General features: G+C 32.5%; 15 protein-coding genes across 18 annotated transcripts in view; 7 read left to right on the top strand and 8 right to left on the bottom strand.

Moving 5' to 3' along the window:
* The window catches only part of sr (zinc finger domain-containing protein striped), a 22,348-nt gene extending 12,490 nt beyond the window's left edge, over positions 1-9,858 (top strand). The window contains exons 1-2 of one of the 2 annotated variants that reach the window (XM_085201546.1): positions 4,775-5,085; positions 6,366-9,858. In XM_085201546.1, the coding sequence (XP_085057672.1) occupies positions 4,887-5,085; positions 6,366-7,300 (1,134 nt within the window). In that variant the 5' untranslated portion in view covers positions 4,775-4,886 and the 3' untranslated portion in view covers positions 7,301-9,858. Of the gene's footprint in view, positions 1-4,774; positions 5,086-6,365 lie in introns of those variants that run through there. The other variant, XM_085201545.1, reaches the window with a different exon arrangement.
* A 2,144-nt stretch (positions 9,859-12,002) lies between these two features.
* LOC146529286 (protein TAPT1 homolog) lies at positions 12,003-18,716 on the bottom strand. 2 transcript variants are annotated; one of them, XM_085201543.1, is made up of 11 exons: positions 18,425-18,716; positions 18,085-18,349; positions 17,697-18,010; positions 17,287-17,384; positions 16,531-16,769; positions 15,621-15,809; positions 15,228-15,377; positions 14,818-14,932; positions 14,192-14,335; positions 13,481-13,646; positions 12,003-13,383 (listed from the first exon to the last, which is right to left on the bottom strand). In XM_085201543.1, exons 1-10 carry the CDS (start codon positions 18,546-18,548, stop codon positions 13,494-13,496), a joined length of 1,791 nt encoding a protein of 596 aa, XP_085057669.1. In that variant the 5' UTR covers positions 18,549-18,716; the 3' UTR covers positions 12,003-13,383; positions 13,481-13,493. The 2 variants fall into 2 exon arrangements, with proteins under 2 accessions (XP_085057669.1, XP_085057668.1); XM_085201542.1 differs by having other exon boundaries at positions 12,003-13,646.
* Positions 18,717-19,081: 365 nt separating this feature from the next.
* On the top strand, positions 19,082-20,824 carry LOC146529285 (8-oxo-dGDP phosphatase NUDT18). The gene has a single exon (XM_085201547.1). The coding sequence runs from the start codon at positions 19,304-19,306 to the stop codon at positions 20,303-20,305; it is 1,002 nt and encodes a 333-aa protein (XP_085057673.1). The 5' UTR covers positions 19,082-19,303; the 3' UTR covers positions 20,306-20,824.
* Positions 20,825-21,130: 306 nt separating this feature from the next.
* On the top strand, positions 21,131-23,842 carry LOC146529284 (uncharacterized). The gene is made up of 4 exons (XM_085201548.1): positions 21,131-22,039; positions 22,129-22,333; positions 22,563-23,099; positions 23,722-23,842. The coding sequence occupies exons 1-4, from the start codon at positions 21,860-21,862 to the stop codon at positions 23,733-23,735; spliced, it is 936 nt and encodes a 311-aa protein (XP_085057674.1). The 5' UTR covers positions 21,131-21,859; the 3' UTR covers positions 23,736-23,842.
* Positions 23,843-25,022: 1,180 nt separating this feature from the next.
* LOC146529283 (spermine oxidase) lies at positions 25,023-29,484 on the bottom strand. The gene is made up of 3 exons (XM_085201544.1): positions 28,052-29,484; positions 27,110-27,230; positions 25,023-26,467 (listed from the first exon to the last, which is right to left on the bottom strand). The coding sequence occupies exons 1-3, from the start codon at positions 29,401-29,403 to the stop codon at positions 26,285-26,287; spliced, it is 1,656 nt and encodes a 551-aa protein (XP_085057670.1). The 5' UTR covers positions 29,404-29,484; the 3' UTR covers positions 25,023-26,284.
* Positions 29,485-30,086: 602 nt separating this feature from the next.
* Positions 30,087-36,446, top strand: REPTOR (repressed by TOR). The gene is made up of 6 exons (XM_085201537.1): positions 30,087-31,380; positions 31,921-32,107; positions 32,584-32,788; positions 33,226-33,476; positions 33,779-33,895; positions 34,195-36,446. The coding sequence occupies exons 1-6, from the start codon at positions 30,649-30,651 to the stop codon at positions 34,296-34,298; spliced, it is 1,596 nt and encodes a 531-aa protein (XP_085057663.1). The 5' UTR covers positions 30,087-30,648; the 3' UTR covers positions 34,299-36,446.
* Positions 36,447-38,383: 1,937 nt separating this feature from the next.
* On the bottom strand, positions 38,384-40,086 carry PSMG1 (Proteasome assembly chaperone 1). Its single transcript, XM_085201538.1, has 3 exons — positions 39,859-40,086; positions 39,143-39,570; positions 38,384-38,574 (listed from the first exon to the last, which is right to left on the bottom strand). The coding sequence occupies exons 1-3, from the start codon at positions 39,945-39,947 to the stop codon at positions 38,402-38,404; spliced, it is 690 nt and encodes a 229-aa protein (XP_085057664.1). The 5' UTR covers positions 39,948-40,086; the 3' UTR covers positions 38,384-38,401.
* Positions 40,087-40,714: 628 nt separating this feature from the next.
* Cul5 (cullin 5) lies at positions 40,715-45,932 on the top strand. Its single transcript, XM_085201534.1, has 4 exons — positions 40,715-40,880; positions 40,957-41,518; positions 43,335-44,965; positions 45,731-45,932. The coding sequence occupies exons 1-4, from the start codon at positions 40,872-40,874 to the stop codon at positions 45,866-45,868; spliced, it is 2,340 nt and encodes a 779-aa protein (XP_085057660.1). The 5' UTR covers positions 40,715-40,871; the 3' UTR covers positions 45,869-45,932.
* A 23-nt stretch (positions 45,933-45,955) lies between these two features.
* LOC146529279 (eukaryotic translation initiation factor 2 subunit 3-like) lies at positions 45,956-55,748 on the bottom strand. 2 transcript variants are annotated; one of them, XM_085201536.1, is made up of 9 exons: positions 55,530-55,748; positions 55,153-55,327; positions 50,599-50,835; positions 49,785-50,002; positions 49,024-49,179; positions 48,682-48,894; positions 47,549-47,686; positions 46,695-46,843; positions 45,956-46,068 (listed from the first exon to the last, which is right to left on the bottom strand). In XM_085201536.1, the coding sequence occupies exons 1-9, from the start codon at positions 55,587-55,589 to the stop codon at positions 46,011-46,013; spliced, it is 1,404 nt and encodes a 467-aa protein (XP_085057662.1). In that variant the 5' UTR covers positions 55,590-55,748; the 3' UTR covers positions 45,956-46,010. The 2 variants fall into 2 exon arrangements, with proteins under 2 accessions (XP_085057662.1, XP_085057661.1); XM_085201535.1 differs by lacking the exons at positions 45,956-46,068; positions 46,695-46,843; positions 47,549-47,686; ... (2 more) ...; positions 49,785-50,002; positions 50,599-50,835 and adding an exon at positions 51,266-54,160 and having other exon boundaries at positions 55,530-55,739.
* Positions 55,749-58,343: 2,595 nt separating this feature from the next.
* ATPsynO (ATP synthase subunit O, mitochondrial) lies at positions 58,344-61,345 on the top strand. The gene is made up of 4 exons (XM_085201539.1): positions 58,344-58,501; positions 58,572-58,826; positions 59,744-59,935; positions 61,107-61,345. Exons 1-4 carry the CDS (start codon positions 58,475-58,477, stop codon positions 61,260-61,262), a joined length of 630 nt encoding a protein of 209 aa, XP_085057665.1. The 5' UTR covers positions 58,344-58,474; the 3' UTR covers positions 61,263-61,345.
* A 241-nt stretch (positions 61,346-61,586) lies between these two features.
* Positions 61,587-62,438, bottom strand: LOC146529277 (c-Myc-binding protein). The gene is made up of 2 exons (XM_085201541.1): positions 62,280-62,438; positions 61,587-62,175 (listed from the first exon to the last, which is right to left on the bottom strand). The coding sequence occupies exons 1-2, from the start codon at positions 62,292-62,294 to the stop codon at positions 61,927-61,929; spliced, it is 264 nt and encodes an 87-aa protein (XP_085057667.1). The 5' UTR covers positions 62,295-62,438; the 3' UTR covers positions 61,587-61,926.
* A 6,544-nt stretch (positions 62,439-68,982) lies between these two features.
* Positions 68,983-74,291, bottom strand: CCT8 (chaperonin containing TCP1 subunit 8). Its single transcript, XM_085201533.1, has 6 exons — positions 74,072-74,291; positions 73,271-73,828; positions 72,653-73,027; positions 71,838-72,064; positions 69,786-69,981; positions 68,983-69,384 (listed from the first exon to the last, which is right to left on the bottom strand). Exons 1-6 carry the CDS (start codon positions 74,129-74,131, stop codon positions 69,163-69,165), a joined length of 1,638 nt encoding a protein of 545 aa, XP_085057659.1. The 5' UTR covers positions 74,132-74,291; the 3' UTR covers positions 68,983-69,162.
* Positions 74,292-75,941: 1,650 nt separating this feature from the next.
* On the bottom strand, positions 75,942-85,307 carry LOC146529275 (kelch-like protein 5). Its single transcript, XM_085201781.1, has 10 exons — positions 84,962-85,307; positions 84,268-84,428; positions 83,976-84,178; positions 83,486-83,683; positions 82,622-82,804; positions 81,782-81,934; positions 81,330-81,490; positions 80,539-80,746; positions 79,565-79,754; positions 75,942-78,981 (listed from the first exon to the last, which is right to left on the bottom strand). The coding sequence occupies exons 1-10, from the start codon at positions 85,189-85,191 to the stop codon at positions 78,839-78,841; spliced, it is 1,830 nt and encodes a 609-aa protein (XP_085057907.1). The 5' UTR covers positions 85,192-85,307; the 3' UTR covers positions 75,942-78,838.
* Positions 85,308-86,432: 1,125 nt separating this feature from the next.
* Positions 86,433-137,722, bottom strand: jeb (low-density lipoprotein receptor domain-containing jelly belly protein). The gene is made up of 4 exons (XM_085202075.1): positions 137,549-137,722; positions 122,709-123,225; positions 91,155-91,315; positions 86,433-90,567 (listed from the first exon to the last, which is right to left on the bottom strand). Exons 2-4 carry the CDS (start codon positions 123,052-123,054, stop codon positions 90,508-90,510), a joined length of 567 nt encoding a protein of 188 aa, XP_085058201.1. The 5' UTR covers positions 123,055-123,225; positions 137,549-137,722; the 3' UTR covers positions 86,433-90,507.
* Positions 137,723-140,072: 2,350 nt separating this feature from the next.
* On the top strand, positions 140,073-141,374 carry LOC146529273 (lipase member I-like). The gene is made up of 2 exons (XM_085201862.1): positions 140,073-140,274; positions 140,348-141,374. Exons 1-2 carry the CDS (start codon positions 140,142-140,144, stop codon positions 141,295-141,297), a joined length of 1,083 nt encoding a protein of 360 aa, XP_085057988.1. The 5' UTR covers positions 140,073-140,141; the 3' UTR covers positions 141,298-141,374.
* The last annotated feature ends 2,805 nt before the right edge of the window (positions 141,375-144,179 follow it).

Genomic DNA, 144,179 nt, shown 5'->3' with positions numbered 1-144,179 from the left:
TTTTCTATTTTAACTAGTACATTTTATTAACATTCCCTAATTATTTAGTCATAACAATCCGATAGTCTAAACAAATTGCTTTGATATTTTAGAAATCGCAAAGGTTAATTAAATAGACATAATTTGTAAGTAAAAAAAAATATTCATTTTATTTTGTACCAAAGCACCTAAATGCTTGATTATATTAATTTATTGTAATACTAATGTCTAATTAAGAAGATAGCTCTTATTAATGGTAGTTAATTAAATTTTGTTTTTCAATTACGTATTATAAAACTACCCTATTATGGGGAATTTGTGTAGGAAATACCAAACCACGCACAAATATCGCCTATAGGTACATTACTTAAATAGGCCTTCAAATGGAATTGCAACCTACAACCATTACTCTCTTTCAGACAGATTTCAACTGTTACTTACACTAAAATGCAACATTATCGTAATAATATAATCCAATAACACAAAAATATGTATTCATATTAATGAAACTTCAGTGAAGTCAACAAGATCGTGCGTCAGGCGAAAATGGTGAATCGTTCCACCCTGAGGGGGGCTCTGACGTCATTTAACTTCCACCTCAAACTCCCATTAGCTCCCCACTTCAAAATTACAAGTGATACACGCTTCATAATATAAAAGTGATTTTTTATATTTCATTCAAAGTATTGTCTTAGCACAGCGAAATGTCTGACTGAAAACATGATGATTATGGGTTGGATTTCTTCTCGGGGGAATAATTAAGTATACTCGTATATTTAAAATATTTTTATTTTCTTACTCTGGTCATTCAAAACGCGGTGTTGCATTCGGTCAGCGAAATGTCTGAAATTACAAAATTTCTCGACTCCAAAGTTTCTTTTATCTATCTTATTTCATAAGAAGTTTATATTATGTATCTAAAATACATACATAATATACCTTGTATGGAAGCAACGAGTGACGTTATATCAGTCTAATTTTGTTGATGTAATGAAAACGGTAGTGATGCATATATCAAATTTAGCTTAAATATCTATTACGTTCAAACATTGATGGACCATGACTTATGCTATACGAGTATAACATAAATATCTATCTATCTTTACGTCAACGGTGTTATATCTGGATGGAATTAGTTTTCATCCAGATATAACACCGTTGTCGGTGTTTTCGAGTGTAGCGTAATTATAAAGGTGACATGCTAGAGTGACGTGCGTTGTCACGTATGCCAACATTGTTTTTCGATGAGATTGGCTAATTTCGCACTCGACGTCACTTTTCGATATTTTTACGCAGGTTAGTCGGTACGTAGTACTGCAAAATGTTCTATTCGCTTCTATCTTCGATAAGCAGCATAAATATTTTTTGAATATATATTTGTTTTGGCATTGTATTTAAAATTAATAATATTTTATATCTTAAACGAAGTAATGCATATCATGACTTAGACATACAGTATGTGTACCATTCTATATTTATAGATGTAAAACCAGCTTGCCAAAATTACAAAACGATGACATTTAGCTATTGCTCTCTAAAAGTAATGAGTGTCATATTGCCAACCCAATGAATAAAACATTATAAACAGGTATAATCTTTAAAATTAAATTTGTATTCTTAGGATTATTTTCTTAATATTGAACAATGTATCTGTATAGGAATAACCTACTTAATTTTATTTTTTTTACAATCCATCATAAAATACTTGAGATCTATTACTTATTTGTTTATACATATAGCTACCTTTACACAAAAAGCGAAGAACTGAAAATATTAAATATTTCAATTCCTTAGTGGGAATCGAACTCACAATCTACGTTTACAGTCTAGCTCGTCTAACTCGAGGAAATATTTACAATGTTTGTCGTTGTGGCTTAACAAAAATCACCGTAGTTCTCCATAATCTAGCACACATTTGTAAACTTCTAAAATTGGATTTCTTGCGCCATACTCATAAGTATGTGAAAACAATTTTAAATCGCAATAGTAATAATTGTTTAGTCATAGCTAGAATGCATGGGCATTCAGACTTACAATGTAAACGCGAGCCAGACGCACACCCACCACCAGCACCGACCCCGGGACCGACACCGTGGGAAGCACTAGCCAACACAAATTGTTTGCACGCATCCTATAAGATCGCTCGAAGTGACATGTTGTTCAAACTTTACGCTTGACCTACTCAGAAAAAGACCATATTTAATCAATGTTTTGAATATTTTAGTTAAAGAATTTTATGTTTGTTTCTTTCATAAAATATATTACAATTTCTATGATAAATTTGTACTAGATTTTGTAAAGGTACATTGATGTAATCGACTTAAATTCACAAATGTTTTGCTCTTAGACATATGACGTTCATGAGAAAATGAACAAACTAAAACTAAAGAAAGAGTCATACCATTAAAATAGACAACGAGTATTAGGATACCGAGCCGAAATAGTGCCCCGCCTCCGAACTCCGAACCAAAAGTAGTCAAGATAATAATAGAACGATCCCGCAGGGACGTTTCGATCTCGTGATTCACCTGCTGAAAACTCGATTGTTCGCATTCTACGTCAATCGCTTTGGTGGTGTTTACGAGCGGCGCGGGACGTCAGCTGACGGCCAGGAATAGCCCTGACACGGCGGCCACGCGATGCCGGTATGCGCCCGCGCACCCGCAAATAGCACACTATAATTAGACGCCGGTGAAATCGTGGGTTTGTTATTTTTCTTTATCGTCTCCGTTACGCTATACGATAATTGGGTTAGCCGGTGCATGTGGGCCTGGTCGGCGTCGGCGTGTCTCGGCCACGGCGGGCACTGCGCCTCGGACAACGTCCTTAACACTTGCACTTTATATAACACTTGAGATTACTTATTTTTAGCGAAGTTTTCAATAGTTAGTTTTTGGTTCGTAATTAAACTACGTTTTTTGTTCGTTTATATTTTATTAAATATATTGTATCTCTATTGTTCTATGATAATGACATCATAATTTTTATTTTAAATATGTGGATTGTAGGTAGGTATCAGTTCAATTTCAAATCTACATCTAGAATCTAGATATATCTAGCTTGTACTAAATCGACTAGATAAATTTAGGATTTTTTATATTAAAAAATTGAAACCTTTTAAGAAAATTGAGTTGACTGAGGAATATAAATCTTGGCACCGTTATAATTTACATAGAGATGCAGTGCAGAATGCTAATACTGTTTTTAAATAAAACATAAAAATACATTAAATTAATTAAATAAACATGAGATGCACTACCATAAGTTTGATAATACATACATTTATATAAAGTGACATATGAGTGTGGCACGTTACTATGGCAACGCGTATTTCACACGTTATCGTCACGTCACCCGCTCCTCTAATTATGTATAATTAGGTATTAATATAACACCCATTAAATATTATTTTTTATGTAAAAAGCCACAGGCACATCTAGATGCATCTATGTAAGATTTATAATATCTTTAAATATCCGAGATATTCGAGAGGCGATCGAAAATGGGTTATCATTAAAATATAGATAAAGAGAATGACTGCTTAACTTACACTTCTAGTTAAGTTAAAAATATTCTGTTCTAAAAAAAACTATTCTCATTATGTGGGCAACATCCAATTATCGTTAAAGTTGTAAGAAAGAAGGCAGCCGTACTAACTAACACTCTACGTCAATGAGTTGCAATATCTTTAAATACACGCATCCATGTATTTTACTTATTTATAGAACAACAAATACCTGCTATAAATAAAACGCTATTAATGTACACTAGAATCAGGATTTCCACTTTAGAGGATTTTTAAAAGAAATAATTATAAAGTATAGAAGTATCTAATACATATTTCTGTCTCATGTCATACGATATATGACACAACATAGAAATTGCAGAAAACTATAACAATAAACAGCGTCTATAATGTCCCATCAAAGCTATCGTCTGTCTGTGTTTTTAATTCTGAGTTTTTTTTTTATTTATTGATCTATATATGAGTAGATGGCTATAATATAAAAATACAAGGTAAAAGGTGATATAGGTATTTGTCATAAATCTCATAGTGTCTTAAAAAATGTTCTTAAAATATCTAGATACAGTCAAAACCTTTAACAAAAAGAAATACGTAAGTTATTATGTATATTGTTTACGTCGCTCGGTTGCCAAAACTGTGAAACAGCAAGCATAATTCTTTAAATGAGTCATAACTCCCAAATATCGGCAATCTAAAATAATATAAAGCTCACTAAGATGGCAATTATTAAAAAAAATTGTAAAATTGTTAATAAATATCTATTCGATAAAAAACAAGAAAAGTTAAAAAGAATAGTGCCTACTGATTTCAGATCGTCCAGAAAGAAATTAATGAAAACGGACATAACTCTCATATTTCTTAAATTATCTTAGAATATTATTTACATAATATTTTTTTCTATATATATAAATGAACTTTAGATGACATTTAAGATTTCTCGTAAATCCAAAATTAGTTAAAGTAAATTAAAAGGTTTTTAATATGTTTATGTAGATGTAGTCACAGAGTCTATGCTCTACATTAACAAACAGTGTGGATGATCGCTAGAAGGTTCACGTTCATGACACGATCGGCCCGACCAGAGGCTTCAGCTCACGAGCTGGCGCGTGCGGTGTAAGCGATGGGAGGCGGCGGGCGCTGGGGGGGGCGGTGGGCGGCGTCGGGCGGTGACGTCAGCCGGGGGGCCACGCGGCCGCGGGATTGGCGGAGCTGCGCGCGCCGCTACCGAATATGGGACCGCGGCTCCATTGATAAAAGTGCGACGCGGGGTCGCGCGGCGCCAGTCCCCTTCGCACCGGCCGCGCGAGAGGCCGTCTTCACGCTGGCGTTGTTTGTGATCCCGTTCGGGCCGTGGGCCGAGGAGCAGGTGGTGCCGGACGGCATGGGCGCCGACGCGGAGCCCCCGATGGGCCCGCACCTGCTGTCGCTGGCAGACGTGGGCGCGCTGGGCTTCGACTGCGCGCTGAAGCCGGCGCCGGCGCCCCTGCCAGGCGGCGCGCCGGCAGACCTCAACACGCCCGTCACCACGTCCGACCTGCCCGCTTTCTTCCCGAGCCTGCTCGAGCCCCCGCCGATATCAGGTGCGTGACGCGTCCCTCCACGCACTGGTCCGCACCCGGCAGAGACCGATAACGTTGTAAATAAACAATGCACTATAATTTACTCTTCGGGCAATTACATTTTGTTTACACATTTCAGCTTTAACGTTTCCACATTGAGTAACGATATTGAAATTCTTATTATAAAGTGAATTTTATTATTTCCATAATGCGGTTGTTCGGTTGTTCGTTTAAGGAAGAATACGTCCCTCAATATAATAATATTTTCGACAACTCCCATGATAACTCCGATTATAAAAATAAACAGAACCCAGTGTCCCGTCGTGTTTGTGAAAATGAAAGTTCGCTCATCCATCTGACACGAATGGATCGATACCAAACTCTTGAATGAAAAGGCTTCACTGTGAAATTCCGTCGGCTCACGTTCTATAGTTTTGTGTTTTGTGATTAGTGGTTTTTGAATTATAATTATAGTGGTACATTTAACATTTTGGTAAATATAAATATTTATATATTTACGGTAAAATTATGATACATAAATATTATTTTTGGTAGATTAGTACCTACTGAATGAAAAGAGAATAGATTATTAATTTATATTACTTTACAGTTTTAATCTATTGAATTTAACTTTTGTAAGAGTTTACATATTGTTCTTTTTACAAAAAAAAAATTAACTCTACATATTTTTTTTTTAGTAAAAAATAAACTGTAGGTATGTGATTATGTACCATATATTTACATGAAGTTATTTTAAACATCTTATGAGTTAATGACAGAAAATTAGCAATCATAAGGAGATAATACTAAAATTGCGTTAGACCGTAGACGACGACCAACTGTAGAGCATGCCAGATATGTGCGATAGAACTATCGACATCCGCCTGTTATCACCACATCCTGCTCATTACAAAATATGCAAAATAAATGTTGTATTAGTACTCACTAAAATTATAATTTTATCCATTACTGCACTCTACATATACGATTTTCAAATAGTAAATATAAATATAAAAATTATAAGACAAATTGACCATTCTAAAAAAATAACTACCTATAGGTATAATGTATATAATTAAATATTAAAATGAATAAGGAAATAAATTTTCAAATATCAATAATTAACTTGTGGTTCTTTATATTTTCAAAAATTTACAGAAATCCTAAATATCAAACGCCTGAAAGTTACATGAGGAAAAAATACTAAAAATATGACATTATATTCCACTAACAATTAGTCCATGATTAATATGTGTGCCAAATACAAACATAATATTTATTGTTCGTATCTTTTGCTGCAGGTACTTTACCAGGCGATGAGTTGCCGCTGGCTTGCTCCCCGCGACGTCATAAGCATGAAGCATCACTGTCTCCTGGCGCTCGTGCAGAGGATGCGAGCAATGCCTCCAGTGCGAGCGCTTCTCTATATGGACCTGCAATGGGTGGAAAACGTGCGCCGTCACCAGCACTACAGTGGCTCCTACCATCAGGCCCCGGACCCGGTAGTGTTGACAAATATTTTCAACAAGAATATGAGGAACGCATTGAATTACTTCCTCCAGAGTGTCAACCTTCTTATTGCCCGCAACCTCAAACTTGCTCTCAGCCACATTGCGAGTATCGCCCCCAACCCCAACCTCAGCCTCAACCTCAACACACTTGGGAAACGCAGGAGTACGCGAGTACACCGCAACCGGCTCCTGGCCCATCTGGAGTGCCCAAACGAGAGCCATACCCTAGTCCCGCCGGAGACAGACCTATTCAATTAGCTGAATATAACCCGTCCACGAGCAAAGGTCACGAGATATTGTCCCAAGTGTACCAGCAGAGTGCTCAACCTCTTCGACTAGTCGCAGTCAAACCTCGGAAGTATCCTAATCGTCCCAGCAAAACGCCTGTGCACGAACGGCCTTACGCCTGTCCCGTTGAGGGCTGTGATCGTAGATTTTCGAGATCAGATGAGCTCACGAGGCATATTAGAATCCATACGGGGCAAAAACCGTTCCAGTGCCGCATCTGTATGCGCTCGTTCAGTCGATCGGATCACTTAACTACGCATGTAAGGACTCACACGGGCGAGAAACCTTTCGCTTGCGATATATGTGGACGCAAATTCGCAAGATCAGATGAGAAGAAACGACACGCAAAAGTGCATTTGAAACAACGTTTGAAGAGGGAGCGAGGTGGCGGTGGTCCGGCGCACCACCACGAGCCCCACTCGCACGCGCAGCTCTAGCCCGCGGCCCCAGGCGCCCCGGCCGCCTCCACGTCGGCGGCCGCGCCTGCGCCCTCGCCCGTGCCCTCGCCCGCGCATTCCAGTGGCGGAGCGCCCGCGGACAACTGAACTGTTAATTACTTTCACGTTGAAGTTATTAAATAATTTCATCGCCTAGATGTAAGAGATTGTCTTTAACGAAGCTTTATTAACTCTACATTTGTAAATTCACTGAAATTTATATATCTTTTTATACATATTTGTAATTATTACTAAAGTGACGATCAACTTGATGTATTTATTTTTATTAGATAGGATAATCGAATGAACTAGACTGGGATCAAATATAGAGGAAGCGAATGGATTAAGCCACCGCCGCTAGGAAAATTTCCGTGCCTACGTACCCGGCGACGCGACGTCGACGTAGGACATACACATATCGATGACGATTGACGGTTGTCTTCTAGTACATACATGGATTACACGGATTTTTATCGATATAAGGTCAAATCCATGAATGAACATCATATTAGTGATCGTTGAAAGGTGATACGTAATAGGCCTATTAGCAGAGAGTATGAGCTCAGAGAACCTTTGCCACTTATTCTTGTAAGTATAAAACTAACGAATGTAGATAGGTATGGTTTACTATTAAAATATTTACCTTCTATTGATGTTAAATTCAATAGTGGCAAAGGTTTTCTGCTTTAGGTATCTTCTTATATATTAAGTGAAAGTGTATATTTATTGTTCTTATACTTGACAACTAACGTGAAACTGTGCCATTCGTTTAACTTTACCACGCCACGTGCCACGGCAATTTTTTTATTACTAAGTGTAACATGACTGCTGGTTAAGTGATAATTATTGTTATAAATATTTTATTTTTTATATTTCTAGTCGAAAATATGGATGTGAAGATATCGACTAAAGTCTCTTTCATCTTAAGAACCCATTCCTCTTCATTTTGACAGCCACTGTCATGATCTTCTCTTGCTCAAAGTTTGTTTAACAAAATTTGCTCAATCCTGTTCTCTATAACTTACATCTACGAGTACTAGCCGCTCCGAGCTTGCACTAACTAACGCTCTTTATCACCTTTCTTCCTTTTTAGCCATACTTGTTATTTTTGTAGTTTAAAATTTTGTTCGCCCAGTGGTATATATATATTTAAGTTTTCATAATTATTAGACTAATTTAGTAAAGTTATAGTTATTAGTATTTAAATTATGATCTCTTTAATCAATATTAATTATTTGCAAATAGAGCGAGGGCCCCTATTTATAATACTCATAAGTTTCTAAATAAATACAAGTATTGTATGCCATCATTTAGATAAGACTAGCAATATAGGTCCAGATATAATTTGAAATAGGAAATAATCTTGAAACATCATATTTATCATAAATTTATTATTTTTTCGGTAAACTATATAGACACCTACAACAGTAACGTTCATTGTAATAATATGTATTCGTGTATGGAACTTTTGTGAAGCACAAATAGTCGTTATATTTACTGTCTATATGAATATCTACTTATAATCAAATATGCCTCTAACTTAAAAAATGGTTGTTTACTGGTTATTAGAACTCTATTTATTTAATGAATTTGTTAACATTGTTAGCTTAACAGACCTAGTGCAATTTAAATATAACATATAAATATGTATTTAGCAAGTGTTGCCATGAACGTATAGTCACTGACAAAAGTGATAAACGTACAACAGGGTGGGCCTTTCGAGTATGTTCGATCGTTATGAATTTAGGATATCCGACAATAATATAACTAACTCTTATATTTCTTATTGTATATTCGAAGAACGGCGGTCATTTTGTATTTTACGGAAGTCATCATTTTCACATCAATCGCCAAAAATTTAAAAACTAAAAAACTATCTTCCGGGTTTGAAACGAACGCGCGCGAATGCACTCTCTTTATAATTATAAATGTATACTTGGAAAAGTGGTGAACGACTTTACGATGTTTTTACTATTGTAACGGAGACGTGGTCTCTATTAGCCATGGCTAGCGTAGATAGGTTTTAATAAAGTGTATTCATGTTAGTCGAACTAGTGACAATTGAAACGAAGAAGACTAAATTATTTCATTTTTGCAATGTTGTATCGCGTTGATGTTGTTGATATACGATTTGTATTAAGATACCGCAAGAGGCTCCCGCGCCGGGCCCGGGTACATTGTTGAAACTCCTGTTATCGTATTCCAGCTCTGTTACGTCTCACGTCTAGCTTTTAGCGACTTTGGAAAGTAACTAAATTTTTCATGATGTTCACCTTTTAGTGAATGAGTACGAATTTTCTGTATGTTTACGATATAAGATGTCTTTTGTATTTCACCTGCGTGAAAGATGTTGTTGATGTTCTAAATTTAGATAGTTTTAAGGTCTACTTAGGTATCGTTAAATCTCACTAATTTTTACTAAACTCTATTTAATATACTTATTTGTAAATACACTCTGACTAAATTTAAATTTAATGTGTATATAAGAGAAAAGAAAATTTTTATTTAATATGAAAATTCACCTAAGGTGCGAAAATACAATTGTTGAAAACTTCAAATATGTTTTTTATTAAATATATTTAACCCGTAAAACTATAACACGAGACATTCCACACTATTCTCCTGAGAAAAACCGTAGAGTTGGCAACAGAATGAAAAACATTAGGGTGTTAAATTTAGTGCGACAAGTGGTGGGCATTGGCACACAAATCTGTTTATTTGTATTTTTAACACACTTTCGTAAAAAAATGAAACTAGCAAGAAACAAATGTCGTTCGAACTACTTATATTTAACACGAGTAGGTTTAGTTTCCTAATTTTAATATCTCAATACGAATCCTATGCTTTTATGAATATACAAAGGAAACGATATATTGCATTTTCTATTAAACAACGCTAAATAATTAATCAAATAAATTTAAATATTATTTATCATTTTTAAAGTCAACTTTTTTTTATATTTTATGAAAAACAATAATTTCACTACAATAACTTACTTGCATAATAAGATATATTATAATATTATAATAATAAATAAATTATAACTATTCGATTATTTAATAATAAAAAAAATATTGTCTTATATTAAAAATCAATTACTAAGGTAGAGCAGATATCATTTTTGTTTATATTGTAGCTTGTGCCATCTATCAGAACTTCAGACATATTTTTATTACTTAAGCAGAGACCGAGTCGCTTGTCATTGGCGTTGGAAAATAAAATCAAATATAGATGGCAGCACATTAGAACATAGTTTATGTAGCGATGAGATTGTAGATGGCACTAAGTATTTATGCCACTTTAAAGTTCTTTAAATTTTTAAAATGTCCAAAGAATGGAATAAGGAATGAAAATAAAATTAAATTTATGTGATTATATACTGGGTGAAAGCGTCAGCGCTCTTTTTACGGGAACAGCATATAGGGTAGAATATTTCAAACCCATACCTAAAGAAATTAATAAAGATACCTCAACAGTTTAGATGTAGGATTTTTTTTCATTTCACGCTGTTTATCCATACCTGTATTTCGTGCGACGCAGTTTTGCATAACGATACCAATAACGTTAACATATACTACTACAAAAATACTACTAAAGGTTAAACAACTTTGGTTTGACTCCCTTTGATAAAAAGTTTAAATAGTAATAAATAATAAAGAAAATATTGTACAATACATAAATTTAATAATAAATCATCATAAATCACAATAATATTATTCTTTCCACATGAATATTTAACAATTTCCGAAAATGTCATTTATTAATAAATAATAAAATAAAAACTTCTGTTGTTTTTTTAAGTGTTACCTTTTATATATTTTTGTGTCACAATTTTCACACTTTTCGCTCAATTCGAACCATTAGGTGTTATATGGCGAAACTCAACCCACGCTATATGTTGTTACAATAGCGAGGAAAAAAATAAATCATTCCCAGAAGTGGGAGTCAAACTTACAGCTGCCGCGTTTACAGTTGTGCCCCAGCGCCACGACGGACTCATCTTAAAAAACTTCTTAGGCCGTTTCATAAACTATATAATAATGTCAGCCAATCAAATTAACTGTACAGACCCTCTACTCTTAAGTAGAAATTACAAATAAGTGTAATAACAATCACTCAGTAAATGTCACAGCAAAATATAGCATCAGCAAAAAAAAATATAGCAAGTAATAAATAATAAAATCGCCTTCGAAAAGAAAACGAGCTTACCTCACATCAATATAAGATTATTTTCATTTGTTTGTTCTTAGAATTGTTACGTCATTTCATTCAGAATTCAATGGGATGCCAATATAAAAAAAATATGCAAGTTTTGTCCGAAAAAAAATGGTGTTGACGACTATATAGAAACTCGATAATATATTTGACTGGATGAAACTGGATGTTCTCTAAAGAAAAATGTTTTCAATTAAGAATGTTCTCAGTTACACACAATATAATAGACATATGGTAATATAATAGACAGATAGTATTATTCTTATATGAACTTTACAAGAATCTTTATTTATTTATTATTATTGTTTTTCTGTTGCTATTTTTATGTCGTTGTGATTACTTATTTGTGAGTGTTTTCCAAGTTCAGTTTTACAAAAGATGGCCTTTAAAAAATATTTATAATTTTAAATAAACATCATTACACTTTCATTTAACATATTATAACAGTCACAAAACACATTTTAGATAAATAGATAAAATACAAAATAACTATACAAATTTATTTTATATAGGAACACTTAACATTGTCATAATATTTCTTAATGCCAATTTCATTCTAACCCCTGATTTGAACTAGTTCACTATAAAACCTTATTTCCTGTTTTAGTTACCAACGGCTACAATAACACAATAAATAAAACATATAATGCTAGAACTATCGAGGGAGTCATGTCACAAAACAGGGTAATTTACAAAATCTTTTAAATGGCAACGTTACTTGTCTTTTTTTAGGTTCACGCTACCCTACATAATTATAATGGAGAGAAGGAAGGTTCGCAGAGAGAACTTGAGTGAACCAGAGTTCCACCTCTCAACACACTGACTAAAAAATTTGGCGGAAAGTGGAGAATGGAGTGTCTTAACACTAGATTCCCCATTCTCCTGCCCTGCTATAATTATTTAAAAAAAATATAGAAGTATCAAAATCGTATTTCATAGCACTTTCAGTGTTTACAGTCGTCATATAATTTACCGCGGTTCTGTTGTAACATGACTCATTAGACAGATTCTAACTTACCATACTTCCAACGTAAATAAGATTTATTTTAATAGTTTAAATTATTATTACAAAAACAGAAAAGAACAAAAACAACAAGATTAATAGAAAAAGAACCAATACTCTCTTTTATTTCTTATATCACATTTATATATGCATAAACGTTTTGTAATTTTATTTATAGAATGAGTTTAATTTCACTCTTATCATATATCATCACAAATGTGACTATAAACATATGGGGTTTTTATTATATCTATATGACTATTTATACATGTAATCACATTGTTGCTATTCAGCAAATTTATCTTGTAATATTACAAATGAGATGTTTATTTATATAATAAGCTAAATTTATTGTGCAACATTTAATAAAAACGTAGTCGCACTAAACAAATTTAAAGTACGGAAACACAGTTCGCGAGGTCTAAGTTGAGCTTTCCATTTGTGTGAGTGACCTAAACTGGTTTAAACAGCTTTTTTACAACCGGCCTACACTTCTTGTACTCATAGCAGCGTCACATGTTTAATTCTTAATATTTTATTTTTGTGTTCGATTTATTAAAACTGAAAGATAAAAGACACTGGCTCTATTATTGTACAAGAATGGAAAAAACCAAGTGGTGAATAAAGTGTGGACACAATGATGTTTTTGATGTTTATGATGGAAAGATTAATTACTAACTCAAACAAAACGTCAGATGAATGTAAAAATATTGAGAATACAGTGCCGGGTATAGAAGAATTGATACAATAAGTTTTTTGCTGGAATTTGTTTTAATGATTTTGTAATAACAAACTTTAATTTAATAGTTTTTTTTTTTCTGGTGATACTTTTTTCACTCACACAATTGCAAAGATGCCACGCGATCTGTAATAAGTTAATAAAATGAACCACCTCTATATATAAATCATGTTATTTTAATTTTCAAAGGCTATTTGGAAGAAAACTGATTATTTATGTATACCATAATATTTTTATTATGTGGTTTCTTGATCATCGTTCTTGGCGAGGTTGGGCTCGGACTCCGCGCGGCGTTTAAGTCCGTCAGCGTCCGGGGACGACGGCCGCTCCACTGACTCCTCTGTCGCTGATGCTGCTGCTTTAATATCCGGCGCACTGCGGCTGACATCCTGGTGGTAAATAAGAAAACATATACTAATAGTTTTTTTAGCTACACGCTCTATTGCGCATAGATTAGGTTAGGCAGAGGGAACTTAGTGTTGGGACACTCCGTTCCCTTCGTACCACCAAATTTTCGGGACTCAACGTAGCGCATTGTCTTTTTACCATATCAAGAAATTGAAAATGCCCTGAATGCGAATGGAAACAACAAACATTGCTCTTGCAGTAAGATTCTGAGCAGCAGCGCCACAACGGCCTCAAACTAATACAATGAAACCTGGTTAATTGGAATCTCAAGGGGCCATTGATTTTGTACCATTGAAAGAAGTTTCATTTACCAGTTTTCCTAAGGTAAATCTACAGTTGTTTCATTTACTAACGCCAAACGGTTACATACGGATTTGTTAGAAAACAAACGTTTTCTAACAAATTACTTGAGGTAATTTCGGGACAAAGTGCCGGGACATCAATGAAATTCTCAATAATTGAGGGTTTCCCACTTATCCAGGTCCCAAATAACCAGGTATCACCAGGTACCCATTCTATTGCTTACCAGGTCTGGCTCCATGTAATCCGCAGGTTCTTGTTTAACTGGCACATTCATTTTGTCGTTAAGATAACATACACCGTTTAAATCTATAGCACTATTAGAAAAAATTGCCGCAGCCCCTGCTGACGAGTCAACCAAAGGTTCAGCCTGAAATTAAATCAAATTTTCATTTATGAAGTAAGTGCGTCAGAGTAAAACATAGACTACAATTTATTCATATATTATGCGCACAAAGTGCGACTGTAAAATCGACTGGTAGTGGGTTCGATCCCCACTCGAGAAGATTAAATATTTATTTAAATTTATATTTCCATCTCTTCGCTAGTATAGAGGCAAAACCGCGGCACTGAATTCCACCAATTAACACGCGAGGCCTTCAAAATTCGGAGGAAAGTGGGGAACGGAGTGTCTTAACACTTGGTGAGGGAACCTAGTGTTAAGACACTGCTTACCCTACTGTGTGCGGGATACAGCGTGAAGCTGATTTAATTTCATTTTTAACTACAATTTATGTAAAGATTTTATATAATATAATTGTCTATTATATAATAATAAGTTAAGGCGGAAGAAGCCGCGTTTGAGTGGCTAGTATATACATATAGAGAATAAAAAATAATAAAAAAACTTACCAATACATTTTCAGGTATCATCAACTTCAGTGGTTGCATTGGCTTCCTATCTGTTGGGATCTCCAATTCGGACACTTTATGGGCATACAAATATTCCTTGTTATCTTTCTGTTCTCTGAAACATACAATATTTATATTTTTTTGGATCATAGTAGCGATTTGTTTTTTTTTCTCAAATGTCATTCCACATTAATGACAGAAAAATATTTTAGAATTTGTATAATAATTTGAATGTAGCGGTCACTCCCTCATCTCTTCAAAATCGTATTCAGTGTACTTAAGTATGTATTACGTTTTAAATATGTAGGTACAATGATGTCAAATATGTTTGTTTATGTAAACATAAATTTAAAAAAAAACATTTTTAATTAATCAATTACTAAAAATTATTTACTTAATAGTTTTCTTACCGCTTAGGCGTAGTGTGATGGCTATCAGGTTTCTCATTTTGATGCTGAGATATAAGGTCGCAAGCTTTTCCAAGAATTACAATAGACACAAGCACCCTTATAGATATTAGACATAAATAGGCTATAAATATTAAAAACACTGCTGCCAACCTATACACAAAAAAAAACATATTAGTACTTTACGTAAATATTCTTAAATGAAGTATTCGAAAAATTAACACTTACCATATGTATTTTTCACAACTTAGCATATATATTTTTTATTTAATCAAACTCAAATAATTTACTTCCACCACTCAACACGTAATGGCTTAAAAATTGGGCGTAAACGTAAAGTAGGTAACAGAGTGCCTTAACACTATTTAAAAAAAGAACACCTCAAATAACACTAACCCGTCAATTTTGACCGCATGTACCAACACTCTGGTTATGACAACTCCTAAAGGCAATGGTATGAAGCCCATTCTCCTTGCAACTAAATCTGAATGGTCACTAAATGCGTACTTTTGCCTCGTTTGCGCAACATCGTAAGCTAAACTCACTGTGTATTCTCTATACACTCCATAGGGAATTTCGTTAAACCTGCGAAAGTACAAATCATCATAAAATAGGGTACTTCACTAAATCTGTCAAAGTGCCATATGCAAATGAGGACATAATTATAAGAATTTCGACGTAGCTTGATAAGAACGAATGGCTTAGTGATCAGAGAGCGCTTAGATTTCTTGTTTTCCAAGAGGTTTAAATCCTGCTATGTTCAATGTTTTCTAAAATATTTAATCCATATTTCCATTTCTTCGCTTTGGCGTCAAGGCAAAGCATACTGTTGAGTTCCGTTACTTAGAATTCGGCGGTAAGTGGGGGACAGTGTGTCTTAACACTAGGTTCCCTCTGTCTATCCTGCTGTGTGCAGGATACAGCGAAAATGTGATTTTCAATTTTTATAATTAACTTTGCTATAAGTTATTTTTACTTTCCATTCGGATTCTCTTAAATAGACAATTTTTAAAAGAGTCAATAAAGAAAACTTAATTTTCCCAGTGCAGAGGCAAATTTTTGAAACATTGCATTAGGAGCATTACTTTCTCTATTCAAACAAGGACCCTAACTACAACCCTTGTTTTTACCATATGACACTCTCCACCAAACCACGACGGCCTCCACTCACTAAAACAAATCATAAATACAGCCAGTAGAGGCCTGTAAAATAGACACTTCTGACATTCCTTTGAACTTGACGATTCAAAAGTGCCTGTAATAACCTAATTTAATAAAGAATATTTTGATTTTGAAAATAATGTACCTTGTAATAAAAGCATGTTTCACCCAATCTATTATAACTTCAAACGCAAGCACAAGAACACAGTCCGGTGCTAATATCCAGAATCTCTCCTCTTTCCATATATATTCCTTCATAGTTTGAAGTACAACTATGAACAATAGAACTGACAAGTGAAGTCGCTCCCTCACATCACTACAAGACACTTGAAATAGATTGTTTTTATCAAATTTCTTAAAAACACTTCCCTTCAATTCTACAAACTGAAAAACAAAATTATGTTTATTAAAATTATATTTTAAGAATTACTTTAAGCATGAAAAATAAAAAATATAATAAATTAAAAAATCACAATGACACATTAAGGCTATTGTGGCCCAGCAGCGCAGTGTCTCATTGTAAACACAAAGATTGTGAGTTCAATTTCCACCTGGTGCAAAAAAAATATTTCATCACTCTATTAAGAAGATAAAGTGTGAAGGTGACTTTTGCTACCCATCACGTAACAGAGTGCCATCAGCCTAGGTTCCCTCCTGCATAAACTAAAGGAACCAAAAATAATGTACAAATAAATTAAATAACATACATGTTGTTGTCTTAAATTAAAATATAGTTTATGACCTACAGTAAATATTGTGGAATATTGATATCCATATGGTGGGTGTGATCCCCACATAGGGAAATTATGATATTTAGATTATTTTCATTTCAAATATTTCCTCAGCCTACCTTGCTATGGCTTAAAAGATTGAAGCTGCAAAAAATATTTTTCATACTTACATTATTAGACATCATTATTATAAGAAGACTTTTATTATTTGAATTAAAAGCTACATTTAGTGTTGTCGCTTGAAACAATACTAATAAGCTGTGAAGAACTGAGTTAAAGCTAAGAAAACGAATTATATATCAGTAATATTGAAACGTAAATGCAGGCTTATGTAGCACAGTGGCATGTCTGCCTGAGTCTCAATCAGGGTAATAATAATAGGGTAATTAATTATTTCCATTTTCTCACTCTTGTTACAAGAATGGCATGAGTACCACCACTCAACTCACCATTTCACAAACATTAGGCTGTTAATGAAGAATAAAGTGCTTTAGCACTGGCCACTCTTTGCCTACCTTGCTAACATGGATAATGTGAAGTAAACAAAAAAAATGATGAAAAATAATATTTCAAAGGATACAGACATAAGTCACTGCAAAAATTAAATGTGGTATGACACCTAGATGTTCCCTTTTCCTATCACGAGGTTCAGTGGCTGTCCAAAATAAGGCATCAATTGTATCTTGTCCGAAAGCAGAGAATAATCTATCACCAACTTCTAGCATATTGTAAAATATATATAGCTTCATAACACTTTGACTTTTTACTAAGTGATACATCATATTAGTGTCTATATAGCACATGAGAATACTACATATCAATAATATTAAACCTTTAAGTACATCACATGTCTCAGCTGGCTTGAGTATACTTTTACTAGGGTTAGAACAGAACCTAAAAAAAATTTTACAAAAATAATTATTATAAACAATGATACTAAATATGTACAAGATAGTTAGTATACATACCCAAAACATTTTTTAAAGAGCCTATTAAAGAATGACCAGAAAGCCATTATAAATCTTAATGGCAAGAATGTGTAAACAAACAAAAGTGAATCTGCACATTGGAAAAAACCGTAAGCCATAAACTTTTCTAACTCCTGTGGTATTTTTATAAAAGAATAAACCTTTTCTCTTCTTGCCGAAAATCTTTCTTCATCGTGTTCCAATAAATATCCTCTTGTAAGTTCAACATGCAAAAATGCAAAGAGTGAAGCATTTCTATCACTTTCTACAAAATAAAACGAAATTAATAAAAATATATGATATTAAACAACTTAATGTAGTAGTAGGAGAATAATATAACCTTTATATTTTGTTCCTTTTTCATTTTTATCAATGATATCACCTGAACAATGTTGTATGTTTGTTATGCTCTTGAATCGTAACCTTTTAGTATGCTCCTGTAAGTCTGCGTTTTTTAACGTCATATTAAAAAATATTTACTACTCTGGCCATACGTAACCCTTTAAAAATATCTATCTCTCCATTTAGAAATTTCACAAATAGTTTATGTATATGTGATTAAAAGAAAATATTTTGATTCATTAGTATTCAGTTTTGACGTAACTATGATGAAATGACAGTTAGGCTGATGATGAGATGTCTGACATTGACTGCTGATATAAGTGTTGACAGACGCAAGTTTTATGAAATAAAACAAAGTTCCGCTACTGTAGTATTAGTACTGACCTAATATTATACGGTATGCTACGGTGTTGTAAGACATATTATAACGTAATATATAATCAATTTTGATTACTTACACATATCGTATAGAAAATGGTTTTGATAAATCATTTTTATCATTTTCTCTCATCTGATTTCTTATGTCTACTTGTAATTCATAAATGTGCGACTATATTTATTTTCTATTTCTTGCCATATCTTGCCACTTATTTTTTAACAAACGGTAAAGAAATGTGTACGAAATACGAATTAAGAACATCAAGAATTTCGATGACGTTAGATATGTTTGACTTTGACAACTGATAACATTTATTATAAAACTCCTAAGTACATGTATAACCCAAATACTAACTATGTTCGCGTAACTTGTAAACATCTAACATCATTAAAGAAAAATAAACAGGATCTAACAGTTAATGACTTCATGTTGCCCTGTACTAAAAACCTGCTTTATTAAAAATATTTAAGTGTACCTTACAAGTGTAAGTAAGTAAATATGTCGCGCCAAGTAGACCTAAATATTTGCAATCTCCTAGTAGGTTTGGGCCTTGAAGGAGATGAAAACGATTTTTGTGATTTTACTATAGCAGATCAAAATTCAGTCGCAGAATCGCAAGGTATAACACCAACAACGCCCTCAAATTTCAAACCAGTTCTTGGTGAAAATGTAACATACGTTGTTGCTTGTGTTATATTAAACGATAAAAATGAACTACTTATGATGCAAGAAGCGAAAGAAACTTGTGCTGGTAAATGGTATCTTCCTGCTGGTCGTATGGAAAAAGGAGAAACTATTGTTGAGGCTGCAACTAGAGAAGTACATGAGGAAACTGGATTGCATTGCAAGCCTGATACACTTCTAGTGGTGGAAACAGCTGGTGGCACATGGTTTCGCTTTGTTTTAACTGGAAATGTATTTGGAGGTGAATTAAAAACACCTGCTAAAGCTGATAAAGAATCTTTGCAAGCAAAATGGATTGGTAATTTACAAGAAATATCATTGAGATCAAATGATATTCTTCATCTAATTGACAAAGCAAAACTGTATAAGCAAAGTATACCAGGCAAGACATGGCATAAAAATATTTTACCAGCACCAATCCCCCATGTAAAAGATTTATTGAGATTAATAGTATTGATCAAAAAGAGAAGTACAAATAGATTACATGTCTTATTAAGTGAAAAGACAATGTTACATTTTCCAACTTGTGAAATCAACCCTGCAAAAAGTGTGCATTCAACTTTAAGAAGATTTATGGTTGAAATGTTTGGTGCTGATGTAGCTCAACACCGACCTTTGGGTCTACTTAATGTAGAAGCTGACCCTTCTGCAGATGGTTGTTGTTTGTCACTTCTAGTTCTTTTTAGACCACCCTTAGAAGAAGTGCCTTTAATTGGGAAGTGTGCTTGGCATGAATTATCACAAGAAGTTGCAAAAGATCTTATTCCTGTTGTTACATCTAAAAATGCTACCATTGAACTACATGTTGTTCGTTAAAAATACATATACAAAAATATATTAAGATCTTTATAATAACTCATTATATACTCATTAATTTAAGCTCTCTTTTTATGGATTAAGATATAACCGTCCAATTATAAATAATTTAGCCAACACTTTACTTTAGTGTAGAAATTTGAATAAGTTCAAAGTTATATTATTTGTTTATACTAACATTAAAAGTACATTCCATTCTTAATATATTCAAAAAACAAGGGTGAAGGTAATTAGATGTAGCCTATATTCAAAGTGCTGGTTACAATTATAGGTTTTAGAAATTATAAATATGTATTTGTTAATACAATATCTGCCAATAATAATATATTATAATTTTTACTGGGCTTTCCAGTAATCTTAATCTTATTTTTAATAAATTAGGTGCTATAAAATTAAAATAACACATGTACCTTTCATAACTTATTACTAATTATTATTTATAATGATAGATTTATTTTGTATTTAGACACATTTGTTAAATGTAATTTTTACATTAATAAATATGAAAATGTATTTTAATTATTTTTTATTTCTATTTTCAAGACATGAATTTAAGTTATTATGATTTCTATTAGTTTATTATTTTAAGTATAGTTTATTTTTATCTTCCACATAAGAGTCAGTAATAATATTTAAATAGTAGGAGTGCTCATGTCAAGAATCTCAGTGAGCTTAGGCACTCTGAACAGCACTTAAACCTCTAGATTGTATAGTCATTATTTATTATGTTCCAAATGAGTCTTTCATTACTCACTTTAAAGAAATTCTTAATAATAAGTGCTAATCCTTTCTTTAATAGTATAATTTGTAAATAATAATAATAATAACACTTTATTGCACTTTTACAATTGGAATATACATTTGACTTACACAGTACATATAAGATCAATGTGTAAATAATACAGCTTTAACCATATAAACATGTTTTACTACAATAACATTGCTTGTATAAATTTGATGTTATATTTAGCCTATATCTATGTTGATATTCTTTTTTATTCTTCTCTCCCGCAGCTATTGATTTCTGGGACACCTGTATATAACGGCTGCCCCAGACATCAACGATAAGCCGAAGCCATTCATTTACACGCAGCGACATAAACTGAGCTATCTGTGTTGCTAACTACTACGCCCAATCTTAATTTCTAATGCCCATTTCATAATCTCTAAATCGGCCTTCCGGAGCACCTTCACCATTGACTTTGTTTTTTTTATTTAAGGGGATACTATGTGAAAGATATCAATTATTAGTAAACTATTAATAAAAAATATAAAGCATTCTTGTTTTCAGTATATATCTGCATAATATAAATTATTTACCTAAATTTTTAAAGTATAATATAGATTTCTATAACATTTTATTTTGTTTATAAAATTATGTCAAAGAAAAAACAAAACGCATACAGCGTTTGACTACTGTCAAGTCAAACCAATAAAAACACTTTTTGTTTATAGTCGTCATAAGAAACGTATTGTTTATATTATTTATAACAATAATACTGGGCTATATTGATATTATTTGATTCTATTTCTACTATTCTGTCCATATCTGAAATGGCATCCAAGAAACATGTATTTACGAAAATAGAGAAGAAAGTATTCTTAGAAATTTTAAAATCTCATTCTACTATAATTGAAAGCAAAAACACCGACAGCTCAACTTTACGCGAAAAAAATGTGGCATGGAATAAAATAACTAAGGAGTACAATGCAAGTCATCATGTAACAGGCCAGGTAAATAGTCCAGTCGTGTTTATATTAGTAATTTTATTTTACCTTGTTGTGTACTTAGATGGATAAACTAGTCTATTATTTAATATTAGGTCTCAAGTAAACAACTGAGGCGACTGTGGACAAATATGAAACAGCGGCAACGAGAAGCTATAATGAAAGAGCGACAACATGGCAAAGCCATTGTTGGAGCGTCCTTAACCAGTAGTGCTGTGATTGAGTCGGATGTTACACATATTGCTCCCGGTCTTATGATTGAGGTTCCTGGAGCAAATGATTCAGATATAGTGTTCCTAGGTATCTATTCCATTAATGTTTGTTACTGGTCTCATTTGTATCTGTAAACCAGATCAGACCAAAATCTATTGTCAACCTTTAACTATCTATTGTTATGAATAACAAAAAAAATAATTTAACTAGAAAAGAAGCTCAATTTTAGATCAATAAACAACATTAGGAAAACACTTCTATATGCAGGTAAAAAGTAGTTTATTAGTTTGAAAAATGTACCAATTATATTTTTCAGAATCTGAAGATGGCTCATTGGACACAGACTATGACCAGCCTGAGTTATTCCTGGATGTTACTCAGCAACCATGCACCCGTACTACTATGGCAAAATCACAACCTGAACTAACAACTATTCCCCCTTCAACTAAAACTCCTTCTCCTCTGATTGTAACATTTTCACCACCTCGCACCATAACAAGTCCACCATCACGCACAATTACAATTCGTCATCCTACTAATAACACAAGTCCTGTAACTCCATGTACGACAAGTCCTCCAACTCCTCATAATACAAGTCCTTCACCTACACGTAACACAACTCCACTTCCCATTAGGACAACAGCTATTTCCGCATTGTCAACATCTACATGTTCCACCACCTCATTCCAACACCGGAAAACCGGTATCCTACAGAAAGAATACAGGGACAGGTTTAAGCGGGCAGGTGAAATTCATGCTATGAAGAAAGAGTTGTTAAGATTTAACATAAGAGAAGCTAAAGCAAAAGCTGAATTAGCAGAACTATTATTACAACAAGAACACTCAAGAAGTGGTATTTAATTAATTTAATTTACACTTTTTTCTTTCCTTTTTTGTTTAACTCTCTCCATCTCGTTTTTTATATCTACATATTGCAAAGTAGGCAGAGGAAACCTACCATTAAGACACAAACACTCATTACATGTACAATCAGATTATTTTGTATGGTGCGTGACTGCTTTTTTCATATACCTTGTGGTTGTATGTAGTTTTGATGCCCAGTGAAAACATTACATAAGAGCTTTGCACTAGTGCCTTAATTCAAAAAAATTTTTATAAAATTCATTATTGTCAGAAAAATAAATAAGCGTCACGCTTTATCGTGCACAAAGTAGGGTAGGCGGATGGAACCTAGTGTTAAACCACTCCGTTTCCCACTTTACGCCGAATTATGGAGGCAACGCGGGCTCTGTTGAGTGGCGGAACTCAGTACATCGCTTTGCCTCAACACCAGAACAATGAAATGGGAATATAAATTTAAATAAATATTTCATTTCCTCGAGTGGAGTTCGAACCCACAACCAACCGCGTTTACATTCCCACTTGTGCCCCTGCGACACTTCTGTCAGAAAAAGTTAATTTCATTTCCAATTTACTAATTTCGTATTTTACCATAACCAATGTTTCTTTTTCAGATACTAATGAATGATCTTTTAAACAAAGAGAGATGAGCCATTGAGAGAATCTTTTATAAGTCAATAAAGTTTTCGTTTATATTTAGTTGTAGTAATTTAATAATACATTATTTATAATTGATTTATTAATTTTATTTTATATTCATTGGTCTTTCAAAAAACATAAAATAACATCCATTACTCTAGATGGATTCAGTAGAGCTGTTATCTTTTAGAGGGTGTCGTAAAAAAACTTTCCATTTACACTTCTTGCTAGTAATAATTGTCATGAACTATTTTTTTCTTCATGCTGTATCGCACACACATGAGGGACGCCAGAGGGAACTGTGTTAACACACTCCGTTAACTTGGTTAGTTTATGAATTTCCGCCGAATTCTGGAGGCTCCGTCTGTTGAGTGGCGGAATTCAACGCCGCTCTTTGCCTCTAAAATTGACCTTTGACCTTTAAATTTACAAATAACAAGTAAGAATTAAGAAAAAGTAACCGGTTTTACCGATAACTAGTTGCATACTTCTTTCTGTAAGACTAAAGAAAATCGCCATACAAGAAAACTTAGTACCTATACGTCCCTTATAACCCTATAGAGTTTATCGCATCTTTAGAATTATAGTGACCTGACCAAAAAAAACATGTTTTCAGAAAGAGAGAAATAATATAAATAAATAAATTAATAATTAATTTAAAAAACATTTACTATTGTATCATCTAAAATGTTTTGTAAACCTAATCTTTGAACAAAAACGTAATCGTATAAATCTTTATTTGACGTTTCCCAAAACTTGAAATTTTTAAATAGGTCACTATAATTCTAAGGGTGTGATATGTTCCTTGATGAAATTACTATTATAGCGATAAGACCACCGTATACTTGATAAAACGATCGGTCCACATCCAGTGATATAATTATGTTGTTTTTGTATGGTGTGGGTATTTTCTTTTTGTTTTACTTTTTAGGGGGTACAAAACTATATTTTAATTTTTATTATTTCAACTTTTTTTTAATTGAGGCATCGTGGCGCAGGGCACAAAGTGTGACTGTAAACGCGGCTGGTTGTGGGTTCGATTCTCACTCGAAGAAATAAAATATTTATTTAAATTTATAATTTCCATTTCTTTCCTGTGATGTCAAGGCAAAGCGCGGAGTCAAGTTCCGCCACTCAACACGCAATTTTACGCCTTCAGAATTCGGCGGAAGGTGAGGAGTGGAGTGTCTAAACACCAAGTTGCCACTGTCTTTCCTGCTGTGTGCAGGATACAGGTGACGTTGATTTATTTAAAAATTGCATATAAAAAAAAGAATAAATGTTATGACGATTTATTTAAGCAATACAAAACATGCAGTGACTAGAAAAACATGAAACCTATTTGTTTAAAGTCGGAATCTTTTATTGTATACACTATAAAATTATTTTACATCGCTTTATTACGATTGAATTTTCCACCGTTATAATAATCATTATTACTGGTCAACGAAAGAGTAATTTTACCAAATAAAACAATATTTCTAACACAAATGTCCTAAATAATGCATCAGATTATTATAAATAGTGAGAGCGACGTTGATAATAAAATAACTACTAATACTGCCTAAAACCTAGAAATGCATTTTGTGTGAAAGACAATTTCCTGGTAACACATCTTAATTTAATTTATATACAGTTTGTACAAAACAATATCATGAGTATAATTTTAATTTAAATTTTTTTGCATATCAATCAAAATTTCATACTACAAATGTATAAAACACTATTATATATATGCACATGAATTTTGGCCTAATAAGTAAAGAATTGAAATTCGAAAAGTGATAAACAATTATTATTAGTTTTGATTTTCGACACATACATAAAGATTCAAATAAAAAAATATATTTAAACAAGAGCAACAATAAATTGGCTCAAAAATTATAAGTAGTATTAACTTCTACTTAACCTTATTGAATATTGTTTAATCACAAATATTTGTAATCTAAGCAATTTGAATCAGAAAGCCTCTTTAAATATGAAGTATGTAGATGCCTAAAAATAAATACTAGATACACTATTTATTAAATTCATGTCTTTAAGGCGAATTGCCTGTGTCATGTTTAATGTAGACCAGGGATGCTACAGAGCTCCGTTGCTGTAACTATCGGATAACCTAAATAAAAAATCTCTAAGTAATCGTAACTTAATTAAAAATAAGTTTTGCATAATTTCGGATATGGGCAGATCCTATATAAGATATGTTATGGGAAAAATTTAAATTGAATTAATTAATTTATAATAATAATGTGTCATAAACAACAGTCAACAACAGATTATTTAAAGATAAAGGCAACTCAGATATAAAAATAATATCACACAATGATATTGATAAATTAGTGATAATTAATTGCCCTTGAATGGCCTCAAGTTTTTTTGTCATAATATTTCTCGAAAATCAAATATCCACAACCGAAATTGTCCAAAGCTAATGAATGATCCAAAATAATTGTACTTCCATAGCCAAGAATGAAACCAACGTAGTAATCTTCTTATATGTATCCCGTAACATCCCTGATATAGAGTAGTAACAAATTTTTAGCCTAACTGTATTCCTTGAATCCAAGTATTAAGGTCGTTAGCGGGACTATCGAGAACATTCTCTGTAGAGACATCAGGAGCAATAAGACGACGGGCGGCCGCCTGACCAGAAAGAAAGGCACCATGTGCAGTTGAATAGAAGCTACTATGCGTATGCTCCCCAGCGAAGAGCAACACAGGCTGAAATAAATAATACATTACTTTTTAAGATTTTTTTCCGAATTTTTGCTATATCTGTAGGTAGCTCGGTAGGCAGAGGAAAACTACGGTCAACACCGAGCTTTGCGTCGATACCATTTCGCCCAAATGGGAATCGAACCCACAACCGTTCACAGTCGTATGCTTGTGCCCTTGCGCCGCAGTTATTTATTTATTTAATATCAATATAATAGATATTGTATAAGCATTACAGATTAAAATAAGTTTAAGTGTATTAATTAATACTGTATTTTCATACAGTACGTATTTATAGATTTAATAATATAAAAATTATCATTTTACAGTCAAACATCAGTCAGTCGGCATCTTACTGAAATAATATTGTTTAATCAAAACTGGGGCAATTAATCATATTTAGTTCCTACTCTATAAAGAAAAAGTGTGGTGTTAAGTCCTATCACTCATCATGCAGTGTTTCGAGTTTGAGCATAGAGCGGACTACTCTGCCTACTCTGCTACATTCAGGGAAAGGCAAAGATAAAACTAAAGAAAAGTCACTTCCATAATAATTAATCGATACGTAAACAAACTACTAATAATAAATAACATAAATGAATCAGTGACATTTTATAAAATAGGTAAAGAGTTTAAGGTGCCATTTACCTTTTTATCATGAACATTTCTAAATAATGGTTGTGCTAAGCTCTCAATATCGTTTTGGCTACCTCCAACCCCAATAGCGGTGTATGAACCCCTTGTATATGGTTGTTTTTTCCAATTAGTACTGAAACGTGAAAAATAATCATTTAAAAATAAATGTATGTTTTTGTAAAAGTGTGAAAATTCACACAGTCAAACATATATCAGATGCATAAAAAAGGAACCTAGTGAGAAGTAGTTAGTACTTACTTTTCGTACTCACTTTTCGCCCAATTTTTGAGAGATTGTTTGTTGAATGACAGGCATCAACAACAAGCTTTGTTATATTACCAGAATGAAGGAAGAAAACGAAAATAATTCATTTCCTCAAGTGGAAATCGAACCCACAATAGCCTCAAGCAACAGCGAAATGGAGAGACCATTACTATATATATTGATAAAATAGTATCCTTATATGAAATTCAGTAAAGAGAATAATATTATTTTTAAACGTTTGATGTATTATGCAACAGCAATAATGAATTTAAAAATTTACAATATCACCAATCTTTTAATAAAACTTATCTTTTTAATATCAATATTAATTCAATCTTAAGATAATATAATTGATAATCATGTTTTAAATTATAACCCAAGGCTTTTTGCAAATTATAATTATTATTTGAAATGTAACATGTTAAATATGCAAGGCAGTTGTGAAAAAGCAGCATAATATCCCACTGTACATGTAACAATTGTGATTTCACTCTCACTCAGTGGAAAAAATATTTATTATATTTAATTATTTTCACTACTTTGCCCTCGTGAGGAGATGAAACTCAGTTCCACAAAACACACAATTTTTGATAAATCGGGTAGAAAGTGGAGACTGTCTTAACACTGTTCTTTCTATCTGCCTATTCTGCTTTATGCAGAAAACAGCCTGAAGAATAAGTAAATACTAACCACACACATGTTTGAGGTTCTGGTACAAATGGATCATTCAAAAATTTTCGTAAAATTTTTGTACATGTAGCACCAACCTCTTCCATAGATAGTGTTTCCATATACTCTGCTTCTTTTCCAGATACCCATCCCAATAATAAAGTTTCTGTTACTTTAACAAATGAATAGATCTTTTTGTACCATGAAACGGCAACCTCTTCTGTACTTTGTGCATTTTCCCACAATAACATTATTTCAGTAATGTCTGGATTAAGAAATGGTCTTTCATATTCAAGAAATATTTTATCAACAGCACCAAATAACAATCTTTCCAGAGATTCTTGTTTATATTGAGGTAATGAAGGCTCAAACATTGATGTTGCTTTTTCTTTTAAAACTCCCAATGGTATAGTGCATATCACATGATCAGCATAAAAACTTTCTTCATTTTCACAAGTAATTTCTATGCAGTGAGATAATTTTTTGTTATGTTTTTCAGAATGTATGTTATTAGAATCATTAGAGTCACCTGCTTTCTCTGAAGTAGATGCTTTTGAAATATCCTCTATCACAGTCTGATCTGAATCTTCAGATTCTTCTCCAATTTCATCAATTTGCCTTGAATTGTTGTGTTCAGAATCCCAAATAATTTTTACCACTGGATGATTTGATAATATTTTATTCGCTGGTATATTTTTAGTCATAGGCCCCAAAATAGAACTATAACCAGAGGGTATCACAATATTTCCTCCCTGTAATTCTGTATAACTACCTAATTCCAGAAGATCAATTTCATCCATTGTAGTACACCCAGATATACATGTTTCACGTTTCAATAAGCAGTCAAATATTAATCTTCTTAGCTTCTTCTCTTCTGACGATGGTAAGCGTTCTAAATAAATAGTAGCTTCTAGGTTTATGTGTTCCCCAACACTATGTATATCAGGAGGAGGTAGGTATTGACACAAAAAATACTCTTCACATCGCCGTAAGAAGCAAACGTATGCTTCATGTATTTCGTGTAACACTCCGAAAGGCACTTGCTTACCATTTTCAGTTGCAGCAATAACTTTATGAGGTTTAGGTGTACTTATTATATTTACAAGTCCATTCGCTGTTGCTAATTCGTATATTGGATTACTCAAAACACCATGTATATAATTTGCTCCTAGTTCAACATTATGATTTTTCAGTGGTATTGACAGTATTCTACCACCGATTCGTTTTCTAGCTTCTATTATTATAAAATCTTCCATGCCATTTTGAATAAAGTAATTGGCGGCAGCTAGTCCTGCTATGCCACCTCCAATTATAACCACTTTGTTTCTATTTATATTACATTTTTTACGAGAATTTGAATTATCGTCACCCATAATATTAAAAGGGAAATATTGTTACAATTTTTGTCACTGAGCTTTTGATTTTGACGCTCAGTCAGCTGTTAGTTTGGCATATTGACATAATTCTATTGCTGATCTGTGACATAAGTCTATCTTTGAATTGTCGTACCGTGCGGTATCTAATATATTACATTTATATTAATATTTTAAAAAGATCTTTAAATAGTATTAAAAAGTTTATATTTAATAAATTAGTATTTAAAACCAACAAATGCTTTTATGTATGAATCTAATATCATATCTACCATATTTTTTGTAGTAATTCCAAAATGTCGAAAATTACGTTAAAAAATATGGAGGAATTTAATCAAATAAATATTTATATCAGAACAATAAAAAGAATTATAAACTTATATTCTACTTTAGACAATAAAAAAAATATCAAAAAAAGGGCTCCGAAAAAAGTTATGCGTTACTAAACATGAAAAAAAATACCGTATGCGTCGAAATCAAATAGAAAACCACTGTTCGACGATCAACAAGTATATTCAAATTAAAAATTATTAGTGAGGCTACAGAAGGTTTAATATTTTATGAATAAAGTAAATGAAATATAATTTTAATAGATAAAAATGATAATGACACAACCCTAAAAAACAGATCCTGACACCTTACTCGCCCCCCGCCTCGTTTTCCTGCTTTTAGCAAACGACATCTATTTCATTCTTTCATTCGCAGTTTCCTATTGCTATTACTTTCTAATGACCTTTGAATATGCTGAATAATAATATCATAAAATCTTTGTTTACTTCTTCACTTGTAACTCACGCGAGTGTTTTTGTTATTGTGGACAAATATATTATCAGCAGTTAAGTTAATGCGTTTTGATCTACTGACGAGCTTGTATAATATTGAAAAAAACACATAGAATATTTTTAACTTAAACATTTCAGTAACAGTGAAATATATAGTTCGATCTAAATTTAATATTGAAGTCATTGTGAATTTTCAATTACCAGTGAATTTATTTAGTGTCGTCTTATGCATGTAATACAAATAGCATTATGTAATGAAAAATGAAGTATTTTTACTTAACTCGCAAAACAAGAAACATTTTTAAAAACATTTAGTGATCCGTTGTGTAAACTTGTGAAATAAATAAACATTACAAGCTTCGACACGTGGGACTCTTTGAATTAAAATCGATAAAGACGTAAGCGTGCGCCAGTCTATCAACGAGACGATTCTACGTCAAGGTCACTTCAACTAACACGTGCAATGTCGGATTCTATTTACACTCATGATTTTCTTTTAGATTCTAGTTTAGAAATCAAACAAGAGTTATCGTATGAATTAGGTGCAATGTCAGCATCTGTACCAATCCCACACAGACGAACCGAACTTGGAGACTTTAACACAGACATAGATTTATGTTTACAAGATAGTCAAGTTGGATCTTTTCACAGTGTTCCTTCTTTGCCTTATAGCAAGTTATCATTCGAAGCTGATACTTCCAAAATGGAACCCTTTAAAATGGAAGATGATGACATATTTCAAGTAGACAAAGCAGACCTTATATTAGGGCCAACATTAGCAGAATTAAATGCAAATCCTGATACTTCTTTGGATGATTTAAATTTTGATGATCTACTTTTGCCAGAAGAAAGTGGTTACTGTATACAGATAGGTGGGGCTATGAGTGGTTCAAAACGTATATCAAACACATTACAAGCCACAAATATGATGTCTACGGATAGTCCGTGTAGTCCATACAGCCGTGCTCAACTTGCCTTTTCACCATCAAGTCAACATAGCTCAGCGTCTTCAAGTTTTGTGCCACCTATTAGTCAATTACCAGAATTACTTCTTAGGATGGATGGATACAGTGGAGAAATTGCTTTAGGCCAGTCTGTACCTGCATCCTCAGTTTTACCACCATATCCTGCTAGTGTGAAAACACAACACTCTCAATTATCGTCATCGGCCCCTACACATTTGACTATGGAACAGGTATAGTTTTAAAAAATATATATTTTTTTTTTTAGCTTTACACTGTATCTTGCATAGAGTGAGTAGATAGAGAGAAATGATTGTTAAGACAAATCTCCAGTACTTCTTGTTTCCACAGTGAGGAAATGAAAATAATTCATTCTCCTAAGTAAGAATCCATCCTACTAGCACCACATTCACAGCAAGTCTCTGTGCCATGCCCAGTGACCTCCAAATATTCATATATCAATAAATATACATGTTACAAAATAGTTATTTACAAATATTTACTTATAATAATGTGTATAATAATTTAATATACTACCACTATTATATTACAGTGATTGTGACAAACTTATAAAAAAATTGTTTTGATCTGTTTTTTAATTTTGATTTTCTGCCATACATAGTTGAGCACCAATCACTTTACCAATGTAAGGTATGTTTAGAGTACAAAGAAGAAACAAAGTAGGCCTATTAAATAGATATACAATTCAAATTCAATGATATCAAAACCACATGCGTAGATAAGCTTAAGATGAAAGTTTGTTTTCTCAAAAGATATGGCAGCGACGGGAGCCCCGAAAGCACTTGTTATCAACAAGTTCCTTAGCTGAAGCTGGTTCTGTATCCTCATTATCGGGAGGTATACTTAGCCCAGGGACAGGAGATTATTCACAAGATGAAGACGACAGAGATATTGAATCAGATGAGGACAGTGACAGATATGAAGATTTGTCATCAGATGGTAAAAAATATTATTACAATGCCAATAAAAATGTTTGACATACTCATCTTACCCATCTCTCATACATTGCCCAAATTTCGACACGCCATGTCTGGGCTTGTTACGGGAGGGGGAAATGAAAATTTTTGATTCCCTTTGTGGTACCGCACCACCAATCGCACCCACAACTGTCGTATTAATAACGAGACACTGTGCCATAACAGTTTTATAATTTTAATAATCAAAATTGAAATATTACTGTATAATACTGGAAATTATTATATAACGTTATTTATTTAAATTTATATCTTTTCAATCAATATTTCCTCAATCTGATGTCGAGGCAAAAGGCGGCGTTGAGTTCCGCCACTCAACACGCAAGGCCTCCAGAATTCGGCGGAATGTGAGGAGTGGAGTGTCTAAACACCAAGTTCCCTCTGCCTGCCCTGTTTGTGCGGCATACAGCGTGAAGCTGAACATTAGTTTATTTATCACAGATTCCAATGATGAATGTCCTGAAAGAAAAGAGGCACGACGTAATGCAAAAAAAGAGAAGTACTTTTGGCAGTACAATGTACAAGCCAAGGGCCCTAAAGGACAGAGGTTGATTCTAAAAAAGAAATTAGAAGACCCACACATCCTGAACTTAGTTACAGATCCTGTATTTAGTCCCAATTGCAATGTAAAAGGCATAAAACACAGGTATTTTTTATTTTATTATATATTATAAACATAAATTATTGACTTGATATATAATGTTATTAATTATGTGTGTGTATGTGTCACGATATCATAAAATAAAAAGATATTTTATAAGTGTTATTTTTATCATTATTATTGTTTATAAGTTGCAGCATTTTATGAAATATCATTGATCCAGTCTACCCATATTATCTGACCAATTGATTAACTCAAGGGAATGTATTATTTTCATTTCCCTGCTCTGGTATCAAAACAGAGTGTGGCGTTTAGTTCCGCCAATGTTTTGAAAACTGAGTGATAAATGGGAAATGGATTATATTAACACTGGGTTGCCTCTGCCTACCCTGCTATATGTGGGATATAAAATTAAAAAAAAAATACTGCAAATTTTGTTAAATAATTAAATTAATAATGATTATTATTTATTTTCATTCTAGTGGAAAAGCAAGAAAAGGTGACGGTAACGATCTTACACCAAATCCAAGAAAATTATATTTAATAGGCTTAGAATTAGATAAATTGGGAAAAATTATTAACGACATGATTCCCGTGAGTGAATTGCCATTCAATGCCAGGCCAAAGACGAGAAAAGAAAAAAACAAATTAGCATCAAGAGCTTGCAGATTGAAGAAGAAAGCTCAACATGAAGCTAATAAATTAAAACTTTATGGCCTACAACAAGAACATAGTTAGTTTTTTTTTGTGTTTTTTGTACAGCTTCACGCTTTTTCCCACATAGACAGAGGGAAGCTAGTGTTAAGAACTGTATGTTGCTCACCGCCTAATTTTTGAGACATTGTGGGATGGGTATCATCGCCGCGCTTTATTATCTTAACAGATTGAGGCAATGAAAATGACTTATTATACCCCGAGCGGGACTCGAAGTTGCAACTGTCGCGCTTACAGTCATACACTGCCGCTGCACCACGACGGCCTCAGTTACTATGACAAAATAAATTTTGAATTCATATATATTTTTAAACATTTCAGGACGACTTATAAGTGGAATTAATCAAATGAAACAAATAGTTAGTAACAGAGTTTCTAATAGGGAAAATAATGTCGACTGGTCATCCCACATGAATAATATTGTTTCTACTGCAACAGGTATTACGAAAAAAGTTTTTTTTTATTACAAAAAAAAAAAAATCATCTTAACCCCATAACAGGGTAGGCGGAAGGAATCTAGTGTTAAGACACTAAATTTTTGAGACATATTGTGTCGAGTGGTGGAAGTTAATGCCGCGGTTTGTCTACCAAAGCGGGGGAATACAAATAATATAAATAATCATTACCCAGAGTGGAGATCAAACCCGCTACCGTCGCGTTTACAGTCACATGCTATTTAACTGCGCCGTTGTTATTAAATATATCATTAAATATTAAATATTAATACTTCATTACAGAAATCAAGATAGCGGGAAAAACATCAGAATTTGTTAACAAAATTTTGGACAATGTCAAATCAGGCCAAACCAATGGTGGTCTTAATGACATAAACCTACATTAAAGGTAATGTACAGATTTACGAATATTATATAACGAAAGGCTGTTTTATGTACCTCCCAAAGTTATTTAGAGAAGAACTTTTATCTCTTATCTTTCATATTATAGAATTTTAATTGTCAAAGACAATTTTATTTTTGTATGAATTGAAAATAGTTGTAGTTATTATAAATGTCACATGGCAACTAAAATGAATATTGAAAAAATTCTCATCAAATATACCTATATGTATATATATATAGTTATAGTTTGTGTTGTTTTATAAATCAGAAATGTTACAGATGTGTACATAAGAAGAATACTGATAAACTAATATCTGCTTTGGTTACGGATACTACATTTTTGATTTTTTTTTAACAATCTACATAATTGCACCTGCACAATGCTGACAAGTCTCATTTAGACTCCGCCCATATTCGAAATTATCCGAAACTTTTGTATCGGATTCGGTTACAGATTGTTTTCAATTCCGGATAATCAACAGTTTCGATTGTGGTTACGGGTGTCTGTAATGTTCCTGGTTTATAATAATAATTATTATGGTGTGTTATTCTCCTATAATATTGGTAAAATATTAGCCAAACATTGTAGTCATATTATAGCTAGATATAGTGTTAGTTTGGAGCAGGTCAAATTTCTATCTATCTTAAGGTTAAAATGTATAGATTTTAAATATTGTTTTAAAATATAAGTATAGCTTCATTAAGCTTAAAAGTTACAAAATATTATTTCTATAACTCGTTGATTTATTGTTAATAAGTTAATTTTATCAACCGACCGACCCCGACCGATTTGGTTTTATAAATCAATATAATGTTATATTTTTATTATAAGTTGTATTGTTTATATAATAAGAATGATGGACCATAGAAATTTATTATATTTACATATATTTATTAAATAACATAACAAATGATATACTATTCACATATTATGTAAATCCGATTCATGTGTTGTGCTCGTAGCCATCTTGAAGTTTTCGGAATTTTTGTGTATTGTACAATCGAGAAAAAATAATCAAAGGTAAGAAAAAAATCTTAACATCAATATATGCGCAGCCATCTACAGCTAACTTTAGTGCAGCCACGAATTATCGCCCGTACAGCGTAATGTCTAGCTCGACAAATAGTTAATATTTTTTTTAACATAACCATTAGTGAAATTTGCGCATACATACAGTAGCACATATACAGTCGTGTATATAATATTCGATATGGATGCCATATTATGATATACAACCTGGCACAGTAAGTGACACTTAGCGTCGCGCTCTACTGTACTTTAGTGTTGCGATCGGGCTCGCTCGGCGTTGTGAGCGAGCACATCCCTATGTAGGTATTTTAAACAATGCATTCTGCTCAAGTGTCCGGGCGTACCTTCGAAAATTTACAAAGTTCTTGTCGGTCTATATATGCCTTTGTTCCATATGTTACAAATTTGCCTTATATATTGGCATTATTTAATGAACATAATAGATTAATAATTTGAACCATGCATAAGTATAATAATCAGTCATCTCATTTTATTTACATTTTTAAAAACATATCGTTAGTTAAATAGAAAAGTGGTTAAATATAAAAAAAACAAAATTTTATAGTGGGTGCTTGTAAAGTTTTTAACTTTGTGTTTTGTTTTATTTTTCTATCTAGACTGTTTTTTTTTTAAATTATCATATTTTGTTGGACGTATTGCAAATAAAACATAAAAATATGGTCACTAAAACTCCGAAACGACACATTATACTATATTTCTTTAATCCATATACAATAATGTTGAGTAAACTTATTTGGGCTAATAATATTAATTTTAAAAAACTTTTCTAATTAAATGATGGTATTGATATGTATATTTGCTGGACCAGACGTAATATGTACAAAAGTAATTGTGAAAAAGTAATTTGTTTGTATGTCCGTGAATTTTAAATATTTTTATACATATCAAATTTTGTATAAAGAGAAATTGTCCTATTATTATTTTATTAAATTTATATGTATGTATTTATATAAAAATAATCATTGTTCGAAATTCATGTTATCTTTTACGAATGCGGAACATACAAAAATATTTACTTACATTTGTCAACAGAGGTGTGGTGTCCAATTTCATTAGGCATTTACATTTATTTATTATAAAATACTAAAAGAAATAAAAAGATAAAGACGAAGACGAGGCAAAGCGCGGTGTTGAGTTCTACCACTCAACACGTGGTGCCTCGAGAAAGATGGGAACATCCTAGGTTAGGCTCCCAGGTTTCCTTTGTCCCCAAAAAAAGAAAACAAAAAAAATAGAAATTATTATTTTTGTCATGTTTAGAAATTCTATAATATTTGTAATAAAATTAGATTTAGACATATTTAAATTGAAATACGTATAAAGAAAATTTATACATATTTTATTTTATATAAAAAATGGATTTTATATGATAATGGAGCTACCAGAAGTATTTTTGGTAGCTCCATCAAATCAATATGCAAAGTGACTTGATGAAGTATCAAGACTATTTCTCTGGTGACAAAGCTATTGGCAATAGAGCGCAAAGCCGCTGAAGGTTCTCTAGTGATTTGAGTTTCTATTTGTATCCCGCATATAACAAAGTAGGCACAGGTGTTATACATAATATATAAACCTAGTATCATAATACTAACTGGTATTATGAGTCCAGGGATACAGCGTGAAGATAAAAAATATATTTTATACTTGATTCATTAATCACAATACTTGACTTGACTTTTAAAATCATTTAAAAATGTCATTTGCACAATTTTTAAAAATTATGTCTTTCATTTTTATATTAACCTCGTAGTGGCGTAGCAAGCTTAACTCACGCCCGGGTAATACTTTTACAGCGCCCCCCAGACCAGGCTACTATTTTTAATTATGACATAATTCACATTTATGAAAAAAAATGCTCTACACCTCTGTATGATTGAATAACATATTATGAATCTATATGAAAAATTAAAATATTGTGTTAAAAACCAATCATATAATAATTAATAAATGTTATACTTAGTAGATGTATTATTAATAATAAAGGTGTACAATTAAATTGACATTATTGTTTGTAATAAAATGAAACTTTTAAAAGTTAGATGATGCTGATCTTAATAATAAATATCTTAATTATAATTTAGAATTAATCTAGTATCTAAGTGATGTATAATTTGTCATATTAATGTTAGAAATGTAGCTGAAAGAAAATTTATTATTTTTTTACAATCAGCCTTAACCAAGAAAGAAATCCAGTACAAAAATAAGCAATATTTTGTACTAATATATCCATATAAAAATATTTATATTATCTATATAATGAAATCTAACCTAAAAGTCAACCTTTTTTGACTGCTTACATTTATGTATTTGATTTATACCAAAAATATTTTAACTTTGTATTTTTTAAAATTTGATTGTACATCATGCAATTGCATCGAAAACATGCAAGTTGACTACAAAATATTTTTTTTTTATATTTTCTTGAAAGCCAAAAGCCTTCAAAAAATAGTTCTGACATTGTTTATGTCAGAATTATTTTTTTTATTGTATGTTATACCAATATTCAAGTGTTATTTCACACTAATAAATAGCATTTTCTCTTGCTAAATGGCTAATTCTTAGCAATAATCTTTTGGTAGTGGAAATTATAAAAATCTTATGCAAATGCTTAAAACATAAAGAAGTTACGGGCATGTAAGAATGTTGATGCGTTGTAATAATATTATATGGTTTAGTGATCAACACACTTGGATAGTGAAGGATGTGTGGGTTCAAAACTTGCTATTTAAAACTGTTTATACACTTTCTAAAATATTGAAAAATAATTTGCTAATAATATGAAGAAATAATAATAATAATACTGCAGGCTTAAAAATGATCATAAGATCATGCCACAAAATATGTATACATATATTCTTTGCTATAACTATTCTGCGATTCAATAGGCTGTGCTAATCTGTATATATTCCTGTAAGATTTGTTTTGTTATTACTTTTATTGTAATATATTTTAATAATAATAATTATGTTGATATGTCATTTTATGTTATTTTTAAATATAAGAATTGTTTATGAATTCAAGAAATAAAATATAATACACAATATATACTTTTTATTAAATGTACAAATTAGATGTTAACAATGTACTTCCTTTGATATTGCTGTCTTGAATTATTTGGAGTTTTTCCAATAGTTTCTTTATTGGATTGCTCTGAAAGTCTTCAATATGCTCAATATAATAAACCAAAGCAATAGCTGACATATTTGTATGCTCTCTTAAACATAAAGCTGAAATAAATATGTTCATTATGAATAATAATAATTATGAACCCGTGATTTTTATTTCCACAAAGGTAAACATAGTAGTAACATATTTTTTAACACAAATAAAATAAAATTCTTATAGGTTTGACCATTCATTTAAGTATATTCTCATGGTAATACATTGGGTTCAGTAATTTCTAGCTATTTGAAATCATTTATTTATAATATACCTTTGTGGAACATTGTCACTAAACTTGTTGGTTGTAGGTGTGCACATACAGAGGAATGAACTATTTTAATTCTGCTGCTCTCATAAACAAATCTGTTAAGTGTGAAAGCAGATATTAATGTCCACTAGGGATTACCATTGCATTTGGTGCTTTGTTCTCTCTGGCTACCCCTCCTGAGAGATACAGCATGAAGTTAAGAGAGAAACATAGACTGTTCCAATACATCTATCCTGCTATTTATGGGATACAGCATGAATCTTGTATTTATATGTAATCAAAGATGCTTAGGTTGGTGTCACAAATAATCTTATAAGCTTAAAGATATATTGACATATTTGAGAAATTAAAAATTAAGTACATACCTCCTGCAGAAATTCCAGATAAAATGTTTGGTTGCTCTAATTTATCATAATTACAACCTAATTTCTTAAATTTACTTTGTGCAGTAGTAGAAATTTGTCTTATAACCACTGTATGTGTTGAAGGATTTTCTGTCTGATATTCTGGTAGAGGCTTTGTTTGTATAGTTATAACATCTCCACATTTACATAATATTGGTTTCAAAAGTTCTACGATTTCACTACTTTGCAGTAAATTATAGTCCTTTATGGTAAAAACAAAATCATCACATTTTATTTTATACAAATTTGCAGCTGCTTCTGGAATGGAATTGACCAGTTTTAAATGATGTACTGGTTGTCCTTTTATATAATCTGAAAGTAATTTTCCTTCTAATATATATAGTATTTCAATACTATCTGGTATTTGTAAAGGTACTTTCCACTGCAAACTGAAAAGGTAAATTGTATTAACATTTAACAATTCTGATAATGATTCATTACAACCGAGTCATGTCTGATAGATACTGTAGTAGTCTAGTAGATGCCATAGGACTACTGTGGGTTCGAATTCGATTCAGGAATTCATGATGAACATTATCCGGGACTCAAAAAGGGTGTTCTGGCACCCAGCGCAGAATAAACGGACTTTTGTAATGGAGTAACGTACTTATAATCTTAAAATTGCAAGACATGGTGTGATCATGAAACAAAATATAATTTTCATTATTATAACAAACCTGTCTCTCTGATTGTCAGTAATTATTTCATCCCAGTCTTCCCAAACACTCCTACTAACTGGTTCAACAATTTCTCCAAATGTTCCCATTGCTATAGAACGTAAAAGATTTGAAATGTAGCGTTCGTAGATATTAATCAAAATTTCTAAAATATTATACGGCTTTATTTATTTGTTTATTACTAATGTGATAATGTCATAATTTTGAAATTGAATTGACAGATATTCAATGACTTGATATTTTTGAGAATTCTACATGAAATAATTAAAAAATTATGTCAATAGTGTTATTTTTTTCTAATATGTGTTTTTTTATAAAATGTGTTTTTTTATGTTCTAGCTTACAATTATTTGCAATTTATGCTTATGTAGCTTTGTCGTTTACGAATATACGATATAGTTTTTTAATTTATCGTTCATTGAAACAAAATTTATCGATGTTATAGTACTATTTCTTTATCGATTATTAAAGAAAAACAGAACTTGGATTAGAATTTAAATATTAGGAATTTTATTCGGGTTACCAAAGAAGATAATTATAATTTTGATTAATGAACCTATTATTTCACTTAATTTCTTGATATTTTCTTCTTATAGTTATTATTACGTTTAACCATTACTACAATGGCATAGAATCGATAGTATGTATAATCCATATTATTCAGTCAATGTTACTTCACTGTTCTATTGATGTTGTATTTATTTTTATTAAGAAATTGTTGTTGTTAAATTATTCTTATAATATGTAGTTATTGAGAATTATTTTACCTTTTATTTATTAGTTGAAATAAATAATAAAAAAATCAAATGTATATTAGGTAAAAATTCAGGGACTTCTAGCAACACTTAAATTTCAAAAATAACAATATGGCAGATATGGCAAAAGTATAGCTTCCAGTCATTTTTGCAAAATTAAAATTACCATAAGTAACGCAGTATTCTCTAAAATATTATGGTAATAGAATTTTACATCGTGTTTCTTGAACTCATAATTGCAAATAGATCTTACTAACAATGTTAAAGGTACGTCATTAAATTCCACTAAAAAGTAACACAATTTTTAATTTTGAAGGTAACTTATTTACATTAAATTTTTCAGGATAAAGGACAAGTTACATTTGAGGACAAATGGCCATCGATGCGTCCTATAGTTTTAAAATTGCTTAAACAAGAAACAGTAACACAAACGGAATGGCAAGATCTTTTTGTAGCTGTACACTCAGTCTGCTTATGGGATGATAGAGGACCACATAAATTAAGAGATGCACTTCAACAAGATATAATGATGTATATAAAACAGGCTCAAGCTCGTGTACTGGCGCAACGTGAAGATCAAGCACTTTTAAAGGCTTATATAGCTGAATGGGGAAAGTTTTTTACACAGTGTAATTATCTACCCACACCATTTCGCCAATTAGAAAATTCCATTAATAATATAAGCAAAGGTACAAGTTCTAACGCATCAAATTCCCAAAAAAAGAATAATAATAATAATATAGAAGATAGTTTAGTTCGAAAGTTGATGTTGGACTCGTGGAACCAAAGTATTTTCGTGGATATTAAGCAGAGATTGCAAGATTCGGCCATGAAATTAGTACAAGCTGAAAGGAATGGAGAATCGTTTGACTCACAACTTGTTATAGGTGTAAGAGAGTCATATGGTAAGTGTCTTTACATGGTATTATTCATTACTTAAAACAAATAAGAACCTGTGTATTAATATATTTATGCAATGTACTTAATGGAAATCTAATGAAAATAATAATAAAAATATTACTTCTTTTTGTTATTTAAACTATTTGATGTGGTATTGGTATTTAAAAATTGTATTCAAATTTTTTGTTTCCCCTTTTTTGTGGAGGTTGTTGTAGCATTGTTATTCTCAGATAAAAATATATTTCTTAAGAATATTGCATAATGCAACATGCCCATAGATATATGGACACTATTACTGCAACCAGAGTAGTAACAATCTAAGATGTTGTACCCAACAACATAATACTGCATGTGTCCTGCATGTTTATTATGCTGTTTTATAGCCTTAATTTTCTAGAAGAAGTATAAACGCTTTGAGAATTGGAAATGTTGTAAAGAGCTCTGACTTAGGAATCCAATGCAGGCCACTATAGGCTCACAATATAACATATAGCAAGTTAGTTCATACACTGACTTGCATTTGGCTGATTTAAGCTGGCTGTGCATACTACTTTTATTTAGTGTCATCATGTTTTATTCTCCTGTCAGTAGAAAGTTGACTGAAAACACTTTTGAGCTTATTGGGGTTACACATCAGAATTAATGTGGCCAGTGATCGGTCCTGACTTAAACTGTCTAAATAAGTTAGCGATGGCAAACAGGAATGCTACAGTTACAGTTGATTGACACTAAAAAGAGTTTGGGAAGATATACCAGTAGAAACCAGATTTGTTGAATGGAAAGACAGCAAATGAGTGTTCAGGTTACCTTAGATTATGGTATGGATAGTGATTGTCACCATTCTCGATCCTATGTAACACCCGAGGTGCTAAATGTCCAATGCCGGCCTTAAAAATGGGAATGATGCACTTTTTAAAGGTACCCATGTCACATTAAACTGGAAAAACTATAGGTAGGCCATTCTACAGTTGTGTATCACATCTAAGGAAGTTCCTACAAAAGATTGTTTGATAGAAATCATGCATTCCAGGTTTCAAAAGAGTGTAAGAAAGAACTGCCAAGAAAGATTTGATATGACATGAGTACCTTCAAAAAGCGCGTCTATCTCCACCTTAAAGGCCGGCAATGCACCTTTAGCTCTTCTGGTGTTACGGAGTCGTGGGCGGCGGTGATCACTTACTATCAGGTAACCCAAACGCTCGTTTGCCTTGTCTTTTCCATAAAAAAAAAGAAAGCCATACTCAATAGTCAAATGACTGAACAAGCTATTTCTATTTGTTGTTAAGAAAAATATTCTTTTAGCTTCACGATGTATCCCGCACACAGCAGAAGGAACCTAGGAAACCAGTATCCATCATTCCCATTAAGACACTTCCGCTCTCCACTTTCCGCCAATTTCGGGAGGCATTGCTTGTTAAGTGGTGGAACTCCACGCCGAACTTTGCTCAGTTACCAGAACGAGGAATGCAATATTATATCACATTTATTGAATGAGAATCGAAACCGCAACCTGTCGCATTTACAGTCACATGCTTGTGCCCATGTACCACAATATTCTTTTTAACATGGTTTTTTAAATGATTTCCATTATGTAAATTAACTTATTTTTTTTATAAATACTAAACAATTCAATTAACAGTAGAACATCATGATTGCAATAATGTTACTTTTACATTATTCTTAATGGTACACCAAAAATACCAAGTGGGGTTCTTATTTTGTTTTGAGTAGTAGGTATAGATCTGTGATAACATCAACTATAAAATGTAAATTATTCATTTAATAACAAAATATATTATTAAACTATATTTTTATTTTCAGTTAATCTATGCTCAAATTCTATTGATAAATTACAAATCTACAGAGAGAACTTTGAAGCAGCTTATATGCAAGCAACAGAAGAGTTTTATAAATTAAAAGCGAGTGAGCACTTGTTGTCTAATGGAGTACAGTCTTATATGAGATATTCAGATCAAAGACTCAAAGAAGAAGAGGCTAGGGCCCATAGATACTTAGAACCGGGCAGTGGGAGTGTCGCGTCACTCACTCAGTGTTGTGAAAAAGTCCTCATTGGAGAACATTTACCTACATTGATCGCTGAAAGTGCGCCTTTAATCAAGGCTGGTGAGACTGAGAAGCTTCAAATGATGTTTCGCCTCTTAGATAGAGTTCCCGAAGGTGTGACTCCTATATTAAGAGACTTAGAAGCTCATATTGTATCCGCTGGCTTAGCGGATATGGTCGCGTCAGCCGATATCATTACAACTGATTCTGAAAAGTATGTGGAGAGATTGTTAGATCTGTTTAAAAGATTTAGTACATTAGTTAAAGACGCTTTCATGGACGATCCTAGATTCCTTACTGCTAGGGACAAGGCTTATAAGTGTGTTGTGAATGATACTACGGTGTTCAAATTAGAACTACCATCCTCAGCCTTAATAAGAGGAAGTAAGGGCACAGCTCCCGAAAGCAAATGCCCGGAGCTTCTTGCTAATTACTGTGATATGTTGTTACGTAAGACACCTCTTAGTAAAAGATTAACTAGTGATCAAATAGAATCCAGATTAAAAGATGTTTTATTAGTGCTAAAATACATTGAAAACAAGGATGTCTTTATGAGGTACCACAAAGCACATTTAACGAGACGCCTGATATTAGACTCTAGTGCTGATTCTGAAAAAGAAGAAGATATGGTTGAGTGGCTTAGAGAAGTTGGCATGCCAGCGGATTATGTTAATAAATTGGCCCGCATGTTCCAAGATATTAAAGTCAGTGAAGATCTTAACACACAATTCAGGGGTGAAACTACAAGGCATGATGCTATTAATATCAAAATTCTTAATGCAGGCGCTTGGGCCAGAGGGTCAGAGCGAGTTACTGTAAGTCTTCCTTTAGAATTAGAAGATTATATACCAGAAGTAGAAGAATTTTATAAAAAGAAACACTCTGGAAGAAAGTTACAATGGTATCATCATATGAGCAATGGTACTATAACATTTGCCAATTCAGTTGGTAGATTTGATTTAGATGTAACCACTTTTCAAATGGCAGTCCTTTTTGCTTGGAATCAAAGACCAATGGAGAGAGTCACTTACGAAAACTTAAGACTAGCTACGGAATTACCTGATCCAGAACTAAGAAGGACTTTATGGTCACTGGTGGCATTTCCTAAATTAAAACGTCAACTGCTGTGTTATGAACCTCTCGTTCAAAATCCTAAAGATTTTTCAGAAAATACAATATTTTGGGTTAATCAGGAATTTGCCCTTATTAAAAATGGGAAGCCACAAAGAAGAGGGAAAATTAATTTAATTGGAAGACTTCAACTCAGTACAGAACGGTCACAATTAGAAGATAATCATTCCATTGTGCAACTAAGGATTCTTAGAACACAAGAAGCCATCATAAAAATACTAAAGATGAGAAAGCGCATCACAAACACTGCTTTACAGGTTGGAATGACTATCATATATATTTAATATGTAAAATTATTATCTAAACATGAATAATGTATACTTTTTATAGATGAAAAATTATACAGTTTACAAGAAGCGCGGGTTAGTTCCGTTACGTAAAATTTTATACATTTTTAAAGACAAATAAGTTGCCAAATATTAATAAGTATATAATAATTGCATTTATATTAATATTTTTTAATTTAGCTATCTAGTCTGTTATTAACTTTTTTTTTTAACATTTAAACTGTTTCTTCACACCCCTTTAACAATATAAATAGGTTAGTGAGCGGTTTTCAAGAGGTTCGAGATTTTTACAAATTTTCTGTACCATTGTTATTTTCGGGATGATATAAATTTTATTTCAGCTTCACGTGGTATACATGGGTAGGCAGAGGGAGCCTAACTCCTCTCCCCACTTTCCGCCGAATTCTGGAAGTGTTGGGTGCTGAGTGGCGGAACTCAATGCCGCGCAAAAGCTCTTTGAAAATATTATATATTTCATTTCCTTGAGAGGGGGATCGAACCCATCACCTGTCTCGGTCACAGTCACATGGTTGTGCTCCTGCGCCACGACTAGCCTCAAGCACACAAGCTTTCATTCAGTACAAATACCTTCAATTCTTCATATTTCAAAATACAATATACAAACAAATTTGATTTTGATTGCAAAGAAAATATTACGTCACACGAGGACGGAGGAAAGGTCAAAAATCATGAATTTAGTGTGACATTTTAATTTGTAATTATGTTTCTTTTCAGAGTGAACTTGTCGAGATATTAAAGAATATGTTCCTACCTTCCAAGAAGATGATCAAAGAGCAACTAGAATGGCTGATTGAACACAAATATATGCGTCGTGACGACGAGGATATCAACACCTTTATATATATGGCCTAACAAGCTGATAAGTAACTCTGATGTAAATGAACAAATGAAATAAATTATTTACTCCTAATATCTATATATTTTTTTAATAAAACACTCTTTAACAATAAGTTTTTATTATTATATATGATGGATTATAAAAGATACAGTGTATTTAGTTCTTTCCAGGTTCAATAGTTTCACCTCCTTGGATCTGTCCCCAACCAATCAATCTGTAAATTAACAATTATATATAGTTTTATGGAAAAAAAATATTATCTTATTGATAAAATAACTAACAAGTCATGTTCTTAGGCCATTGTGGCACAATGGCAGTGTTAAATAGTAATTGGGACTATTATTTTAAAGGAGATATTTTTTCCCTGTAGTATATAAGTGAGTGGTGATGTGTCGACTTCTGCTAATCAAAATGGAATCTTAACATTTAATTCTGCTATGTTATGAATACTGGGGATGAAAATAAGCCATCATTCTATAAGGGCCATCCATACATGAATGTGACACCAAATGAAAATGAAAATTTAAGAGGTCCCTCACCTCTTGTCACCAAATGTTACATTTTATTGATTAGCCTATAGAAATCGTATCGTGATGGCACAGCAGTGACTATAAACCCGATGGTTTTACGTTTGATTCCCACTTAATATTTTCATTTCCTTGCTTTGGTAACAAAACAAATCGCGACGTTGACTTCTGTTTCAACGAATCTATCTAACTAAAACTCGGCGGAAAGTGGAGAACGGAGTGTCTTAGTACTAGGCTCCCTCTGAATACACTGCTGTTGGCGGAATACAGTGTGAATCTAAAAAAAGTCATATAAATAAGCAAAAACAATGACCTCCAGTGGTTTTCAACTCTTCTACTCAAAGCCACCTTTTCTCCTATCTCAGTACAGACGGGGCTCGTGAGAGCTATTTTCGCCAAATCAGCCTTCGTTGCGATCACCCTTCCACCGGTGCTGAGAGACCCGATGTTAACAAGCAATGCCTGGAACAATGCAAATAAATATATATTTACTTTCGGGGCCGGTAAGGGACCACACCGTTAGTGAGTTAGATTTCCACTCGGGAAGAAAATAATATATATATTTTATTTTCTTTGTCGACTATTATTTTCTTTTTCGTGCTCTGAAAGACGGCACGGCATTAAGTGTCGCCACGAAACGCGTGTTGTCTTGATAATTGTACGAGGGGAATGGAGTGTCTTAACTCTAGGTTTTTTTTGCCTATTCTGCTATGGCGATTGGTCCGTGCTAGAATAATCTGGTGTCCACCTCTCAATATTTACTAACAAAAAATTGAGATTGAAACATAAAAAAAACATCGGTCAAGTGCGAGTCGGTCTCGCCCACTGAGGGTTCCGTACAAAAATTGGAGTTCTCGAGATTTTTCTGAAATTAAGGCTTAGCTTAGCCAGCACCCTTTCATATGATACCTCACTTGAACTAGCGTCTATTATTTTTTAGTATTTAACCACATATGTATAGTTTCAGATTTTTTCGAAACTAGTACTACCTGTAGATGCAGCTAGCAGCTGCCACATTTTGATTCCCTTTATAGTGTCGAAATACGCGTTTTTTGCTATATAAACGGCCATATCTTTTTTCTAAGCAAATGTATTTTTTTTTTCAGTAAATTATAATATGTGTATAAATCATATGTTGGAAAGTGTCCTACATTCTTGTTTCCTCACCTCATTCCTAGTTAGTTTTTGAACCTTAGCGGCCTTCTTATCTCCTTCCGTGCGCACTCCTAGCAACCGCTTGAGGAGATAGTATGACACTTCAAGCTTCACGAAGATACCTGGCAACGCTCCGACGGCGCCAAGAACCTGAAAGCAAATTGGTCAAAAATTGCGATTCATTTATAAAAAACTAGAGAACCTCGCTTGTTGTAGGGTGTTGTTACGGACATTATATAATAATATAATTTAACGATTTCTTGGAATCTGTAGTAAACGGTGTTGGTTTTACATTTATATATTTTGTTATATATGTTGTTGTTCTTTTATTTATATGTTGTGCACTGTTTGTTTACCCCAATACAATAAAAAAATATATCTATGCATAAAACATAACATATCAGCAGTTTGCACTCCTTCTCTATAACTATACTAATGTAACACAAAGCAGAAGAGTTTGTTTAAATGCTAAGATCTCTTGATCTACTGGTCCGATTTACTTTTTTTGTTTTGTATGAAGGCTGCATTCTTCAGAACTGCTATTATAGGCTATATAACATTACGGTGCGTACGGTGCGTATTAAGTGCGTGCGGTGCACCCAGTTAACATATGTTGTATGACAAACATATTTAATTGAATTAGACCAAAAAAAAGTCCGCGACAACAGCAACATCTCTTATAAATAAGTGACAGTAAACCATTTTGTGACAAAAAACAATTGAAAATTGTAATGTGATATTCCATCGACTTTTATTTCACTTGTACATTGAAAACTTACAAGCGAAAGTTATTTCATCATGAAGGAAATTTCATGATAATAATCTTATTAAATAGCATGTAATTTGGGCGTATACTTTAAGAGAAAATATAATGTAAGTATGCGGGCGAAGCCGCGTGTGGGCCGCTAGTAAACTATAACTGTCAAATTTTATGCTCTTTTCGCTCGTCTAAAATTAAAAAATAAATTATTTTTATCTCTTCGTTGTAGTTAGAAGACAAAACGCCGCGTCAAGATCAGCCAGCCAGCAGACTTAATGACTCAAAAATTGGTCGAAGCGCGAGGAACGGATTATTAAAACCAGGGGTTTTTCTACCTACCACACTAACACGTGGAATACAAAACACTAAAAGGAATACACAGTACCTGCCCCACGAGGCGGTCGGCGCGGCACAGCGTAGGCTCGATGCGCGTGCCGACGCCGATGAGCCCGCCCGGCACCGCGTACTGCAGCTCGTTCTGCTCCGCGAACAGCGACACGATGCGCGAGAAGATGGGCCGGCACGTGAGCCGCCCCTCCGCGTCCTTGCTCACCAGCCCCGGGCGCACCTCAATCTCCATGCCCACCGCCAGCACGCCCTGAACACCCGTGTATGTTAATATTGTATATGGTTGCAGCAGTAAGCAATATAGTATTTTTTGTAGGTAAAAAACACATTTTTTTTAATTACAGACAAATAACATAATGTGATATACATATATACATACCTGTAGTATGGAGCCGCCGGCCACGCCGCCGCGCAGGTCGTCGACCTCGCAGCCGGGCTTGTTGACGTCGAAGGAGCGGATGACGATCATGCGCGGCGGCGACGTGAAGTCGCGGATGGGCACCGGGATCTTCTTCATGACGTACTCGCACAGCACCTGTGTGCGTACAAACACATTCGTACAATTCTCTTTACAAATATTTGTGACGTGAAGTGAAAGCACAGTTTTAACTAGTGTTTAAAAACCTGATACAATTAACACAAAAGAGATTTTGATAACAAAAGTGTTTTTTGTTTCAAACAAAATAAATAATAAAGTTAATGTTGTAAAATAAAATGCCATTTGTTAATTTGCACACAGACACTAACCTATCAAAACATCGCACACGCCTCATTAACGAAATAGATTCGCAGGTATTGACGGTGAAGTTGAAAACGTCGAAACTGTTGGCGAATCTTGATTAATTTTTTTAAGTAAATATGTTGTATGAGTTTGAAATATTTGACACTATATGCCGTTCCCGTGAAAGAAGCGCAAACGATTCCAATAAAGTGTCTGTCTTCGTCAAAATAAATGTCTTTTCAAGTATCTACATATAGTTATTTACCCGATACTAAAACTAAAACACAAATAAACTATTTTGACATTTGTGTCTGTCTTTCTGTATGTCGGGGCCAATTTCCGGAACAGCATTCCAGAGGGAATCAAGCGCTAAATGCAGGATAGAGCGTGAAGCTAAAAAAATATGTCATATTGTTTACCTCAATATTATATTTAAGCTGAGCAGATATGGGTATGACGGGGGCTCCCTCGGCGACCGTTCCTTGGACGAACTTAGTTATTTGCTCGTGTTGTTCTTTTGCTTGGCCTTCCTTCACTAAATCTATTTTGTTTTGTAGTATAATAATATGCTTCAATTTCATAATCTCTATGGCAGCCAAATGCTCACTAGTTTGAGGTTGAGGACAGGATTCGTTACCTGAAATATTTATGATTGTTAGTGTTAAGTCGTCGTGGCGCAGCGGCATAAGGGCGTGGCTGTAAACCGACGGTTATAGGTTCGATCCCCACTCGAGGAAGTGAAATATTTATTTACGTTTATATTACCATTTCTTCTCTCTGGTGTCGAGGCAAAGTGCGGCGTTGAGTTATGCCCCTCAACACGTAATGCCTCCAGAATTCGGCAGAAAATGGAGAACGGAGTGTCTTAATACTAGGCTCCCTCTGCCTACGCTTCTGTGTGCGGGATACACCGTGAAGTTATTTAATTTTTTTTTGTGTTTTAAATTTATTTTTTATACAAAGTACATAAATTGTATGGTGTAAGACCGAAAAAAATATATTATATTTATATGAATAAATATTATTTGCTTGGGATAATCAATATAGGAAGATTTCATAAACCTAAGCTCAAAATTTTACTAAAATCGGTTCAGTAGTTTTTAGATATTCACTATCCGCACATTTCCGTAGGAAACATGCATATCATACGTATATTTTTCTTTTCAATCGACATGTGTTTGAAGTAGTTTTATCTATTTTTTCTTATCCCAGGCTACAAAAAAGATAACATACCAGCAATAAGCAACAACGCGGCGTCCATCACGGCAGCACCGTTAAGCATGGTGGCCATGAGGATGTCGTGGCCGGGGCAGTCCACGAAGCTGACGTGCCTCACGAGTTGGAAGCGGCCCGTGCAGGCGGGGCGTAGGCACGGGAAGTTGTCGTCCTTGGACGAGCCGCCCGAGGTGAAGCTCGTGGGACGCGGGCATTTAGGATTGTCGCATTTGTAAATTTTTGCGTTTGCGTAACCTTTTAGAAGAAAAAAATATTGAGTTGAATTTATAAATACCTAGAATATATAAATTATTTGGTGTAATAATGACGTAATTCCATTTTTTTTATAAGCGTCAACATTTTACAAACTTAGATTGCGTCTAATATAATTTTACAAAGTTGCAATGAATGCATATTGATATGCAGGTTTTATTTAAAAAATGTGTTCTAAGACGATTGTCCCTTCAAATGCGGATGCATTTGGAGCCTCGAGGATTGAAATATATAAATATGCAGGATATAATATATGTATGTATATGTGAATTGGGTTCAATTATTCTTCTGTGATTAATCTTTAGATTAATTGACTGCTAAAGCAGATAATTAATATAAATAATTTAATTAGTGTATTCTCATACACTTAATAATGTCTCCATTATTAAGTATAGAAATCAAATAATTCAAGTTCTTGATACAAATTATTTATTTTCTATTTATTGTGCTTGCAATAACATTTATAAACAAAAATGTTTAAATATTCTTATGAGTAAATCATTACGTATATGCATCTAAAAATACTAATAGTTAGACATTAATCTAAGTTGGTCCAATATAAAAAAAGGCACTATTTAAGGTATTTATTAGAAACTATTAACGGCACAGCGTCTTACTGTAAACTTCGAGTTCTAAGGTTCGATTTCGAGTTCAAGCTCCACCACTCAGTACGCAAAGACTCGATAAGTGGATGTTAAATGAGGAACGAAGTATAATAAAACAAGGTTTCCTCTACTTACCTAAACTTATATGCTAAAAAACAATCTTATATATCTTCTTTACAAGTTTAACTATTCTTACATTAACTGTGAATATTTGCTATTTAATATTTTATAAGCACAATATGGACTTACAAAACATTATAAAAATTACACTTCATAAAATTTTCGTATGAAACTGTTTGCTAAATAATACATTAAATTCAAGAACTTAGAACAGCATCAATTAGAAATATTCATTTAAAGTTGGTCAAATCAACAAAGGAATTTTACACAAGTTAAGAAAATTATTTATACGTAAAGTACAAATAAGAGATATTTCAAAACTGACGTCATTTTTTTATAATTATAATTTATTTTTAGTTTTGTAACATAATAAAAACAAACAAATGTTAAATACAGAAGCACGTTGATGGGCCACGTCAACCAGCCTCAAGAATGGCAGACCCATGGAACCCCGAATTTTTTGTTACACAAAATGAAGGATTTTTGGATTAAAACCTTTACACCAATATATTAAGGTAGGCTACCTTAATATATTGGTCGTCGGTCGTAGTCGGTCGCGACGAGTTGTTACTGCCCTGAAGTTTAGCTGAAGTTAAGCTTTCTGAAGTCTTGCGCATTGGTGACTCGGGAAGAAAATAATCAAAAGTAAGAAAAATCCTAAAATATCTGCGCACCAATTTACAGGTAACTTCAAGGCGGCCACGAGTCCTCGACCGTAAAAGTGAGAAAGTTCTTTTTATGACTCTACCATATGTTGCGTTGCGTTATTTGGTTAAATAAATGTGAAGATTTTCATTTAGTACATTAGACATTAACCTTTCCCTGATGATGAGCACGTAGCCAATTACACTTGAAATAAATTAAATATGTATGTATATATATCAAATCTGCATTAGATGGGTTCATTCACCACTTACTAACATGATAAGAGATTCACTGTTTTACAATATTGTGCATTAACAGCATTACAATAACTAGTAACTTTAAAACATGTTGTATCTTCTAATTTTAAAATAATAAAAAATAGAGTATGTATAACAGTCAAAATAAATATTTTCTACATTTCAATGTCCCACATTTACATTCTGTAAGATTTCTGAGCATAGCTCTGTTTTGCTGTTGTACTTCAAATCTAGATTTTGTAGGTGAAACAGGAGAAATAGCTATGTTTGCTTCAGATGCACTTGGGATGCTGAGATCTTCTTCTAATTGTTCTCTCTGAACTGTGACAGCAGCGTCATCATCATTATCTAATGACTTCTGGAGATAATCAAAACATACTTCCTCTCCAGCTTCAATATCTCTTGTTGCAAATAAAGCTAACATTGGTAAGTTGGGATCAAGACAATCTGCCCATACCGCCCAAACACCTAAATTTGGATCGCATGAATGGTTTATGAAATGTGATATGTTTCCTAAATTGCAAGCATCAAGCACATATGGGTTTTCTACAGAATTAAAGTCTAAGTCAAACAAGTATGTCAATCCATTGGCGTCATATTCTCGTCCCCGTTTCTCCGCTTCTTCAAAAGTTATAACTTCACCAACATATTGACACAAAAATTGACCTTGCTTTATTTTTTGTTCACTTCTAACTCCCCATCCGCATCCATTTGACGTCCTGAATATAGTAAGCTTTATGTTTCGGCCCGTTTGAACTACACGATTGCTACATTCAGATGAACATTTACATGCCTTATTACATTCATACACAGGAGTTCCAGGAGCAACACGAAGTCGTTTAGTAACTGTGTAAGCAAAAAGTCCAGCTTGCATGCCACAACATGATTTAGATCGACAATTACAAGCATCACACTCACAACCTATTGGTGGCTCATTAGGAATAACTACACCAGCACCAGGAATTGATTCATTAATGTATGTGAAATTTTCAGGTGGACCAACCAAGTCAACATTATTTTCAATGTTTAACTTTTTGCATCTATCAACTTGATTTAAATATTCTTCCCAATTTTTCAAAGCCATAAGTTGCTGACACCGTTTTCTAAACATGCAATATAATTGTAATATGTTTCTTGTATCTCTAACTAACTGAGTCGCATAAAGTTCTTCAGATTCTTTAAGATGGATCATACTAAGTAAATTGAGTATAAGATCACTTTTGAGTTTGGGTAGTTCTAATACCTCAAATTCATCAAGCCGATCAACAAGGTTATCTTCACCAAGTAAATTATCAAAGGATAACTCCTTTTTAAGCTTTTCCATTTCTTGACAATGTTTTAGTTCTTTGTCAATTAAAAATTCTCTTAATACTTCAGGACAATTGTCCAGGTTTTCAATGGGTTCCCATGTGTTTTCACTATCGTTCCAGCCTTTCCATTTAATATAAAACTTAACTTTGCCTGCTTCAAATGTGAAATCTAAAATCTTTTCTATAATGAATTCTTCTGGTTCTTGCTTTTGTTTTCTTCTTTTTTTGGTTGATGTTTTTTCTGGTGTCACATCAAAATCAATATGTAATGGCCTCTTTTTTCCTTTTCTCAGTTTTTCAGCAAAAAGGGTTTCATTTCGTTCATCTGTTCTGTCACGGTACAATTTTATCACTGACTCGGCCAGGGGCTCTGCAACATACCATGTGATTTAGATTAATTATCATTTTATATATTTGAATAATATTTAAAAGAAAAAGAAATCCAGCCAACTGGTTTTAATTACTATTTCACATGGTAAATTGCAAAGTAACTGATAATTATAGTGATATTTCTTTTTAATTTTTTTGATAACAGAACAAATAAAAAATCTTATATGTGATTAAATGTTATATACAGGTTATAAAGTTATAAGAATATACAAAATTTATTTACAGTAAGAACATTTCAGTAAACATTTATTTATTAAGCATATGTATATAGAAGTTTTATTTATTGTACTCTTTTGTAATTTTGAATATGCAAGAAGTTTGTGTGGAGATTTAGCTTATAATTTTTATAAAGCTATGACTTAATAGATACATTTTTTTATCAAACTTATGGATATTTAAACATATTGGTTGTGTTTAGTTTCATTGATTTAATGACAAGTGTATTACTTTGTTTGTATTCACAAAGTATTTTTTATTTATTTACAGGTGAAATTTACACCTTATTTATTTAGTTGTTTAATAATTTCCTTACACCAGCTTAAAAATATAACAAACAAAAGAAAATTTTGGTGTAGTCAGCCTTATCAGCACAAGCAACCCTTGTTGATTTGTTTGTCTTTGTAGCAAAGAAAAACAAACTTGTTAGAGATATTCTTCAAAGAACATATGGATATTGGTTGGTGTACAAGTTATTTGATATGTTAATTTCTTGATATAACGTCTGTAACTTTTTATACCTTAATAACTATTGCATTAAAATTTTCATTGCCTTTATAATATATATTTTGTGTAGACGCATGCTTTAGTATGTATGATTCTATTATTACAAATATAAAAGTGAGACTTAGTTAGTAACTTAGTAACTGAGAATATTTTAAATTATCATGAATTGTAAATTATACAATTGTAGCATTACATTGGTAACATTAAGAAATATACAAGTGGTTTAAATAAATACCAAATTTTGCTTACCTAATTTTATTGTAATATTTCTTTCCAATTCATTTTTAAATCTGACAGTTTGTACTCCTGAAATGGCTTTCACCACAGTTGATTTCCCATGGGCTACATGGCCGATTGTACCAATATTAATTGTCGCTTGTCTAGATATTACTTCTGGTGATAGAGCAGACAACTTTGTTACATCCTATAATAAATATTTATAGATTAATATCTATTCTTACTTATTCTATCACATGCATTAAAACTAGAAATTTGATACGTTGTAAAATTATAGGTTAGAATATAAACTTCTCATTTACACTACTTATTAATCATATACACTGAAATTAGAAAGCTTACTGCGTGAACAAACGAAAATGTATACTATTTTTCTAGTTTGAACTTACTAGCTTAGATAAATCTTGCTGATGCAAGTTTGACTGAGCACGGCCTTCATTGGAAGTCATTTTATTTCAGAACTCACTACACTTTCCAACTGTACCAAATGTTAATCACATTAAAATATGTAATATATAAATAAATGAAACTTTGATGTTTTCTAGATTTATTTTCATAAGTTTCTGTTATATTGCGTGGCCCCTGGGCCGTATTCGCTTGCCGCGCACGCTAAATATTACTTTTGACTAGACATGGGCGTTACGTAGCGTCACTAGTTTCAGAAACTGCTTACAAGCCAAATCACGGCATAACTAGTTTCGGGCTGTCGTCGAAACTAGTGATTGTGATGATTCGGAACTACGCGGTGATTGTGAGCTACGCGGTTATTCGAAACTACATACATGTTGCGTTGTGGTTATGTGTCTGTACACATAGCCATTATTTCACATACGTAGTTTCATGAGAGTAAGCAGTAAGCACTAATCAAGTTACATCGACACTAGCACAGTTGTATCTCGCTCTATTATAGTACGTACCGCAACAAAAATAGAGACGAGAATAGGCGAATTTGATTGAAAAGCTACAAACATCGTACTTTTTTGTATTATACACCCAATGAAACGAAAAAGCGATTCTAAACTAAACGCAGAAGTTAAGCTATATTATTTATAGTTTTATGAAAATTCCAAGAAAAAACCATATTATTTTTATTAGCTACATTGACACTTATGTAGTTGCATCTTGCTCTATTTTAGTACGTACCGCAAGAAAAAAAGAGACGACAGTAATTTAATATGTATGCATTAATGCAATTTGATCGATTATTATTTTATATCGATAATTAAAAAATAAATTCTGCCTCGACACCAGAGCGAAGAAATGAAAAAATAAATGTAAATAAATATTTAGTTTCCTCGATTGGGGCTCGAACCCGCAACAGTCGCGTTACAGCCACGCCCTTGTGCCGCTGCGCCACGACGGTGGATTTTAACCAATTCCGAGTTTTTTTTGTTTAGCGTGACGTAGCTTTCCTAATGTTTATTATTTATTAAAAGAGGTTCGGTTACAATGGCTTGCGACGTTCACTTCACACTCGTATATCTTAAGCACATTGGGATTTTTTATGCGATCTACTAAGACTTTTAAGAATTCCGAGAAACGAGGTTCGCTACAAAAAATTGAGGCCTACACCCATCACTTAATAGAACTTTGAATGTTGATAATAAATTAGCGCAAAAATCTGAATTTGATGTTTTTAATAATTCCTTACGTTTGTATAAAGCTCAACAGAAAAAATATTTTATATACGTAATAAAGAATCCATAACTGAGCTTACAATTTTTAACTTTTTTTAAGATCTTAATTTTGGTTTTGTATTTTGTTATTTTTTTTTGTTTTATGTTTAGCTATATAGCAATAATGCAGGCTGCTAAAATTAATTACTTTTTAAATGTTTTTAATTTTAAGTCTTTTAAATTTTTATTGTATACTTTATGTTAATTATGCAAACAAAAATTCTGAAATGGTCAGCGAATAAAGGCTTTATTTATTTATTATTTATTTATATTCAGTAGTAAAATTTTTAAATTTAATTTTAATTTAAATACTAGATAAATAAATCAACTTCACGCTGTTTCCCACACACAGCAGGGTAGGCAGAGGGAACCTAGTGTAACACTCTGTTACACTAGGTTCCCCACTTTCTGCCGAATTCTGGAGGCATTGCATGTTGAGTGGCAGAACTCAACTCCGCGCTTTACCTCGACACCAGAGCGAAGAAATGAAAATATTAATTTAAATAAATATTTCATCTCGAGTGGGGATTGAACCCATAACCATCTGGTTTTTACCTCAAGTTTGGTCTCAAGTTTCATCCAATTTTAAACCATAATATTTTGCTATTACGTGTCAGTTTCGCGTTTATGTTTTATTTTTTGTATTTTTAAATTTCTTTTTCCATTCTGTAAGTGTAAAATTACTCTTTTTGAATGTATTTTGTGTGTAAATTTTTTGTTTTCACTTTATTTGGAATTTTAATTTCACTCCGTAATGAAATATATCAAATATTATTAAAAAACGATCAGCGAAAAAACTATATAAAATTCTATATATTAAAAATATATAATATAATAAAGTGTATATAAAAAAAATATATAAAAATAATTGTATATAAAATAAATTAATAAATAATTACATTTTAGTAGCAAGATATTGTAATTTAACCTAAAACGTTTTCAATCATAACTATAAAAGTAATTGTATTAAACTTCCAACTGCTTATGAAACATTTGTAACTAGTTACAGAAATAACTAGTTTCTGAAACTAGCTACGCGTAACCCCGAAACTAGTGATCACCGGTTATGCTTAAAAGACGTTACGGCCCATGTCTACTTTTGACTTTTTAAATCTCAAATCCTTAAATTATTAATCTGTGCTTTCCACTAGGCTAGAACTGGAGTTATTCACTTCACTAATGGAGTTATTCACTAATAAGAATCGATCTATTATACGTATTTCGGCTTGTTACTATTTTTTACTCTCATCAATATTTTAAAGGAAAGCATAGTATTGCTAAAAATGACTTCATTATTTAAATTACATCTCAAATTATTATAAATTGAAAGTGAATTTTTCTATATAAAATGTTAATGTAAATTCTCGTCTGATTTATATTGTTTAATATCTATTTTATTTGCTTAGAAAACATATGATTATGGTAGCGATATCCTTTTGTGGTCAACAAAAGGAAATAGAAATGCAAGATTTGATAGATAAAAAATAGGAGTACACAGGTAATTTATAAATTGTATATAATGTCAAATTTATAATGCCTATATTTATATAGCCTGTGCTTTCATAGCACGGCGGTGTGTTATCGGCTTTGGGAAGATCACTTGAATTTTAATAATTTTGAATATTCGGGCATTGAGCATTACCTATAAATAAATCATCATGTCTCTAATGAAGACTAATATGCTGGTAAATAAATTATTTATATTTCAAATGAAAGATAAGATTCACATTCAATTTACCATTACGTAACTTACAGGTTCGCTCATTGAGCACTTCATCAGCTGCAGCTCAACTTGTAAAACCTCCTGTACAAGTATTTGGTTTGGAGGGCAGATACGCATCAGCTTTATTTTCAGCTGCTTCTAAAAGCAAAGCTTTAGACGCTGTTGAAAAAGAGCTGTCTCAATTCCAAAAGTCTATTAAATCTGATGCTAAACTCAAAGAGTTCATCATAAACCCGACTTTGAAAAGAAATTTGAAAGTTGATGCTTTAAAGCATGTCGCCTCTAAAGTAAGTGCTCATTTATTTATACTGCATTCATGCTTCTAAATTAATTGTTATATATTTTTTTTATAATAATTAATTGTAAGCAGTATTCAATTCCCAGGCAGCATTTCTGGGCCTCAAATCGAAAACTGAGTTACTGAAATACTTATTTTTATATCTGAACTTTCTGAATTTTCACATTGTGTACTATATGGATTTCTTATTTATTGGCCTTTGAACTTATATAAAGGGTATATTTCTGTAAATGCGTTCCATGGACAATTTATTACTCATCTGATTCAGTGTCATGTAAACATATATTAGCTTTTACAACACTATACTACTATATTTATTATGTATATTGAATCTTAAAAGTTTTAAAATTTAATTAATAACTAAAAATAAAAAAATATATTCTGCCTTAATTGTATCAATTCCACCACCAAAAAACATGGATACATAAACTGTAACACTGAACTGTAACATGAGAGAGTAAATAAATAATTTTGTATTTTTTTTCATATAGTCAAGAATACTAGTAATAAAGTATTTTAGCTTTGCAATCTCGCTTGCTTGCTTGTTGCTTGTTTGAATGAGGAAATTTAAAATTTCATTTCTTTGAGTGGAAATCAAATCTGTTGTGTTTACTGTTACCCCCTTTTCCTTACTCCACAACTGGCCTTATAATAATTATAGTTTTTAGACCATATTGAATCTAAATAAAGTTACACTTTTACTGTACAGTAAAATTTTAAATTTAATTAAAAATGAAAATAAAAGATTGAAAAAAATAACTGTATAGTGTGTTGCCGCTTCTTAGCAGAACTGCCTGCCAAGCCAGAGGCAACTTTATGTTCATTCAACAATTCAAAAGTGCTTACATAAGTCTGTTTAATAATATTTTGAATTGATTTCTAATTTGTATTTAAATTATTTAATAGACCAGCATGTCACCAACCACAAGCAACTTGTTAGGTCTTATGGCTGAAAATGGCCGTTTGGATAAACTTGAAGCTGTTATTAATGCCTTCAAAATCATGATGGCCGCACACCGTGGGGAGGTCACTTGTGAAGTTGTAACTGCTAAGCCTCTAGATCCAGCACAGAGACAAAACTTGGAAGCTGCACTTAAGGTATCTAATTTTACATTACAACTTATTACAGATATTTTAGTAAATACCTTCCTTTTAATTGTCCAGTATGTTTTGAGATTGTATATTATTTTAAATCAGCACAGTTAATATCTATACATTTTAAATAAATATTTCTCATCTATACTTATAATAAATCTGTAGAAAAGTAGTTTCTGTACATTGAAAATATTTTAAAAAAAATTAGCCAGTGTTAAAGGATAACTAACAGAATCCATTTCCAGCATTTTTGGATTATTTGTCTGTCTGTTTATGTGAACACGTATCACGTAAAAAGTACACAACAAATTATAAGTAACTCAGAGAAGGTTTTAGTTTTTATTTCATTGAAATCGATTCACTGTATGAAAAGATATAAGTATTTAAGTTTTTAAGAAGTTCATATTTGAGATAGTAGAAATAGACATGTGTAACGCTATCTATTGTCAACAAATGGTAGGTACTAAAAGTATCTTGATAACACATAAAAAACATACTGTTGAATTAAGCATTAATTTTCTCAGGACAACTTTTAAACATTCTAATACTTTAGTACAACATAAATCGTCGGGCGAACCCACGGGCAGGCCGCTTGTATTAAAATAAAACCTAAGACTCTTTGAGTATCAGGTGCATTTCAAATGTTAAATAATACAGAATTATATAATAATATTATTTTTTACCTGCAATTTTGCCCTTATAGTGAAATGGAAATGACTAAGTATAATAGTTTTGTATGATACATGATTATCAAAATAGTTAACATGATATAATACAGTCAAAAACATCTATAAATGGATTATCTAATAATATAAACGGATTCTTTCCATTCAAACCAGTAGTTCCTGATTAGCACATTCAATATAACATATATGTGGGATACATATATCAGGTAGGCAGAAGGAACCTAATGTTACGACACTCAGTTTCCCACTTTACTCTTAATTTTCGAGGCATTTGTTTTAAGTGGTGAAATTCAACACTGTGCATGTTATCAGAGAGAAAAAATCAAAATATGCATTCATCCCTCCGAGTGGGAATTGAACTCACAATTGTCATGTTACAGTCACACTTGTGCTCCATAGCCACAAGGGTCTCAATTTATAGATACAAATAAATATTTTAATATCCTCATAAACATAAATGTACATTATGTATATGTAAATTGTTTCAGAAATTCCTTAAAGGCAATGAAACTCTACAATTGACCGCAAGAGTTGATGCTTCTTTAATTGGAGGCATGGTTGTATCTATTGGTGATAGATATGTAGACATGAGTGTTGCCAGCAAAGTCAAAAAGTACACTGAGCTCATTAGTGCAGCTGTTTAAAATATTTCTGAAAATTCTGTAGATTATTATGTGAGGAACAAATAGTTCCATATTTCTGTTAAGTAAACACCATTAATACTGAATTGACTTTGTTTTAATTTCATTCCCAATACAATCTTCTATAGTAAGATATAAATTTTTAAAAAATCATTGTCATAAAATAAGGATCAAATCCTTGCTTGAAGAAACCATCATTAAAATAATGAAAGAAGCTAAACTCACTACTACTCGCATATAACAAAATACTAATTATTATTAAATTACTAATTATTAATAATACATTTTTGTATTATATGTATCTAAGGAAAATTTAATAATACTCAATTTTTAATAAAGAAATTTATTTGTGCCCACTGCACAGGAACTTAAACATAATATATTTTCTATAATTTTGAGCAACAAAAAATAATTTACTGTGAGATTCACAAGAACTACACAGTTTTATCATAGTACTTATGTTTAATTCACAAAGTATTAGAAAGTAAAATACTGTAAGTAACAAAATTAAATCAAATAAAAAAAATATGCAACTTGCATAAGAACTTACTTAAATGATAACAAAAATATACCTCTCATACATAACATTATAACTATATTAGATTCAACAAAGTTTTTAGAGATCATGTCATTGAGATCCTTTTAATTAATAATAAATATGACATTGTTAGCCCTCTGTTGGAGCTGTTTCTCCTTTAAGCAGGGCATTTTCAGCTTCAAGTTCGGCAATTCGAGCTCGGGCAGCTTCTAGCTCGTCGTCACCTCCTTCTGTGCCTAAGTGTTTTCGGACATATTCAAGGGCATCTTCTGGTTTGTCTGGTTCTTCATAAAGACTAACCAGAACTTTAGTTAATGCGTCCATTACACCGGCTCGCTCTAAATAGCGTCGGAATTCTTCCCTTTTGGAGTCGATAGGCTATAATTAATAAAAAACATATTAATTTAAAGCACATAACAAGAAATATTAATTGTTAAAGAAAAATCTTCAAGTAGATAAATACTCCTAAATAAAACGCTTACTTTGTAAGATGACATTTTGTTGATAACTATATTGGTATTCTACTTTTCTTTAGATTTTTGATACCAATAAATAAAAACGATACTATTTAAGAAATGCACATACGTCTGTCACTATTTTTAAACTGACATTTTTGAAACCTAGAAGATCAATCATTAGTCCTTGATATTCATTTGTCGATTATTGTCTGTCAACTGTGTATCTGTCAACTGTCAGCAAATTACTTTTTTTAATTGCCTAGTGAAATTATAAATTCACTGGATCTCTTTTTTTACATGTATTCTATAATTGTGTATATTTATCTTTTTTATTACCGGTCAATTTCCTTCGTGTCTTTTCCATACAACGTGACATTGGTGAAATGAACTGTGCTCGACTGGCACGCTCGAAACGCCATATTCCAAGAATTCAATTCAATTCAATTAAATTATAAATTTTATTGAACAAGTTTATTTTTACTACCATTGTGTATAAAATAACTTTTTGTATCTATACTAATATAATAAAGCGGAAGAGTTTGTTTGTTTGAACGAAAGATCTCTGGACCTAATGGTCCAATTTACTTTGTTTTTGTTTTGTATGAAAGCTACATTCTTCAGAAGTGCTATAGGCTATATAACATTACATTACACATATATACTAATTTGACATGCAATTTATTGTGCCATGTCAATAACAACCGTCGCTATGCGACCGTTACCGCCGGAAACCGACCGAAATAAATATAATAGTCACTTTTAGCATTATATATAGATTTAAGTTATAATTTATTGTATAACATTCTAATAAATAATTAAGGAGATGTCACTGATTCGAAATGACCTAACCGTCAGGCGGCATAGTATGACTATGACCGACGCGAAAATATTCTTATAGTTCAAGCAGGCGTAGCCGCGTCCGGGTCCACTAGTAATTATATAAAATTATTTAATTAATCTTATTTTTTACAATAAGTTTATATTCCATTTAAAGGAACGTAGGGTGGCCCTCAGTATTAGCCATGATATTTGCGATATTACGATGTTTTCCATTTTTTTGGCATATGACTTTATCCATTGACCCCTAAATTGTAATAAGCCCAGTGGCGTAGCTAGGGTATTTGCTGCCTGGTGCAGCTTAGGACTTGATGCCCTTTAAAATGGTCAAAATAATTTCAGATTTCAGAACACAGTAGAGTAGATACGAGGGGAGGTCCAAAAGTTTGTGGAATGAAAGGGTTCCAAATTAAATGAAACAATAAATCTATTTTTCCTTTACAATATAATCACCCTTAAGCTGAATACATTTATTGGATCTATGAATTAATTTTTCTAAACCATCGAAATATTTTTTTTTCTTTCGCCTCACGGCTACGCTTTTCTCCGGGTTAACCTCAAACCGCCACCTGCTAAACCAATCGCCTAGGATGTCGGCAGCTCGTTGCAGTCTTTCGGCTAGGATCCAAGCGGAGCGGTCCCTGGTGTAAAGGGCGGTGTCATCGGCATACATCGCAAGTTGGACTTTATTTGTACGTGAGATATCGCTAGTGTAAAGCGCGTATAATAAAGGTGAAAAGGCGGGTGGAGTCTTGCGGGACTCCGGCGAGGACGGGTCTAGAGGACGATAGTGTCCCTTCTAATCTGTATCGGAACAGGTATTCCCGAATGATGTGAACGAGCGAGTCTGGCAGTGCCATACGACAGACCTTGAAGAGCAGGCCGTTGTGTCTGACATTGTCGAAGGCTTTGGCTATGTCTAAGAAGATAGCAGCCGTGTCGTTGTGAATCGATTTACGGACGTCGTATTTCGCGACATGTTGCGCCCAGTATGCCTGGGACGATGGCGAATGCTCCCTGAGTCGACTATCCCAAGACTCGCCCCCGAGCTATTCAAATTGGGATTTGGGCTTGTCTCCTAAGATCGTTTAATTTTTTACTGTTTGCGGCGTTCGGGCACGCGTCGTGGGCTCTGATAGTAGAATTTTTAGGTCGGATTAGCTCCCTGAGCGTCCCTGAGATCTCAAAACTCCCTTCAGGCAGATCTGGGACTTCTTTCGAGCAGCTGGGGAGAACTTGCTGAATGAAAGTCGTGAAATTGGCCAACGCAACAGGGCTGAAACTCTATTTACATACTAATGATGAGTCCCAAGTAGTATGACATTAAGCGAGCGCTCCTATCCCTACTCCATCCAATCCATTCCACGAACTTTTGGATCTCCCCTCGTATATAATTTTAAATTGTTTCAAAACTATAATAACTATATATAAGCTATAACATTAGATTATGGTAAAAAATATTGCAAAATTACCATAATTAAAAACGGACATTACGCGTTTTTCGACTAGTAAAGTTAATAATCAGATTTTCAAAATCAATAGTATCGACTAAGTAATTCATGTTCGGTTGACATCATAGCGAGATTATTTAACCTAATATGTTACTTGTAATAAGCTATGAGCTTCAACGGTCATATTAGAAGCAAATACTGATTTTTTTCGTTCTTTGTTTGTTTTGTTTTGTTAAAAATAATTAATAAATTATTCTGTTGCTATATTATATTTATAGGCGCTTGTAATTATTGTAAGTTTAGAGGTGAGGTGTCTGGCATTAAGTTAAACCAATGCTAAGTATTTGGCAATAGTTAACGTTATTTTTGATATTATAACCAAGAAATTATAAAAAACTTGAACTTTATAATTTTTTTGTCAATCACATGTTTGGCCATTTCCCACAAGTTTAGTCTTCTTCTCTTCTTCCTGGCATTAATCCCGGCTATTACCGGGGTCTGCCTTCCTACTTAACCTACTCCACTTTGCACGATCTTTTGCGTCCTCGGTGGTTAGACCATTGGCTCTCATGTCCTGCATCACGACATCCAACCAGCGCTTCCTTGGGCGTCCGGGAGGTCGCGCCCCAGGAACTTGTATAGCAAGGCACTTGCGTCCGACATAGTTCTTAGGCCGGCGCGTAACGTGGCCAAACCATCTCAAGCGACGCTCTTGGAGCTTATCCGCTACGTCACGGACCCCAAGACTACCTCGAATGAATGTGTTGCGTATGCGGTCAGACCGCGTTACGCCGCACATCCACCTCAGCATCTTCATTTCCGTGACGTGAAGCTCCTGAGTGTGCCGAGATAGTGCTGGCCAACATTCGCTGCCGTATAAAAGAACCGGTCGGACGATGCTCTTGTATATCAGCCCCTTGAGCTTGGGCGGTATTCTGCGGTCGCAGACCACACCAGTGACCTCCCGCCATTTGGCCCAGGCAGCGCTTATCCGGCCATGGACATCGTGGTCGATGCCTCCAGACTCGTGCATAACGGATCCAAGGTACCTGAACTTCTCCGACTTAACGGCTGGCTCAGGACCTATAAGGATGGTGCTCGAGTCCCGGCTCCCGCAGGCCATGTACTCTGTCTTCGACACATTTAGTTTAAGACCGCCGTTCTCAAGCGTACCCTTCCAGAGGTCCACTTTACGCTCCAGCGTCAGTCGGTTCTCGGCAATGAGTGCTATGTCATCGGCATACATCATCAGCCATGGAGGCTGGTCCTGGATGTGAGCCGAGACAGTATCGAGCACTACATTGAATAAGAACGGACTAAGAGCCGAGCCCTGGTGAACCCCCACTGTAATCGGGAAGGGTCTAGTGTCGCCAACAGCAGTCCTAACCATAGAAGCGGAATCGTGGTACATGCCCCTGATAATCTCAATATAGGCCTCAGGGATCCCTTTGGATCGCAATGCCCACCAGATACACTGACGAGGCACACAGTCAAAGGCCTTCTGCAGATCTAAAAAGGCCACGTGCAGAGCTCTCCTTTTTTCCCTGTATGCCTCCATCAAAGTTCTGAGGGCGAAAATGGCGTCCATGGTGTCCGATCCTGGCTGAAATCCATATTGAGACTCAGAGACAGTACACTCTCGGCGGAGCCTGAGGTCGATCATGCGCTCGAAGAGCTTCATGGTATGACTCATAAGCTTAATGCCCCTATAACTACCACAATCTTGAACACTGCCCCTTCCCTTGTAAATAGGGGTAATAAAGCTAAGCCGCCACTGACGCGGCATCTTACCAGTGTTCAAGATATGGTTAAAAAGGTCAGTAAGCATGAGCACACCAAGAGAGCCCAACGATTTCCACGCTTCGATCGGAATGTCGTCAGGTCCCACCGCTTTTCCGTTCTTCATGCGTCGAAGGCAATTACGTGTTTCGTCTAGGGTTATTGGGGCAATAAGTCCGAGGTTAGGCGGTGGGTCGTGATGAAGACTGCATGGGTGCTGAGTATTCAGCAACTCCTGGAAGTAGCTTCTCCACCTCTCCTTCACAGAGTCATGATTACAGAGCAGCGTGCCCTGGGAATCTCTGACGCAAAGACATTTTGCGATATCTTGCGTCACTTTATCCCGGAAACGTGCCAGTTTGTAAATGAGCTTCTGCCCCTCCACAGTTTCAAGTTTATCATACATTGGTGACAAACTCTCACTGCGGGCTCTGGCTACAGCTCTTTTACTGGCACGTTTAGCTACTGTGTACTCCAGTCTGTCTTCAGGAGAGTTGGATTCCTGCCACTTCTTAAAGGCAGCCTTCTTTTCACGAGTCACCTCCTGGACCTCGTCATTCCACCACCATGTCTCCTTGTCGATGACACGTCCTCCCCTAGAAACGCCAAGAACTCGCCTGCCTGCCGCAATGATTGCCGACTGAGCCCGATCCCAAGCCTCCTGAGCAGTCTCGGTGTTAGTCGAAAGATTATGACTTTTCACCTCTGCCAGGAAGTCGGTCTGCATCGGTCCATTCAGCAACCACCACTTGATCCGAGGCCTACGTTTCTCGGCTACTTTCTTCTTCGGAGTGACGTTAAAGTCCATGACAAGAAGACGATGTTGGGCCGTTAGGCTTTCGCCTGGAATGACCTTACAGTTAGTTACCCTGCCCATATGACACCGTCTGGTCAATAAGTAGTCTATTTGAGTTGAGTGGGACCCGCACTTATACGTGATAAGGTGCTGAGAATTCTTTTGGAAGAACGTATTCACGACGGCCAGATCAGACGCAATACAGGTTCTCAGAATGCTTTCTCCCTCTGCATTGCGAAGACCGTGCCCAAAACCCCCGTGAACACGTTCATACGGCTCAGCAGCCCTACCGACGTGCCCGTTCAAGTCCCCCCCAACTAAGACCACTTCGGTAGACGGCACAGCAAGTAGCACCCCTTCATACTGCTCCCAGAATGTCTCCTTTTCGGCCGCGCTACATCCCGCCTGGGGAGCATAGGCACTGATTAAGTTTGTGATAACGCCCTCAATCAGTACCCTCACTCGCATCAAGCGGTCGGAGCGACGGTCAACTTCAAGGAGCCCATTCTGAAGCTCTTCAGAAAGCACTACCGCTACACCGTTTCTACCCGAAGGTGACCCAGTGTATATAAGCCGGTAACCCTGTCCGATGTTACGGGACTTATTGCCCTTCCAGCGTGTTTCCTGGAGGAAGGCACACTGGACCCGACGTCTCATGAGTACATCTGCGAGTTCCCTGCATCGTCCGGTCAGAGAGCCAATATTCCACGTTGCAAAGCGGAGTTTCCGTCTGGGTACTAGCGTCTTTAGCCGTGCCCGTACATGACACGGTAGCCCTTGCCCACTTGTCGCAGGTGTAGGGCGATGTGCCTGCGCGTCGTTTTGCGGCGACGCCCTAGCCGTACCCATTCTTTTGTTTCTTTTTCGGTCCATTGAAGTGGCGGTTGGCGGTTTTTAAATGGAGCGACTGCCGTCTGACCTCCAAAACCCCTTTGTGGGGAAAAACCGAGGGGAGAGGAAAATAGAGGGGGTAGGATAGGTAAAAGGAGGGAGCTAAGGAAAAGAGGAGGGGAAGGGGGGGGGAGTTAGGACACCATTCTTACGGACTGGATGAGGATGTAAGAGTGGCGGCTCGAGGATCCGGGGTCGCGTACCCGTATGCCCACAAACAAATATCGGACAGATATTAGTCAGGACATCCTCTGGATACGAAGTTTAGTGTAACATATAAAGTCTTGAATCTGTGATTCATGGGACACAATTTGGTTCGTAAATTCACAAGAAATATTAAAATATACTATGTTTCAACTAGATTTTTTTTTTATTTTATATATATTAAGATTTAGATTTTAGACTATTTGGCGTAACGATTTTTTTCTTATAAGTATTTGTTATAATTTTATCGGTATTATAATCCGTCCTACAAAAAGTTCCAAAGACGAATTTCCTACTTTGTTACTCATTTTAGGTGTCATTATTTTATTTTCCTCTCATGTTGAATTTAACAAGACTACAGGTGATTTGCGCCACTAAATTTCCCTGGTTTCATTTTTCGTTTTATTCCTAGTGTAATAAAAGTATGTTGTGGACCTAAGACAGTAAAATCTTTAATAAAAATTATGTGCGGTCGCTTATTTTTGCAATTGTTTGATATAAAATCTTTACGGTGAAAGGTAACAAAATAATTTTTGAGCAACTACTTTATAAGTGATATTAAATTTTTTTTTGGTCGTGACTGTATCATAAAATTAATAATTTATAGTTAATGATAGTATCATTTTGTGGATGTGGGATAGTGGCCCGAAAGGGAAGCCAGAAAAAGTACAGAAGTACTTCTGGTACTGGATATGCTCTTTGATTTGCATATTAATATTGCATCATCCTACATATAAAAATAAGAAATTTTTAAAATAAAACTACAACATATTAATAAGTATTTTATTACGCTGTCATTAAGACAAAATTATTGAATACTAAAATAAGTATCTCAATTTAAAGCAATTCAACTTTAGCAATTAGCATGTATCAGTAAAATAGTGTTAAGTTAAAAATAAAGTAAATATTGCCCCAACGAGCTCTAGTTTGTGATAAATTTATTTTAGTATTAAGATTCATCATCACTGCTTGCTTTTGCTTTAGGTTTTGGTCCTCCTGCTCTTTTAGCCATAATAATTTGATCAACTTTTAAAATGGTTGTAGCTGCACCAACTGCATATTTAAGGCCCCATTTTTTCAAGACAAATAAATCCAAAATTCCTTTTTCCTTTGCATCACACACACCATTGTTTGCTGATTCAATATCAAAACCAACATTTTTATTGTTCTCCTAAAAAAAGTAAATAAATGTTATAATACTTACTACTTGTATAGAATATACAAGTAGTAAGTATTATAACATTTTATCTACTTGTATATTCTATACAAGTATTGTAATATCTTAACTAAGATACATATATACTAATGTTATAAAGCTGAAGGGTTTGTTTGTTGAATGTGCTAATCTCAGGAACCAATAGTTCCAATTGAAAAATATGTTTTGTATTGGATAGTTACTTTATTAAGAAGGCTATGTTACGTTTCGTTAATCATTTTGATGTAACCCACTATACTTTGATGAGTATAGTCAGTAGTCAGAGTCATCTTGGGCTCTTAGAATGTGTCATATACAACTCTTACTTTTTCCATTTATCACTGCGAAATTACAAAAAAATTTTAAAATTAAAATACCCTGTGTGCTTTGTAGATGTTGTTTATAACTTCTGTTGCGTTTGCTCCCGAGTTGTCCGCCAAAGCCCGAGGAATGCCCTCCAAAGCCACAGCAAATTTCCTGACTGCATATTGTTCTAATCCTGGCAAAGTATCAGCATACTGTAAAAGTTGTTGGGCCAGTTCAATTTCCGTTGCCCCTGCACCAGCAACAAATCTGGAATAAAATAAAATTTTCAAACACATTCTATTGTTTCATTTAATCAATATGATATTTTCTAGAACACATACAAAGATAGGATAGAAGGAAGCAAATAAGAAGAAGCAGGACCCCAACCTGCTTCTTCGAAATCTTAAATAAATAAAAAAAAAATCTTTAAAATTTAGTATGTTTTCTAAAAAATATTTTTCTGTCATCAGTGTGAAAAACTTCACTTGAAAAGTGTTAAAATCTAATATAATGTTAAAAAAGTGAAATCAGGTAAATGGTTCATAATTAATTAATCTCTTATATTGTAAAAAAAAACTTAAACTCGAAGTGCGACAAGGTATGAATATATTGGTAGCAGGTTTGGAATCCCTCTTGGGGAATGATTACAATTAAATTAGCTTCCATTTTTAGTACACGGAAATGTGAAAATACACACTGTTAAATAGAGAGAAATGCTCCAATGGCACACAAACCAACTGGCAAGGTACCTGGTAAATAACAATGATGACATCACAAGACTTAAAGGAGGCAAATATTGTGACTACACCAGAGACACTAAATTGAAGCATAGTCCACCCGACTATGCTGAAGATAGTAGGGAGGGAGGGAGATGGGAGGATAGTATTTAATGAAATGAAATATTTCCTGCAACAAGAACAAAACATTTGATTATGGCTAGATAACCAATTGTAGATTTAAAAAAAAATTGGTAGATAAAGAGAGATGTTGAGTTCCGCCATTGAACATGCAATTTCTTGACAAATGTATGTCTACAGATTTTATAATAATATATAGTAAAGTATTTGGATATATTGTACCATAGGCTCACATGAACAAAACATTTTGAAACTAAATGGGACGAAATTAAACTAAAAATCTAAAATACAAAGGTCACTATTAGTTGTTAATATGTTACTTAAAACTTTTGATAGGAAAAAGCTGCTTCTATATAAAACTGTTTTAAAATCCATTTGGTTATATGGAATACAATTAACGAGGTCTGCCAGCACCTCCAACATATTAATAATCTATATATATAAAAGGACTTGTCCTCACTGACTGAGGTAAGACGCACGCACAGCCGTAACTGCTGATGGTAGAAACGTGAAATTTGAACAATGTTTACTTTCGTAATCTGGACATCGACCACTAAAGAATTAAACATTGGACATCAACTTATAAAAGGGATTTTGAAAAATTTTAACCCTAAAGGGGTGAAATAGGGGTTGTAAGTTTTGATGACTCTTAAAAATATTTCATTGAACACATGTTTCATGGTTTATTAGAATTCACCCCTAAGGGTGCAAATAATCAGGCGAAGCTGCGCGCGTCCACTAGTCCCATATATTACAAAAAACGACCCATCGTTTTTTGTAATATATGGAACTCCCAGTTCATGTAATTTTAAATATGAGTTTGATAAGAGAGAAAATAGACATCACTGCAACTCAATATAAATTGTCAACGAGTCACACAGCTAACCATCTCGAAAGCTATCCAGCCTGGATAGCAAACTTTATTGATGAGATATAGATGGTAAATAGAGAACTAAATGTTTGAAGCCTCCCATTTATTTAAAGTTTTTAGGCTGTTTTTTTAAGTATAAGCTACTTCCACTTGCCAGACTTTTGTCATTTTTAGTGTCTCCTTTATTATTTTACACTACAGACTTAGTACATGTGCATACTTTTATGTTCTTTAATTATGTTTTTTTTCTTTAGTTTTTTGATATCTAATTATCTTAAGTAAATATGACATATAACTTCACATTAAAATAGATTTTTTAATATTGCTTCATTTTATTGAGTATCAAAGCACCAAAATCCTGAAGAAATTTCACCTTAAAATTCAAATGCAAATACCTTCCATCTCTAGCAATGCCCTTGAATGTGTTGACACCATCATCAATGGCTCTTTCAATATCATCCATATAATTTTCCGTGGACCCCCTAATGACAACAGTGGATATACGGGACTCATTGCTTCCCATGATGAACACAACCACTCTGGTGTCACCGACTTCGTCCACTCTTACAGAGTCGCAGTAACCTTGTTCTTCTGCAGTAGGAGTTGTCAATCTTGGCAGGACCTACAAAAAGATTATATTGATATTGTCACACATGATCTACATTATAAGGTGATGGGGCATAACTAAATGTGTTGTGGTTTATTTAATATTTTCATTAACTGGTTCTGGTTGTGTAGAAAACATAAAAATTGTAACAAAGCAGTATTTGAACCAATTCCTCTAGGAAACCATGCAAGTGCTCTGGCCACTAAGGCATATATTCTCATCAAGTTATGCCAAAATTCTTATACACTTGTAACAACTTATTCTTACGAATTCTCGAAGCCTCAGGTGTGTGTTGAGTTGGGGAACTTAATTTTTAACAAATCATTTAAACACACGTGGGCTGTACCTTTTTGCAACTCTTTGTAAGTTATTACCTATATATTTTTTATACCTACTACTCAAACTAGGCTTAAAACTAAAATAATATAAATGATCTAGGTATTTACTTTCTAAGCGGGATTTGTATCACCTCTTTGTATTGTAGACATAATTAACTTAATATAATTTTAATAACTAATATTGTTTTTGATGGCAACTTAAATATCTATCAAGGCATAGAGAGTTTCGAAGACATAACTGTTGTTAGAGGAAATATATACTTACAGTAGCATTGACAGTTTTAGCAACACGGCGAAGATCAAATTTGGAGTTGAGGCGAACTGCCATAACACCATACTTATTCAGAAAATGAAGGGCCATGTCTCCAAATTTAGCACCAGCAACTACAACTTTCACACCAGAGTCAGCAATATCTTTAATTTGCTTTTCTAACAGGGATTCTTCTCCTTTGCTAAAGTCAAGAAGTTCATTAGCAGATTTAATTAAAACAGTTCCCTTTGTTTCTGTCTGTGTAATATCAATTGGACATGAATATATTGCTACTTTAGCTTTATTAGCACTTGTAATGTCTCCTTCAACTTCTCTTTTGAATACCATTCCCGATAATACTTCAGATTGTAACAGGCCAGCTCCAAGTATCTAAAATATTTACAAAATAATGAAGTTTGTGTGTGAAACGTGAAAGTGTGAGCGTGAAACTTAATCCTACACTCTGTCTTGTTAAAACTTAAGAGCAAGAAAATGAAAATAAATTATTACCACAAGTGTAAATCAAACCGGCACCTGTCATATTTTTAGTAAGATATTGCAGTGCTGTGCTATAACAGCATTTTTAAATTCATTGAAATAAGAAACTTATTTAAAGTCAGATATATTTCTTACTTTGCATATTCTGACATTATCTACGTTAAATGTAGTTTTTTCAGGTAAGATTGCCACACAAGCTTTGGCTACAAGACTTGCAATAAATTCTTCATTTCCATATTGTTTTGACATAATTGCTGGTTTTATGGCATGAACCACAGCTTCAATATCTTTGCAATCTTTTATTTCGTGGCAAATTAATTCTGGTAGTATTTCTAGGCACTTATCAAGAGCTTTTTCATAGCCTTCTGCGATTTCACTTGTAGTGACACCTAAACGCAATAACTCTTCTGCAGCTTCAAGGAGTGCCCCAGATAAAACTATGACAAAGTTAGTTCCATCACCGACTTCAGAATCTTGCATTTGGCTGGCCAGTACCATTAGCCTAGCAGCTGGATGTTCTACGTCCAACTCACGGATAATAGTTCCAGCATCACTTGTTATAAATTGCTTTTCTATGTGGTTGATAATCATTTTGTTCATTCCGTTAGGACCATAAGCTGAACGAACACTTTGAGCAAATTGTTTGCACGCATTTATATTGCGATATACCGCTTCTTCTAAGCCAGAAAACATCTGAAAATCATTAGGTACAATAAGAGTACTTTTTAAATAAAAATGAAATACTGGAATTATTCACAATGTATCAATTACAAATAATATATTTTAATGAGACATTTAGTTCTGATGTAGTGAATAAGATTATTTTAGTATATTTTCAAAGATATCGCAAAATTAAAAATCATACGGACACCGATCCCACATGACTAATGCCGTATAACGTTTTGGTTATGATAAATATTTTTATATAAAACTTACTCGTGCTCCATCTTTTAACATTTGCGGTACTCCAGGGGCTTTTGGTATATGTAAAGCCATTTTTGAATACTGTTTTAAATATCTTAATAATAACAAAAGGAATCAAGAGGATCTTCTCAACTAAACGGCAGACGGGCAGACATGAACAACCACAGATAAAAATTCAAGATAATTAATTTACATTTATGCTTCACACTTCACAGCGCACATGGCCTGTAGTATAGACTAAAGACTGTCTTGTGTCTATAGAGGATAGCACAAGACTTTGCAAAAAAAAAAGAAAATCTTAATAAAAATATTAATATATTTGGAACATAAAACGCGAGTCAAATGTTACTTACCGATCCATACCGATTTCATGATTATAGGTCGACAGGAACGTGACTTATAAAAGTTGACAAGCATAAGTTAGCGGGCGAATGCAATATTTGTTTAGGAAATTATCTACAACTTATATAAGTTTGTAATGATATTTTCTACGGCTTCAAAATTATAAAATCTTTGTAAAATTATTAGTTACTTTGTAGTTCGTTGTAAGAAGTCGGTTTTTCTTTTTGTTAAAAATTAATTTATTGTATATCTAATTAAGCGCGGGCTAATTTGTGATTGAGGCTCGTCGTGGCGCAGGAGCAGAAGTGTGTGACTGTAAACGCCTCTGTGTAACGCTGTGGGTTTGATATCTACTCGAAGGAAATAAATATTTGGAAAGGAGGAAATAATTATATAAATATTTGTTTGTTTGTTTGTTTGAACGCTAAGATCTCTGGATCTACTGGTCCGATTTACTATGTTTTTGTTTTGTATGAAAGCTGCATTCTTCAGAAGTGCTATAGGCTATATAACATTACATTACACATATGTACTAATAAATTAAAATAGTTTCTAATTTGACATGCAATTTATTCTGCCATGTTAATAACAACCGTCGTTGCTAAGCACCGGTTTGCAAAGTTTCTTTGTTGTTTTAAGAAAACGTCACCCAAAATGAACTTATATTTTGATATTCATCCTTATAAAAATAAATATATTATATAATATTTAATTAATATTCTTATAGTTCAAGCAGGCGTAGCCGCGTCCGGGTCCACTAGTATTTGAACATAAAGCAACGTTTACGCTTGAACAATGGCAATAACACAAATTTATTATTTTGCTTTATGTTTTTCCCGCATAGTAGGGTATGCAGAGAGAACTTCTACCTACCCTATTCAGGGAGCTGTAAGAAAAAACGATCACGATTAATGGAGTCAATATATTTTATAAAAATAACTATGGAAGTACATACTTACGTAGTTATTTTTATGAAATAGCTGTTAGCTTCTAATCTCAATTGTATATATTTGAAAATAATATTATATATCTAACAATGTATGTAGAACATATACTTTAATACTTATTAAAATTCGAAAATCATAAATTACTTACATTATTTACTTGATGTAGGTATAATAATTACCTTAAAAACTGTTGTGTGTTTTGTTTCAAACACACAACAGTTTTTGTTAAACTTGTTAAAATATTTCAAATTATATTTATATAATTTGATTGATTATATATTACTGGTCAACTAGCTCAATAAGGAAAATAATAAGAAGAAAAATAAGAAAAAGCAAAAATAAGATTCATGCATCTAACTGAGGCATAGGGGTGCAAGGATTATTATACGATATGCAATTTAAGATTCTAGAATAATATAGATCAGTTCAATAGTTTAAAATATAGTAAATCATAAAAACAACTTGAGGGTACAAATTTAAAGATTTGCTTATAATTAAGTTTAGGTATACTTGTTAATTTGTCAATATGTTCATTGACGCAAATATAGATTTATGATACTGTTGTTCTTATTGAAAAATAAATAAAACACGTATTATATTTTTTCGTATATTTTACTTCACTAAAAATACTATTACTATTTTGTCAAATTTAACAAGTCAAAAGACATTAGGAAATTTTGGACCATATTCACCATTTATTCAGTCTATAGACACATTTAAAACTATTAAAGTTGAAGATCACAAAGTAATTACGAGATTTTTGGCGTAAATCAAACAATTGACGGTTTACTAATAATAATAATAATTTTGAAATACATATCGAGTTTTGTTACGTTTACACATCGACATAACTCGAATATAACTGTATGACAGTAAGGTACCTATTGTATTGTATGAAAATAGTTTTCTTAATATTTAATTTAAAAATGCCTCTAATATGTTCCTTTCTAAAGAGCTTTATTTATATATAAATTTTTGGGGTATGTAATGATTTGCGTGTTCATTGGAGGTACTCGACGCCGCATTTTCTCTTTTGACTAGGGCGAGGACAGGAAAATAATTCATTCCGCCGAGCGGGAACCAAACTCACACGCGTAGCAATTACAGTTAGACACCGTTGGCGCTGCACCACGACGCTCTCATGAAATGCAAATATTTAATAACAATAATTCAGATAGACATAATGTTATTGATAATTAAAATTAAGTTAAGTATTCCACAAACTAAAACGAAAACACAATTAGAATCCACTGTCATTTTGAATCACCATATATAATCATATGTACCATGTATAATCACTATCATAGAAAATAAACCTAAATTAAAACTATACATTATAATTAAGTTTTATACTATAGAATTATTTTATAGCTAACATCACAGACAGTCCAAAGTAAGTGAAGTGTAATACTGAATTCAATGGAAAATAAGTATTTTTGATATTATACAAAAAAATATATATGAGCCTCTTAATAAAATTGTAGGTAATTTATTAAAAATGATGTATTTTCAATTTAAAATAAATGTTTAAAACTATTATTATGAATTAAAACTATACAAATAATTAACAGAATTTATTAAGAGCTTCATTATTACAAACAATAGTTTTTGAAAATATGTATTATATAAATTATTTATATATACATTTATTTACTGATTAGAGTAGATAAAAATTCTCTGATTCTGAGTGAATAATTTTTTTTTATTTGAATAAGAATAATATAATGCTTTAATAATATTTTAATATCAAAATAAACTATTAATTAAAATAATAATATTTAGTATAAAAATTAAACCAATATTAAAAATAAACAAATATTATATATACAATAATATCAATGCATTTGAAAAGCATACAAAGAGATCATATAATATATGTCAATAAAAAACGTATATATATTTACTGCCATTAAAGTAAAATAATAATAATAAGTGAAATAAAAAAATGCCGTTAGGTTAAAATTTTTAAAAATAATAAAAAGTCAAAGAATATCAAAAAGTTGTTGAAAATATGTATGTAAGCTTTAAATGCTGGAACTTGTATGCGATAATAATAATAACTTTTAATGTAAATGCACTAAACGTAGTTATTTATAGTAAAGTTATATAGTAAAGTTATGAAGACGGTATATATATTTGATATATACACTAAATTTCAACAAAAAATTGAAATTTGAAAAAAATGTTACCGTGATTCATTTTCTCATTTTTGAGATCATTTCAAAGAAAATTAAATGTAATCCGTAATTATTATGGTTAGCCTCAAATAAAAAATCTAAAGATTGATGTACATTATAAATTTCAATAAACTTATATATTTTAATGTTAATTGAAAAAAAAATAGAAGCTAAATAAACAGCGTAGATAAAACATACAATTTCTGTTTTTCGAGAAACTAAATATAGATGATACTAAGAAAAAATAGTACGATTCCAAATAGAGATTCTTCAAATAAATAAGTGTATATGAAAAAAGGAATGAATTCGATTAATAAATGTGACATAAAAACAAAACCAATTACTATCAATGAACTTGTCTACCAACATGTCTACTATCTAGAAATGACTGTACTAAGTGCATTTTAATTAATTCAGACTACTCGTTTAACATTCTATACTTCTAATGATATAAAACTCCGTCTTCGGGTTGTTTGGATTTATATATCGCTATATCTATTAAAGCATATATTAAAAATAACTATCACAACTACACTAAATGAGCACAAATGTACTACTTAGTAATATAGTATAAAACTAAATGCATAGGTAGTGAATGCTAACGTTCTAAGTCCAGCAAATGATCATTCATCGATTTCAATGAACATAATAAAAACATCTACAATTTTCCCGCGCCCGTAGGCAGAGGGAAGCTAGTGTTAAGACACTCCTTCCCACTTCACTCTCCACGCCTACCGACTATTTATTAGATATTCCGGCATTGCCGAATGACGAAACTCAAAGCCACGTGTTTGCCTACCAAAGTGGGAAAATTGAAATAGTTTAAATATCAATCTCCCGAGTGGGGATCGAATCCACAACCATCGCGTTTACAGTCAGACGCTATCGACTCACCTCGATTTTTTTAAATTACGTCACAATTAACATTATATTTAAGTACAATAGGCATATATCTAAAGTTTAAAATAATAGCTTAGCTTTATCACCCAAACAACCCGTGTCGCTAACCACAAAAAGTAAATGAGGCGAAGACCTAGCTAGAATTGGGGAAAGAATTTAAGACCCATTGCGTCGGGCGTGTTGTGTAAAAACTCATAATCCGCCAGTTTTTACAGGGGTAATTTTGGATAAACAACAATACTGTTTATATACAGGGCAAATAGAATTAATAAAATATTTTCACCGTAATTCTCTTCTAGCATGTGCGGTGGGGTTAAATGTACAGGGTCAGAAAAGATGCGAATTCGGAGAAGGTCGTGCGCGTTCGGGGTGGTCTAGGCGACGACGTAAACGACGAGTTGGTGGCGGCGGTATCAGAAGAGGTTGCGTGGCGGCGGCACGGCGACGACGGCAGCGCCGGCGCGGCCCGTACTCAAAGGCGCCAGCTTACGCCAGCAGTTGCCCTCCGCGTCGTACACCTCCACCACGCACAGGTACTGCACGCCATCGTACCCACCTGACATAGTATACAGAGTGTTTTTGTCAGCACCACTTTAAATGAAACCAGTTATAACTATTCTATAAAAGTGTAATACAATTTAATTTAAAGTTTTTTTCAAACAAAATAAATAATAAATTATCGTTGTAAAATAAAACACCATTTGTTAAGGAAGACGCATCGACGCACGAATCTATCAAAGGGACACCGCCGCACACGCCTCATTCGGAAATTGAGTCGTAGGTATTGGCGGTAAAGATATTTAACCTTTAGTAGTATTTTTGTAGTAGTAAGTATTTACTTTATTGGTATCTATGCGTAACTGCGTCACACAAAATACAGGTATGGAAAAAAATAGCGTGAAATGAAAAACCTACGTCTAAGCTGTTGAGGTATCTTGATTAATTTCTTTAGGTATGGGTTTGAAATATTTTACCCTACATGCTGTTCTCGTTAAAGGAGCGCTGACGCTTAAAACCTGTATAATAACTTGCATTATTCCCAGTAAACAATATTGTTATTGACACGTACGTTCAACATGAGAGTCAGAATTTCTATCTGATTTTGCTAGCGAAGGCGGCGAGGCGGTGTCACTACTCACCGACTGCCACAATGCGGTCGCCCAGCAGGCAGGAGCCGATGGCGTCGCGGCCGTAGGAGAGGCGCGCCAGCATCACCCAGGAGTCAGCGGCGGGGTCGTAGCGCTCCACGCAGGCGAGACGGCCGCCCACGGTGTTGGCGGGCGCCTCGTGCCCACCCAGAGCGTACAGGTAGCCGCTGGCCGCACACACCTAAACGTTTGGTCAATATATATTTTAATATTGGTCTTATTAAAATGTGAAAAAAAAAAATTAATGAGGAAATAAATAATTATGTAGTACAAACGAGCGAAGTAGTGAGTTCATAATTTTACAAAATTCTAATCACGCTCCGTTTAACTTATATGAAATTTTAAAATATAAAATTTTAATTTTGTAATTTTTAGTGAATTATTTAGGATCTCAGGATAGAATTGAGACACTTTTCAATGACGGGCGTTATTAATCCTATTAACACTTAGTGAATATTCAAATATAAAAAAATATATATTATAGTTAATAATATATTATACATAATATTATAAGCGGTCAAAGTATGACAGCGTAAAAAGCTTTACCATAGATAAATTTTGTTATTTCTGTTTATTGTCTTAAAATTAAATTGTACGAAAAATTTAAATATCTAAACATTTATGTTAGTTTCATTTAAAATAAAATTTAATAATATTTAATGGTATTTTAGTAACTGACTGCTCATCAGAACAATTTAAGTCGTAATAGTTTCCCATCTATGCTCATAAAAGATCGGTTTTATATGTTTACGTTCAATCTTTTACGTAGAAATTGCCACATTAAATTTTTCATAACAATTTTATTCAATATAAAAATTATGATTCAAGACTGTTTATTTATTTATTGGAAATGCAGCTGTTCCAAAAGGGTGTGAAGTGGATTTCTTTTAGATTATCGGTATTTCTAATATTCGGCAACTCGCAACACGCGTGCAGCCCGTCTGTAAAGGAGGCGTAGTACTCACGCTCACGCCGCCCCTCCGGCGTGTCATGGGCGCGCAGTTGGACCAGTGGTTGGTGGCGGGGTCGTAGCACTCCACGGAGCGCAGGCACGCGCCGCCATCGCGCCCGCCCACCGCGTACAGGCGCCCGCGCAGAGCCGCCACGCCGCACGTGCTGCGCGCGCCCGCCATCGGGGACACCATCGTCCATGTGCGTGAGCATGCGTCCCATCTTGAACAAATTATAAAGAGTAAATAAAAGCTTTATTTGTTGAAAAAAACTTACATTTGCACTCTAATGATTCATATCAATAATAATAATAATAGAAACATTTTATGTCACAGACGCCATAAATATTTTTGTTTTCAAAAAGTATAATTAAGGTAGAGATTCTATTAGTAAATGTTAAGTAAAGTAAATAGTACTGCCGTGCCTCACATAAAACATAAAAAATCAACATTCTTAACGGTATAAAGATAAGATACCCGTTTGGCTTTTGGTTACAACTTAGAATTAGTTATTAATAATAATAAATTATTCATAATGAACAATCGTAATTCCAACCGTATACCCCCAGTTTTCAGAATTCTAGAGGCATTGCGTGTTAAGGAAGACGCGTGCGTGTTGCGTGCCGGAAGTTAACGCCGCTCTTTGCTTTGACACCACACCGATGAAATGGAAATTTAAACTTTAAATAAATATTTAATTTCCTCAAGTGGGGGTCGAACACACAACCAGTCGGTTTACAGTCACACATTGTGCCGCTGCGCCACGACTGGGCCCATTTACAATATATAATAAAGTACAAACCGACCTCTCAACAGAGTTGAGGTATATCCAGCCGTCGTGGCCGCCCACCGCGTACACGGGGCAGTTGGGCCCGTCGCCCAGCACGGCCACGCCCAGCCCATGCCGGTGCGTGTTCATGGGCGCCAGCGTGCTCCAGCTCAGCGATGTTAGGTCGAAACATTCCACCTGTGTTGCAAAATAATAATTATTGCATGTCTTTTTTATTTAATAATATAATTGTATCACAGGTCCTAGTAAAGATGCTTTCCCAAAGGGAAAAGATAGCTTTCGTCATTTTTTTCCTTTAGCTTCGCGCTGTATCCCGCATAAAGCACGTCAGCCAGAGGCAACCTAACGTTAAGATATTTTGTTCTCCACTTTCCGCAGAATTTTTCGAAACATTGCGCATTGAGTTGCGGAACTATACGCTGAGCTTGATTTCAAAAGAAATATAATAAATATAAAATCACAACTTACAGTATTAAGTGTTTTGAGACCATCTCTTCCTCCAACCACAACTAGTTTATTTTGCATCACGGCGACTCCAAATTGCAGTCTCCTAGCACCCATTCTCATGAATGGCGTCCAAGTGTTTGTTCTTGGATCGTACATTTCCATATTACTGGCACCCTAAACGAAAATCATGGAAAATCAAAGGACAATGTATCTTTTTACACTTAAAAAGATACATTGTACAGCACAAGGGTGGCCTTATTACTGACCGGTATTTATAAACCACTTTCAAGTCTACAATCGATTTTGAGATACTGTTTTCATTCATAAGTTATATAATTATGGTTTATAAATAGACTTATTTAGGGGACAAGAAACAGCTAAATAAATTGGGGTCAGTTAACAATGTAATAGAACCCAAAACAATGACTTTCAATTTTTTATCTATTTGTCTGTGTGTTTGTTTCGCTTATCTCAGAACTGGCTTAACCGATTAAAAAGCAGTTTGCATTATTATATATTAGCAAGCTTTTCTTGATATTTATCGTTGTTGTCGTTGTTTTTCAATCGATTTATAAATAATAAAGTTATATAAATATAAATTATTTTGTAAGTTGCCGCCAAAAAAATAATTTATTGAATTTGCTGAAACTTCGGCTTTGCTGAAACTGAATATATATATATATATATATATATATATATATAATGTAAATATAATAAAAGTTTTTCTTTTACGACAATTGCTAATATCATAATGAGAGATGAATATTATACAATTGTGTAAAATAAAAATACAAACTGCTACTTAGTAAATTTTATAGGAAGTGCTAGTTAATTTAATTTGAGCATACAATATATGCATACCTTATAACCATCCATGCCTCCAATAGCCAAAAGTCTTCCAATAGTTGATGTTCGAGGTGTTGTTCTATGCGACAACAGTAAAGAGCGCCTTTCAGGTAACAAATGCCATTTGACCGCTTCCATTATAAGTGGTTGACATTCTGGCACGTCTCCACAGGCTTGCTCTACTTTATCAATTAAATACTGGAAAAATAAGTTAATATGTCACATACGTAAACAGCTTTACACTTGATCTCACAGAACCGAGCAGGCAGGGGGAAACGCTCCATTTCCTATGCACTGTCTAAGACATTGTGTGTTGTGTGACGGAAGTCAACGTCGCGCTTTATTGTGTTTTCAGAGTAAAAAAATTAAAGAAATATTATTTCCCCGAGAAATTGAATCCATAACTATCCTTCTTATAGTGAAATGCGATGCCACTGCCTCATTATGCCTATTTGTTTTGTAATTAAAAATCAAAGTTTTATAATGTCATTCTATAATTATGTAAATATGAGCAAAAATTACATAAAGAAATAGGAAGCAGGTGCAGTAAGTGTCTTAAGCTTTATAGTATATAAATTATAGTGTTTGTGGACAGCATTATTAGTAATATACAAGCAGTTAAACAAAATACATCCTTGCATGTTCCATCATATATATAGTAATTAAATAATAAATGTTAATACAAATCTTATTTATAAAAATTATAGGAATTTTAAACAGCTATTTGACATGAGTGAAGAAGTTATTTTTACAACATAAAACAAACTAAAAAATATTCTCAATACAACACTTCCATTTCCCAAATTCAGTTATATGAAACGGAAAATATCTTTTAACATTCTTACGAGACAGTAAGTAATTGATTTGACAATAACATACCTCAGATGATAGCAGGGGCAGTTTGATTAATTTCAATAAACTGGGCAAATGTTGTTGCCGATTAGGGTTGTCATGTTGGACCCAGGCCATAAGACTCTCAAATACATTTTCCTCATTGACAATATTGAGATCATCCGATTTTAGTAAACTGGCCAGTTGTTCTGATTGCAGAGTTAAGAACTCTTGATGTTTAACAACCTAATAAATGTAGATTTAAGTTACAAATTAGGTTTTATCATAAAATAAATCACACTTTTAATTCGGCTGTTCACCATAAGATTTTTAAGATATTGTATATTAACTGGCTGAAATCATTGACACACTTTGAGGAACTTGATTTCTTACCAGTGCAGAGAAACAAAAATAATTTAATTTATTTTAAGTGACAATTGAACCCGTGACCCTATGATGAGACCTATGATTGCGTATACAGTTACCATAACAGACTCTCTATAGACAGGAAATAGTTCATTAATAAAATGTTAATTACCTGCATAAAATGTTGGTGTGTGTATTCCAAAGCACTTTTGTGTAAGCCCATACATGATTGTTGTTCAGCAAACAAAGCAAATCCCAAACAATTGCATGGATCCAGCTGCTTTTCGAGAAAATCACAGCATGCTTTTGTAACTGAATGCAATTGAATTAAGCTGGCAGTGGACAAAAGAATTTCTACTGATTCCTGACTTAATTCTGGAAACACAATATAAAATAAAAGATATAACATCAACCCAGACATTTTGCCTGTAACAAAGAAATTTATTTATATCATGCTAAAATACCTATAATGCCTGTGTAGCAATAATGAACAAGTGATCTAAGTGCTTGTGAGTCAACTCGTTCTAAAGTTATTTCTGATGACTGAGCTTCTCGTAGGGAGCCTGTGAACATGGCTGCAAAGTACTCACTGCAAGATGCTAAAACAACTTTGTGCGCTGGGATCCTGTTATAAAAGTTAATCTAGTCATTCCAGAGTGTTAATTAATTAGTAAATAATCCAATTTACTGGATAAATGTTAAGAAAGCTTGGGGGAGACCTCCGTTGAATTTCTAAAACACCATATTAAAGATACTGGAGTAAAGTCACATAAAAAGAATGAGGACCACCCCATAGGGCATGTATGAATGGGTTGATGACAGTGGATGAGGCGAAAGATGTTTGTAGAGACTGCAGCATTTGGCACTTTATCGTTTGTGACTACCCTGCTAGGGATACAGTGTGAAGTTGAATGAATTCAAACATCAATGTATCCAAATTTTGTACACCATTAGGTGCATAGCATTAGGTGCGGGACGCAATGATTTCAATATTGATTATATTTCATTATTGTCAACTAACATCAATATTATAAAATAGCACAAAAAAAAAATTAAAACACAGTGTATGGTTGAAAATATTAAGTATGCCAATATAATCAGTTTATATGATTTCTAAATGCATTGATTCAAAATTAAAATATTTATTTTAGCATTTACCTGCACCCACCAGCAATTAAAGCTACGTCACATAGTTTTTGTGATTGGTAATAACCAAACATATTCTTCATAGTGATTTCAGAGTGTCCCTTATTGCAATGAAATTCATCTGAATTTGATGCACTCGAAAGGCTGAGCTGACTTAATTCACGGGGTAATCCTTCATCGACGGAATGAGTCGAAACGTTGTCCTTAGCCGCTTCCGTTTTTTGAGTTTCACAAGCCGACATTTTGTTGCGTTATGATCTCTTATGATTTTAACTCTTTTGTTTGAAGGTAAATAAACTGGTCTTCATCGATTCGCTATGTACCTTCACAAAGATTGAAAACAAAGACATGTCACATACGCGGCTGTCAAAGTCATAATATATAAACTTTTTGTTTTCACAGATAATATAATTTGTTTTGACATAAGTGATAAGTAGAATATTTTATAATACGGTAGTTTCTGAAGCACAAATTTCATGTCTCGTAATTTCTGTCGAGGTAACGCAGAATATTATATTGTATACATAACAAAATAATAATCATATAGTCTAACCAATTTCAAATTGTTTATGTTTGCTGTGGTTTTTACACTAAAAAGTGCCGCTAACTTAAGAGTTTAACTTGTAAAATAAAATTCAATACGACGTTATCATAAAATAGCCCATGATATATTTTAGAATATAATCATCAAATTTTCTTACAATGAACTTTTCGCCGCTGGACAAGCTTATGTTAATAAAAATTGTAAAAAACGTATACGTATACGATATTTTAAAAAATTGTAAAAAACATATGATATATACGTATATTTATGTAAAATGTTGCCAGAAGGACTTCTGATTAACGATATTAAAATTATATTAAAAAGTTATAAAATCTCATGTAAGGTCAAGTTTCTAGGTCCACAAGTCTTAACTATCTGTACAAGTTCTAACTTCACTAACTCTAAGTACATACGTGCCTACGTTCGTTACTACAAGGTCTATTAGAATAAAATAGAAAACACTCAATTGCGCTAACAAACAGGAGCGAGGAGGAGGAGGAGGAAAGTGGGGAACAGAGTGTCTTAACACTAGGTTCCCCTGTGTACCCTGCTATATGCGGGATACGACATGAAGCTGATTAAGTGCTTATAAGAGCTTAGCAAATGAAACTTAGTATATTTAAATAATGTATTATAAATTGACATCATATCCGGTAAAATTTGTGTATCTAGTAGTAAGTAGGTAAAAGCTTTTAAAAGTTCGTATAGATAAAATTTGTTCTATCAGTTTTTAGGGAAGTTTAATAGAATATATTTTATTAGATAAATATCCAACTATTACAACAAGCTCTGATTACTCTAGTTACTAAATAGTATGGATGATCATGTGTTTATATTACAATTACTTAGTTACAAAATAATCATATTTTGTACGAAAATGTGGCCGAGGTCTTGGCAGGCAAAATTCTTTGCAGGTATTAAAAAATAAAAAGACATTAATTCTGGCTGAGGCATTTATTAACATTTATTTTTATTTTTCGATTTTTTTATCTTAATACAACATATATAGTAATTAACAATACATAATAAATAGTCCAAAAGTATATTACGCCTACAAAATAGCGTAGTCGTTATAAGATTAACGCCACATGAGTTGCTTGCACACATATTGCGAATGTAAAGGCAACTCATCAATGACACTGTTGAAAGTTAGGAATGTTCTCAGAGAGAATAGTTAATTATGGTGTTTACGGAATGCTCACGTATAAACAAAACGGTTAGACTATTTTTCACGGAGGCCACTCAACAACAGTTCAAGCGTATAGCCCTTGTGAAAAATATTACGAAAACGGAGAACATATTTTATTTTCTCACTTTTCAATATGTACGTAGAAATTTAAATTGTCTCAAAATTTCAGCAAAGTTATCTTTAGTTTGTGCAGTTATAAAGAATACTTTTATTGTTTGTCGTTTGGCAAACATAACAGTATGAGAAAATATTTGTCAATCTCTATCTAGTGGTAATCAAACGTATATAAGTATCTACAAAAATAGTTGCATTTTTAAATAAAATCTTTGAAAACAGCTGACGAAATTATACAACCGTTTCTGTTGAAAATAGCTTTACAGGTCTGCATACATCTATCTGAAAATCTATACTGTGAATTCTATTTGAAAAATAAAAGAATAACAACTACAAGGGTGTCTAAAAATATTATTCTTCAACAATAAACTCCATTGACGTTTTTCAAGGTATTTAAGTTCTCTTAATTGAGCGTAGATTACAGGTCGAGGATGGATACCTTCGTAAAATGTTATGAGATAAAGTTAGAAGAATATTTATATAATATGTAATTCCGACATTGACTAATGAGCATATCTTCTAAATTTACATGAATTTTCATCAGCAAGCATAAAGTATAACTATAATGATAAATTAGCTGTGCTAATATGCAATGGAGTCGTACTGATAGTTTGTGCTTGCATCATATATAGTGTATATACCAATATATACTGACAACAAGGCGTGGACTTAGCGATGATTAATGAGATATTAGAGAACAAAACGAGCTCGTCACACGGAGACAACTCAAACAAAACTAAATGATACAATATCGATTTAAGTTATAGTTAATATCTACATAATTCAGATTAAATTGACCAAAATTGCTAATTGTTTCTAAATTATATATTAATACAAATAAAGCATTTTACTGAACAAATAATTAAATAATTTTAAATGTTCAGAAATAACATTTGTAGCTTTTAAGCAGCTGTCCGCAAGCCTAGGTAAACACGGTAAGCCCGTATCTCATACAGACCCGTACTCGTATGTATGTATATAAACTAATAATCACATTGAAAGGTATTTAAGTCTATTCGAGATCATGACTTGCACCTTAACCTATAATATTAAAAATATCACAATAAATTGCTGTGCACATACGAAACAGGCAAATTTTGAGTGCAATTACATTAATATATTTATTAGCGTTATTTTTTATTACTAATAAATCATATATATTTAGGAAACAAGAAACGAGTGTTAGCTTAGTTGTGGAATTATCGACGAGAGTGGGTCGCCGAATGGTCTTAGACACTCTGGAAACAATATAAGTAGGTCTCAGAATTATTAATTTTCTTCTAAGGTAGGTAATACTTTTCATTAAGTGGTTAATGAAAGTATGTGTTCATTGGTATAACTAATTGACACAATTAGACACGAATAAATGCAGTTTCGAGAATTCATTGGTGAACGAAATTTCGAAAACATATATTTTATAACAATTATTATGTAAATAAGTATATATATATAGAGTATGTTTAATTTATTATAATTTTACGTTGTATCAATACATATACATATATATATATATATATATATATTTCATAATTTGGCGTAAATAAATTGAAATTAAATTTTGTAAATAATATTATCTGAAAAAAAATGTGTGGACATTTGGAAATTAATATATATATGATAAATCTCTTGCGATATATACACCAAAGCATACGTAGTTTAATTTTTTATATGAATTGACATATTCGTTTGCACTTTATGAAAGTTTCGTGTAATTTGTTTTAAATGTAAATACCGCAGAGAGTGATGGCTCAAGAACGAAGGTTCTATCAGACTACAACGGTATTTATTTGTTTTTATATATCGCTTACTATTATTTCGTGTGTTTCGATGTATTTCAAAATATAAACTATACCTAATGCTTTGGCGTGCCTCCTTAACCACAAATAGATTTATCATGAAGACATGAAAGTTCGCATCCAATTCATTAAAAATAGTTATAATTGGTATCATAATATAATTTCTTATCCTACATTTGATTAATCGTGAGCTTATCCTAGATAGATATTTTTTGAAATAAGTTCTTATTTATTACTCTAAGCTAACTCACAAAAATATGGTGCTCATACATTGTACAATCTAAAACGAATATTTCGTGCATCGATTATATATTTTTATAATTGAATGAATTTATGGTGTTAATTTTCCTAATTCTACTACATAATATATATGTTTTACAATTTCTTATTCGTAAATTCATAGTATGCATATATTTTATATTGTGCCTACTCACTTATAGTTTTAAAATTATTAATAAATAACATTTAAATTTTCCACATAAATTGAGTTAATTTTGATTGATCTTGAATCTTTAATCGTTTAAAAACGGATGCGAACATTAATGCTGTTTAAAATAACACAATAAAGAAAAATTAAAGAACTTAAATATTTAACGTACAAATTATGTTAAACCGTAAAAACGATCATTGTTATAAAAGGAATATAGATAAATATTACGTTACATATTATAAATAAATAAAAAAATAAAAATCTATTATTATGCTAAATTATAATTAATTCACCAATGAATTCTCGTTCAAATATACATATGACTAGTTTAGACCGATATAAAATGACATAAAATGTGATACAATAAAACATAACAACTTATTTACTATTAAATAATGGAAAATATTACTTCATTATTCAGGGAAGGTGTAAACATGAAGTAATCTAAAGACTAGGTAGACATCGTATCTCTCAGACTTCTTCGGCAAACTATAATAACGAGCACTGTCACTCAGAGCTTTATATGCTATTTACACATAAGAACTTAAATGTTACTTAAAAAAATACTATATAAATTAATAAGTACTTAAAATACCGAATGGTGAGTCATATTTAAAATTATTTTCTTTATATTAATAGCTGCCTGAATGAAGACTCTTTGTTTCGAAGTCATATTATATAATATATGTCGCTAGGTGCCATTCAAAAGAAATAGGTTTAAAATTTGAAAAAAAATTGCATAAGTCTTGCTATCGGCGGCTGTTTGTTTTAAAAGAATTGAAAACAGACGCCGGTCTACATATATAGGCCGAATAATAGTCAAACTCAAATATTTCTTTAGGATTATTTATATATACACATATTTAACCAATCCCTTATATACTTTACAACCCTCATAATAAGGAATTAAACAACTTAACGTAGAATAAATAGATCGAGTGAATAAATACTTTAACAAATAGATACGTAATAACATTTACGCTTTGTCAAACGAAGAACTATTTATTCTAAAATATTTATGTATATTATGTACGTTCTACCGACTAACAATGTCGACTACCAGTCTCACATTTTAGTTAAATAAGTGCTAGAAGGTACGAAATGAGAAATTAATTGGCTGCGGGATATTATTGGGACGAAACCAGGTCGTATTACTAGCTCGCTTTCAACGACTAGCTGCTCGTACATACTCTGCTCACATTTAACGATACATATCATTCCGGGCTAGAGTTCTCTCGCTGGATCCTTACACTACACTTTTAGTGGGCGTATTAGTCAGATTGCACCATTTCTTGATATGTTTTATTACGTTCGCATAGCCTAGTTAATTTGACTGGTTGCGTCCGAATATTTGTAATGGGATGTCGCAGCTATCACCGAACGTGGGTGCACATGTTCATCAATTAAACGTCAGTCTATCCGTGCAGCGCTGTTGGAGGTGATGGGTCAGCACTGAGGTTACGGGGTCCGGGAGGGATGTTTCGATTAGCGGCCGCGCGCCCACCGCAGGAGCGCGTCGGCCAGGACGTCCAAGTGGGCCTTTGTCTGTGAACAATTGTATTTATTAATAGTCATATTTAATATTGAATAAAATTATTAAGCTACAAATGTGTTTTTTTTAATCTGCAATTTACATGGGAGTTTTAACAATAACATTGACCATGTTAATTTAGCCACAGCAAAAGCCTTACTTGTCAATGGCTCTGCAAGGATAGGTTCTGCTGCATATGCCAACATTATAGGATTTTAGCCAAATAGGCTGCTAGGCTTCATTCTGTACGTATTCCACCAACATGTGATAAATATCCTCTATACTGTTTAAATTCGGACACTTACCAGTATAAGACAGACCCAACAAGAACTTCAACTTTTAAAGGAATGTGTCCGGAGCGACAAAAGTATTATTGACATTATTTCCAATTATTTAATTTTTCAAGACGATTTATTTATTTATTTTTTCGAACATGAGGTTAATGCTGTTAGCCCTATTGGCTTTTACAGCGACACCGGTTTGGTAGGGAAGAGGGTTCTCTGTCCCTGAAGAAATGCAAGAAATGTAAGTGGCTGCCTGTGAGGGTGAAGACGATAATATAAGTAAAGTATGTATAACACTACAGTATTTAAATTCATACCGTTTTATAAAACATGCATGCCTGCCGATCTTCATCTTCACCGTTAGGGCAGTCGATGAACCCGTCGCATAGTACGTGATCGTCAATACAACGGTAGCGGCCCTGTCGGTCGGGGGTTGGACACGCGAACCTCTCCATGCCGTCCGCGGCTGGCGGACACTCTGCAATTAAAATTGAAATTAGCATGTAAGTATAATAATAATATCGTATAACTATAAGTTATATTTTTTAATTATTTATTATTAAATTATTCTATAAGTCGATAAACATCGAATTTAATGTTGAACTACAAAAACATTGTTATAATGCTCTTCAAGAATTATATTACAGTGAATTAATAAGGTACGTTGATTTATCACATCACTTTGTCTTACAACGCATTAAATCATGCCTTTAATATTCTTAAGTACCTACTTTTAAAATAAAATAGCAGATATTAAAAGTTCAATAAAAATAAGAAACTGATCAAGTGCGAGTCGGACTCACCCACCTAGGCCTTCCAATTTCAGGATTGTAGTTCAACAAGAAGTACAACTTATAAAAGTTTACAAATTTAAGTTTGCGGGCGTCAATTTGTATGAAATGAATTGCGAATATAAGATTATATTTGCAGTTCAATACCTATAAGTTTTAATTTTTCGGAGTTTTTCTTGGATTTTTAATATAAGTTCAAACTCCGTGTTAAATTTCATGGAAATTGTAAATCCATGGAAAGTACCCTATAGGTTTTGATTACGCGGCCGAATTTTCATTTTGAAATACAGAACCCTAAAAAGTAACATTGTTTCAATAGCAAATAATAAATAGTAGGCAGTAGTAAATAGTGTTAGTGATAGCATGGTTCGTAGGCAGGTTACATAACGCATTTTATTTCACTAAAAACTGTAAACATTGTCCAGTAGGAAACTAAATTAAAATTTACATCCAAAAATATTTTTATAACAGAAGCCGTGAATTATGCGACACGTGCAAAAACTTTATACAACAATTTTAATTGAGTTCGTGAACTTTTAACATCAGCTCTATCGAGACTGTCAGGCACTATATATAAAATCTAATTAAATGCTGTGAAGAGGCTGCTGAATTTTTGCATTTGATTTATTAAAATGAATTTAATTTTCCTTAGTTAGCTAACACAAACAGTTATTTTATTACATTCAATTACTATTGAAAATAACAATCAAATAAATATGATGGTGTCGAGGGAAAACGCGGCGTTGAGTTCTGCCACTCAACACGCAACGCCTCCAGAATTTGGCAGAAAGTGGGGAGCGGAGTGTCTTAACACTAAGGTCCCTCTCTGCCTACCCTGCTGCGGTATACAGCGTGAAGCTGAAAAAAAACATATAAAGTCTTGAGCGGCTGATACAGAATGCAGTTCAGGACTTCATATATCATTTTATTAAAATATTTTGTCTCTAAAAAAATCTACTTTCATTTTTACAAATATTAGGTAAATATTATTAGGTTGGATGTTGAAACTTTAACTTGTTGTATTAAAGTGAGGTTGTTGTGGTTAAACGTACCCGACGCTTTGACACCGACACAGCCAGGGTATCATAATCAGGTGGATACCACAGCCCTTAAATAGAGCCAGTGGAATAGTCAGTTAGTACAATGAAGAATGTAGCTAAAAACACTGTAATAGCTATTTTTTTTCAATTGCAAATAATTTCCTGAAATCTGTAAATGTTATTATTTAGGTTCACCTGGGAAGTTGAAGCCTAGTATGATAAATTTTACTAATTAATCATTCGCTTTAGTTACGAAATTTTGCACAGAAAAAGTCATCAGCAAAACATGTCGCAAGGAGTCTTTCTAATTTCTATGAGATAGCAAAAATATTGGTCGCAATTGTGTCGCGCACAAAATCTGCTGCGCTAGGCTACATCTTACTCAGCCTGAATATCTGGTAGAAATACGAGTATCATGTGCCTGTAAAAGCAATGTGGGTATCTTTTTTCATTATATGGTTGGTATTTTTTACCGTAGATATATCTTCTATTAGTTTCCCGCTGTATCCCGCATATAGCAAAGGGAACATGTAGTTAAGACACTCCATTCTGTACTTTCCGCCTAATTTCCTCAAGGCTTTTGTCTTGGTGCCAGAGCGAAGAAATTAAAATATGCATAAATAATAATTTATTCCCCCGAGAAGGGATCGAATCTGCAACCATCGCGTCATAGTCACACGTCAGTCTTGTGTGCTGCGTCTTTTTTATAAAGTGGGAAACAAAATTAACCAATACTGAATTTGGGTACTAATTGAATGCTTGTGTATGCATAGCTATTACAGTGTGAACAATATATGTATAGATAGAGATTTATGTAGGTAATTGAATAGGACATGAAGGTGGTTAATCATTTACACGATGTACGTGTCCCAAAGGGTTTAATAGATTCGATACATAAAACAGAGAAAAGCCCCCTTAAGCCTACGCAAATTATATATATCGGTAATCTAATCACGAACCAAGGGTTCAGAGGGGCTGTTTGAATACATTGATTTAGGACTTGTCACTCGAAGACAACTTTTATGAAGAGGGATTATTTGAAAATTTGTAAAATAAATGTTTCTCTCTAATTAAAGCCGATCGAAACAGATAATAAATATGTTTATAATATATGCTTATAATATATTGATGTAATTGAATATAATAAAATGTATTTTTTATCCTGCTTATAGCAAAGATGGTAAAGGGAACGTAGTGTTAAAACACTCCGTTCTCGTTAAGACACTTCCGTTCACCACATTCGCCGAACTCTTGAGGCATTGCGTCTTAGTAGAGGAACTCAGTGCCTCACTTTGCCTCATTGTCGGAGCGAGGAAATAAAAATATTATATATTTCATTTTCTGAAGTGGGAATCGCACCGATTACCTTTCTCGGTTACTATGGCTCGCCTGTGACTGAACTCCTTAGTAGCTATTCTTAGTTATCCGTTTATTGCTACAAATCTCGATCCTTATAATTATATTAATTATTTATTATTCTTTATAATACTCATGTATTTCTTATTAGTACACCATAATTTAAATGATCCCCGACAACCTCAACAGTCTATTTTGAACGTTATGTTAAGAAATAATTATAAGATCGGATTTTATTATAAAGCAAACATGAAATTGTGGGCGTGGAATTAAGCTTGAATAAAATATAATGTAATAACGTTAATTAAAATATTCTAAATATCGAGAAAAATACATTGGTTTTACGTAAGCGAGGGTAATTATTTGATATATAAATTATTTGTATTTAAAATTTCATTGTTGGTTTTATTAATAACCATGTACTGAAAAGTATAAAAAATATATAATCTGTGTAAAATCTTTAAACAGATTATATATATTTTATACAGACCTATAAATAAAATAAACGATGAGCCACAAGTGAAAGTCACAAGTGAAGTGCTTGATGGAAACGATAAACGAGAGACAAATCTAACACCAACACAAAAGTTATCACTTGAATGAAAAATGATATATACTTCTAAAGATTTATGTTAGCCTAGTCCACGCTCACCAAGACAGCCGGGTACTCAGTGCTGAGCGTCTATTTTTAGCCGCGCCGGGGAAAGTGAGGCCACAGCTCGATTGCGAGCGGGCGCCCTCTATATACGACTACGAGTATCTGCGTCTATAGCCGCTACGTCTTGTGCATTCGTAAACAGGGGTAGGACCGCCCAGGTAACTGCTTTCAATGTACTATAACTAATTTAATTTCAACTTCGATGAATTGTAATATAATAAACGTATCCATACATATTATGCAAATAATATAAATTTTGAATGTAAAATTGTACACACATGTTGTTTAGTAAAAGATGAGTCAAGTTTTCAGGATTTTAATTAAAATACATACTATAAAAGCGTACAAAAGTTATCTTTCTTAAAATTGCTTCAAATGGAAAGGTAATCTTTAATCATACGGACGAGTATAATCAAACCGCCTTAATAGAGTTCGGACTGCCTCGTCTAATCTCCTTCTAATTGCTTTCAAAGGATTACCCTCTTAGATTTAAAAGGAAAACGGCCACGAGAAAAAAATATATGATATAATGTTAAATCTGCTCTGTAAGTTCTTTTAATTAATTACTTTTATATCAGCTATATTTTTAGGCTCACGTTATAATTTTAATCGTTAAAGAATAACCACAGAATATTAAATGACAAAGTTGAAGATAATTAAAATGTAAATTAGCTGAGCTTTGATAAGAAATAATATTTTTAGTAAAACTATTCTTTGCCAATGTTCATATCTACAGTAATGCCTACGGCACTGCACAATGTGGTACCGACGACAGTATAAAGAATTCAGAATGACGCGGACGTTAGCTTTACAGCTTCACCCACAAAGGCTTGTCACGGATATTAGTACGGAGACAGCTCTTGAAGCTATGTATTGCTCTCATCCTCTTAATAATAAAAAGAAATTGCAAATTTTGATTGATATTTTGTTAAATTCTTCTTATGGAATTGTCAGGTGCCCAGAGCTGCACAGATTACTATGCTATAGATTACTTTTAGTTTAATAAATTTCACCCAGGCTACATTTAGAAAGGTAATATGTATTTTTTAAAGTTTTCACCGCTCAGTTGTTGTACTTAGTTTGCTTTGACGTGGAGTTTCGTTAATATAATACAATTGAAAGTTTATAACTGTTTGAGAAATGTAGTGAAGAGGCCTACAAAATGTTTGTGAAGTTTAACGGAAAAGTTAAGCATTTAGAATTATTTTTAAATCATTCGGATATTTTTTAATACTAAAAGCTGCAATAGAGTTTAAAAATATTACTTTTTATACTTTTAAGCGGGGTTTCAAAGATCCTCGGCGATACAAATCTTTCTATATGAAATGGATTTCCTATAATTAATTGAATTATACTCAAGAATTTATAAATTTGATAACGTACGACTGCTTGTCTTGTTATAATATTTAGTATAGTTTCAAAATACTATTTTCATATGTGTTCTTGTACGAACTTAATTGATCAGGGAAATTAAGATAATTCACTGTTGAAGGCAGCGACCATTTTGGGATTTCAGTTTCCAAAAATATTGTAAGGCAAATTCGATATATCTTCTTTAAATTAACATATCAAATTGAGTTTGTAAGTACACATTTCAAGAATTTGCTTTGCTGCTCTTACTGACGTCGACTAACTTACTTGAAATTCAAGGAAACAGTAGTATCTAATTTATTCCTCTGATTCCTAAGATCTAGCCAGCACGTTCTTTGACTTTCAAGCAGGTACCGCTGTACCTGTTACACTTTAGACTTTGACCACTGGCAGTATTTGCAAGTTACTTCCAATTTACAGGTCAATTCACGTCATTGTATAGCTTTTATTAAACTACAATTAGTATAAATTTACGGATTATTTTTTTAAATATAAATTATATTTATTTTACATTTTGCAGGAAAGATTATAAATTACTCATCCTCAGGGACTTTAGTTTCTTTTTCTCAAAAAATAGTTTTTTTAGTTTAAAATTAATAAAATAAAAATTAAATAAAATATTACTCTTCAATTATATAGAGGAGTTACCTGCTAAAAATAGAACTCATAATTAAAAAAAGATAAATAAGGTAAGGAAATTTTGAACATCATCTATGTATCCAGATTTATAAACATATAGTGATAAAAAGAGTTTAATTTAAGCTGTATATTTAACAGTTTATCTGCAATAGAGAAAAAATACATATAAATATATATATGTTAAGACTGTAAATGAAATTAGAAGGTCAAGGTGTTATTTATTAATTTATATTAATAGTAGTGTTTATTTTTTTTTATTATTATATAATTAAACAGAATGTATAAAATTTAAATAATCGTTCCTGTTTTAAATGCTTAGTATTTTCCAAAAAGGAGTTGCGAATTGTATCAACCGATAAATATTTACGACAGCGTTGGTGTACGTGTTCGCAAAGGCTTCCTTGTCAAGCTCAACTTTATTCGCTCCGCCTATTCCTTCGCTTCGCATCGTGAAAGGATTTTACTCCTAGTTTAAAATAAATGAGAAATTACGACAATATAATCTTTTGAAAATTGTTATCGATTTGTCGCTGACTTAGTAGCGTTGGAGATCTACCAGTATAAATTTAAATTTAAAAGTAATTATAATATACTTTTTTAATGTGTTATAACATTTGAACGTGTTAATTGACATGAAAGAGTACAAATAACATTTTCTCCATTCAACGTGACACTGGCGAAGTGATTTTGTGCTCAACTGGCACGCTCGGAACGCCATATTAGAAAGAACAGAACAGAACAGAACAAATAACATTGAGGCCATCGTGGCACAGTAGCACAAGCGTGCGACTGTAGATGCCATGGTTGTTGGTTCTATTCTCGCTCTGATGTCAAGATAAACTCGCTTGAGTTCCGCCAATTCGGTAGTGGGGAACGATGTGTCTTAATACTAGGTTCCCTCTGCCTACTCTGCTATATGGGATACAGCGTAAAACTATAAAAAATAACATTAAGAATATTAAAAAAATATTGGATACTTGTATTGTCTCTGTAATCCCAATTTCATGCCGTCAAGTAAATTTTAAATTAATTTAAAAGAAACTTTAGAATATCATACTTTTACGTTACTTAAAGAAATTTTATTTAATGTAAATATTATTATAACACGATTTTAACAAAGTTCAGTTAAGATTATTCGCAATTATATATCAGCTACGTTGCTACGAAGCATTTCGTAGAGGTACTACGAAGTATAATACTTGAAACGAATATACAAATTACCTTATTGCTTTAATTTGCATATAGCAGGCCCAGGTTAGACATTAACAAACTAGTGTCTAAATACTCTCTTCTAGGCAGATTCGGGTATCTGCGTATAGCTTATAAATTAGAATAAATAAAATATTGATATCGTACTATTTTTAACAAAATAACATTATAAGTGATTACACATGATTTATTTCCTTAGGTATATAATAGTACTCTGAATAATAAACTTCAAATAACAAATAACTTAAAAGTTTCAAACATAATACATCTGCGAAGTTTACGTTTCTGTTCACGTGAAAGTTGTGATGTTTAGTTCTTTTCTTAGTTTATTTTATAAAAGAACGACAATACATCTTTGATATTATTATGGATATTGACTTCATAATATAACTTACAATGAATTGGCCTTTTTTTTGTAGTAAAATATTTTCTTTGTAAATATCTGGTAGCATGAATTTTTACATAGACGTGAGTCACAAACAAGGATCGCTTGTGAGTGGGCGAGTGTCGGTTGGAGATTGCTTCCACATTAATCATATTACTGGCACTTTATTGCTCCAATGAAATGACGATATAAAACTCAATGAAGTAGCTCAGCTTTGTATATATTTAGTTCATCATAAAGAAAATAACTTATATATACATATATTTATACAACATTTAATTATATACTTATAAGGAAATACGGTTTGCGTATTTGGTTGTAAGTGAAAAACACAAATGAGACGAAAATGTTCGACGCGTATCGATCGATAAGCGTCGAACTAAATTATTTACCTCTCCAAACCACTTGGAGATATTTATAACGATGTCGTTTATGGAAGGGTCACGATAGAAACAGATTAATTACTTATTTTCATACATTATATAAATAACCTCATGGTAATTTATAAATAACCGATTAAACTTTTCTATATGCCTATAATTAATAAAGCAGTCTATGTCTAATAATAAATATAATGTATTTATAACGTTATAGATTAGTCGAGCTTTAAATATATTCTTCATTTACTGTGTCACGTGTGACCTACCACGAGTCCTTCATTCATAAAATCTATTTGTTGCTGAGTGGGATATATACGTATATCTAAATATATGTTCTATATAAAAAAAACATCAGCTTCACCCTAGTGTTAGAACACTCCGTTCTCCACTTTTCACTATCTGCCGAATTCTGGAGGCATTCCGTGTTGAGTGGTGGAACTTATACTTAAATAAATATTTAATCTATTTAAGTATAAGTTCCGCCACTCGCCTCGAGCGGGGATCGAACCCACAACCAGTCGTAGTAACAGTTACACTTTGTGCTCCTGCGTCATATAAATATTTATAATATGATAAATATTTGTAAAGCAAGAAAATATGTAATCATAGCAGAACTGCTTCTATTATTAGCTAACTACATGTCATTTATCAGTCTCCTCGTTTCGCAACTACTGAACAGCTATCGGTGCAATTTGTCACTAGATCCCATCCAATAATAGCTTACCATGAAAATAGCATTTATTGACATTTGAAATATAATTCTTGGAGACGGCAAGCAATTAAATTAAATAAGATTTTTTGTGTAATCAAGTCTATTGGTTCTCTCAAGTAAGTTATGAGTTAGTGCTTCATAGAAAGATGTACTTAAGCTGACGGCGCAGTTAGTGTTGTATTTAAAATTCGATGCCAAAAGTTGGAGATGCCAAGCAATAGACAATATGTTGCTAAGACCACACCACTAAGTTATAGTTCCGCCTATTGGATGTCGATACGGCATTTAAAGCATTTTTTTCGTGTGAAAAAAATATAAAGATATAGAATTGTGTTTTAATGATTCGGTAAAAAAATAATAAAAAAAAAACAAAAGCATAAAAAATATTTTGTAACATAATCAATTACCACTTCAATTATTGTGAAGGAAACTTGTACAGTGGTGTTTTTATTTCAAAACTGATAAGTTTTGTAATATGCAAATACTATGCAAAGAAGGTTACGATTTATGTGCTTAATAGTTATTTAATTAAATAATTTCTTTCTTTTTCCGGTAGAAAATCCGAAGAAAACTCACATTTCTACTGTTATTTCGGTTTATTTAGAAAAGGTTACCAGATGGAGGGAATGAAAATATTAAATAATTCATTTCATCAAGTGAGAATCGAACCCACAACCATAACGCTTACCACAAGTTGCGCTACTATGCCACTATGGTCTTAACGACAGCTGTTGTTTAGTGAAACGGTAATTATGTATAAAATGTATGAAAATTATTCTTGAATGTAATTTAAATTATAAACCAAGCAATTACATGTAACCTATAGTTTTAGATAATTTACAAATGAGAAAGAAAATCACGTGACTTATTTTCACTTTTCCATATGATATTTGCGTGAGGCTAAGAGTGGGTGGTCTGTGGCAAGTGGTGAGTCTACTCTTACAATTTATACTTGCGCGGGGCAGTGCTGGCGACCCGCCAACATTCTGATGTCCTTGTTATGTTAGAAGTAACCCATAGTATAATTGTTTTGTCGCTTCTCAAAGATGGTTACCCTGTACCCTGTCTTTTAATTTGTTAAGCAAAATTTCTTCGTCTTTCCATTTTTTTTTCATTCAACCATTTTCAATTAATTTCTTAAAAAAACCACTTCTTATTTTTAGAATTTTTGTCTTTTTATTTTTGTAAAATAAGATAGTTTTCTTAAGAAATTGAGAAAATATTAATTCATCACTTATTTCAAAACAAGATGTAGTTTTTTTAAGAACTTGAATTTATTAATTGAAAATGGTTGAATGGTTATCTCTCCTTATCGAGCTCTCTGAAACATTACCAGTAATGTTCATTTTTTATTTTCATAAACTTTTACGATCACTTTAATTTGATACACATTATCTAAATGAATATTTTTAACGTCACTTTGTTTATACGACAGAAAGTAAACTGCTCTAACCCTCTGACATTTTCAATTGTTTGTTGAAGCATCAAAGGCAATATCCGGAGTAGCTTCATATATTAATGTAATTAAATATTGGTATGTCTTCTAACTTCACATTATTAAAAATAAAAATTTAATAAAATATATACTTTTTATTTAAAAAAAAATGTATAGAACAAGTAGAAGTTTATATTATTGTATGTGTTTCGTATTTTCTATCAAGATGGCTTTGAAAATACTGTAGTAATTAGGTCTAATTTCCCACCAGCAGTATTTATTCCGATTTGGCATTAATTAACTAAAAATAGTACAGATCGTATCGATTTTAAGCTATTTTGTCAAGCTTTCATTAGTATTTCAAACATAACATGCGATGCCAAGCTAAGTTTTAATCATTACCTCTGAAATCAGCTTTATATCCTGTGCGTAGAACAGTGAATGAGCGAAGTAGCTCCCTAGAATGAGGTCGTTTCCCTTTCGTTGCTATATTTAGACTATTTTTTCCATTAACTAGGTTACGGAATGTTTGTAAGTTTAAAACTACGAGGGTGAGTATTATGCTTGAGATATGGTCCCATTATTGTTTACAGAAGACCACATATTTGATGTAAAATGTCGCACTTTGTTGTTCAGAATTATTTATATGTAATAGGTACATATTAAGAGAAAATGTGAGACCTAATATAACTAAAAGAAAATGTATACATACGAGTATGTGTTACTAAAAGTATTATGAAAAATGTACGAATCGATTTTTAGATTTATTTTATCTGGATTTAGTTTCCTGATAGTACGGTCCCAATTTGATCCATCACTAGTAGTGTAGTATAATGGCATTTAGACAGGTGTTCTAAGGGATAAGCCTGGTTTAGGCTTAGGTGAGGCCGGGGGGCACCTGCGCGAGATGCACCGCGCGGTGTGCAGCCGCCGCCAGTCAGTCTGGCGCCCCGGGCACCCTCGTAACCCCCCACTAGTCGTTCACCCTGATCCCACCCCCCTCTTGTTTTCAACTTTGATTGATAATTTGTTACTGGAGTGGGTTTCCTGTTTCGAAAACATTACAATGTTTTATTCAATTGTTCATAATTGCCGTAAATAAGTGAAGCCACGCTCATTACCTCTGCGTAGTAAACAAGATACAGAATGATTTAGGTATAAATAAACATTTGTAAGTACCTAAATCGTGCTTGTTTTCTTTTAATAAACATAATTACTAACTTTTTACACATGGCAATACTGATAACATAATAAACATTGTAACTTTTCATATAACACAAAACTTTTTCGTGTAGACGACAATTTTTCACGCACGCGTATTATAATTGTAGTTTGTAGTAAGCACATTCAGGAAGCAACAAAAATGCCTAATGAGTCCCCATTTGGCAAATCATATAGTATATGATTCGAATTTCTTAGTATATGTATATTAATCTCCGTAGAATAATTTTAATAAATAAAATAACTACCTATATAAGAATATAACTCTTTTTTATAATTTCGGATGATATTTTTATAATAAATTGCTTTGTAACGTAGATATTTTACATTGTTTTTTTATAAATGTATTTTTAAAGTGGATGTATAAATACAACATTTTAAAATGAATTGTATTTTTAACCGACGAAAATCTCATAGGACGTTCCCAATTTGACGTGAATATATTTCGTTATATTTAAACTCAAATTTCTTCTTATTCAGTATTTCGATTATTATATTACTTTTTTAGTAGATAGTTTATTTTTTAAAAGAATAAACTGACAGAATATATTTAAGTAATTTTGAGTAGGCGTCTAACAAACAATTAATTATTATATTCGATTTGATATGACGTTGTTAGTTAGAGCTTGAATTTTATACCGAGTGAACACAGAACTCGGCACTCCTATAGATCTACCATTCTTGTGCAAGACGAGAGCGTGGCATTACTTAACATTTAACTTGGCTTTCTTTTCACATTTATGTTTTTGATGGGATATCTCTATTACGATAAGCAGAAAGAATATATTGTCAAACGATGCCTGGAATTGAACATTAAATTCCTTTTTCATCCGAGTTTTGTTTTCTTCCGTTTTTCCTACATCATAATGTGTATATGACTTCCCTGAAGGTCTTCATGTGAACTCTCACCCTTTCTTTGCATCATATAGCATATAGCTGTCGCGATTTTTCACATTTGCATTCACTACACGGTGTAATGACATCGTGAATCTAATAGGACAGAATGTGACTTTTTTCAATGTATTTTTTATTGAAATGACTGTAGCGTATACCTACTGTATAATCTTAATAATATTAATATATGATATAAAGAAGATTTGTGACGTTTATAAACCTCAATTGTGTTTCAATATCAGTTTTATGGTATTATTAGTAAGTAATGTTATGTAATAATTAGCAATATCGAGCTCACAACCAGTCGATTTTGATTATTATTACTGTTATATGTTTTAACCGAAACCAACAAACTTATTATATGTATACTTATTATATATAAATATGTATTAGGTTAAATGCTTTGAATAGAAATTTACACTCAATTCTAGCGCATTAGCATATTGTAGTAAATAGTTTCCGAGAGTTGTTTTAATATGAAATGCTATCTAGAAACAGCTTCGTTCATAAACCATTTGTGTTTACTCTGAATACTGTTCGATCAACTACAGCTTTGTATACTACTGGAGAATAGTTATTTGTATTATATATATTTAGTACGAAAGGTACATAGGATATTTATTTTTCGTTTTTAGGGTTCCGTACCTTAATAGGAAAAAACGGAACCCTTATAGGATCAGTTTGTTGTCAGTCTATTCGACTGTCAAGAGCATTTATTTTGAAATCGCGTGGATTTATCAATCTAAAAATAATGAAATTTTTACGTCTTACGGTCCCTTGGAGCACACATCAATGGCTACGGATCCGCAGTAAAGACCCTTTTCCTTATACTTATGCACGATTTTTTTATTATTTAGAGGATAATTTTAAGCGCAATGAAAGACAACAACAAAAAGTTGGGAAAAAATTCTGTGGGTTTTCTTCAATTCAGTAATAAAAAAAGACACTAGGGGCCGCTTAGTCCTTGAATGACCTTAGGAGAATAACGTAGGAGTATAAGGCGCCACCGTCTATACTTAGACAAAATTATCTTTCGCAAAACTTTTAGTTTCAATGACATTATAACGTTTGAGATAGTACGAAAAATCGTTTTTACTTATTTTGAATTTTTATAACACAAGATACAGACAGATATTATAGATATCATTCAAAGTGATGTTTATATATATTTATACTTAAATTAAGTAAATATATCTATTTATAACTGTTTTAATAAATATAATATTTTGTTGCAAGATGTGTAGAGACGCGCTTAATAAGCGCACAGTTCTAGTTGGAAATATACAGTAATTCGCCAATATAATGTCAATGAAAATAGCAAATAAAATTAATAAATAAATTAGCTTCACGCTGCATCTTGCACTTGGCAGGGTAGGCAGAGGGAACCTCAAATCAATTTGTTTACAGTGAGACTTTTTGCCGCTGTGCCAGGACTGGCCTCAAGTAAATAATATTTGCATTAACAATGCTTCACTTTATATGCTTATTAATGGTGGAAGCGATTAACAAAAAGGTATTTCTTTTTAAAGGTAAACCTTTAAGAAATATTGGTTTGTTTACTTTTTTACTTAGCAGCTAGCATTGAATAAAATATCTTGGCAAACATAACATTTATAGCAAGTAAAAGTTATAAAGGTTTTGTTTAATAAATATATGCTTGAGTATAAGCGTTATGTTTACCGGTTTACGCTGGAAGAGTGAACTTTGCTCTTCAAATCCAATCAATAAGGTCGTGATCCGTGAAAATGAACAACAATTTCAAAATTGCGTCTATGATAAATATAGCATTTCATTTATGCACCTATAATCCTACAAACGCATGTAGAATTTATATTTATTTATATATTACTTCATCTTTTCCTTATATACATTTTTGTTTAATTAAATAAAGAAATAAATCTGTGATAAGAAATTAAGTAATCTTAAGTACTAGTTTTTCTTTTTTTCTGCGGCTCCGCCCGCATGGTCCAATGGAAATAATGAAGAGTTATGTATGAAACCTTCCAACTTAAGAACCGAAGACCCGTAACTCTGACCGCAGGTACAGGTCGGTCGGTCAGTAGCTTCTGAGATTACCTACCTGTGCTCTATAATATTAGTAAAGTATAGAATCTATACGATAGATTAAAGGTTATAGGGCGGTGCAGCGCCCGCTGACATCCGCGAGTCATACAACGCCCAACGCATCGTCAATTTTGCTCCGGTATTTTACTTAGTCTGACCATAAATATTATTGCAAAAAAAAACTTTTTTTTAATGCACGTAACATTTATTATAACACTATTAAAAATGTATAAATTATTTTCGGAGAGGTCTCCATTCGCCGCAATATAGTCCTTTAAACTTTGAGTGGAAATCCAATCCATGGATGCCAAATTATCATGGCGATTAGAGCAAAACTTACTCAGAGAGTAAGATAAATCTTCAGCTCTGATGAAGTTAAGAACGTTCATTTCTAACCAAGATTGTGTAGATCCAGCTAAAGGATCCAACGCCGAGTCTTGCTGAAAGGATCATTGTTTGTTACTGAACATGGTTAACAAACATTAATGAACATGGTTGGTTAATGAACATGGAAGGTTTAACTACCTTCTCAAGAATGGTATCTCCAATAGTATTTACTCAAGAGTAGATTAATTAATAGTAACTATGGACACACATGATTAAAACTGTAAAATTTAAATCTAAAATAAACATAAAAAATATAGAGTATTAATAATTATTAATAATGTATAAAATGTGCTTAATAAATATATTTTAAATAATATAACACTTTAGAATAGTAAACGTGCTTTTCTAAAGAATTCTAAGAAAAAGTACAAAATATTTAAAGTAAATGCTATGTTACATTCATCCATTATTCATAAAATTTGCTTTTCATGTACATAGGCTGAGGTCTACTAGAGACGGAGGTGAAAATATATTTCCTTCTATTTCCTTACGCTCCATTTTTGCTTATTTTGTATTTTCTGCATAAATCTTTTATGCTGTGAGGAGCGGTAAGTCCTTTACATATAGGTTACATTAAATGGAATTATTTTTTAAGGACATATTTCATTTCTTTTTTTTAGTGTTGATATCTTATAATTATTTTCTCGATTTTAATTATACATATTTTTAAATGATTTATTTCTTTAAAATTTAATTAATTACATACAAATTACTTTTAAAAAACCAATTTTTTTTTTTTTTTATAATGGCCTGATTTTGCGATGACAGGCGCAAAATAATCTGCCAGTGTCACGTATAGTAGAAAACACACGAATGATATGGTTCAGTAAATTTTGAGAGAAAATATGAACTGATATATATATATATATATATATATATATATATATATATATATATATATATATATATATATATATATATATATATAAATAACTGATAAAAAATGGAATGGAAAAAATAACTGATAAAAAAATAAAAAAAAAAAAAAACCAATTATTCGAACACTTTACGATAATAATGGTCATGAGAGAAGTAAAGTAACGTTTGTCTGTCAACTAAATATGTCAATACTAACAAGCTATACAAACTATTAAAAAGTTTTATTTCGATCTAAACTTTAATGTTTAGTGATAAATATTAGTAATTTTGATAATTTACTTGTTCAGCCACAAGTTTCCATCAATTCGATCCAAGTAAGTACAGATTTTTACGACAAGTCTTTTTTAGATTTTTTTGCAATCTTCACGTTAAATATTTATAAATAATTAGAGATTGATAATATTTTCTTTCCAGGACGTTGGTGGATAAGGCGCGGTTCCATTACCAAGCACTCTTCCACACAATATAATATATTGAAGAACGGAGGGAATTCTCACTATACTCGTACACAGTCACTATATTCTTTTACCCATAATATACCAGAGATGATGATACCACAAAAAAGACATTGGCGTAATCTTCGTGTTCATATTTTCGTTGAAAATTAGAGAGAAGCGGACGAAATAAATCGTGTTTGGTTTTTCGGAAGACTTTTCATTAAAGTGAATTTCGGATGAAATACTGCGGTCGCGCTAACGACCTCAAAGCCCTTTCCAATCAGTACAAATGAGTTAATATGTGTGATTTAACTTGAAGTATTATTGCAATATTAAAAATGTTTATTTAAGTTAAATCAGAATAGGTTTCATCAAACACAGTAAGTACAGTGTTTCGATATTAAATTAATTACGGTGTAATTATGTTAAATGTTATGTAAATATTATTAATTCTCCATTTTTTGAACGAAAGCCCAAAAATTGAGATATACATTTACTCAGCGACAATATTATTACTACGAGACACATGCGAATTAATTTACATTCAACACGAATAAGTAAAAGATTATTTTTTATATAACCAATTTTTTTATACAGCCACAACAGTCAGGTAAACTATAAGAAATAACAAAATGCTGACTTAACAAAAATTGTTAAGCGTAATGAGCATTTTGCATCTATACATATAAATGAAATTTAAATCTCGCTCTGTTATTTCAAAATAACCATGTTTGTAAGTGTATGGTCAGTTACACCATATTAAAATACAAATAAATACGACCTCTTTTCGAAATTAATATTTGTATAGTTCAAGTGGGTGAAGCCGTGCGGGGGCCGCTAGTATTATCAATGAAACGACTGAACTGACTTAGGTAACCATAGTATAGGGTTTTAATTGGAGTGATACTTTAGTTTCCTTAAGGGAAGAGTAAAAAGGTCGAATCGTAAGAGCTTGTCGAATTTTCTGTCAATTATATTAACTCTTAGTTACTGATCTTCAACTCAAATATATGACGAGTATAGGAATAATCTTTGACGTTATTTATTCTTATAGAATTATGTTAAAAAAATGTATTTATTATTTTTAACCAGTTGTCAGTAATTGTAAGTTCAACTAATATAATTAACAAATTGCATTAAATTTGAAATGGAAACCAACAAGTTTTAGTATCTCTCATATTAAAACTTCTAGGACTTAAATTAAAATTAATGGGGATTTAGTAATTCAATCGTTAGAAAGGGCATGTCAATTGAACGTTATAATAGAGAAAAACCGGAGCAATGACCTTAAAATATATTACTTATTTTCATGCTAGTGAAAACAATTGATTCTTCAAAAGCTAAAACATCGTTGTGCCGACACAGAAAATCAATGATCAAAATGACGTATGAAATGCTACTATAGCTCCAACTCAGAGTAAGAGGCTCGTATCATGTAAAATTTCTATGCTCATTAAAATGCTATATTATGTCTATTTCCCTTTGTTGAATAAAAAAGGAGATAATTGAAAATTGTTTTTGAGGAGTTATTTTCCTCCAGAAAAAGGAGTAGTAGTAGACTACGAAATGGGAAATATTTCTTTAGTTGTAACCCGCATGTAGTGGGGTACATAGGAAACACAGTTCAACATCCTGATCTCTACTTTTCGCCTAATTTTCGATATATTGCATGGTGAATGGTGAAACTCAACGCCGTGTCTTATCTAATTACTAGAGCAAGGTAATGAAAATATTAAAAAGTTTATTACTCCGATTGAGAATTGAACCCAAAACTGTTGCGTTTACAGTCACACGCTGTACGACGGCCTTACGGTATATTTTTACTGTTTTATTTCACTACTAGTGGGCCCGGACGCGGCTACGCCCGCGAAAATATAAGCCTAAATAATTAAAATAAGTTAAAAAATAATAATAAGTGGAGATTTATTATTAGAAAAAATATCTGAGTAACCGAAATGAACAAACAAAAGAAATAAAAGTAACTAAAGGAAATTCTTAATATTAGAAAAAGTACCTAAAGTTTGCCGTGTGCGCGTACTAAACATTTTTCTATATTAAATAATTATTAATTTTTGCGAACATTATTAAATAAAATCTCAAATGATTAAAATTACGATATTTTAAGTGTATAACATCTTTATAGATAACCGAACTGAGATAAATTAATTATAAGCAGCAAATAATTACATAAAAAATAATAGTAATTCGAAAATATATAAAAATTTACTAAATCATCAAAGTCATCTGCCCGTTCGCGTCGGTCGTATAATACTCGTAGGCTAGGTCATTTGGAATCAGTGACATCTTAATTATTTATTAGAATGTTATACAGTAAACTATAATTTCCATCTAGATGAAATGCTAAAAGTGACTATTATATTTATTTTCATAAGGATGAATATCAAATTATAGAAATCATCTAATTTTTGTTAATGTATACAAATCTATATCGGCGCGCGCCATGTATGCATTAAGCAAACTTACTTTGGGTGACGTTTTCTTAAAACAACAAACTTTGCAAGCCGTTGCTTAGCAACGCGTAGCGATGATTGTTATTAACATGGCGGAATAAATTCCTTGTCAAATTAATTATTTTAATTTATTGGTATATATCGAAAATATTACAAATATGAGAAAAAAAAAGTATCCTATGTTCATCCCGGGACCCTCAAGTATCTCTATATGAGTATTTTATCACAATTTAATTAGCGGTTTGGCCCTGATTGCGTAAAGGACAGACAGACAGACAGACAGAGTTACTTTCGAATTTATAATATAGGTATGGATAGCAAAATATTATAACTAATTACTGTTAAATGCATTGCTGCGAAATAAATACGCTTTGCTTCTGCAAATAATAAGACTTTCAAGTTTCTGCGACGTGTTTAGAGATACATTCAGAATATTATTATAACTTAAGGTTTATTTTAAAAATAAATTTCCAACAATAGATTTATAGCAAGTACTTAATAAAAATATTTTTCTAGAATAAGAAAACACGTTGTTTATGAATACTTCATTGTTATATGTACATAAATTATTACAATATTACAACTTTTGCGTAGGAAGTAGGAAAATTACAATTCTCGAGTTGCAACATTTTAATATACCTACAATGATATCCTATTTTTCTATTTTATTTAAAACCTCAGGTGGAAGTATCAGCACAATAGAACTCTCTTCATCAATAGAATAGAATCATAGATTCAACTCGCCATGATATTTATCAGCTTAGTGTTATTCCAAGCTATTCAAAGTAACACCTGCCTTAATAGTTGCTAGTGATAATATCTTTGTGATAGATTTCATCGCGCGCGTCCGACATAGCCGTGACACGTCGCTTTTATGAAAGGGAACCTTCACAATCATTTCTACAGGAGAATTCTTGGGTTGTGTGTATGTAAATTTTATATTGGGATACCTATTATATTATATTTATTATAGAGAAGAATAAATGTTATTTTTATATCTCTATAGATTTTGGAAAAAAAAGCCAAGAACAATCTTTTAATCAGTAGGTGCATTAAAATAAAAGAAACAATTATGTTAATAATAATGCTTGCAATAAAAGTAACATACATTTTTTATTATTTCAGAGACTGGGCCAATATTTTTAATCATTACGATTTTTATAATAATATTTATGATTTAAAATACGATGACGATGGTTGTGAAAAATTTAATATTTTAATTGTTAAATATTTTAATTTTCTCGCTCAGGTAACGTGGAAAAAGGCGGCTTTGATTTTTGCCACTCAACACGCAATGCCTCGAGAATTCAACGCAAGGAGAAGAAGAAGAGTAGTGAAGTGTCTTAATGGGAACGGAGTGTCTTAACACTATGTTCCCAGGTTCTCTCTGCCTAACCATATATATGCATAATACCTTTCTTTAAAACAATATTTTTTGGGACACAAACAGTACATTAAATTTTATGTAACAAAACAAACAATTTACAATTGTATTTATAAAAGTTTTTTTAAGCTGTTTCTGAAATAACTGAGAAAAGAACATAGTTATTAAAGGCATATTTTGTACTAGCGGACGCGCGCAGCTCCGCTTACTTATTTAGGAGTGGATTCTAATAACCCATGAAACATGTGTTCAATGAAATATTTTTAAGAGTCTAAATTTCAAATTTTTCCATACAAACTTCCAACCCCTTATTTGCACCCTTACGGGGTGAATTCTAGAAAACCATGAAACTGAATTTCAAATTTTATAAACATCGTTGTCGATTTAAAAAAATTTCCATACAAACTTTCAACCCCTATTTCACCCCTTTAGGGTTAAAATTTTTCAAAATCCCTTCTTAATGGATGTCCAGATCAGGAAAGTAAACATCTGTCCAAATTTGACGTTTCTACCATCAGCGGTTACGGCTGTGCGCGCGTCTTACCTCAGTCAGTGAGGACAAGTCCTTTTATATATATAGATTACATTTAGAAATTGGAAACAAAGCTTTATTACGTGCACGTAACCTATGACATGCAAAATTAAGTTTACTTACGAGAACAGAGGAATCGATCATATTGTTTACTATCGTAGACAACAACACTTTATCTCTGAGATTAGGGCGGTTCTCCAGCGATATGTATACTAAAATGTTGATGAGGGGCTCTGCATGAGATCTACGTTTAAGTGACGAAGAAATTGGTTATGTAAACATTCAAATCACTTGGTATAAATCTTATATAGAGGATTCCAATATGTGGAGCAATAATCCAAGATTGACCATACCAGATCATTAAGTAACGGGATGGTTTTAGCCCGTTTTAAATCTTTAGATACATGTAACATAAAGCCTAACATTTTGTATGCTCTTTTGGTTATAATGCTAATTTGCGATCCAAACGACAATTTAGTTTAACAACAAATATTATAATAATAGAAAAAATAAGGGTGTTTTTATTCTTAAATCTGTAATTATTAAAATGTTACTAAAAGAAATGCTTAAAATTATATGTCTTAAGTATGTGGTTCGATCGATATTATTTTCAAATATTTTCTAATCCCCGTTGTAGGTAATTAGATTTCAATGATAATTAAGTGAAAAACAGAGATCCGAGTCTACAATAAAGCCTTTGATGCTTTAAACAGGGAAGACAACATTTAAGTGATTAGCTACGAAAGTCCTGAGAGGCCACTTTGTGTGTTAAGGGAGTTGCCTAAACATCTTGATTAGTATCGCGTGTTAGATTCAATTAGAATACTAATTATAATTTATATGTTAGTTTTGAAATAAACTAAATATATACTCAAGGCAATGCTTCCAGAATTCGGCGGAAAGTGGAGAACGGAGTGTCTTAACACTAGGTTCACTCTGCCTACCCTGCTGTGTACGGGATACAGCGTGAAGCTGACAAAAGGATTAATATAAATATAATATATTATTTTTAACGGTACAATGGAAAATAAAATTTTACATTCAAAATGATTTGCATACAAATGTTGAAAGGCTTTCGTGAGTACACAGCGCATATCTGTTTACTTTTAATACAATTTGAAATACTTATGTTTCGTAGAGTGAATTAATGGACAAAGCCTGGGCCAGCTTTGTGTTAAATAAAACTGAAGAAACATGGCCGTTCATAGCCTGTAACAAGTGGTCGCGTGATTCATACACTCGACTAAACTCTAGTTAACTTGTTTAAACTTTTACAATTGAACAACATAAAATAAATGTAGCTAGAACGAATGCGGAGAAAAGAACAAAAGAGTGAAATGCAAGGTAGCTAAGATATTTTTTTTACTTATATTTTTTATAATTATTTTATTTTTTAAACAAAAACTTATTAATAGTTTTTTTTATTTAGTATTAAATACTTAATAAAGTATTTATGCAAGACGTTTCTCATCACAAATGATTTTAATTTTATTTATAACAAGATTTTAAATTACTACATGCATACATGACTTATTAGTGCTAACTTGGACAATATCTGAAGGTGTATATGATAGTTGTGAGTTACCCAACTCACCTCATTATACTTCATTTTAATCTGATTAAGTAAATTGCGGAATTAGGACCCCCCCCCCCCCCAAATAATACTGCCTGCCTCTAAAAGTGAAGAAAAGAAGCGAAAGGAGTTATATATTCTTAGACTTTCTCTACCTGATAAAATAACGTAGATAATATACTTATTATGTCTGTGACGTTAAAAGAATATTGCAATCTATTTTAAAACGTAAAGTTATATCTTTTACCCTTAATGGCAGTTATTAGAACCTGGGCTCCGATGATTTATCTGATTATTTGTCCGACTGTCGCCACTACTTGAAAGGAAATGTTCTATTTTGTTGGCATAGAATTTGGCAAACCTTCAGATATGGTACAATTTCAATAGTGTAACATTGGTTACCTTAAAACAACGAACTTTCAAATTGAATATTGGTTTATCATTTAGAATTTATTATTGTTTATATAATCAATATAAAACACTTCCATCTTCCTACGTTGAACTTCTTGATAAATTTAAACAGAGGGATCTATTTTGGATATAAAAATGCTTTTTATTTTCTACATAGTCTCGGCTCATCCAAGACTAACCTCTTCGGCTGGACATAGTACTCATTGACGAGAACCAACTGATACTGGAGTGTAAAGTGAATGTCTGGAAAGGTAGATACGCTTGAAAACGGCTGTTTTAAACTAAGTGTGTCGAAGACCGAGTACATGGTCTGCCGACCCGATTCGAGCTCTATCCATATAGTCATGAACCAGCGATTAGGTCGGAAAAGTTCAAATACCTTGAGTCCGTTGTGCACAAGTCTAGAGGCATCTATCACGGTAGAATATCGCCCAAACTCAAAGGGTTTATATACATGATTCGACCGGTTCCTTTTTCTAGCAGCGAATGGCCAACAGAATTTCGGCTCACTCAGGAGTTTCACGACACGAAAATGAAGATGCTGAAGTGGATGGTGCAATACATTCATTCGAGGTAGTCTTGGAGTTCGTGACGTAGCGGTGAAATAGAAAAATAATATCAAACCATCATATAATTATTAATCAGGAATTATGCATTTCTTTCAGTCGTTATTAAAATATATACTTGTTTATTTTAATAATATTTCTGAATATCCAAAGTTATTACAAAAAACATCGAAAAGTTATAATTTTTTCGGTACGATATAGATATGAATATAATATAAAATTCCCACATCAGATAATTCTTATATTTCAATATTAAATAGATATCTAATAACATTCTTTATTTATATGTAGCAAAAGACATGATTGCATGGTTCTCATTTTATGGAAATGAAGTAAATCGGTTGAATAGTGTGTAATTTTGTAAATGGCTACGGCGGAAGCGGCGACGTCATCCACTGCTGAGTACGTACTAATTTATTTCTGTTTTAATGTCATACGTAGCATGGTATCTATGTGAGAGTATTGCAGAATAGAACCATTCGAATATTTAAAATTTAATGATTTTTTAGAGCTATTTGTATTACACATAAAAAATATTACAAACTTATATATGTATATAATTTCATACAAAATGAGTGCATAAGCCCACAAACTTAAAGTTGTTAACTTTGACAAATTGCACCTAAACCAAAAAATGGTACAGAACCAGGTGAGCCAGTTCGACTCGACCAGCTTTTTATATTCGGTATTTACCGAATATAAGAGTTATTTTTATATTTATATATGTGTATAAAATTTTAGAAGTTTCATTTTGAACCAAATTTTCATTCAAACTAATAAACGAACTTTGAACTACAACATTAGTTAAATTGTCTTGTTGTGCTTACATATATGTAATTTGTAGAGTAAGTAGTGGAAAAAATTAGTAAGTTGGACAGTTAAGTCTGTGGGGATGTTTTTAATTATTATAATAATTTTCAACTAAGCTCATATTTTAATTACTAGCCACAGTTACGTCTTGTTACTGTTTCATTTCCTGGAACTATTTACTTGTGACATTTGTCATGAAAGGTCAACTTGTTGAATATTCCGTAAAATGAACACTAAGTAATTTCTATGAATACAATTTAATATGCTTGAATATTTCAGCGAATCGTTAATATAGGAAGGTCGTTATAATATTTTTTTAATTTAAATATAAGCATTTAAAGGTGAAATATCGTTTAGTTGTTATCGTTGTAGTAATACTTTTTTGACATATGGTAATTAATAAACTTAATAAATTCCGATCATTCCTTAAATATATTAATATTTCAGAAGATTTTATTCACTTAATGTAGCTACTAATGAATACATTAAATAGTATTAATAATTGCAATAGACAAATAAATATTATTAGATTCTTTTTCATATTCATAAGTCTATTTACTATTTAGAGTCCACTTATAAAGCAGCTGTTCTTTGATATTATAATTTTATATAATATACCAAATAATTAAATATATTAAAATTCCAAAAGATTTTATTAACTTAATGTAGCTACTAAATGAATACATTAAATAGTATTAATAATTGCAATACACAAATAAATATTAACAAATTTTATTCTTTTTCATATTCATAAGCCTATTTACTATTTAAAGTCTACTTATAAAGCAGCTGTTCTTTGATATTATAATTTTAAATAATATACCAAATATTTGATAAGGTTATAAAGGACTTAAAATTTGTGACGAAGGTAATCGATGGTTTAATACACACTAGTGAAGGTTGTTGTCAAAATTCGGTCAAATTATAGTAAGCAAAAGACCAAAGCTTACGTGCCGATCGGTCTTTTACCATGGTCTCTGGTTTCCAAGTTATGATGGACACCTCAAACGTGATGGCCACTCCCTTGCCACTAGTCCTACGCAAAATCTCCGACTTGCAATTACGTAAGTTATCTTGTGTATACCATTCGTTCTAGTAAAAGATTCACAGTGACAGCATGTTCGCAAGCTGTTTGTTATCATTTATGTCCAGTGGCCTTACTTATAAATAGGGTGTTCTATCTTAATTCTGTAGAGCTTTTCTTGTAGTAGTGTTCGCTGTGTGGGTACATGTGTGTATAGATAGGTGTTTGAGTGTGTGCGGGTGTGAATGAGCGAGGGTCGCAGGGGCCGGCGGGCGGGGCGCGGTATCGACGCGCGCGCCACGCCTGCGCCGAGCTCCTCACCTGTTGCGGCGAGGCCATGGAAAGATACTCTTTCAAATTAAGGTGGACACCTGATACCGAAATAAAAGCTAAGTTGTCGATAGTCAGCCGTTACGTCATAGGCTCGATATAAAATACCCTTCAGTAACCTCACATAGCCTGGCTGAACTTTATTTCGCTATAATAAATTAATTATTTTTTAATTTAATTAAATTAAGGTCGACATTACAGGAACAAGGAGGAAAGGAATAAAAATGTTATAATGTAATAGGAAGGTTGGCCGGAAATCAACATGATCAATTTCAAGTGTTTTTTGGTAAATAAATAAGTGTATTGTATTTTATATTTATATTCTATTTAAATATTTTAACCGTATATAAAAATATATATTTGCATTCTTATCATGCACAATATTTAGGCTAATAGTAAGTTCATAATAAGTTTAAATGTAGTGTGTATCCGCACATAGCTGAGTTAACAGAGGGAACCTGGGAACCTAGTGTTAAGACATATATTTTCATTGAGATAATTCCGTTCCCGATATTCCGCTGAATTTTTTTAACGCCGCGATCATCATCAGACCGAGGAAATGAAAATATTAAATATTTCGTTTCCTCGAGTGAGAATTGAACCCACAACTGCATCATGACTGGCCTCTATAGTAAATCTATATAAAGTAGTAAGTACGTAAGTCCTCTTTTACTCAATCATTATTGTATTTAAAACATTTCCAATATTTTCAAGGGCACGCTACGTAGAAATATCAGAATATATTAAACAATAAAATAAATATTAGTGGAGTACATATAAAGAGAATTTATAAAATGTATATTTCAGTGATGTTAGATAGACTCATAAATATAAACATACATACATTGGATGCACCGGCTAGACAGACTATGACCAATGCTCCTTGTGGTCCCTGGAGATTGGGAGTTCGCTTGTAACTATTAATCTTAATAAATTATCTACTATAGAATAATAACTATGAACTTATTATATAATTTAGTTTTTACAGCGAGTAAAAAGCTAACATGGCCTAATTGAATAATTAATTAAAGAATAATTTTAATTATTTGCATATTTTTAAAAATAAGCAAGATTTTTTAAAATATTTTTATCACATTAATTAATTCAACATTATAATTGAATATTATTAATCGTTATCTATACATAAATATAAATAAAATGTCTGTCGCTACATCTGTCGCATAAAAGCTACTAAAAAACGATTTTTTTGTATAACTGTCTATCTTTCTGTTTGGCGGGGCTGATCTCCGGAATAGCCGAACCGATATTTGTAGGATTTTTATTGGAAGATAGAGGCTTTTTCTCCCGAAATTCCCGCGGGATGAGTATAAATCGTGTTTACTGAGAGTAAACCTACCTGCCACATACATATGGGTCTAATAACTAAACATTTTTATATTAAATACGACTTTTTTTGCGAGCAAAAACAAATAAAATAACAAAACAAAATTGAAAAGCTTAAAGAAAAAATATGTAGTGTATAGTAGTAGTAGTTTTTCCTAAATAATCGTATCAGCCGCTACCTTGTCAATATAATAATGAAATTAAAGTTGAAAAATATATATATTTTTATTTCGCTGGTAAATTTTACAGATATACATGAAATTTTATAATATAAGTTTTTTCAATCGCTGTCCCATATCGTAGGCAGAGGGAACCTACGTTCGGAACCCAATTTTCACCGAATTTTCGAGGCATTTCGAGGCGTTACAATGATTAACATTATTAATAGGCAGAATAACCATATTTTAAGAAAAGAACAAAAAATATATCTCTTTCTATATAAGAGATTTAAAAAAAATACATAACTTACGAATCAATTATTCAGATCCATATATTAATTATATTTAACTAATTTACTTTTACTTTTAGTTTGTTAGGTTAGTTTGAAGGTTGTAGGGCACCGTGTGGGCAGTTACAGCTTTTCTGAACTACGACTACGGGACGGCATTCAGCGCTAACCATAATGTTTCGAGAAAAGGTTAATTGTGTTTTACTCCTTACCGCAACGGCTGTAACGCTAAGATGTCTAACATAAATTTCATATAATTACACTTTGTATTTTAATTATGGCTTGGTATACAATATTATAATTTTGTGTGAAGCAAAGTTATATATTGCTATTTTTTAGCTTAAGGCGCTTCGTATTTTCTGTTGTTTACTTAATTTGGTATTTCAAATTGTATATGTTATTGGATAAGTAAATAATTTTATAGACTTAAGTATACATAAACTATGTCAAATAAAATTAAATAATTGCTATTATAAATTTATTATAAGTTTGTAAATATATGTATAATAAATAGTGTATACACCCCTTAAAGACGGGTTAAAAAATAATCCCTTAAAGGATTTTCAGATTTTTATTATATTTCTGATACAATATTCAGTTCAAACGTCAATAAAATTTCTTTTCTTTAACAAAGTAAAATAAAAGAAGATAAGGCCAGACCATAAATACAATTGAGTTGATTCTCTATTTGATCGGATAATCAGAATTCATGCAGCAGGCCATATGTTCCTACGCATACGTCGCTTGACTCTAATGGAGCTATGACAATCGAGGCCTCGGGTCCAAAGTAAATGGCTAAATGAATCAGGTGTCTGTTATATCCATCTCTATGACAGCTATTGGCAATGGAATCATCATACATTGCTATTTTAACTTGTCACATACTAATTACCGTGCACAACAGGGTAGGCAGAGGGAACCTAGTGTTAAGACACTCCGTTCCCCACTTTCTGCTGAATTCTGGAGGCATTGCGTGTTGAGTGGCAGAACTGAACGCCGCGCCTTGCCTCGACACCAGATCGAAGAAATGGAAATATAAATGTAAATAAATATTTCACTTCCTTGAGTGGGGATCGAACCCACAACTGTCGCGTTACAGTCACACCCTTGTGCCGATATTAGTTTAGTATTTACATTACTGTATTTGTATGTATGTTAAGTTAATATTTTTATATTTTGATATCAAATAAGTGATCAATTTCATAATTCTTGATTTTAAATTCAAATTAATAAAATTAGTTTGAATGTCTCATGTTTATAATATTACATTAAAGTAATGTTTTGACAATTATTTATTATTAATCCGTAAAGGTTATAGTTAAGAAATAGATATTTTGGGAGTACTATTGACATTTACATTAATGTCACGTCTAATATAAATTTAAAATAAACTCAGTTTTTTGATAATCTAAATTTATTTTTATATTTTTAAGGCTTATTTTACACAATTTCATATAGTTTGAAATAGGTATAAAGTAGACGAGATTCTACGTTAAGTTTATCCCTTGGGACGAACAGTGTTGCCTCGTATAACATCAGAAGTAGCCCATAACAATATTTTACTTGGATTATACTAAAAATAACACACAAAGCTTATACAGGTCTCGTCACGTACATATGTATGTACATGCATGCTACGCACGTGCGCCACAAACCACCATATTAACTTTATTGCAATAATAAATAAACAATTTTCTACATTCTATTTGAATAATTTAATTCATTGTTTGCGAACCAATTCGTACAGTTATATTTTTTACTTTATAACAGAATAATTTGTTTACCATATATTTGTATATCCTATATATTAGTAATAATAATATATATATAATTATTTTTTTATTATTAATAATGTAGTCAAGATGTAGAGTTTTAAGAAATCAAATGCTACAAGACTACTACAGCGCTACGCTCATGTAATAAAGATGCTACGAAACGCACTATATTAATAAAGTTTTATTCCTTTTTCATTATGAAACTTCTCAACTGTATCTATGTACATTATTTTTCATATATTTTTGCACTATCATTTCTGATTTACATCAGAAGTGACCACAAAAATATGGTACCGTCAAGTTGGTCATGGAGTATGAAGGTGGGAAACGAAATCTTGGGATGTTCATATTAGTAAATCTTAGGCTTGAGCTCGATAGGTTTATTTTATATATATAATAGAAAGTGTATTCTTAGTTCATTAAAGTAATAAATATTTTTTATTAAATTAAAATAAAAATTATATTCAATGAAATAAAGTGATAAAGCTCTGATGGTCTCAAAGACGTAAAGAAAACCCCTCCTTATCATCTAAACATCTCCGGATTCTGAAGAAGTTGACCTCAGATAATGTGGACAAATGTAATAAGGAGAGACATGGACGCTGCGATGTTTAATGATGGAAAAGACCAAGAACGCATCCTATAATCAGATGGGAGTCTCTTCTACGCATTATTATGCGTAGAGGAGAGAGAGATCTTCAACATTTTATATTATATGCTATATATGTTTATAATTAATGAAACTCGACCTGTAGTAATTTAAAATACATATCATATTCTATATGCGGATTCTTTATCAAATTGCGGTTTGTTTGTGAATGAATTCAATGTAGTTGTATTTATATCATGCGGTTACATATATATTAATGTCAATTATATCACAACTATAAAAAGATTTAAAAAAAAGGATAAAGTTCACAGTCTTTCATTAAACAAAACAAGAAAACTAAAACAATATAGTGAATTTATTATATAATTAAGCATTAATAGTTTTCAATCAAGTATTTTATAATTTATTAATTGAAATATCTAAGAAAAATGGTTTTATCCTTAACTCACATACAAAGCTTTCTTTGAAAAGCTGTGCAGAAACATTAACTGTAGGTGTAGCACTAACTGCTCTACTCCCCGCGGTTAATGTCAAGTTCTCGCCACAATTTCTCACTTGCTCCGGGATTGCCGTTTGTAGAATATTATAAGAGTCTTCCATAGATGTTTTAATCAAGCTTAGAGTTACTGAAGTGTGAGATTTAAATAAGATAGCAGCTTCACGCTGTATACATACACATAGCAGGGTACGCAGAGGGAACCTAATGTTAAGACACTCTGTTCCCCATTTTTCGCTGAATTCTGGAGACATTACGTGTTGAGTGGCGGAACTCAACACCAGAGCGAAGAAATTAAAATATAAATTTAAATAAATATTTGATTTTCTCGGGTGGGAATGGAAACCACAACGGGTCGGGTTACAGTCACACGATTGTGCCCCTGCTCCATGACGGCCTCAATAAATTAAATAAGATGAAATGAAATTATATGAAAGGTTTATCTTCTTCTTTTTCTTTTTATTTGTAGGGGAGATGTGTTTTATTTGTACTTATTACTCTCACATTCCTCTCAATATTAAACGCAATAGGATACGCAATACAAGTGACAAAAGAAAAAAGAAACATCTAATCCATCATAATAATTCACGGCTTCGACAACTCTATCTTCTTTTAGAAGAAATAAGCAAAGAAATAAGTTGTTTTACTATTCGCATGCAATATCATTAATTGCACATTTCATAGAACAACTGTTTAATATATTAGGTTGGACGTGTTTGTATGTATAAATATATTTTTTGCAGTTGACGTGTCAGTTAATTGTTATTTATTGTACTAGAAAGTTTAAAAGAAAACTCTTTTATATAACTAATTCGTTCCGGTAAACAATTGTAATGTTTCTCTTAACTGTATATTAACGTGACGAACAAAGAAAGTAATTGTTGCTAAAGTATAATTCAAAGTTGTTTCTACATAGTTATGTAAAAAATAAAAGGTCTCATTTAAAGTCCTGGTATAATGAATTTGGTGATTAATTAAATAGTCTCAAGTAAGTTGGTATTACAATTTTTTATAATTAATTTTAAAAGTATGACCACTTTTTTTCTATATATATGCGGCGTTGAGGTCCACCATTCAACACGCATTGCCTCCAGAATTCGGCGGAAAGCGGGGTGTGTCGGATCGGAATTGGGACGGACTTAAGACTAGGTTCCCAGGATCCCTCTGCCTACGCTGCTATGTGCGGGAAAAAAACTACATACGAGTATATTTATAAAATAACTTCGAACTTAAAGCTTAACCACCGCAGTAAATATAAATAGCATAATAAGTTTTAACAGTTATCGTTATTATGAACCAATGATAAAACATCAACGACACCACATCATCATCATCAACAAAGAAATATATAATATCTACATCGTACCGTATAAAAATGATTAAAATGTATAATATATATATATATATATATATATATATATAATACCTTTTATATATATACCTTTTAGTAATTTTTAAAGGAGTCATTGTGAACTAGTAGGATAGGGTCTGACTGTTGACTGTCGTTGAAAGGCGGTGGTTGTAGCTTCGATCCCCACCCCTAAATTATATAATACCTACGTAATGATTAGGAAATTATCTATCTGAATAGTTTTCTCCATATGTTTAAGACAATATTTATAAAATCCGTCATTTTTAAAAATTATTAATTAATCTTCCTTAAATTAAGTACAAATAATTAACCACATGAACAATCACAATCTGAATTATAACCACGAAGCAATTAAGCGCATTTGTGTATTAACACATGTGTGTTGTTCGTACAAACACAATTAAACATAACTTATATCAACAAAATGTTAATAAGTATGGTAATAAAGGCGTCGAAGAAGCGTAGGTATATCTACATACATACATGTATCAAAGTTCACTATCTAAAGAACTATAGGATTTACGGTTAAGTTGTTATTATCATTAGCACCTATTTATCCTCGCGTCGTCCGAGCTATCAGTCAATGCAACAGGTTTGTTACGTTTTTCCGACAGTTTGAGTTCACTGAGAACTTCCTCAAAAGGCATAATTGGTTAACTATATTTGAAAATAAATGTAATTTACTTTGCTTTTAGTAAAATGTAAGTCCATCTGTCTTTTCTTAGTCAAGATCTTCTCTTAGGAGGGCAATCTAGTAGATAAACCTAGAAGCTCCACAGATGACAGAATCACTTAATACCATTTTACCATATTTACCATGAAATCATTTATATTTGAATTAATTGAAAATATTGAGAACGAACTTACCTATTTGTGGAACATCGTAGGGCCGGCCGGAGCGCGAGGCACGCAGCATCATTTGGCTCGCGAGCTCGGCCGGGATGTGCGGCGTGCGCTTGTTGTTGCGCATTCGACGGCGGTCTTTGTGCAGGGGCTGGTGCATGAAGGAGTCAGGGTCTGATGGCGCCGAGTCCGGCTCGAAGATGTCATGGAGAGGTCGCGAGCGCAGCTGCAGGTCGCGGCTGCTGCGCCACTCGGCGGGGAAGCGGCGCGGCGCGGGCTCGGCCGCAGTGCGCAGCGCCAGCGCCGCCAGCACCGTGGTCACGCAGCACACGCGCATGGTCGCGGGCCGCGCCCCCCACCGCACTTGCATCAGATACTACTTGGTGCCCTCGCACGGCCCCACGCTCACACCCCCCGGGCGCGTGCCCGACCACATTATTCAAGCTCCACTATTAAATTCGTATATTTTCCGTTTTTAATTCAGATTTATTAATGTGTGATAATTGCCGGTATTTTGATTTCTCTTTACGCTGATTGTTATCTGAAAAAAATAATACTGTTTTAATTTTAAGTGAAATACAATTCCCACTCGAGGATATGACATATCTAGTGTCAAGGCAAGGCACGGCGTTGAGATCCATCACTCAACACGCAATGCCTCCAAAATTCGGTGGAAATTAGAGAACGGAGTGTCTTAAAACTATGTTCCCTCTGCCTACCCTGCTGCATGCGGGATACAGCGTGAAGCATATTTTTTTATATACACATTAATGCTTCCCTCCACAGTTCGAACTCCTCTCTCTAGATAACCATTCGAAATTATTCTACTAATTTAGTTTTCGAACTACGTTCTAGAGAGTTTCGCTGTTATATCTCTACTTCTACTGCATACAAATTAATTCTAAGCCTATTCTTGGTGAGTTAGTTGTTAAGGTTAGAGAACTTGTTTACTTTAAAATAATATCTGAGTGAATTAGTTATGTTCAGTTCCTTGCTGTGGCAGTTCAAAGTGTGATTATGAGTTTAGCCACTGAGCAAGCAATGTATTGATTTCGGGCGGGAAACGGAATATCTTGAATCTTGGTTCTCTAATATGAGTGTATTGTGTGAACTGTGTTTTTTTTTTAAATAGAGGGCATAAAAATTACATTTAGGTTGTAAGACAGTGATACAACTAAAAATTATAGGTATTTGCTCAGTATTGTAATAAATAATTTCAACGAAATTTGTATTAAAAGAGAAATTATTGTCAGCAATTTTTGAGATAAAGTTGAGTTTTTGTTCAGAAACTACCAATTTAACTTATTTATATAACAATTATTAAAGATAAACATTTTTTTGCTGGCGAAAAATAGTAGTGGCATTTTGGGTAGGTTGGTATTTTACGAGTATGCTTGCAACACCGAAATCCTATAAGAGCCAATCCAACTCTTTTTTTCTTCGAATTTTCTCTTAGTAAAAATCTGTATATATCTATGTCGAAATCTAGAAATACTGAACTTGTTATCGATGTGAAATACAGAATATGTATATGAAGCTCTGAGCTTACGGGAAATAATAAAAGTTTTACCATAAAAACAAATAAAGTGTGGTCTAAGTCCTAACGTTCACTACTAGATTTTACGTTTATTTTAAGAATAAAAGTTTGTCTTTAATCTTATTTCTCTTTAACTTATAGGTACGCGTCTCAAGTGAAGTCATAAAAAGATTAATATTTTGTTTAACTTTATTGCAGCTTTACGCTGTATCCCACATGTAGCAGGATAGGCAGAGAGCCTATTATTAAAATACTCCGCGTCCCACTCTCCGTCGAATTCTGGAGGCATTGCGAGTTCAGTAGCGGAACTAAACGCCACGCTTTGCCTCCTCACCAGAGCGACCAAATTAAAATATTATATATTTCATTTCCTCGAGTAGGAATAGAACCCATAAACTGTCACGATTAATATTTTGCATAGTACTTAATATACTAACTTTAATTTTTTTGAAATTTATCTTATTATTAATGTATAAGTATCTTAAATAAATATAATTGAGAGAGAAAAGGATTGAAGGTTTATGTTAACAAGATTTGTGCAAAAACTTTAATTTTGTTTTATGACTTGAGATCTTTTTATGGGGCAGGTAGTTCATTAGGTATCGTGTTAGAATTTATTAAAACATTATTAAATCAGCTTCACGCTGTATCCCGCATACAACAGGGTAAGCAGAGGGATGGACGGGGAATGAGTATCCTACGATACTCCGTTTCCTACTTACCACCAAATTATTAGAGGCATTGCGTGTTGAATGGCGAAACTCAACGCCGAGCTTTTGCTTTGGTGCTAGAGCAAAAGAAGTGAAAATATTAATAAATAATAATTCATTCCATCGAGAGGGGATCGAACCCACAACCATTGCGTTACAGTCAAACTCTTGTGCCGCTGTGCCACGACGGGTTTACTAAAACATTATTCATATTAAATTATAGATAGACTACTTAAACAATGACACACGGCTTCACTGATTACCCACGTATAATTTACTACATCACGCTGATGTATACTTAAATTAGGGGCGATGAAATTTTCGTTGATAGGTCTACATTTATCCATCAACTTTAATAACAATGCTCAAAAGAGACGGTGAACGATCCAAATTCTATTCATTCGTTCATTTATCAAGTGTATGGAACTTCCATTATTTAAGCACGGATCCTAGGTATAGTGAGTAATGATTATTTATTATATAAATATTATGTGGGTATGTTTAACGTTAATTGGAATAATCACTATAGGTTCTAAGCTTTAAAGATAGCTGATAATTTGTCATCATATTCGATGGCGGAATCCATTTTTTATTGACAAAGACGACGCTAATATTTGTAATTTATATATAAACAATTTCTAAAATAAAATTAAAAGTACGTACCATATTTAACAATAGTCGTTGCTAATGTAATATGTAGTTATATCATACATGTTAAACCATTAATTCGAAAAATTTTGAATAAAATATATAATACATATAATATACCAAAAATATTATTAAAAAAATATTTGATTGTTACTCATATTACGCTTCCAAAAGCTTTTATTAAATCAAAACATAAAAAAAGTATAACACGGAGCTTCGTAGATAAGTTTAGCTATAGCAGCGTAGGCTAACGAAATGTCGTTAAACGTCCACGTTCAATATTTTCGACTGCTTTTACAATACAGGTAAGTTAAGGGCCAAAACCTGTGGCGTGCTATCGGCAAGGCTATATTTATAATCGGGTGGCGTGCGGTGGGTCGTTGACGTCAGTGGCCGCGGGAGGCAAGGCGCGAGGCGGGCGGCGCCCTCTTACACGCACTTGCAAATTCGCACCTCCATGAATGGAGGAATTAAATTATCCCCAGATCGACTCTCAATATATATGACTTGAGTTGAACTCTAAAGTATCTGCGCATACTCGATCGACGCTTAGCCAGACTTCGCGATGTTATTGAACTGATACGGCAGGCATCATGTGAATTTATTATGTCTTGCTCCAAATATATAAATTATATACAATTTCAACACGATTTCATTATTAACGCAACACTTCAAATACTAAAATAACTTCGTGAAAAGTATTTGGTGATAATTCGCTGTTATGGACGGAAAATTATTTTCAAATGACCATTTAATTTGTTCACTTTTATGTCATTAAAACAAAATTTGTGTGATATTATAATGAAATAACTTTAACTGATCGAATAATATGTACCTATATATGTTATTTAAAAGCTAGAAATGAAAACGATTAATGTTAAGTTTGAAGTAATAGAAATAGTTTAAATAAATATATTTGTCTTTTCTACACATGTTTAAACATGTAATATAATGTGAACATAAGATTTGTCATTAATACCAAAATGAAAATTGTAAGTTTATATAACGTAAGCTTTTACATAATTAACCTATTGTATATACTATTATACAGTAGTTAATTATGAAGCGGTTACAAACAGTGGGATATGGTTACCATAGTTAATTAAGTACTCGTAGTATTAAATATTCCGTTTAATTAAATAAATTTGCAATATTTGTATGCTAATTATAAGTAAATAAATTGCCAGTAAATGCAACACAACGGAAAAATACAGTAAATTATTTAAAAAGACAAGATATAAATCAATTTAGATTACTGCTTAAATCGATACTAATATAATAAAGCGAAAGAGTTTGTTTGTTAGCTTAAAAGCTCAAATGTGTGGGACTACTGGTCGGATTTATTTTGTTTATATTTTTGGATGATAGGTATTTCTAGCTATTATTTCATTAAAAACTACAAAAAACAAATCCTACCAGTAGGTCCACATAATAATAATAATACATAATAACAACGTATAATTCTTAGTTACTCTTTAATAACAAAATAACAATATTAGTGAACGCCATCGAAATTCTTTTAAATAACGCTGAATCCCGCACACAGCATGGTAGGCAGAGGGAACCTAGTAAGACACTTCGTTCTACACTTTCTGCCATATTCTTGCCTCCACACTAAAGCGAAGAATTAAAAATATTAAATATTTTTATATGTTCTTGAATGGGAATCGAATCCACCTATGTGTGTGTGTGTGCCTGTCTAATAAAATATTAAATCAAAATAGAGCGCTCAAATATTTCTCACTTTTCGACTTACAAGTACTTATGCCGAGTGAAAGCGTGGTAAAGGTTAGTCACCGACGGTGGAAGTAATTGCTGGATCAGAGCGAGCGGTCACCGCTCTATACTGTAGCCTATGCGTAGGTACATACGCTCTTGTACGTGGCGTGTATGGTGACATATAATACCTGTGTCATGTCACCGCCGCTACTCTGAGGCGAGCTTCTATTCAATTAGAGCGATCACGCGAGTCGATCTTTAGCTGATACACTATGGAAATATAACATTTGAAAAATTACTACCCAAAATATCTTCCTCCATTGATTTTCAATTACCTAAATTACCTTTTTGTACAGTATACAGTATGTTTGTAATTTGGACGCTTTCAAGACTATTTTCACTAATGTGTTCCTCTATTTAGAATTTGTTTCGGTTATTATTTCTCATTTACAGTATTAGTTAATGAAAAAAAAAAAATCGAGAAATAAATACATATTATAAAATGTATATTTTGTTTTTTATGTTTTCTGGAATTGTTGGGTAGAATTTGGAGCAATATTTAAATTTAAATATTTCATTTTGCCTGGTCCAGCCAATAAAAGCGTTACGTTGGGTTTTGGTTGCAATATATTACTGTTTTTAACGTACATACTTAACTGACCTTCCACTGGGAAGGTAGAGAACGAAGTTTTCTCTGCACATTCCGCTAAATACAGAAAATGAATGAGATACAAAAATATAATACAATATCACATTGTCCTTATAAAATATGAAATATTATGAAGAATGCAAGCTTTAAATAAAATTTCTTAGTGATTGTCGAAAGTAGCTTAAAATAGCAAACCTTGCAAAGGATGAATGTATCTCACAATACCATTAAGAATGAAATACAATATGTCGCGACGTTCGAAATGTTAATGATATGATGAGCAATGCCAGCTCTCCTATTGTGCCTGCAACCCACTTGGCTCCGTACCATCTTACATGCAAAACTTTGAGCCTGGAATATTATAAACCCAACCTTTACCACTTTTTCCTTTCATTTTTATTACTGTAATGTGTTTGGAAAATTTCCTTATTTTTCCTAACATTAACTTCTTAATAATATAGGAATTTCTTAATACTTTAAGAAAATGTCTTTTGGAAAAATAGAACCGTAATAAAATATTGCTATATGATGTTTATTTAAATAAATATTAACAATTCTAAGTAACTGTGTAAAAATGATAGTATTTAATTTGTCATGTCAAGTCTACATTGATTAATTAAAACGTGCCTCACAGCTAAGCATGGGTTGAACCAGATATGTAAATAGTAGAAGTGGCCACAGTCGACGTGTCGACACCCGACACAGACAGCGCGCCGCTAACCTAATTGGCGGCATTTCTTTGGATAATGCTAATTTTACGACAGGCCTTACTGTTTTAAAAATAAAATGGTAGGTAGTATTTTTATTATTTCTTTACTATTTTTAATTCGACTCAATCTTTAAATCGTTAATATATATGTATTTTGCGTATTTGTAAATATTATGTAGAATATACAGAATGTAACAATAACAGCACTTAAACCAAATTTAGCTGGACATCAATTTAAATTCCCAATATAGACTTTGACGTTTCATTTGAATAGTGATTTTGGTTACGAATACAGGAACAATAACGAGACAACTAACAAAGCATCTGAATCCGTTTGATGGAGAGCCCCCGAGAGCCCCCTTGCCACCTGCGCCCTTTGACGCCCGACAACGCCACCAGCCACACCGCCGCGCCGCTACACTCTTGTTTGCGTAGTTGAAAAACCACAAATCAAGTGGAACTGTAAATTCTCGGCTTAACGCTTCCAAACTGCGTTAGAGACCACAGTGCTTTTAGGTTTTGGGTTGACTTTATCTCGTGACCCATAAAAATAAGTTAAGTAATTTATTGAGGTTGATCGATGGTTTTGGTTATTTTTTTTTTCAAAAATTCTTATTTATTCTGCATAAATGTAGAGGTACCGACAGAATATCGAACTCAAAGTCATTGGATTTAGTACAATACTTCCCAAGTTAGCGCAGTGTGCGCTTTGTAATAAATTAAGGCATTATTATCATTAAATGTCGACCTTCACACAATAGCCTTAACGCTACTCATGCCAAATATGTAATGGCCTTCAACTGAAAAATTCGTAGTATTTATATGAAAAGGAAATATTTACTTACTATTTATATTCTAAGTATTTTTATTTATATTCTATTTTCAATATATTTATTTTTAGGGTTCCATACGTAAAACGGGATCCTATTGATAAGACTACGCTGTTCCGCTGTCCGTCTGTCTGTCTGTCTGTGACCAGGCTGTATCTCATGAGCCGTGATAATTTTTCACTGATGATGTATTTCTGATGCCGCTCTAACAACAAAGTACGCGCTACGAAACATATTGCAAATACTTAACGAATTACATCTTAAGTATAAAATTACAAAGGATGGATTAATTTCAAGCCAAGGATATCTTAGTTATCAACTTTCAAAGCGGCTCTGTCAAATATAATAAGATTTTCGTTGCTATTTTAATTACAGAATTTATTATGGTACGTGGTAAGTAATACACAAACTTTGTTCATAGTAATAAAATTAGGAAATGAAAATATATACTTAGACTTGCCATAAAAATTATTAAAAATAAATAAAAACAACAGTTTATATTACAGCGTGTTAGTTTAGTATGTTAATATAAAACCTTTTAAAATATGTAAAGCTTATTCAAAATCTCCATTATTTACTTTGGTCATTGATCATGGGTGTTGTTAAGGGGCTTAACCACCTTGTCAAAAATGGTATCTCGATACATTTGTGCCGATGTTTTGACACCTTTTTCATAAAAATATGGCTCAGTCACTCCTTCATAGCTAACATCCCACCAGTCCATCACTGAAGGCGTATAATGCCCACGTTGTACACTGTTTGGAAGCTTCTTTAGAGTTTTCAGCATAAATACAGTCAGTTGTTACTTCAAATATTTCTCAATTGTAAAAATGTTCTAATCCGTAAACTCTACCACCACCACATATTTTGATTTCTCCACTCTATTTTTTTTATAAGCGATCATCCAGCGAAAATTAAGGTGGGTTACACAGATAATATTTAATAAATTTTAACCATTCACGATATTAATTTATCACTTCTCGTTATCCTGCATTACGCAGGAAAAATAAAGAATAAAAATAAATTATTGATTGAACTTCAACGTTATTCGAAGTATCACAACGTTATTCAAGTACCTATATGAAAATTCCTAATAAAGTATGAAAAATATAGATTTTCCTTGATTTCAGGAATATATATAACTTCTATTGAATTCATTGTAACAAATAAGTTTTATTATATAAGAATACATTTTATGGTCGCATTTATTTTCTTCCGCAATAAACGAAAAGCCTTTCAGTGTAATAATTTCATTCCATTTCACTTTTACATCTAATTTATTTTAACGGTATCAAATATTGCATTAAGAATAAAAGGAACGTAAAATTATTTAGCCATAAGTACAATTTTATTCAGCGAAATATCATTCCATCTTTTAATATAATTTACTAAGAAATGAAACGTATTTGGTGATATAATCTACTACCTTTTTAAAAAAATTCTTAATGGGGAGTGTTTTAACACTAGCTTTCCATGTTCCCTCTGCCTATTCTGATATGTGCGAGATACATCGAGAACCTAAAAATACATAAATAAAAGAAAGAATTCAATTGGAAATACTTTGTAAACAATATGACATTTACTTAAAGTAAATAAAATTTAAAATTACAAACAAACAATTCCGAATCCGAAGTGATTCAACTGAATAATGGAAGATGGATTTGCAGTTGTTATACGTATGAATATTACATCACTATAGAGTCATACATCGCGGTTTATTTTACTATAACCATTTTGATAAAACTAGATTTGATCTGAATCTCATTATATATTCCTGAAACACGGGAAAATTGTATGCTAAGGTAAGGTTGCTACTGACATTTACGTACAGGTCAGTGTGGGCAGTGACACGTGCGTTTACTTATGCCTTATATTCGTGCTGAATGATTATGGAAATATCACAGGTAACAAAATAATTATAATTTTTAAAATAACTTTTACATAAATGAGTATATTTTACAAGTTTTTTGTATCAAGAAAATAAATCTAAAATAGGAAAGGCTTTCTACGGCAATATGATCTTTCCTCTTTATCCGTTGAACATGAAAACTCACTTCCATCATACATTACCTTTTATTACAATGTATGAACAGTAAAGTATTAGATATTGTTTCCACTTAATAACGCGAGAAAAAAATGTCACAAATGAATATTTATTATTATATTTATTTGAATTCCCAAAGAATCACGATAACATTTTAATGGTTTAAATAAAAATGGGCTTCTGAAATCTAAGATACCAAAACTGTTATTCAAAACAAATCTTATTATTCCTGTCTGAATAGACTTATTATCAGACGGGCGAAATGAGTCTCGGATCACCTTATTAAAACTGCGAATAGAAAGTTGTTACTTTTGATTAAGCTCTTTACATTTAAGGAATTTTATATTAAATTAGGTAAAAAAAATATGTTAAAAGTAACGATGCAATTTTTAAATGTAACTGTAAAAAGCATCTATAAAAGAGACTCTTGGCTGTATCTATTTGAAGATTACTTTTTTTTAAATAGGTATGTAAGAGATTGTTTTTTTATTCATCTCTGAAAATCTCTAGCTAAAGTTTAGAAGTTTATGACAAATATTCATATTTCAAAATATTAAAATTTAGCTTAAGTCGTAGTAGTTTTCTATATAAAAACATATATAAATTATAAAAATATATACATATACTATTACGTACTTCTGTTGTCATTTTTGACTTTGTATGTGACTTATTCTGATTTTTTATTTAATATGATCAATAACAACTATTTAACGAGGTATTTAATGAAATAAATAGAACGTAATTTTAAATATATATTTATAATATGAATTACATTACATGTAATCATTTCTATTTTCTTCAGTTTCTTTAATACAACTATTTTCAATATATAAAGCTACATGAATGAAAAAGGAATTCATTATGATTTGCATTTAAATTCTAAAGCTTCGTCTTTCTCACATTCCAGTCCATTGTATCGTAGTGAATGAATCACTAACGAACCTTTTTTGACATCGTGTGACGAGAGAGGATATATGTTATTCACATGCAAGCTATTTAAATTTAGAAAGTGTTTTCGTAAAACAAAATTATTTCTTTAATCTGACCTAGAATCTTAAATATTATTATTAATATTATAAAATAAGCTTTGATGCCGACTTTTCCAAGGAATATACAAAAAGATAGAGCAAGAATAACTGCTTTATCTGTAATTAATATTCATTAAGTTAATTTTGGGTCTTTTGAGCCCTGTATAACACGAGAAGCTAATGAATTTATGTTTTATAAAATTAGTCCAACCAAAAGAGTTTTTTACATACAAATACAATTTTAGTTATATATTTTTATGAAAATATTATTATCTATTTATGAAAGATCTTCATAATTTTATAAGTGTTTATGTTTTTTAAAAACATAATGCAAAGATGCATATATACATATACAATACTACCTTGTACATATACAAGCGGACGCACACAGCTTCACCTGCTTACTGCTTAGGGGTGAATTCTAATAAACCATGAAACACGTGTTCAATGAAATATTTTTAAGAGTCTCAATTTCACATTTTATAAAAATCAGTGGCGGTTTAAAGATTTCTCCATACTAACTTTCAACCCCTTATTTGCATCCTTGGGGGAGAATTCTAGAAAACGATGAATCAAGTGTTCAATTAAATACTTTTAAAAATCTAAATTTCAAATTTTATAAAAATTGGTGCAGATTTTTTTTTTCATACAAACTTACAACCCCTATTTCACCCCTTTAGGGTTAAAATTTTTCAAAATCCCTTCTTAGTGTATGTCCAGATTGTGAAAGTAAACATCTGTTATATATAGATTATAAATATATGCCAAAAATTTTTAAAATTTTAAACAACTTCAACTGGACTTGCCTACCGAGGGTTCCGTACCAATTGAGTTTGTCAACTTAAAGAAGTAGACGAACTTAAATTCACGGGCGTATGCATTCTTTAAATGAAGTACAAACATAAGTTTGCACTGATTGTGAATGATTTATTTCTATAAAATACCTATAGATATTTACTTTTTGATTATTTTTCAATTCGTGCCAAATTTAATAACCATTCCATGGGAACTTACTCGATAGCGCGGTGAAATTCATATAAAATACAGCAAAACCGATGTATACATATCATTTGGTTGCGTTGACGTAGAAGCTTGGTTTTTACTGTGCTTAAGGGACCGTGGACCTGAAGAAATATTTGATATTAATTTCGAGTTCGAGATTTATGAGAAGAGAACAGAAACATCTGATGAACAACCATAACAGTCCAGCTAAACTATAAGAAATAATGAAATGCCACCTTAGTGAAAGATGTTCAAAGTGTTAGGCATTTTCTATATAGACATTAGTTACTCGCGTCGCACGCCGTCATACCACGTAAAAGTCAACTTTTTATCTGTATAAAACAGAACGTATCTAACATATTTAATGTGATAAGTAATAATACAGTATTGTTGAAAATAGTTTCGAAATTATCGTTACCTAGTTTCTTTTACCGTTTTGGTTCCCTCTGCCTGCCCAGCTTTAAGCGGGATACAGCGTAAAGCTGTAAAAAACACTTATTGCCACTAAGGCTACAATTGTATTTGAAGTTTAAAGGTTGTTATTTTTTAGCTTCCAGATATATTCCGCATATAGCAAGGTAGGCAGGTAGGCAATGGAACCTGGGAACCTAGAATTAAGACATTCCTTTCCCATTAAGACACTTTCGTTTTATGCTAAGGTTTTATATTCATACATTTTGAAACAGGGCGGCGGAAACGATAAATAAATTAAATACATATTATTTGTTTAACCTGTTGTTGACATTTTCAATATGGGAAATATACAAATATACTCATCGTATTAGCTTTATTTTCTATCATAATTTAATTTGATAATATTTATGTTTGACGTTTGGATATCTTTCATACCAGTGAGCTGGAAAATAAAAGAAACGCGCTTGATATTCAATAATAATAAAACGTAGCTATAGTTATATTATTTTTAATGGTTATATTATTTAGAAGAAATAATATTTAAAAGAGATATATTAAAAATTTCTTGCTGGCAATTTTTATTATTATTGTTATGATTTTAGAAAAAAAATGTGATGGAATGAATTTGGAAAGTAAATTCTAAGTTTCAGTTGATAGTAGTTGATATTGTGTTTAATTTATGTGGTAATGTGTATTTCAAGGCGAAAAGAGTCAGCTCACATATGAACATATCATATCATATCATCATTCTATTTATTTATAACAGATTTTACATTTACATTAAAAATGTTTCATATGAAATAATATTTTTTATTAATATTTTTCATATAAAAAACATACACGTTTTGCAACGCAGCAAAGCTTTATTTTAAATTAAGGTTACTTTTATAAAACGAGAATTTTATGCAATTTTATTAATATCTCACGGGTGGTTGTATTGAAAAAAATAATTATAATTTTGATATATTTTTCATCTTGGCTTAATTTTTAAAGAGAGAAACCTCAAATGCGAAATCAGAGCCACCATTGAACTTTCTAGAATATATGTTTAATATTTATATTGTGTTATGAAAAAACTGTTTTACGCATTATATATAAAGAAATCCTTTAGTAAGTGTAATCATTTTTTCAACGGAAAAACCGCAATTATGAAATTGATATGGAACACATATCAATTTGTGGTGGCCGGGATCGGTTTAATTGATTTTTAAAATATATGTAGGTAGAAAGATCCCCAGGTCATATCGTACAAACACTGAGGTGAATATCCCGGTGTTCCTTTAGTAGAGTTTTAGGAATTGTAAAATATTAAAACGTTAAATTTATAAACTCGATTCGGTCGACTCGCCAACAGGTGGTATAAATTTAATATAATTAAGCGATTTTAAATCCATAATCATTTCAATATAGTGTAAACTACTAGCATTCTCTCTTAGAATTTGGGGATCATCTCGTACAACTTTCCCCTACTTACATAGATACACTTAAATATTCATTTAGAATCCTTTAGGAGGTTATTTAAATTGCACACATATTTTCAAGGAAATTAATTGCAGAAATAATTTTTGTAAACTGATATATACAAATAACATAATATTACAATTATTTAGTGTACAAAGGTCAATTTATGAATAGGACTTTTTTTTAATTTACATAGTTTTTTAAATAAATAGTGCATTGTCATTATTTTTGTCCTTTAACACTTAGATGTTAATCGTTAAAGGTCGTTCCTTTCATATATATTGCAATAAAACAGCGTTTTCTACTAACAATAAAAATAAACATAGAATTGTAATAACCATAGATGATCGTTCGGCCTACGCTTCTAAAAGCTAAAGTCGCTAAAAAGTGAAAACTAACCTGTTTAAAGTTTTAACTATATTATTTATCTTAAGCTTCATGACATAAAATTGTTTGGGTTTCATTTGAATCGCTTGCCAACTGCTTGCTGCCAACGATCAACTTTCTCGTTCATCCAAAGAAAAATATTTCTACAGACATACAATTTTGAAAAGTTTTTAATTTTTGTTAGAGATATACAAACAATATTTTACATCCATATATGTATGATTTCCACGTATGGTAAAGAAAAATATAAACACTAGACAAACAAAATATATAATATTTAATATTTGCGAAAATAATATAATAAAACTTTATTGTAGAGCAATTAGGGCATTTTCACGATAATTGTGGGTTTTAATTTCAATATAGAAAATGTTTATAATTTTTATTAAGAATACTTATTAAGAAAACGTATAAAAATTTTAACCCTCGCCTCTTTAGAAACCGTGCAAGTCCAAATGTGGAATAACTTTAAAAATATTTTAAAAAATTCTCTGGTGTAAACAGTATTATGTATGTTCTGACATTTTATACCAATAGCTTGATATGAATATTACTAAAACTATCTGTCTTCAAATTTCAACTTTACATCCTTTTGGTAGATTACTTCATGTTGACCAAAAATAGCTGATATTTTTTTTCACAATTTAATATTTTTTAAGAAACGGCTTTTAAGTAATATCTTACTTTATTTTTTATTACTTTTCTCCAAGTCTCATAAGGCGGTAATATTGCAGTCTTTATTAAAATTGAGTTCATGTAAAAGGTAGCGATGGAATTTCCTAACTTGTTTAAAATTTCGACGGCGTTCTTCTAAGGCGGAAGGAAATATTCTTCAAATAAAAGATCAACAAATTTTCAAACAATTAGGTACAAGAGTAAATGGGTTATTTTACAGGATCAAAAGGTTTATACTTTTTTCCTACAGAAGTACATATTTAAAAAAATAATTCAGTTTCTAAGCAAGCCAGCCACTACAGATGTAAGTCATTATTGATGTATTAAAAGAAAGTTCAAAGAAAATAATATTTAATTTATAAAAAGTTAAAATATCTTTTATAAAAATAGCCCAAAATTGCTGTCAAAATTTTTTTGAACTCATTTCACTAATATGGCGGCGTCTTTATAATTATTTATATATCAACGCTATATAAAGAACACTTTTTTAAATGAATATAAATAAATTAGTCTAAAATTTAATAAATGTTTACTTATACTAAAAATAATAGCGATGCTTTCGTCGTGAAACACGGGCCCCACATTCTTACTGTGACGTCACGTCCGACGTCAGAAAGTTAAGTCGCTTCAGGAGAGACACGACGAAATACTAAGGATAACATAAAGTTTATTCAAAATATCTGTATATATTTATAATTCGAGATTTTGAATTACAAATAATCCATATTATATTGTCACCCTTATATTTATGTAAATTTATTTTTAAAAATATTATAGTCGATGATTGTAATCAATATGTATTTTTTTAAATAAAAACTATACTTATCAACATAAAAAAATATATAAAATAAAACACTTTTAACATAAAAATCATGTATTTAATTACGAAAAAAAAACATAAAATAATAAATGAAATGCACATAAAAAACAGTAAAATGGACAGTGACAAACATAACAGCAAAAAAAAAGCAAAAAAAAAACAATTACAGATAAGCACAGCATCTATATCCATTTAAATCAAATTAAAAATAATATAAAAAACGGAACTTACTGTAGACGGGAGTAAGGCGTGAGTAGGCGCGACGGATTCCCAGTTGAGCAGCAGTTACGTGAGACACTACAGTCTGTACAGAGGTTTGTTGTGCCGGCGGCGGCTGCGGTGCAGGAGAGCGGCACGGGAGAGCGGCTCGGGAGGCGACACGTGCGTCCGGCGCGGCGGCGAGCAGCTACTGGCGCGAGGCGGCGGCGCGCACGGCGCAGCCCGCCCACGGGCACGGGTGTCCCGTCGTCACGCCACTTACCCCACACCGAATAATATAACGCCGAATTCTCTACGTATGCAATTAAGATGTTTGATTAACCACTTAAGTATTTATTGTGCTTTCATAATTTATCGGATTTTGATAAATGATAACAACACGTGTTGTTGAATCCTGAAATTTTGTTTATAATCACGCGTATTCTCTCGTTTTCGTCAATTTCATAAATCGCTATCACGCGAAGCACTTTTGTCGCGTTTGTTGTCTTCAGTGGTTACATGATTCGTAAGTATATTGAATGCTGATGTGACACATCAGACTAACCTGAATCATGGAGTCGCTTTATTTGAGCTTTACTTATAAAATATATTTCCTATATAATATGTATGTACTTAATTAGTCATATTAAAGTTACGCCTAGGCCTAAGCGTAGGTAAATTCAATATGCGAGGCAATTAAGAATTCGTTGGTAGCAGCTTGATATAATAAATACGTCAACTTACCTGCCTGAGACACCACCTCAGCGAACCCGTAACCCCTTAGTACTGCAAAGTATTCGACACATAGGGCTTCTGAACATGTATAAAGCTAAATATACTCGATTAATCTGATCAAATATATCAGATCAATTATTAATGTAAATAGACTCTACCTATCTTAGCTGTTTAAAAGTAACTTACAATTTGTCAATGTATCGTTTTAAACATTTCAAATTGCACATAGTAAATGTAAATTATTAGATAATAAATGAAGAACATAAATCTAAAAGATTAATTATTAGGCTCGACTTGCTTAAGCTGATAAATTAAATTCTTGCTGATAAAAAAATTAAATATCGGATTAATTTGACTCAAGTAAGTTATTAAATTGAATGGAAAACAAACAAATTCCTTTTCATCTAAGAGATTAGTATTCACTAATAAAAGTAAGACGAAAATCCCTACGGGCCTATTGAGTACCTACCTTTTTGTTATAATCTAGATTCTAGGCCGTTAATGACGGAGAGAGATTGTAGACAGCGTGTGATTGTAAACGCGATGCTTGTGAGTTTGACCCCATTCGAAGAAATGACTATATTTTCATTTTCGTGTTATGATAGACAAAGGACGCGTAATTTCTCAAATATTGGGCGGAAAGTGGGGAACGAAGTGTTTTAACACTAGGTTCCCATTGGCAGTTTTATCTGCCTGCTTTTATTATGAGCTATGCGAATGAAATATTATCATTCTATTATTTTGTATACTAGCGTTCGAAAAAATCGGGATATTAAATTAATTCCTTATATTATGCAACTATTTTAAATGGTATATTTGGATCAGTGTAAAATATAAGTACCTTTCGCTGTAACATAATAATTAGGCGCCCTACAGTTCACTCTTAGTCAAAGTCCTACACATATACATATGTATGTAGATACGTTTTAAACGTGTTTGAAGTTAGATTTTTGCTCTATTTTATTCGCGGGTATATTGCACTTAGCGTTTGTATGTTATGTTGATGGTGCTTGTGTTTGTATGATATGATTCAAATCTGAATCGAGTATCTACCTGTTGTGTGTAAAACGAGTTATAGTTCACAAAATTATTGTTTTACGCAATTAAATATTTATTTTTAGTTTATTTAAATATTTATTTTTAGTTTATTTAATTAAATTAGTCGCAGGGGCACAAGCGACTGTAAACACGACAGATTGTACATTCGATTCCCACTTGAAGAAATTAAATATTAAATATTTTCTATTCCTCGCTCTGGGAACGAGGCAAAGCTTGGCTCCAATTCGGTGGCTTTTATGTATAATTATTTTATTCAATAATAGATTTTAATAAAGATTCATTCAATTGTTTATATAATAAATACAAATATATATTAAGGCGCACGCAAAAAATCATATTTAAGACAGTTTCTTTTATATTTTGTTAAACTATCAACTGTTAATATAATGGCTAACAATATAATTTCTCAAATTAAATGATATCCTTTACCCTAATTAGGTATCTTCTTATTGGTGAAGCAATTTTCAGAATCGATAGTTCTATTAAGTTTATCCATGACACAAAATCAACATTTGCCAGACACTATATAGAAAGCAAAAAAAAAATGTTTTCTACTACATCATACTACAAATCTTCATAATTTTCGATTTTTTGTTTACAAAAGTAAAAAGTTAAATGTAAAATGCTGTATAACCTTAACACAACTCGAGCCACTTGTTTTGTTTATAGCAATTGAAGCGGCCTTCTAAGAGCGAATGTAGTGCATTGGATATTAATTTCAAACAAGCCCCACCAAAACTTGAGCCATTGCTGCAGTCGGCGAGACACTGACTGGACCTTTCTCTTAGTACAGGCAGTGACACAGTGACCGTGTTATCGCGGAGGTTTTGCCATGAACCTCTACTCTATAAAAGTACCGATGATAATCGCGATTTTACATTTGTTTGTGTTCGTAGTTAACGCCCAAAGTGACCAACAGAATTTGAGTTTTATTGAGAATTTGTATGCCAAAATGTCCAGTGCATGTAAGTGGATAACTTTAACCTTCACATTTAAAAGTAGATAATGAAGTAAGTAACAGGATTTTTGCGCTTACAGGTCGTGCCATTATGGATTTTCAGTTTAACTCCATGAGTACCCAAAATTCTATACTGAAGACTATGAAAATAATTCATCTAGACGACAAAGGAAATCAAAGCTTTCCTATCGATAAAGCCTATCACTCGCTTACTGAGCCTGGAATATTTGACATAACAAAACAAACTAAAATAATTATTCATGGATACAGAGATCGTTCGCAGTCTTCTGTGTCTTTGGATATAGCAAATGGTTATAAAGAGAAAAATATGTATAATGTACTTCTCGTGGATGCTGAGGAAATGATGAATCAAAGATATATTCTTTCTGTATATAATGCTCGTCTTATCGGGAAAAGATTAGCAAATTTGTTAGGCAATTTAGAAAACTTTGGTGCTAGTGCTGACGACTTCCACCTTCTCGGTATAAGTTTAGGTGCGCATATTGCAGGATGGGCAGGAAAATATTTTCACAGATACAAGTCACACCCTATAGGACGCATAACTGGTTTAGATCCTGCGGGGCCTTGTTTTTCATATGCTTTTCATGATCAGAGATTGGACAAAATGGACGCTAAATATGTAGATGTGATGCATTCTAATATGCTTGTACAAGGTGTGATCGAGCCTTTGGGGCATGCGGATTTTTATATTAACGGAGGAGGTCCCCAGCAACCAGGCTGCATAATGCCCTCCTGTAGTCATCTGCGAGCAGCCGAAGTTTACGCAGAAAGTATAAGAGTTCCTAAATCTTTCGTGGGTATTCGTTGCCAGAGTTGGCAACACTATGAAGCTAATGCATGCAAAAATAAAAATTATGCCGTTATGGGATATGGTTCTTCAACCTCGACAAGAGGCCTTTATTACTTGCGAACGTCGGCCAGTCCTCCTTTTGGCCTTGGTATGAATGGAACGAAACGGATAGCTCCAAAAGACAGTAATAATTGGATGATAAACTTAAGTTATACATAATAGTGTATTCTTTTAATTAGGTAAATTAGTATAATATTATGATGCCATTATTTTGAATATATTTATTTATAACGATATCTGTATTGTTAATTTCCTTGTAATATGTAGGTATTTTAATTACAATGTCGCTTTTGTCATGTCGATACTTTTGTATATACTTAAAATATTTATTTAATATGTATAACCGATTTTCTGTGGATAATAATAATATGAATTTTAATTGCTTACAGGTGTGTGAAACAGAAATTTAATTTTGTTTACTGCTTCCTAATAACCGGAACTGTATTTTTCTTGTAACAATAACAGTTGCTTTTTTGCGTCACTATTTCGTAAGTCAGCCATAACGAATGTCGAGTTCCATTGACAGCGTGCCACGTGAAATTATATTTAAATGCTTAATTGTGACTAATCGATCATTTGAAATACCTCCCGCACAAGAGCTTTCCAATCATAAGGTTAAATGAAAGAAGCTATATTAGGTTATTAAAATGTATAATCTATCCCTCTCTCACTTTGGTTCTAATACTTTTTTTTGCTAAAATACAATACCAAAGAAAAATCTATATGTCTTATATAAAATGATGTATGATAGAAATTTATATTCCAATATATAGATTACAATCAGAGATTTAGAGTTTTTTGTTACTTAATAAATTCTTAAGTCTATAGAAGAAATTGCGGAATAATTTCTATGTATGCAAATAAAAAATGTATTTGATTATTATAATTAAATTGTTTTTAGAATTTAAGAACAATAATTATTTTAGAATCAAATGTTGATTTTACAAAATAAAACTTAATTACTTTTAAAAAAAAAGCAAAAGTGTGAAATGCTCTATCATTGCCCAAGATGCCCGTTACAGCTACGGTAAATTAATGTTGACATTTCAGTTAATTTAATTTTCTATTGTTCGAAAAGTCAGAAGCTACTTCTCAGTATTAAAGTGACGGACGAATTATTTTCATAATTTGTAATAAATAACATAATTTCATGCAAAAAAACCAGTGTGTGACAAAAAAATAATGACTACTTTCAAATACACTGTATGAGCTAAAAGGCCTGGCGCTGCTGCACACTGTTGCGACTATAAACGCGACTGGTTGTGAGTTCGTTGTCCACTCGAGGATATGAAATATAAAATCGCTATGGTAACGATCCAAAGCGTGGCGTTGAATTCCACCACTCAACACACAATGCTTCCAGAATTCAGCGGAAAGTGGGGAACGAAAGTGTTTTAATGGGAACGAAGTGTTGACACTTGCTTCCCAGATTTCTTTGTCTACCTTGCTATATGTGAAATCATGTCATTTTAATCTTTTCCAGGGGTTTATTATATATTTTAACCGATTTTAAGAAAAAAGTTATCATATGCATATATTATATATTTATATTTTAGACGAATTTATTGAATACTGAAAATCATATTAAGATGGTTGTTTTTTTATTTAAATGAGTAAGTTAAAAATGAAGTGATAATTTATTAGACTCTATTTGTATATTACATAAATCGAGAAACATGTATTAGAAATATATTACAAGGTAATTGTTACATAAATCCTATGTAAAAGTACAATAAACAGATAGAAATGACAATAAACCGTTAATAATTTATAACGATAGAGCCGTCATTATGAATAGTATTTTCCTACTTTTTAATCGTACTAGCTACGAGTATATAAAAGCATTGTCACATTTTGTAGTTAACGCACGCACTACGGTCTGAATCCCAGCTTAAACGCATTGCTCTAGCGAGAGCCACTCAATGAAACTTTATAGTACAAATTTAACTAAAGAATATTTATTTTAGTCCACACTCGAAAACTCTCGCTAATTTAAAATTGTAAGTGTCTTTATTTTTATTGCATAGGTACTGTTACATCATATTTAACGACGTGAATAAAATAATGAAATGGTTTCTTTATTACGTAAGGTTTTACTGGTATGAATTTTGTTATTAGATATTTATCTTACTTTTACAATACTCAATATATTATATATGTAAATTTATTTTGAGAAATCAATTTTGTACATGAAAGATTTAAAGAAAGAAAAGAGAGAGAAAGGAAGAGGCCAGTCGTGGCGCAGGGGCACAAGTGTGTGAGTGTAAGCGCGACTGGTTGTGGGTTCGATCGCCACTCCTAAAAATTAAATATTTATTCATATTTTTATTTTCATTTTTTTGTTCTGGTATTGAAACAAAACACGACGTTAAGGTCTGCCACTCAACATGCAATCTTTATTATTCCTCTTCTGATACATGTTAATCATGGTTTAATTTTTGTCTCATTGATTTTTATTATTATTATGTTTCTCTTTTATAATTCTCGGATTTGAAAGAACCTGGTTCTTCGGAAGACTTGCGTGGGGACACAGGTCTAACACATAGAGGCTCCTTAGAGAATGTAAAAATGTTTTACTTTGACCTCATTACCATCATCCAACCATTATCCATCTCTGAGTAACCACAGGTAATAGGAAAGGAACTACGGAAAATTTGTAAATTACAATTTCAGTTCGAATGGATGGAGAACTGAGCTATTTTAGATGACTTACAGTCGTCCGCTTTTTCAACGCTTCAAATTGAATAGTTGCCGGACGGTGAGTCTCCTCCCACTGAATGGCCCCCTACAAAGCGGCGTAATGCCTCGAGCGCAATATCGGCATGGTCTGCTAAGAATTAAGTGAGGTGTGCAACGGTGTGTTTTTACGTATATCTTATTCTCCATCAGAGAAAAGCTACTATAATGGTACGAAAACTTTTTTGTAATAAGAATAATTTAAAAATGTAGTGAAACTAGCAAAATTTAACATTTTAATTTAATGATACCCGACCTATATCACTACCTCAGTTTGGGAAAATGCTTGTAGCTCTTAAACTACT

This window comes from Heliconius melpomene, chromosome 18, assembly GCF_056956725.1.
Source record: "Heliconius melpomene rosina isolate 202511_hmr_F chromosome 18, ASM5695672v1, whole genome shotgun sequence".
NCBI lineage: Eukaryota > Metazoa > Arthropoda > Insecta > Lepidoptera > Nymphalidae > Heliconius > Heliconius melpomene.
This window is presented reverse-complemented; position numbering and strand designations above follow the sequence as displayed.

Bases quoted from the DNA above. Each gene is read 5' to 3' on its own strand.
- LOC146529286 (XM_085201542.1), bottom strand. From the start codon at position 18,548: ATGACGTTAAAAAACGCAGACTTACAGGAGCATACTAAAAGGTTACGA. The intron at 16,770-17,286 runs GTAAGTATGAAA...TTTGTTTTTCAG, and splicing joins TAATAATGATGTCTAATAAT to TTTGTAGAATTGAAGGGAAG. The intron at 15,810-16,530 runs GTACATTATTTT...GTACTTTCGCAG, and splicing joins AAACATGCTTTTATTACAAG to GTTTAACGAAATTCCCTATG.
- LOC146529285 (XM_085201547.1), top strand. From the start codon at position 19,304: ATGTCGCGCCAAGTAGACCTAAATATTTGCAATCTCCTAGTAGGTTTG.
- LOC146529284 (XM_085201548.1), top strand. From the start codon at position 21,860: ATGGCATCCAAGAAACATGTATTTACGAAAATAGAGAAGAAAGTATTC. The intron at 22,040-22,128 runs GTAAATAGTCCA...ATTTAATATTAG, and splicing joins GTCATCATGTAACAGGCCAG to GTCTCAAGTAAACAACTGAG. The intron at 22,334-22,562 runs GTATCTATTCCA...TATATTTTTCAG, and splicing joins TTCAGATATAGTGTTCCTAG to AATCTGAAGATGGCTCATTG.
- LOC146529283 (XM_085201544.1), bottom strand. From the start codon at position 29,403: ATGGGTGACGATAATTCAAATTCTCGTAAAAAATGTAATATAAATAGA. The intron at 27,231-28,051 runs GTTAGTATTTAC...TTCACGTTTCAG, and splicing joins GAACCTCAAACATGTGTGTG to TACTAATTGGAAAAAACAAC. The intron at 26,468-27,109 runs GTAAATGGCACC...TATTTATTTCAG, and splicing joins GAAATGTTCATGATAAAAAG to CCTGTGTTGCTCTTCGCTGG.
- REPTOR (XM_085201537.1), top strand. From the start codon at position 30,649: ATGTCGGATTCTATTTACACTCATGATTTTCTTTTAGATTCTAGTTTA. The intron at 31,381-31,920 runs GTATAGTTTTAA...TTTTCTCAAAAG, and splicing joins CACATTTGACTATGGAACAG to ATATGGCAGCGACGGGAGCC. The intron at 33,896-34,194 runs GTATTACGAAAA...ACTTCATTACAG, and splicing joins TATTGTTTCTACTGCAACAG to AAATCAAGATAGCGGGAAAA.
- PSMG1 (XM_085201538.1), bottom strand. From the start codon at position 39,947: ATGGGAACATTTGGAGAAATTGTTGAACCAGTTAGTAGGAGTGTTTGG. The intron at 39,571-39,858 runs GTTTGTTATAAT...TTACCTTTTCAG, and splicing joins ACTGACAATCAGAGAGACAG to TTTGCAGTGGAAAGTACCTT. The intron at 38,575-39,142 runs GTATGTACTTAA...TATTTATTTCAG, and splicing joins ATCTGGAATTTCTGCAGGAG to CTTTATGTTTAAGAGAGCAT.
- Cul5 (XM_085201534.1), top strand. The intron at 41,519-43,334 runs GTAAGTGTCTTT...TTTTATTTTCAG, and splicing joins AGGTGTAAGAGAGTCATATG to TTAATCTATGCTCAAATTCT. The intron at 44,966-45,730 runs GTTGGAATGACT...GTTTCTTTTCAG, and splicing joins TCACAAACACTGCTTTACAG to AGTGAACTTGTCGAGATATT.
- LOC146529279 (XM_085201535.1), bottom strand. From the start codon at position 55,589: ATGACTTCCAATGAAGGCCGTGCTCAGTCAAACTTGCATCAGCAAGAT. The intron at 55,328-55,529 runs GTAAGTTCAAAC...TATTTATTATAG, and splicing joins AGCAAGATTTATCTAAGCTA to GATGTAACAAAGTTGTCTGC. The intron at 54,161-55,152 runs GTAAGCAAAATT...GGTATGTTGCAG, and splicing joins AAATATTACAATAAAATTAG to AGCCCCTGGCCGAGTCAGTG.
- ATPsynO (XM_085201539.1), top strand. From the start codon at position 58,475: ATGTCTCTAATGAAGACTAATATGCTG. The intron at 58,827-59,743 runs GTAAGTGCTCAT...ATTATTTAATAG, and splicing joins TAAAGCATGTCGCCTCTAAA to ACCAGCATGTCACCAACCAC. The intron at 59,936-61,106 runs GTATCTAATTTT...AAATTGTTTCAG, and splicing joins ACTTGGAAGCTGCACTTAAG to AAATTCCTTAAAGGCAATGA.
- CCT8 (XM_085201533.1), bottom strand. From the start codon at position 74,131: ATGGCTTTACATATACCAAAAGCCCCTGGAGTACCGCAAATGTTAAAA. The intron at 73,028-73,270 runs GTAAGAAATATA...TAAATATTTTAG, and splicing joins ATAATGTCAGAATATGCAAA to ATACTTGGAGCTGGCCTGTT. The intron at 69,982-71,837 runs GTATTTGCATTT...ATTTTATTCCAG, and splicing joins GGCATTGCTAGAGATGGAAG to ATTTGTTGCTGGTGCAGGGG.
- LOC146529275 (XM_085201781.1), bottom strand. From the start codon at position 85,191: ATGTCGGCTTGTGAAACTCAAAAAACGGAAGCGGCTAAGGACAACGTT. The intron at 84,179-84,267 runs GTATTTTAGCAT...TTGTGTTTCCAG, and splicing joins TTGCTACACAGGCATTATAG to AATTAAGTCAGGAATCAGTA. The intron at 81,935-82,621 runs GTATGCATATAT...ATTTTCGTTTAG, and splicing joins GAGGCATGGATGGTTATAAG to GGTGCCAGTAATATGGAAAT.
- jeb (XM_085202075.1), bottom strand. From the start codon at position 123,054: ATGCAAGTGCGGTGGGGGGCGCGGCCCGCGACCATGCGCGTGTGCTGC. The intron at 91,316-122,708 runs GTAAGTTCGTTC...TTTTAATTGCAG, and splicing joins CTACGATGTTCCACAAATAG to AGTGTCCGCCAGCCGCGGAC. The intron at 90,568-91,154 runs GTATGAATTTAA...AATTGTTCACAG, and splicing joins CATGCATGTTTTATAAAACG to ACAAAGGCCCACTTGGACGT.
- LOC146529273 (XM_085201862.1), top strand. From the start codon at position 140,142: ATGAACCTCTACTCTATAAAAGTACCGATGATAATCGCGATTTTACAT. The intron at 140,275-140,347 runs GTAAGTGGATAA...TTGCGCTTACAG, and splicing joins TGCCAAAATGTCCAGTGCAT to GTCGTGCCATTATGGATTTT.